Source organism: Somniosus microcephalus, chromosome 4, assembly GCF_052327205.1.
Source record: "Somniosus microcephalus isolate GS21.2 chromosome 4, FLI_Smic_1.0, whole genome shotgun sequence".
Classification (NCBI taxonomy): Eukaryota; Metazoa; Chordata; class Chondrichthyes; order Squaliformes; family Somniosidae; genus Somniosus; species Somniosus microcephalus.
Genome location: NC_140990.1, coordinates 46,038,218 through 46,181,416, shown reverse-complemented (window position 1 = coordinate 46,181,416; position 143,199 = coordinate 46,038,218). Strand labels below are relative to the sequence as shown.

At 51.3% G+C, this 143,199-nt stretch overlaps 1 protein-coding gene across 1 annotated transcript; it reads right to left on the bottom strand.

Moving 5' to 3' along the window:
- Nucleotides 1-73,052: 73,052 nt before the first annotated feature.
- On the bottom strand, nt 73,053-131,699 carry LOC147118802 (uncharacterized). Its single transcript, XM_085983971.1, has 4 exons — nt 131,632-131,699; nt 111,745-112,297; nt 76,425-77,122; nt 73,053-73,077 (listed from the first exon to the last, which is right to left on the bottom strand). Exons 1-4 carry the CDS (start codon nt 131,697-131,699, stop codon nt 73,053-73,055), a joined length of 1,344 nt encoding a protein of 447 aa, XP_085840097.1.
- Between the last annotated feature and the right edge of the window lie 11,500 nt (nt 131,700-143,199).

Below are 143,199 nucleotides of genomic sequence, written 5' to 3'. Positions count from 1 at the left end.
TGACTCTGGCTCGGTTCAGTTCTACACTCTCTGGTTCCCCTCCCTCTCCTCCCCTGAAGGTGCTGACTCTGGCTAGGTTCAGTTGTACACTCACTGGTTCTCCTCCCACTCCTCCCCTGAAGGTGCTGACTCTGGCTGGGTTCAGTTCAACACTCACTGGTTCCCCTCCCTCTCCTCCCCTGAACGTGCTGACTCTGGCTGGGTCCGGTTCTACACTCACTGGTTCCCCTCTCTCTCACGTCTGAAGGTGCTGACTCTGGCTGGGTTCAGTTCTACACTCACTGGTTCCCCAACCATTCCTCCCCTGAAGGTGCTGACTCTGGCTGGGTTCAGTTCTACAATCACTGGTTCCCCAACCATTCCTCCCCTGAAGGTGCTGACTCTAGCTGGGTTCAGTTCTACACTCACTGGTTCCCCTCCCTCTCCTACCCTGAAGGTGCTGACTCTGGCTGGGTTCAGTTCTACATTCACTGGTTCCACAACCATTCCTCCCCTGAAGGTGCTGACTCTGGCTGGGTTCAGTTCTACACTCACTGGTTCCCCTTCCTCTCCTACCCTGAAGGTGCTGACTCTGGCTGGGTTCAGTTCTACATTCACTGGTTCCGCTCCCTCTCCTCCCCTGAAGGTGCTGACTCTGGCTGGGTTCATTTCTACAGTCACTGGTTCCCCTCCCTCTCCTCCCCTGAAGGTGCTGAATCTGGCTGGGTTCAGTTCAACACTCACTGGTTCTCCTCCCTCTCCTCCCCTGAAGGTGCTGACTCTGGCTGGGTTCAGTTCTACCCTCACTGGTTCCCCTCCCTCTCCTACCCTGAAGGTGCTGACTCTGGCTGGATTCAGTTCGACACTCACTGGTTCCTCCCTCTCTCCTCCCCTGAAGGTGCTGACTCTGGCTGGGTTCATTTCTACACTCACTGGTTCCCCTCTCCTCCCCTGAAGGTGCTGACTCTGGCTGGGTTCAGTTCAACACTCACTGGTTCCCCTCTCTCTCCTCCGCTGAAGGTGCTGACTCTGGCTGGGTCCAGTTCTACACTCACTGGTTCCCCTGTCTCTCACGTCTGAAGGTGCTGACTCTGGCTGGGTTCAGTTCCACACTCACTGGTTCCCCAACCATTCCTCCCCTGAAGGTGCTGACTCTGGCTGGGTTCAGTTGTGCACTCACTGGTTCTCCTCCCTCTCCTCCCCAGAAGGTGCTGACTCTGGCTGGGTTCAGTTCAACACTCACTGGTTCCCCTCCCTCTCCTCCCCTGAAGGTGCTCACTCTGGCTGGGTTCAGTTCAACACTCACTGGTTCCCCTCTCTCTCCTCCCCTGAAGGTGCTGACACTGGCTGGGTTCAGTTCAACACGCACTGGTTCCCCTCCCTCTCCTCCCCTGAAGGTGCTGACTCTGGCTGGGTTCAGTTCTGCACTCACTGGTTCCCCTCCCTCTCCTACCCTGAAGGTGCTGACTCTGGCTGGGTTCAGTTCTACATTCACTGGTTCCCCTCCCTTTCCTCCCCTGAAGGTGCTGACTCTGGCTGGGTTCATTTCGACACTCACTGGTTCCACTCTCCTCCCCTGAAGGTGCTGACTCTGGCTGGGTTCAGTTCTACAGTCACTGGCTCCCCTCCCTCTCCTCCCCTGAAGGTGCTGACTCTGGCTGGGTTCAGATCTACACTCACTGGTTCCCCTCCCTCTCCTCCCCTGAAGGTGCTGACTCTGGCTGGGTTCAGTTCAACACTCACTGGTTCTCCTCCCTCTCCTCCCCTGAAGGTGCTGACTCTGGCTGGGTTCAGTTCTACTCTCACTGGTTCCCCTCCCTCTCCTACCCCGAAGGTGCTGACTCTGGCTGGGTTCAGTTCTACATTCACTGCTTCCCCTCCCTCTCCACCCCTGAAGGTGCTGACTCTGGCTGGGTTCAGTTCTACACTCACTGGTTCCCCTCCCTCTCCTACCCTGAAGGTGCTGACTCTGGCTGGGTTCAGTTCTACATTAACTGGTTCCCCTCCCTCTCCTCCCCTGAAGGTGCTGACTCTGGCTGGGTTCAGTTCTACACTCACTGGATCCCCTCTCTCTCATGTCTGAAGGTGCTGACTCTGGCTGGGTTCAGTTCAACACTCACTGGTTCCCCTCTCTCTCCTCCGCTGAAGGTGCTGACTCTGGCTGGGTTCAGTTCAACACTCACTGGTTCTCATCCCTCTCCTCCCCTGAAGGTGCTGACTCTGGCTGGGTTCAGTTCTACACTCACTGGTTCCCCAACCATTCCTCCCCTGAAGGTGCTGACTCTGGCTGGGTTCAGTTGTGCACTCACTGGTTCTCCTCCCTCTCCTCCCCTGAAGGTGCTGACTCTGGCTGGGTTCAGTTCAACACTCACTGGTTCCCCTCCCTCTCCTCCCCTGAAGGTGCTGACTCTGGCTGGGTTCAGTTCAACACTCACTGGTTCCCCTCTCTCTCCTCCCCTGAAGGTGCTGACTCTGGCTGGGTTCAGTTCTACACTCACTGGTTCCACAACCATTCCTCCCCTGAAGGTGCTGACTCTGGCTGGGTTAAGTTCTACACTCACTGGTTCCCCTCCCTCTCCTCCCCTGAAGGTGCTGACTCTGGCTGGGTTCAGTTCTGCACTCACTGGTTCCCCTCTCTCTCCTCCCCTGAAGATGATGACTCTGGCTCGGTTCAGTTCTACACTCTCTGGTTCCCCTCCCTCTCCTCCCCTGAAGGTGCTGACTCTGGCTAGGTTCAGTTGTGCACTCACTGGTTCTCCTCCCTCTCCTCCCCTGAAGGTGCTGACTCTGGCTGGGTTCAGTTCCACACTCACTGGATCCCCTCTCTCTCACGTCTGAAGGTGCTGACTCTGGCTGGGTTCAGTTCTGCAGTCACTGGTTCCCCTCCCTTTCCTCCCCTGATGGTGCTGACTCTGGATGGGTTCAGTTCTACACTCACTGGTTCCCCTCCCTCTCCTCCCCTGAAGGTGCTGACTCCGGCTGGGTTCAGTTCTGCACTCACTGGTTCCGCTCTCTCTCCCCTTAAGGTGCTGACTCTGGCTGGGTTCAGTTTTACACTCACTGGTTCGCCTCCCTCTGCTCGCCTGAAGGTGCTGACTCTGGCTGGGTTCAGTTCAACACTCACTGGTTCTCCTTCCTCTCCTCCCCTGAAGGTGCTGACTCTGGCTGGGTTCAGTTCTACATTCACTGGTTCCCCTCCCTCTCCTCCCCTGAAGGTGCTGACTCTGGCTGGTTTCATTTTGACAGTCACTGGTTCCCCTCCCTCTCCTCCCCGGAAGGTGCTGAATCTGGCTGGGTTCAGTTCAACACTCACTGGTTCTCCACCCTCTCCTCCCCTGAAGGTGCTGACTCTGGCTGGGTTCAGTTCTACACTCACTGGTTCCCCTCCCTCTCCTACCCTGAAGGTGCTGACTCTCGCTGGGTTCAGTTCTACATTAACTGGTTCCCCTCCCTCTCCTCCCCTGAAGGTGCTGACTCTGGCTGGGTTCAGTTCTACACTCACCGGATCCCCTCTCTCTCATGTCTGAAGGTGCTGACTCTGGCTGGGTTCAGTTCAACACTCACTGGTTCCCCTCTCTCTCCTCCGCTGAAGGTGCTGACTCTGGCTGGGTTCAGTTCAACACTCACTGGTTCTCCTCCCTCTCCTCCCCTGAAGGTGTTGACTCTGGCTGGGTTCAGTTCTACACTCACTGGTTCCCCAACCATTCCTCCCCTGAAGGTGCTGACTCTGGCTGGGTTCAGTTGTGCACTCACTGGTTCTCCTCCCTCTCCTCCCCTGAAGGTGCTGACTCTGGCTGGGTTCAGTTCAACACTCACTGGTTCCCCTCCCTCTCCTCCCCTGAACGTGCTGACTCTGGCTGGGTTCAGTTCAACACTCACTGGTTCCCCTCTCTCTCCTCCCCTGAAGGTGCTGACTCTGGCTGGGTTCAGTTCTACACTCACTGGTTCCACAACCATTCCTCCCCTGAAGGTGCTGACTCTGGCTGGGTTAAGTTCTACACTCACTGGTTCCCCTCCCTCTCCTCCCCTGAAGGTGCTGACTCTGGCTGGGTTCAGTTCTGCACTCACTGGTTCCCCTCTCTCTCCTCCCCTGAAGATGATGACTCTGGCTCGGTTCAGTTCTACACTCTCTGGTTCCCCTCCCTCTCCTCCCCTGAAGGTGCTGACTCTGGCTAGGTTCAGTTGTGCACTCACTGGTTCTCCTCCCTCTCCTCCCCTGAAGGTGCTGACTCTGGCTGGGTTCAGTTCAACACTCACTGGTTCCCCTCCCTCTCCTCCCCTGAACGTGCTGACTCTGGCTGGGTCCGGTTCTACACTCACTGGTTCCCCTCTCTCTCACGTCTGAAGGTGCTGACTCTGGCTGGGTTCAGTTCTACACTCACTGGTTCCCCAACCATTCCTCCCCTGAAGGTGCTGACTCTGGCTGGGTTCAGTTCTACAATCACTGGTTCCCCAACCATTCCTCCCCTGAAGGTGCTGACTCTAGCTGGGTTCAGTTCTACACTCACTGGTTCCCCTCCCTCTCCTACCCTGAAGGTGCTGACTCTGGCTGGGTTCAGTTCTACATTCACTGGTTCCACAACCATTCCTCCCCTGAAGGTGCTGACTCTGGCTGGGTTCAGTTCTACACTCACTGGTTCCCCTTCCTCTCCTACCCTGAAGGTGCTGACTCTGGCTGGGTTCAGTTCTACATTCACTGGTTCCGCTCCCTCTCCTCCCCTGAAGGTGCTGACTCTGGCTGGGTTCATTTCTACAGTCACTGGTTCCCCTCCCTCTCCTCCCCTGAAGGTGCTGAATCTGGCTGGGTTCAGTTCAACACTCACTGGTTCTCCTCCCTCTCCTCCCCTGAAGGTGCTGACTCTGGCTGGGTTCAGTTCTACCCTCACTGGTTCCCCTCCCTCTCCTACCCTGAAGGTGCTGACTCTGGCTGGATTCAGTTCGACACTCACTGGTTCCTCCCTCTCTCCTCCCCTGAAGGTGCTGACTCTGGCTGGGTTCATTTCTACACTCACTGGTTCCCCTCTCCTCCCCTGAAGGTGCTGACTCTGGCTGGGTTCAGTTCTACAGTCACTGGCTCCCCTCCCTCTCCTCCCCTGAAGGTGCTGACTCTGGCTGGGTTCAGATCTACACTCACTGGTTCCCCTCCCTCTCCTCCCCTGAAGGTGCTGACTCTGGCTGGGTTCAGTTCAACACTCACTGGTTCTCCTCCCTCTCCTCCCCTGAAGGTGCTGACTCTGGCTGGGTTCAGTTCTACTCTCACTGGTTCCCCTCCCTCTCCTACCCCGAAGGTGCTGACTCTGGCTGGGTTCAGTTCGACATTCACTGCTTCCCCTCCCTCTCCTCCCCTGAAGGTGCTCACTCTGGCTGGGTTCAGTTCTACACTCACTGGTTCCCCAACCATTCCTCCCCTGAAGGTGCTGACTCTAGCTGGGTTCAGTTCTACACTCACTGGTTCCCCTCCCTCTCCTACCCTGAAGGTGCTGACTCTGGCTGGGTTCAGTTCTACATTCACTGGTTCCACAACCATTCCTCCCCTGAAGGTGCTGACTCTGGCTGGGTTCAGTTCTACACTCACTGGTTCCCCTTCCTCTCCTACCCTGAAGGTGCTGACTCTGGCTGGGTTCAGTTCTACATTCACTGGTTCCGCTCCCTCTCCTCCCCTGAAGGTGCTGACTCTGGCTGGGTTCATTTCTACAGTCACTGGTTCCCCTCCCTCTCCTCCCCTGAAGGTGCTGAATCTGGCTGGGTTCAGTTCAACACTCACTGGTTCTCCTCCCTCTCCTCCCCTGAAGGTGCTGACTCTGGCTGGGTTCAGTTCTACCCTCACTGGTTCCCCTCCCTCTCCTACCCTGAAGGTGCTGACTCTGGCTGGATTCAGTTCGACACTCACTGGTTCCTCCCTCTCTCCTCCCCTGAAGGTGCTGACTCTGGCTGGGTTCATTTCTACACTCACTGGTTCCCCTCTCCTCCCCTGAAGGTGCTGACTCTGGCTGGGTTCAGTTCAACACTCACTGGTTCCCCTCTCTCTCCTCCGCTGAAGGTGCTGACTCTGGCTGGGTCCAGTTCTACACTCACTGGTTCCCCTGTCTCTCACGTCTGAAGGTGCTGACTCTGGCTGGGTTCAGTTCCACACTCACTGGTTCCCCAACCATTCCTCCCCTGAAGGTGCTGACTCTGGCTGGGTTCAGTTGTGCACTCACTGGTTCTCCTCCCTCTCCTCCCCAGAAGGTGCTGACTCTGGCTGGGTTCAGTTCAACACTCACTGGTTCCCCTCCCTCTCCTCCCCTGAAGGTGCTCACTCTGGCTGGGTTCAGTTCAACACTCACTGGTTCCCCTCTCTCTCCTCCCCTGAAGGTGCTGACACTGGCTGGGTTCAGTTCAACACGCACTGGTTCCCCTCCCTCTCCTCCCCTGAAGGTGCTGACTCTGGCTGGGTTCAGTTCTGCACTCACTGGTTCCCCTCCCTCTCCTACCCTGAAGGTGCTGACTCTGGCTGGGTTCAGTTCTACATTCACTGGTTCCCCTCCCTTTCCTCCCCTGAAGGTGCTGACTCTGGCTGGGTTCATTTCGACACTCACTGGTTCCACTCTCCTCCCCTGAAGGTGCTGACTCTGGCTGGGTTCAGTTCTACAGTCACTGGCTCCCCTCCCTCTCCTCCCCTGAAGGTGCTGACTCTGGCTGGGTTCAGATCTACACTCACTGGTTCCCCTCCCTCTCCTCCCCTGAAGGTGCTGACTCTGGCTGGGTTCAGTTCAACACTCACTGGTTCTCCTCCCTCTCCTCCCCTGAAGGTGCTGACTCTGGCTGGGTTCAGTTCTACTCTCACTGGTTCCCCTCCCTCTCCTACCCCGAAGGTGCTGACTCTGGCTGGGTTCAGTTCTACATTCACTGCTTCCCCTCCCTCTCCACCCCTGAAGGTGCTGACTCTGGCTGGGTTCAGTTCTACACTCACTGGTTCCCCTCCCTCTCCTCCCCTGAAGGTGCTGACTCTGGCTGGGTTCAGTTCTACACTCACTGGATCCCCTCTCTCTCATGTCTGAAGGTGCTGACTCTGGCTGGGTTCAGTTCAACACTCACTGGTTCCCCTCTCTCTCCTCCGCTGAAGGTGCTGACTCTGGCTGGGTTCAGTTCAACACTCACTGGTTCTCATCCCTCTCCTCCCCTGAAGGTGCTGACTCTGGCTGGGTTCAGTTCTACACTCACTGGTTCCCCAACCATTCCTCCCCTGAAGGTGCTGACTCTGGCTGGGTTCAGTTGTGCACTCACTGGTTCTCCTCCCTCTCCTCCCCTGAAGGTGCTGACTCTGGCTGGGTTCAGTTCAACACTCACTGGTTCCCCTCCCTCTCCTCCCCTGAAGGTGCTGACTCTGGCTGGGTTCAGTTCAACACTCACTGGTTCCCCTCTCTCTCCTCCCCTGAAGGTGCTGACTCTGGCTGGGTTCAGTTCTACACTCACTGGTTCCACAACCATTCCTCCCCTGAAGGTGCTGACTCTGGCTGGGTTAAGTTCTACACTCACTGGTTCCCCTCCCTCTCCTCCCCTGAAGGTGCTGACTCTGGCTGGGTTCAGTTCTGCACTCACTGGTTCCCCTCTCTCTCCTCCCCTGAAGATGATGACTCTGGCTAGGTTCAGTTGTGCACTCACTGGTTCTCCTCCCTCTCCTCCCCTGAAGGTGCTGACTCTGGCTGGGTTCAGTTCCACACTCACTGGATCCCCTCTCTCTCACGTCTGAAGGTGCTGACTCTGGCTGGGTTCAGTTCTGCAGTCACTGGTTCCCCTCCCTTTCCTCCCCTGATGGTGCTGACTCTGGATGGGTTCAGTTCTACACTCACTGGTTCCCCTCCCTCTCCTCCCCTGAAGGTGCTGACTCCGGCTGGGTTCAGTTCTGCACTCACTGGTTCCGCTCTCTCTCCCCTTAAGGTGCTGACTCTGGCTGGGTTCAGTTTTACACTCACTGGTTCGCCTCCCTCTGCTCGCCTGAAGGTGCTGACTCTGGCTGGGTTCAGTTCAACACTCACTGGTTCTCCTTCCTCTCCTCCCCTGAAGGTGCTGACTCTGGCTGGGTTCAGTTCTACATTCACTGGTTCCCCTCCCTCTCCTCCCCTGAAGGTGCTGACTCTGGCTGGTTTCATTTTGACAGTCACTGGTTCCCCTCCCTCTCCTCCCCGGAAGGTGCTGAATCTGGCTGGGTTCAGTTCAACACTCACTGGTTCTCCACCCTCTCCTCCCCTGAAGGTGCTGACTCTGGCTGGGTTCAGTTCTACACTCACTGGTTCCCCTCCCTCTCCTACCCTGAAGGTGCTGACTCTCGCTGGGTTCAGTTCTACATTAACTGGTTCCCCTCCCTCTCCTCCCCTGAAGGTGCTGACTCTGGCTGTGTTCAGTTCTACACTCACCGGATCCCCTCTCTCTCATGTCTGAAGGTGCTGACTCTGGCTGGGTTCAGTTCAACACTCACTGGTTCCCCAACCATTCCTCCCCTGAAGGTGCTGACTCTGGCTGGGTTCAGTTGTGCACTCACTGGTTCTCCTCCCTCTCCTCCCCTGAAGGTGCTGACTCTGGCTGGGTTCAGTTCAACACTCACTGGTTCCCCTCCCTCTCCTCCCCTGAAGGTGCTGACTCTGGCTGGGTTCAGTTCAACACTCACTGGTTCCCCTCTCTCTCCTCCCCTGAAGGTGCTGACTCTGGCTGGGTTCAGTTCTACACTCACTGGTTCCACAACCATTCCTCCCCTGAAGGTGCTGACTCTGGCTGGGTTAAGTTCTACACTCACTGGTTCCCCTCCCTCTCCTCCCCTGAAGGTGCTGACTCTGGCTGGGTTCAGTTCTGCACTCACTGGTTCCCCTCTCTCTCCTCCCCTGAAGATGATGACTCTGGCTCGGTTCAGTTCTACACTCTCTGGTTCCCCTCCCTCTCCTCCCCTGAAGGTGCTGACTCTGGCTAGGTTCAGTTGTGCACTCACTGGTTCTCCTCCCTCTCCTCCCCTGAAGGTGCTGACTCTGGCTGGGTTCAGTTCCACACTCACTGGATCCCCTCTCTCTCACGTCTGAAGGTGCTGACTCTGGCTGGGTTCAGTTCTGCAGTCACTGGTTCCCCTCCCTTTCCTCCCCTGATGGTGCTGACTCTGGATGGGTTCAGTTCTACACTCACTGGTTCCCCTCCCTCTCCTCCCCTGAAGGTGCTGACTCCGGCTGGGTTCAGTTCTGCACTCACTGGTTCCGCTCTCTCTCCCCTTAAGGTGCTGACTCTGGCTGGGTTCAGTTTTACACTCACTGGTTCGCCTCCCTCTGCTCGCCTGAAGGTGCTGACTCTGGCTGGGTTCAGTTCAACACTCACTGGTTCTCCTTCCTCTCCTCCCCTGAAGGTGCTGACTCTGGCTGGGTTCAGTTCTACATTCACTGGTTCCCCTCCCTCTCCTCCCCTGAAGGTGCTGACTCTGGCTGGTTTCATTTTGACAGTCACTGGTTCCCCTCCCTCTCCTCCCCGGAAGGTGCTGAATCTGGCTGGGTTCAGTTCAACACTCACTGGTTCTCCACCCTCTCCTCCCCTGAAGGTGCTGACTCTGGCTGGGTTCAGTTCTACACTCACTGGTTCCCCTCCCTCTCCTACCCTGAAGGTGCTGACTCTCGCTGGGTTCAGTTCTACATTAACTGGTTCCCCTCCCTCTCCTCCCCTGAAGGTGCTGACTCTGGCTGGGTTCAGTTCTACACTCACCGGATCCCCTCTCTCTCATGTCTGAAGGTGCTGACTCTGGCTGGGTTCAGTTCAACACTCACTGGTTCCCCTCTCTCTCCTCCGCTGAAGGTGCTGACTCTGGCTGGGTTCAGTTCAACACTCACTGGTTCTCCTCCCTCTCCTCCCCTGAAGGTGTTGACTCTGGCTGGGTTCAGTTCTACACTCACTGGTTCCCCAACCATTCCTCCCCTGAAGGTGCTGACTCTGGCTGGGTTCAGTTGTGCACTCACTGGTTCTCCTCCCTCTCCTCCCCTGAAGGTGCTGACTCTGGCTGGGTTCAGTTCAACACTCACTGGTTCCCCTCCCTCTCCTCCCCTGAACGTGCTGACTCTGGCTGGGTTCAGTTCAACACTCACTGGTTCCCCTCTCTCTCCTCCCCTGAAGGTGCTGACTCTGGCTGGGTTCAGTTCTACACTCACTGGTTCCACAACCATTCCTCCCCTGAAGGTGCTGACTCTGGCTGGGTTAAGTTCTACACTCACTGGTTCCCCTCCCTCTCCTCCCCTGAAGGTGCTGACTCTGGCTGGGTTCAGTTCTGCACTCACTGGTTCCCCTCTCTCTCCTCCCCTGAAGATGATGACTCTGGCTCGGTTCAGTTCTACACTCTCTGGTTCCCCTCCCTCTCCTCCCCTGAAGGTGCTGACTCTGGCTAGGTTCAGTTGTGCACTCACTGGTTCTCCTCCCTCTCCTCCCCTGAAGGTGCTGACTCTGGCTGGGTTCAGTTCAACACTCACTGGTTCCCCTCCCTCTCCTCCCCTGAACGTGCTGACTCTGGCTGGGTCCGGTTCTACACTCACTGGTTCCCCTCTCTCTCACGTCTGAAGGTGCTGACTCTGGCTGGGTTCAGTTCTACACTCACTGGTTCCCCAACCATTCCTCCCCTGAAGGTGCTGACTCTGGCTGGGTTCAGTTCTACAATCACTGGTTCCCCAACCATTCCTCCCCTGAAGGTGCTGACTCTAGCTGGGTTCAGTTCTACACTCACTGGTTCCCCTCCCTCTCCTACCCTGAAGGTGCTGACTCTGGCTGGGTTCAGTTCTACATTCACTGGTTCCACAACCATTCCTCCCCTGAAGGTGCTGACTCTGGCTGGGTTCAGTTCTACACTCACTGGTTCCCCTTCCTCTCCTACCCTGAAGGTGCTGACTCTGGCTGGGTTCAGTTCTACATTCACTGGTTCCGCTCCCTCTCCTCCCCTGAAGGTGCTGACTCTGGCTGGGTTCATTTCTACAGTCACTGGTTCCCCTCCCTCTCCTCCCCTGAAGGTGCTGAATCTGGCTGGGTTCAGTTCAACACTCACTGGTTCTCCTCCCTCTCCTCCCCTGAAGGTGCTGACTCTGGCTGGGTTCAGTTCTACCCTCACTGGTTCCCCTCCCTCTCCTACCCTGAAGGTGCTGACTCTGGCTGGATTCAGTTCGACACTCACTGGTTCCTCCCTCTCTCCTCCCCTGAAGGTGCTGACTCTGGCTGGGTTCATTTCTACACTCACTGGTTCCCCTCTCCTCCCCTGAAGGTGCTGACTCTGGCTGGGTTCAGTTCTACAGTCACTGGCTCCCCTCCCTCTCCTCCCCTGAAGGTGCTGACTCTGGCTGGGTTCAGATCTACACTCACTGGTTCCCCTCCCTCTCCTCCCCTGAAGGTGCTGACTCTGGCTGGGTTCAGTTCAACACTCACTGGTTCTCCTCCCTCTCCTCCCCTGAAGGTGCTGACTCTGGCTGGGTTCAGTTCTACTCTCACTGGTTCCCCTCCCTCTCCTACCCCGAAGGTGCTGACTCTGGCTGGGTTCAGTTCGACATTCACTGCTTCCCCTCCCTCTCCTCCCCTGAAGGTGCTCACTCTGGCTGGGTTCAGTTCTACACTCACTGGTTCCCCAACCATTCCTCCCCTGAAGGTGCTGACTCTAGCTGGGTTCAGTTCTACACTCACTGGTTCCCCTCCCTCTCCTACCCTGAAGGTGCTGACTCTGGCTGGGTTCAGTTCTACATTCACTGGTTCCACAACCATTCCTCCCCTGAAGGTGCTGACTCTGGCTGGGTTCAGTTCTACACTCACTGGTTCCCCTTCCTCTCCTACCCTGAAGGTGCTGACTCTGGCTGGGTTCAGTTCTACATTCACTGGTTCCGCTCCCTCTCCTCCCCTGAAGGTGCTGACTCTGGCTGGGTTCATTTCTACAGTCACTGGTTCCCCTCCCTCTCCTCCCCTGAAGGTGCTGAATCTGGCTGGGTTCAGTTCAACACTCACTGGTTCTCCTCCCTCTCCTCCCCTGAAGGTGCTGACTCTGGCTGGGTTCAGTTCTACCCTCACTGGTTCCCCTCCCTCTCCTACCCTGAAGGTGCTGACTCTGGCTGGATTCAGTTCGACACTCACTGGTTCCTCCCTCTCTCCTCCCCTGAAGGTGCTGACTCTGGCTGGGTTCATTTCTACACTCACTGGTTCCCCTCTCCTCCCCTGAAGGTGCTGACTCTGGCTGGGTTCAGTTCAACACTCACTGGTTCCCCTCTCTCTCCTCCGCTGAAGGTGCTGACTCTGGCTGGGTCCAGTTCTACACTCACTGGTTCCCCTGTCTCTCACGTCTGAAGGTGCTGACTCTGGCTGGGTTCAGTTCCACACTCACTGGTTCCCCAACCATTCCTCCCCTGAAGGTGCTGACTCTGGCTGGGTTCAGTTGTGCACTCACTGGTTCTCCTCCCTCTCCTCCCCAGAAGGTGCTGACTCTGGCTGGGTTCAGTTCAACACTCACTGGTTCCCCTCCCTCTCCTCCCCTGAAGGTGCTCACTCTGGCTGGGTTCAGTTCAACACTCACTGGTTCCCCTCTCTCTCCTCCCCTGAAGGTGCTGACACTGGCTGGGTTCAGTTCAACACGCACTGGTTCCCCTCCCTCTCCTCCCCTGAAGGTGCTGACTCTGGCTGGGTTCAGTTCTGCACTCACTGGTTCCCCTCCCTCTCCTACCCTGAAGGTGCTGACTCTGGCTGGGTTCAGTTCTACATTCACTGGTTCCCCTCCCTTTCCTCCCCTGAAGGTGCTGACTCTGGCTGGGTTCATTTCGACACTCACTGGTTCCACTCTCCTCCCCTGAAGGTGCTGACTCTGGCTGGGTTCAGTTCTACAGTCACTGGCTCCCCTCCCTCTCCTCCCCTGAAGGTGCTGACTCTGGCTGGGTTCAGATCTACACTCACTGGTTCCCCTCCCTCTCCTCCCCTGAAGGTGCTGACTCTGGCTGGGTTCAGTTCAACACTCACTGGTTCTCCTCCCTCTCCTCCCCTGAAGGTGCTGACTCTGGCTGGGTTCAGTTCTACTCTCACTGGTTCCCCTCCCTCTCCTACCCCGAAGGTGCTGACTCTGGCTGGGTTCAGTTCTACATTCACTGCTTCCCCTCCCTCTCCACCCCTGAAGGTGCTGACTCTGGCTGGGTTCAGTTCTACACTCACTGGTTCCCCTCCCTCTCCTCCCCTGAAGGTGCTGACTCTGGCTGGGTTCAGTTCTACACTCACTGGATCCCCTCTCTCTCATGTCTGAAGGTGCTGACTCTGGCTGGGTTCAGTTCAACACTCACTGGTTCCCCTCTCTCTCCTCCGCTGAAGGTGCTGACTCTGGCTGGGTTCAGTTCAACACTCACTGGTTCTCATCCCTCTCCTCCCCTGAAGGTGCTGACTCTGGCTGGGTTCAGTTCTACACTCACTGGTTCCCCAACCATTCCTCCCCTGAAGGTGCTGACTCTGGCTGGGTTCAGTTGTGCACTCACTGGTTCTCCTCCCTCTCCTCCCCTGAAGGTGCTGACTCTGGCTGGGTTCAGTTCAACACTCACTGGTTCCCCTCCCTCTCCTCCCCTGAAGGTGCTGACTCTGGCTGGGTTCAGTTCAACACTCACTGGTTCCCCTCTCTCTCCTCCCCTGAAGGTGCTGACTCTGGCTGGGTTCAGTTCTACACTCACTGGTTCCACAACCATTCCTCCCCTGAAGGTGCTGACTCTGGCTGGGTTAAGTTCTACACTCACTGGTTCCCCTCCCTCTCCTCCCCTGAAGGTGCTGACTCTGGCTGGGTTCAGTTCTGCACTCACTGGTTCCCCTCTCTCTCCTCCCCTGAAGATGATGACTCTGGCTCGGTTCAGTTCTACACTCTCTGGTTCCCCTCCCTCTCCTCCCCTGAAGGTGCTGACTCTGGCTAGGTTCAGTTGTGCACTCACTGGTTCTCCTCCCTCTCCTCCCCTGAAGGTGCTGACTCTGGCTGGGTTCAGTTCCACACTCACTGGATCCCCTCTCTCTCACGTCTGAAGGTGCTGACTCTGGCTGGGTTCAGTTCTGCAGTCACTGGTTCCCCTCCCTTTCCTCCCCTGATGGTGCTGACTCTGGATGGGTTCAGTTCTACACTCACTGGTTCCCCTCCCTCTCCTCCCCTGAAGGTGCTGACTCCGGCTGGGTTCAGTTCTGCACTCACTGGTTCCGCTCTCTCTCCCCTTAAGGTGCTGACTCTGGCTGGGTTCAGTTTTACACTCACTGGTTCGCCTCCCTCTGCTCGCCTGAAGGTGCTGACTCTGGCTGGGTTCAGTTCAACACTCACTGGTTCTCCTTCCTCTCCTCCCCTGAAGGTGCTGACTCTGGCTGGGTTCAGTTCTACATTCACTGGTTCCCCTCCCTCTCCTCCCCTGAAGGTGCTGACTCTGGCTGGTTTCATTTTGACAGTCACTGGTTCCCCTCCCTCTCCTCCCCGGAAGGTGCTGAATCTGGCTGGGTTCAGTTCAACACTCACTGGTTCTCCACCCTCTCCTCCCCTGAAGGTGCTGACTCTGGCTGGGTTCAGTTCTACACTCACTGGTTCCCCTCCCTCTCCTACCCTGAAGGTGCTGACTCTCGCTGGGTTCAGTTCTACATTAACTGGTTCCCCTCCCTCTCCTCCCCTGAAGGTGCTGACTCTGGCTGTGTTCAGTTCTACACTCACCGGATCCCCTCTCTCTCATGTCTGAAGGTGCTGACTCTGGCTGGGTTCAGTTCAACACTCACTGGTTCCCCTCTCTCTCCTCCGCTGAAGGTGCTGACTCTGGCTGGGTTCAGTTCAACACTCACTGGTTCTCCTCCCTCTCCTCCCCTGAAGGTGTTGACTCTGGCTGGGTTCAGTTCTACACTCACTGGTTCCCCAACCATTCCTCCCCTGAAGGTGCTGACTCTGGCTGGGTTCAGTTGTGCACTCACTGGTTCTCCTCCCTCTCCTCCCCTGAAGGTGCTGACTCTGGCTGGGTTCAGTTCAACACTCACTGGTTCCCCTCCCTCTCCTCCCCTGAACGTGCTGACTCTGGCTGGGTTCAGTTCAACACTCACTGGTTCCCCTCTCTCTCCTCCCCTGAAGGTGCTGACTCTGGCTGGGTTCAGTTCTACACTCACTGGTTCCACAACCATTCCTCCCCTGAAGGTGCTGACTCTGGCTGGGTTAAGTTCTACACTCACTGGTTCCCCTCCCTCTCCTCCCCTGAAGGTGCTGACTCTGGCTGGGTTCAGTTCTGCACTCACTGGTTCCCCTCTCTCTCCTCCCCTGAAGATGATGACTCTGGCTCGGTTCAGTTCTACACTCTCTGGTTCCCCTCCCTCTCCTCCCCTGAAGGTGCTGACTCTGGCTAGGTTCAGTTGTGCACTCACTGGTTCTCCTCCCTCTCCTCCCCTGAAGGTGCTGACTCTGGCTGGGTTCAGTTCAACACTCACTGGTTCCCCTCCCTCTCCTCCCCTGAACGTGCTGACTCTGGCTGGGTCCGGTTCTACACTCACTGGTTCCCCTCTCTCTCACGTCTGAAGGTGCTGACTCTGGCTGGGTTCAGTTCTACACTCACTGGTTCCCCAACCATTCCTCCCCTGAAGGTGCTGACTCTGGCTGGGTTCAGTTCTACAATCACTGGTTCCCCAACCATTCCTCCCCTGAAGGTGCTGACTCTAGCTGGGTTCAGTTCTACACTCACTGGTTCCCCTCCCTCTCCTACCCTGAAGGTGCTGACTCTGGCTGGGTTCAGTTCTACATTCACTGGTTCCACAACCATTCCTCCCCTGAAGGTGCTGACTCTGGCTGGGTTCAGTTCTACACTCACTGGTTCCCCTCCCTCTCCTCCCCTGAAGGTGCTGAATCTGGCTGGGTTCAGTTCAACACTCACTGGTTCTCCTCCCTCTCCTCCCCTGAAGGTGCTGACTCTGGCTGGGTTCAGTTCTACCCTCACTGGTTCCCCTCCCTCTCCTACCCTGAAGGTGCTGACTCTGGCTGGATTCAGTTCGACACTCACTGGTTCCTCCCTCTCTCCTCCCCTGAAGGTGCTGACTCTGGCTGGGTTCATTTCTACACTCACTGGTTCCCCTCTCCTCCCCTGAAGGTGCTGACTCTGGCTGGGTTCAGTTCTACAGTCACTGGCTCCCCTCCCTCTCCTCCCCTGAAGGTGCTGACTCTGGCTGGGTTCAGATCTACACTCACTGGTTCCCCTCCCTCTCCTCCCCTGAAGGTGCTGACTCTGGCTGGGTTCAGTTCAACACTCACTGGTTCTCCTCCCTCTCCTCCCCTGAAGGTGCTGACTCTGGCTGGGTTCAGTTCTACTCTCACTGGTTCCCCTCCCTCTCCTACCCCGAAGGTGCTGACTCTGGCTGGGTTCAGTTCGACATTCACTGCTTCCCCTCCCTCTCCTCCCCTGAAGGTGCTCACTCTGGCTGGGTTCAGTTCTACACTCACTGGTTCCCCAACCATTCCTCCCCTGAAGGTGCTGACTCTGGCTGGGTTCAGTTCTACACTCACTGGTTCCCCAACCATTCCTCCCCTGAAGGTGCTGACTCTGGCTGGGTTCAGTTCTACACTCACTGGTTCCCCTCCCTCTCCTACCCCGAAGGTGCTGACTCTGGCTGGGTTCAGTTCTACACTCACTGGTTCCTCTCTCTCTCCTCCCCTGAAGGTGCTGACTCTGGCTGGGTTCAGTTCGACACTCACTGGTACCCTCCCTCTCCTCCCCTGAAGGTGCTGACTCTGGCTGGGTTCAGTTTTACACTCACTGGTTCCCCTCCCTCTGCTCGCCTGAAGGTGCTGACTCTGGCTAGGTTCAGTTCTGCACTCACTGGTTCCCCTCTCTCTCCTCCCCTGAAGATGACGACTCTGGCTCGGTTCAGTTCTACACTCTCTGGTTCCCCTCCCTCTCCTCCGTTCAAGGTGCTGACTCTGGCTGGGTTCAGTTCTGCACTCACTGGTTCCCCTCCCTCTCCTCCCCTGGAGGTGCTGACTCTGGCTGGGTTCAGTTCAACACTCACTGGTTCCCCTCCCTCTCCTCCCCTGAAGGTGCTCGCTCTGGCTGGGTTCAGTTCAACACTCACTGGTTCCCCAACCATTCCTCCCCTGAAGGTGCTGACTCTGGCTGGGTTCAGTTCGACATTCACTGGTTCCCCTCCCTCTCCTCCCCTGAAGGTGCTGACTCTGGCTGGGTTCATTTCTACACTCACTGGTTCCCCTCTCCTCGCCTGAAGGTGCTGACTCTGGCTGGGTTCAGTTCTACACTCACTGGTTCCCCAACCATTCCTCCCCTGAAGGTGCTGACTCTGGCTGGGTTCAGTTCTACACTCACTGGTTCCCCTCCCTCTCCTCCCCTGAAGGTGCTGACTCTGGCTGGGTTCAGTTCAACATTCACTGGTTCCTCTCTCTCTCCTCCCCTGAAGGTGCTGACTCTGGCTGGGTTCAGTTCTGAAGTCACTGGTTCCCCTCCCTCTCCTCCCCTGAAGGTGCTGACTCTGGCTGGGTTCAGATCTACACTCACTGGTTCCCCTCCCTCTCCTCCCCTGAAGGTGCTGACTCTGGCTGGATTCAGTTCTACACTCACTGGTTCCCCTCTCTCTCCTCCCCTGAACATGACGATGATATACCTATCAATTCGTCCAATAAAAAGCGACGAGTTAGGAACGTAACTAAAGGTTTTTATTGACTAAATAACAGAGCCCACCCTCGTGGGTGATCGGGTCCAACAAGGAGGAATACCAGCCAGTCGACTACCTTTATACCTGGGCAGGTAGGTGGAGCCATGGGCGGAGTCGGAGGTGGTCAGCCCAGGTATAACAGCGCGACAAGAGGCGACCTCGTATCGTGATACAACAGTGATAACGGTGATAACAATACAACAGTGATAACTATAGTGTAACGATAAAAGTGGTTTACCACATTCACCCCTTGTTTAGATTTGAGTCCGGCGGGGTGAAGTGTACTACCAGTTCTGGTATGTCAGTCTGTCCGGAGGCCTCGTAAGCATCTCCGATCGTCGCAGCGGCGGTGCTGCATTATCCGGTGTTAGTGCTGGTGCCTGCGTGGTCGGCGAAGGCTCGTGGGGTTCCGGCATGCCGTCTACCTGGGCTGGAATTGGGGGGGTGTTGGGGGGGGGTAAAGGTGGTGTCTCCGGAGTGCCCGAGGGTGCGAGGTCTCGTAAGGAGACAGTGTCCTCCCGCCCGTCTGGGTAAGCCACGTAGGCGTACTGGGGGTTGGCGTGCAGGAGGTTCACCCTCTCGACCAGGGGGTCTGTTTTATGGGCCCTCACGTGCTTTCGCAGCAAGACGGGCCCCGGAGAGGTCAGCCAGGTTGGTAGAGTGGTTCCCGTAGTCGACTTCCTGGGGAAAACAAACATTCGTTCATGGGGGGTGGCGTTAACGGCAGTGCAAAGTAGTGACCGGATGGAGTGCAGCGCTGTCGGGAGGACTTCCTGCCAGCGGGAGGTTGGGAGGCCCTTAGACTTTAAGGCTAAGAGGACGGCCTTCCATACCGTCGCGTTCTCTCTTTCCACCTGGCCGTTCCCTCGGGGGTTGTAGCTGGTGGTCCTACTTGCTGCAATACCTCTCGCTAGTAGGAACTGACGGAGTTCCTCGCTCATGAAAGAGGAGCCCCGGTCACTATGTATATAGTTTGGGAACCCGAACAAGGCGAAGAGGTCGTTCAGGCATTTAATGACCGTGGTACTGGTCATGTCTGGGCAGGGGAAGGCAAAGGGGAAACGGGAGTACTCATCAACAATGTTGAGGAAGTACACATTACGGTCAGAGGACGGGAGGGGCCCCTTAAAGTCGATGCTCAGGCGCTCGAAGGGGCGGGTGGCCTTGATCAGGCTTGCTCTGTCCGGCCTAAAGAAGTGCGGTTTGCACTCGGCACAGGTCTGGCAGTTCCTGGTTATGGTCCTGACCTCCTCGATGGAGTAGGGCAGGTTGCGGGCCTTAATGAAGTGGTAAAGTCTGGTGACCCCGGGGTGGCAGAGGTCGTTGTGGAGGGTCTGAAGTCTATCACTTTGCGCGCTGGCGCATGTAATTCGTGACAGAGCATCGGGGGGTTCGTTCAGCTTACCTGGCCGGTACAAGATATCATAATCGTAGGTGGAGAGCTCGATTCTCCACCTCAATATCTTGTCATTCTTGATTTTGCCCCTCAGCTTGTTATTAAACATAAAAGCGACCGAACGTTGGTTGGTAAGGAGGGTAAATCGTTTGCCTGCCAGGTAGTGCCTCCAGCGTCGTACCGCCTCCACAATCGCCTGGGCCTCCTTCTCGACCGACGAGTGTCGGATCTCAGGGCCCTGTAGGGTCCTTGAGAAGAAGGCCACCGGTCTCCCCTCCTGGTTAAGGGTGGCGGCTAGGGCGAAGTCGGATGCATCGCTCTCGACTTGGAAGGGGATGGACTCATCCACTGCGTGCATAGTGGCCTTGGCAATGTCTCCCTTAATGAGGGAGAAGGCTGCGCACGCTTCCTCCGTAAGGGGGAAGGATGTGGACTTCATGAGGGGTCTGGCTTTGTCCGCATAATTGGGCACCCATTGGGCATAGTAGGCGAAGAGCCCCAGGGTTCTCTTAAGTGCCTTAGGGCAGTGGGGGAGGGGTAGCTCCATGAGGGGGCGCATTCTTTCGGGGTCGGGGCCGATGAGTCCGTTCTCTACTACACAGCCAAGGATGGAAAGGCGCGAGGTGTTAAACACACATTTCTCCTTATTGTAGGTGAGGTTCAGCCGTTGGGCTGTACGGAGGAATTTCTCCAGATTCACGTCGTGGTCCTGCCGGTCGCGGCCGCAGATGGTGACGTTATCTAGGTAGGGGAATGTGGCCTGCAGTCCGTTCTGGTCAACCATCCGGTCCATCTCCCTTTGGAAGACCGAGACCCCGTTGGTGACACCGAAGGGGACCCTAAGGAAGTGGTATAGGCGCCCATTTGCCTCGAAGGCGGTGTACTGGCGGTCCTCGGGGTGGATCGGGAGTTGGTGGTAGGCCGACTTAAGGTCGATGGTCGAGAATACGCGGTATTGTGCAATCTGATTGACCATGTCAGATATGCGGGGAAGGGGGTATGCGTCCAGCTGGGTGTATCTGTTTATGGTCTGGCTGTAGTCGATGACCAGGCGATTTTTATCGCCGGTCTTAACGACCACGACCTGGGCACGCCAGGGGCTGTTGCTCCCCTCGATGATGCCCTCCTTCAGGAGACGCTGCACCTCAGAGCTAATGAAAGCTCTGTCCCCAGCGCTGTACCGCCTGCTCTTGGTAGCGACGGGTTTGCAGTCGGGGGTGAGGTTAGTGAACAGGGAAGGTGGCGGCACCTTGAGGGTGGATAGGCTGCAGGTGTTACGCGGTGGGCGGTTTAACCTTCGCTGGTTGTCGACTGTGAGTGGGGGGAGGGGTCCACCGTATGCTAGGGTTACACTTTGGAGGTGGGATTGGAAGTCCAGCCCCAGTAGGACGGCAGCGCAGAGCTGGGGGAGGACGAGGAGTTTAAAGTTTTTATACTCTGTACCCTTAACCGACAAGGTCACAGCACAGTAGCCGCTAATGTCCGTGGCGTGGGACCTCGATGCCATCGAGATTCGGTTGCGCGTTGGCAGGACAGGGAGGGAGTAGTGGCTCACCGTGTCTGGGTGGATGAAGCTCTCCGTGCTTCCGCTGTCGAACAGGCAGGTCGTGGCGTGGCCGTTTACTTTGATGTCCATCATCGACTTGGACAGGTGGTGTGGGCGGGCTTGATCCAGAGTGACGGAGGCTAGCGTGTAGGTAAGCGAGTCGTTGTCGTCTGCGGGCGAGGCGGTCGTCGGGTCCGGGGGCCCGGTGGCAGTCGGGCGTGGTGGGTAAAATGGCGTCTCCCACGAGGTAGGACAAAATGGCGGAGAAGATGGCTGCCCCCATAACTCACATGAGGCACTATTGGGGTCGGTTGCCTTGATCAAAGATGGCCGCCCCCATGACTCACGTGTGGGGATACTGGCCTCAGTTGCCGTGAAAGAAGATGGCCGCCCCCACAGTTCGCATGAGGCACTGCTGGCCTCTGAAGATCCGCTCCTGCAGGCCTTAGAGAAGTGGCCTTTCTTCCTGCAGGTTGTGCAGGTAGAGTTCCTGGCTGGGCAGCGCGACCTCGGGTGCTTCTCCTGGCCGCAAAAGAAGCAGCCGGCGGCCCGATCGCGGGTGCCCGATGTCGGAGCCGGTACCGGGGGTGGCGGTCCCGGTCGGGTCCGGGACGCCGAGGTAGGTCCCGGGGGCGGCGCTGCGAAGGGTATTGCGGTAGGGGTCGGGCCCGAGTCCCAGGGTCGCGAGCAGTACCTGGAAAACGCCTCCTGGTCCTGATGGGCCACCTCCAGGGAGAGAGCGAGGGCTTCAGCTTTGTCCAGGTCGAGGTCTTTAGCTTCAAGCAGTCTTTGCCGTGAGTAGTCGGACCGTAGGCCTTTCACAAAGGCATCGCGGATATTATCTTCCGTATTTTCAACAGCCGTCACCGCTTTAAAGTCACAGTTCCTGCCGAGTGCTCTTAGCGCCCGTAAAAATTCAGCTACAGACTCTCCTGGCTGTTGCGGGCGGGATCTTAGGAGGTGCCTGGTGTACATGTAATTTACCGGGCTGCGGTACTGCTGTTTCAGTAGGTTGATAGCGGCCTCGTACGTAGTCGTGTCCTGGATGAGTGCGTATACTCTCGGGCTCGCTTGGGCGTTCAGAAGTCTTTGTTTGGATCTCTGCGGGGCGCCGGATTCTTCCAGGTAGGATTCGAAGCAGTCCAGCCAGTGTTTGAAGTTGAGGGCTGCGTTTGCTGCCTGTGGGTTTAGATCCAGGTACGGTGGTTTGAGGGCTTGCAGCCAAGCCGGCTGGTGTGGCTGTGCTTCTGGGAGGGCTTCTGGCTGGCCAGTAGTAGACATCTTTAAAATTTAGTCAATAAAATTGATATACCTATCAATTCGTCCAATAAAAAGCAACGAGTTAGGAACGTAACTAAAGGTTTTTATTGACTAAATAACAGAGCCCACCCTCGTGGGTGATCGGGTCCAACAAGGAGGAATATCAGCCAGTCGACTACCTTTATACCTGGGCAGGTAGGTGGAGCCATGGGCGGAGTCGGAGGTGGTCAGCCCAGGTATAACAGCGCGACAAGAGGCGACCTCGTATCGTGATACAACAGTGATAACGGTGATAACAATACAACAGTGATAACTATAGTGTAACGATAAAAGTGGTTTACCACAGACGACTCTGGCTGGGTTCAGTTCTACACTCACTGGTTCCCCTCCCTCTCCTCCCCTGAAGGTACTGACTCTGGCTGGGTTCAGTTCAACACTCACTGGTTCCCCTCCCTCTCCTCCCCTGAAGGTGCTGACTCTGGCTGGGTTCAGTTCAACACTCACTGGTTCCCCTCTCTCTCCTCCCCTGAAGGTGCTGACTCTGGCTGGGTTCAGTTCTACACTCACTAGTTTCCCAACCATTCCTCCCCTGAAGGTGCTGACTCTGGCTGGGTTCAGTTCTACACTCACTGGTTCCCCTCCCTCTCCTCCCCTGAAGGTGCTGACTCTGGCTGGGTTCATTTCTACACTCACTGGTTCCCCTCTCCTCCCCTGAAGGTGCTGACTCTGGCTGGGTTCAGTTCTACGCTCACTGGATCCTCTCTCTCTCCTCCGCTGAAGGTGCTGACTCTGGCTGGATCCAGTTCTACATTCACTGGTTCCCCTCCCTCTCCTTCCCTGAAGGTGCTGACTCTGGCTGGGTTCAGTTCAACACTCACTGGTTCCCCACTCTCTCCTACCCTGAAGGTGCTGACTCTGGCTGGGTTCAGTTCAAAACTCACTGGTTCTCCTCCCTCTCCTCCCCTGAAGGTGCTGACTCTGGCTGGGTTCAGTTCTAAACTCACTGGATCCTCTCTCTCTCCTCCGCTGAAGGTGCTGACTCTGGCTGGATCCAGTTCTACACTCACTGGTTCCCCTCCCTCTCCTCCCCTGAAGGTGCTGACTCTGGGTGGGTTCAGATCTACACTCACTGGTTCCCCTCTCTCTCACGTCTGAAGGTGCTGACTCTGGCTGGGTTCAGTTCAACACTCACTGGTTCCCCTCTCTCTCCTCCGCTGAAGGTGCTGACTCTGGCTGGGTCCAGTTCTACACTCACTGGTTCCCCTCTCTCTCACATCTGAAGGTGCTGACTCTGGCTGGGTTCAGTTCAACACTCACTGGTTCTCCTCCCTCTCCTCCCCTGAGGGTGCTGACTCTGGCTGGGTTCAGTTCTACGCTCACTGGTTCCCCAACCATTCCTCCCGTGAAGGTGCTGACTCTGGCTGGGTTCAGTTCTACACTCACTGGTTCCCCTCCCTCTCCTAACCCTGAAGGTGCTGACTCTGGCTGGGTTCAGTTCTACACTCACTGGTTCCTCTCTCTCTCCTCCCCTGAAGGTGCTGACTCTGGCTGGGTTCAGTTCAACACTCACTGGTTCCCCTCCCTCTCCTCCCCTGAAGGTGCGGACTCTGGCTGGGTTCATTTCTACACTCACTGGTTCCCCTCTCCTCCCCTGAAGGTGCTGACTCTGGCTGGGTTCAGTTTTACAGTCACTGGTTCCCCTCCCTCTTCTCCCCTGAAGGTGCTGACTCTGGCTGGGTTCAGTTCTACACTCACTGGTTCCCATCTCTCTCCTACCCTGAAGGTGCTGACTCTGGCTGGGTTCAGTTCAACATTCACTGGTTCCCCTCCCTCTCCTCCCCTGAAGGTGCTGACTCTGGCTGGGTTCAGTTCTACAGTCACTGGTTCCCCTCCCTCTCCTCCCCTGAAGGTGCTGAATCTGGCTGGGTTCAGTTCAACACTCACTGGTTCTCCTCCCTCTCCTCCCCTGAAGGTGCTGACTCTGGCTGGGTTCATTTCGACACTCACTGGTTCCCCTCCCTCTCCTCCCCTGAAGGTGCTGACTCTGGCTGGGTTCAGTTCTACAGTCACTGGTTCCCCTCCCTCTCCTCCCCTGAAGGTGCTGACTCTGGCTGGGTTCAGATCTACACTCACTGGTTCCCCTCCCTCTCCTCCCCTGAAGGTGCTGACTCTGGCTGGGTTCAGTTCTACACTCACTGGTTCCTCGCTCTCTCCTCCCCTGAAGGTGCTGACTCTGGCTGGGTTCAGTTCTGCACTCACTGGTTCCCCTCTCTCTCCTCCCCTGAAGGTGCTGACTCTGGCTGGGTTCAGTTCAACATTCACTGGTTCCCCTCCCTCTCCTCCCCTGAAGGTGCTGACTCTGGCTGGGTTCAGTTCTACACTCACTGGTTCCCCTCCCTCTCCTCCCCTGAAGGTGCTGACTCTGGCTGGGTTCAGTTGTGCACTCACTGGTTCTCCTCCCTCTCCTCCCCTGAAGGTGCTGACTCTGGCTGGGTTCAGTTCAACACTCACTGGTTCCCCTCCCTCTCCTCCCCTGAAGGTGCTGACTCTGGCTGGGTTCAGTTCAACACTCACTGGTTCCCCAACCATTCCTCCCCTGAAGGTGCTGACTCTGGCTGGGTTCAGTTGTGCACTCACTGGTTCTCCTCCCTCTCCTCCCCTGAAGGTGCTGACTCTGGCTGGGTTCAGTTCAACACTCACTGGTTCCCCTCCCTCTCCCCCCCCTGAAGGTGCTGACTCTGGCTGGGTTCAGTTCTACACTCACTGGTTCCCCTCCCTCTCCTCCCCTGAAGGTGCTGACTCTGGCTGGGTTCATTTCTACACTCACTGGTTCCCCTCTCTCTCCTCCCCTGAAGGTGCTGACTCTGGCTGGGTTCAGTTCAACACTCACTGGTTCCCCTCTCTCTCTCTCCTCCCCTGAAGGTGCTGACTCTAGCTGGGTTCAGTTCTACACTCACTGGATCCCCTCCCTCTCCTCCCCTGAAGGTGCTGACTCTGGCTGGGTTCAGTTGTGCACTCACTGGTTCTCCTCCCTCTCCTCCCCTGAAGGTGCTGACTCTGGCTGGGTTCAGTTCAACACTCACTGGTTCCCCTCTCTCTCCTCCCCTGAAGGTGCTGACTCTGGCTGGGTTCAGTTCTGCACTCACTGGTTCCACAACCATTCCTCCCCTGAAGGTGCTGACTCTGGCTGGGTTCAGTTCTACACTCACTGGTTCCCCTCTCTCTCCTCCGCTGAAGGTGCTGACTCTGGCTGGGTCCAGTTCTACACTCACTGGTTCCCCTCTCTCTCACATCTGAAGGTGCTGACTCTGGCTGGGTTCAGTTCAACACTCACTGGTTCTCCTCCCTCTCCTCCCCTGAGGGTGCTGACTCTGGCTGGGTTCAGTTCTACACTCACTGGTTCCCCTCCCTCTCCTAACCCTGAAGGTGCTGACTCTGGCTGGGTTCAGTTCAACACTCACTGGTTCTCCTCCCTCTCCTCCCCTGAAGGTGCTGACTCTGGCTGGGTTCAGTTCAACACTCACTGGTTCCCCTCCCTCTCCTCCCCTGAAGGTGCTGACTCTGGCTGGGTTCATTTCTACACTCACTGGTTCCCCTCTCCTCCCCTGAAGGTGCTGACTCTGGCTGGGTTCAGTTTTACAGTCACTGGTTCCCCTCCCTCTCCTCCCCTGAAGGTGCTGACTCTGGCTGGGTTCAGTTCAACACTCACTGGTTCCCCTCTCTCTCCTACCCTGAAGGTGCTGACTCTGGCTGGGTTCAGTTCAACATTCACTGGTTCCCCTCCCTCTCCTCCCCTGAAGGTGCTGACTCTGGCTGGGTTCAGTTCTACAGTCACTGGTTCCCCTCCCTCTCCTCCCCTGAAGCTGCTGAATCTGGCTGGGTTCAGTTCAAAACTCACTGGTTCTCCTCCCTCTCCTCACCTGAAGGTGCTGACTCTGGCTGGGTTCATTTCGACACTGACTGGTTCCCCTCTCCTCCCCTGAAGGTGCTGACTCTGGCTGGGTTCAGTTCTACACTCACTGGTTCCTCGCTCTCTCCTCCCCTGAAGGTGCTGACTCTGGCTGGGTTCAGTTCTACACTCACTGGTTCCCCTCCCTCTCCTCCCCTGAAGGTGCTGACTCTGGCTGGGTTCAGTACAACACTCACTGGTTCTCCTCCCCTGAAGGTGCTGACTCTGGCTGGGTTCAGTTCTACACTCACTGGTTCCCCAACCATTCCTCCCCTGAAGGTGCTGACTCTGGTTGGGTTCAGTTCTACACTCACTGGTTCCCCTCCCTCTCCTACCCTGAAGGTGCTGACTCTGGCTGGGTTCAGTTCTACATTCACTGGTTCCCCTCCCTCTCCTCCCCTGAAGGTGCTGACTCTCGCTGGGTTCAGTTCTACACTCACTGGTTCCCCTCTCTCTCCTCCCCTGAAGGTGCGGACTCTAGCTGGGTTCAGTTCTACACTCACTGGTTCCCATCTCTCTCCTACCCTGAAGGTGCTGACTCTGGCTGGGTTCAGTTCAACATTCACTGGTTCCCCTCCCTCTCCTCCCCTGAAGGTGCTGACTCTGGCTGGGTTCAGTTCTACAGTCACTGGTTCCCCTCCCTCTCCTCCCCTGAAGGTGCTGACTCTGGCTGGGTTCAGTTCAACACTCACTGGTTCTCCTCCCTCTCCTCCCCTGAAGGTGCTGACTCTGGCTGGGTTCATTTCGACACTCACTGGTTCCCCTCCCTCTCCTCCCCTGAAGGTGCTGACTCTGGCTGGGTTCAGTTCTACACTCACTGGTTCCTCGCTCTCTCCTCCCCTGAAGGTGCTGACTCTGGCTGGGTTCAGTTCTGCACTCACTGGTTCCCCTCTCTCTCCTCCCCTGAAGGTGCTGACTCTGGCTGGGTTCAGTTCAACATTCACTGGCTCCCCTCCCTCTCCTACCCCGAAGGTGCTGACTCTGGCTGGGTTCACTTCTGCACTCACTGGTTCCCCTCCCTCTCCTCCCCTGAAGGTGCTGACTCTGGCTGGGTTCAGTTGTGCACTCACTGGTTCTCCTCCCTCTCCTCCCCTGAAGGTGCTAACTCTGGCTGGGTTCAGTTCAACACTCACTGGTTCCCCTCCCTCTCCTCCCCTGAAGGTGCTGACTCTGGCTGGGTTCAGTTCAACACTCACTGGTTCCCTAACCATTCCTCCCCTGAAGGTGCTGACTCTGGCTGGGTTCAGTTGTGCACTCACTGGTTCTCCTCCCTCTCCTCCCCTGAAGGTGCTGACTCTGGCTGGGTTCAGTTCAACACTCACTGGTTCCCCTGCCTCTCCTCCCCTCCCCTGAAGGTGCTGACTCTGGCTGGGTTCAGTTCTACACTCACTGGTTCCCCTCCCTCTCCTCCCCTGAAGGTGCTGACTGTGGCTGGGTTCAGTACAACACTCACTGGTTCTCCTCCCCTGAAGGTGCTGACTCTGGCTGGGTTCAGATCTACACTCACTGGTTCCCCTCTCTCTCACGTCTGAAGGTGCTGACTCTGGCTGGGTTCAGTTCAACACTCACTGGTTCCCCTCTCTCTCCTCCGCTGAAGGTGCTGACTCTGGCTGGGTTCAGTTCAACACTCACTGGTTCCCCTCCCTCTCCTCCCCTGAAGGTGCTGACTCTGGCTGGGTTCAGTTCAACACTCACTGGTTCTCCACCCTCTCCTCCCCTGAAGGTGCTGACTCTGGCTGGGTTCAGTTCTACACTCACTGGTTCCCCTCCCTCTCCTACCCTGAAGGTGCTGACTCTCGCTGGGTTCAGTTCTACATTAACTGGTTCCCCTCCCTCTCCTCCCCTGAAGGTGCTGACTCTGGCTGTGTTCAGTTCTACACTCACCGGATCCCCTCTCTCTCATGTCTGAAGGTGCTGACTCTGGCTGGGTTCAGTTCAACACTCACTGGTTCCCCTCTCTCTCCTCCGCTGAAGGTGCTGACTCTGGCTGGGTTCAGTTCAACACTCACTGGTTCTCCTCCCTCTCCTCCCCTGAAGGTGTTGACTCTGGCTGGGTTCAGTTCTACACTCACTGGTTCCCCAACCATTCCTCCCCTGAAGGTGCTGACTCTGGCTGGGTTCAGTTGTGCACTCACTGGTTCTCCTCCCTCTCCTCCCCTGAAGGTGCTGACTCTGGCTGGGTTCAGTTCAACACTCACTGGTTCCCCTCCCTCTCCTCCCCTGAACGTGCTGACTCTGGCTGGGTTCAGTTCAACACTCACTGGTTCCCCTCTCTCTCCTCCCCTGAAGGTGCTGACTCTGGCTGGGTTCAGTTCTACACTCACTGGTTCCACAACCATTCCTCCCCTGAAGGTGCTGACTCTGGCTGGGTTAAGTTCTACACTCACTGGTTCCCCTCCCTCTCCTCCCCTGAAGGTGCTGACTCTGGCTGGGTTCAGTTCTGCACTCACTGGTTCCCCTCTCTCTCCTCCCCTGAAGATGATGACTCTGGCTCGGTTCAGTTCTACACTCTCTGGTTCCCCTCCCTCTCCTCCCCTGAAGGTGCTGACTCTGGCTAGGTTCAGTTGTGCACTCACTGGTTCTCCTCCCTCTCCTCCCCTGAAGGTGCTGACTCTGGCTGGGTTCAGTTCAACACTCACTGGTTCCCCTCCCTCTCCTCCCCTGAACGTGCTGACTCTGGCTGGGTCCGGTTCTACACTCACTGGTTCCCCTCTCTCTCACGTCTGAAGGTGCTGACTCTGGCTGGGTTCAGTTCTACACTCACTGGTTCCCCAACCATTCCTCCCCTGAAGGTGCTGACTCTGGCTGGGTTCAGTTCTACAATCACTGGTTCCCCAACCATTCCTCCCCTGAAGGTGCTGACTCTAGCTGGGTTCAGTTCTACACTCACTGGTTCCCCTCCCTCTCCTACCCTGAAGGTGCTGACTCTGGCTGGGTTCAGTTCTACATTCACTGGTTCCACAACCATTCCTCCCCTGAAGGTGCTGACTCTGGCTGGGTTCAGTTCTACACTCACTGGTTCCCCTCCCTCTCCTCCCCTGAAGGTGCTGAATCTGGCTGGGTTCAGTTCAACACTCACTGGTTCTCCTCCCTCTCCTCCCCTGAAGGTGCTGACTCTGGCTGGGTTCAGTTCTACCCTCACTGGTTCCCCTCCCTCTCCTACCCTGAAGGTGCTGACTCTGGCTGGATTCAGTTCGACACTCACTGGTTCCTCCCTCTCTCCTCCCCTGAAGGTGCTGACTCTGGCTGGGTTCATTTCTACACTCACTGGTTCCCCTCTCCTCCCCTGAAGGTGCTGACTCTGGCTGGGTTCAGTTCTACAGTCACTGGCTCCCCTCCCTCTCCTCCCCTGAAGGTGCTGACTCTGGCTGGGTTCAGATCTACACTCACTGGTTCCCCTCCCTCTCCTCCCCTGAAGGTGCTGACTCTGGCTGGGTTCAGTTCAACACTCACTGGTTCTCCTCCCTCTCCTCCCCTGAAGGTGCTGACTCTGGCTGGGTTCAGTTCTACTCTCACTGGTTCCCCTCCCTCTCCTACCCCGAAGGTGCTGACTCTGGCTGGGTTCAGTTCGACATTCACTGCTTCCCCTCCCTCTCCTCCCCTGAAGGTGCTCACTCTGGCTGGGTTCAGTTCTACACTCACTGGTTCCCCAACCATTCCTCCCCTGAAGGTGCTGACTCTGGCTGGGTTCAGTTCTACACTCACTGGTTCCCCAACCATTCCTCCCCTGAAGGTGCTGACTCTGGCTGGGTTCAGTTCTACACTCACTGGTTCCCCTCCCTCTCCTACCCCGAAGGTGCTGACTCTGGCTGGGTTCAGTTCTACACTCACTGGTTCCTCTCTCTCTCCTCCCCTGAAGGTGCTGACTCTGGCTGGGTTCAGTTCGACACTCACTGGTACCCTCCCTCTCCTCCCCTGAAGGTGCTGACTCTGGCTGGGTTCAGTTTTACACTCACTGGTTCCCCTCCCTCTGCTCGCCTGAAGGTGCTGACTCTGGCTAGGTTCAGTTCTGCACTCACTGGTTCCCCTCTCTCTCCTCCCCTGAAGATGACGACTCTGGCTCGGTTCAGTTCTACACTCTCTGGTTCCCCTCCCTCTCCTCCGTTCAAGGTGCTGACTCTGGCTGGGTTCAGTTCTGCACTCACTGGTTCCCCTCCCTCTCCTCCCCTGGAGGTGCTGACTCTGGCTGGGTTCAGTTCAACACTCACTGGTTCCCCTCCCTCTCCTCCCCTGAAGGTGCTCGCTCTGGCTGGGTTCAGTTCAACACTCACTGGTTCCCCAACCATTCCTCCCCTGAAGGTGCTGACTCTGGCTGGGTTCAGTTCGACATTCACTGGTTCCCCTCCCTCTCCTCCCCTGAAGGTGCTGACTCTGGCTGGGTTCATTTCTACACTCACTGGTTCCCCTCTCCTCGCCTGAAGGTGCTGACTCTGGCTGGGTTCAGTTCTACACTCACTGGTTCCCCAACCATTCCTCCCCTGAAGGTGCTGACTCTGGCTGGGTTCAGTTCTACACTCACTGGTTCCCCTCCCTCTCCTCCCCTGAAGGTGCTGACTCTGGCTGGGTTCAGTTCAACATTCACTGGTTCCTCTCTCTCTCCTCCCCTGAAGGTGCTGACTCTGGCTGGGTTCAGTTCTGAAGTCACTGGTTCCCCTCCCTCTCCTCCCCTGAAGGTGCTGACTCTGGCTGGGTTCAGATCTACACTCACTGGTTCCCCTCCCTCTCCTCCCCTGAAGGTGCTGACTCTGGCTGGATTCAGTTCTACACTCACTGGTTCCCCTCTCTCTCCTCCCCTGAACATGACGATGATATACCTATCAATTCGTCCAATAAAAAGCGACGAGTTAGGAACGTAACTAAAGGTTTTTATTGACTAAATAACAGAGCCCACCCTCGTGGGTGATCGGGTCCAACAAGGAGGAATACCAGCCAGTCGACTACCTTTATACCTGGGCAGGTAGGTGGAGCCATGGGCGGAGTCGGAGGTGGTCAGCCCAGGTATAACAGCGCGACAAGAGGCGACCTCGTATCGTGATACAACAGTGATAACGGTGATAACAATACAACAGTGATAACTATAGTGTAACGATAAAAGTGGTTTACCACATTCACCCCTTGTTTAGATTTGAGTCCGGCGGGGTGAAGTGTACTACCAGTTCTGGTATGTCAGTCTGTCCGGAGGCCTCGTAAGCATCTCCGATCGTCGCAGCGGCGGTGCTGCATTATCCGGTGTTAGTGCTGGTGCCTGCGTGGTCGGCGAAGGCTCGTGGGGTTCCGGCATGCCGTCTACCTGGGCTGGAATTGGGGGGGTGTTGGGGGGGGGTAAAGGTGGTGTCTCCGGAGTGCCCGAGGGTGCGAGGTCTCGTAAGGAGACAGTGTCCTCCCGCCCGTCTGGGTAAGCCACGTAGGCGTACTGGGGGTTGGCGTGCAGGAGGTTCACCCTCTCGACCAGGGGGTCTGTTTTATGGGCCCTCACGTGCTTTCGCAGCAAGACGGGCCCCGGAGAGGTCAGCCAGGTTGGTAGAGTGGTTCCCGTAGTCGACTTCCTGGGGAAAACAAACATTCGTTCATGGGGGGTGGCGTTAACGGCAGTGCAAAGTAGTGACCGGATGGAGTGCAGCGCTGTCGGGAGGACTTCCTGCCAGCGGGAGGTTGGGAGGCCCTTAGACTTTAAGGCTAAGAGGACGGCCTTCCATACCGTCGCGTTCTCTCTTTCCACCTGGCCGTTCCCTCGGGGGTTGTAGCTGGTGGTCCTACTTGCTGCAATACCTCTCGCTAGTAGGAACTGACGGAGTTCCTCGCTCATGAAAGAGGAGCCCCGGTCACTATGTATATAGTTTGGGAACCCGAACAAGGCGAAGAGGTCGTTCAGGCATTTAATGACCGTGGTACTGGTCATGTCTGGGCAGGGGAAGGCAAAGGGGAAACGGGAGTACTCATCAACAATGTTGAGGAAGTACACATTACGGTCAGAGGACGGGAGGGGCCCCTTAAAGTCGATGCTCAGGCGCTCGAAGGGGCGGGTGGCCTTGATCAGGCTTGCTCTGTCCGGCCTAAAGAAGTGCGGTTTGCACTCGGCACAGGTCTGGCAGTTCCTGGTTATGGTCCTGACCTCCTCGATGGAGTAGGGCAGGTTGCGGGCCTTAATGAAGTGGTAAAGTCTGGTGACCCCGGGGTGGCAGAGGTCGTTGTGGAGGGTCTGAAGTCTATCACTTTGCGCGCTGGCGCATGTAATTCGTGACAGAGCATCGGGGGGTTCGTTCAGCTTACCTGGCCGGTACAAGATATCATAATCGTAGGTGGAGAGCTCGATTCTCCACCTCAATATCTTGTCATTCTTGATTTTGCCCCTCAGCTTGTTATTAAACATAAAAGCGACCGAACGTTGGTTGGTAAGGAGGGTAAATCGTTTGCCTGCCAGGTAGTGCCTCCAGCGTCGTACCGCCTCCACAATCGCCTGGGCCTCCTTCTCGACCGACGAGTGTCGGATCTCAGGGCCCTGTAGGGTCCTTGAGAAGAAGGCCACCGGTCTCCCCTCCTGGTTAAGGGTGGCGGCTAGGGCGAAGTCGGATGCATCGCTCTCGACTTGGAAGGGGATGGACTCATCCACTGCGTGCATAGTGGCCTTGGCAATGTCTCCCTTAATGAGGGAGAAGGCTGCGCACGCTTCCTCCGTAAGGGGGAAGGATGTGGACTTCATGAGGGGTCTGGCTTTGTCCGCATAATTGGGCACCCATTGGGCATAGTAGGCGAAGAGCCCCAGGGTTCTCTTAAGTGCCTTAGGGCAGTGGGGGAGGGGTAGCTCCATGAGGGGGCGCATTCTTTCGGGGTCGGGGCCGATGAGTCCGTTCTCTACTACACAGCCAAGGATGGAAAGGCGCGAGGTGTTAAACACACATTTCTCCTTATTGTAGGTGAGGTTCAGCCGTTGGGCTGTACGGAGGAATTTCTCCAGATTCACGTCGTGGTCCTGCCGGTCGCGGCCGCAGATGGTGACGTTATCTAGGTAGGGGAATGTGGCCTGCAGTCCGTTCTGGTCAACCATCCGGTCCATCTCCCTTTGGAAGACCGAGACCCCGTTGGTGACACCGAAGGGGACCCTAAGGAAGTGGTATAGGCGCCCATTTGCCTCGAAGGCGGTGTACTGGCGGTCCTCGGGGTGGATCGGGAGTTGGTGGTAGGCCGACTTAAGGTCGATGGTCGAGAATACGCGGTATTGTGCAATCTGATTGACCATGTCAGATATGCGGGGAAGGGGGTATGCGTCCAGCTGGGTGTATCTGTTTATGGTCTGGCTGTAGTCGATGACCAGGCGATTTTTATCGCCGGTCTTAACGACCACGACCTGGGCACGCCAGGGGCTGTTGCTCCCCTCGATGATGCCCTCCTTCAGGAGACGCTGCACCTCAGAGCTAATGAAAGCTCTGTCCCCAGCGCTGTACCGCCTGCTCTTGGTAGCGACGGGTTTGCAGTCGGGGGTGAGGTTAGTGAACAGGGAAGGTGGCGGCACCTTGAGGGTGGATAGGCTGCAGGTGTTACGCGGTGGGCGGTTTAACCTTCGCTGGTTGTCGACTGTGAGTGGGGGGAGGGGTCCACCGTATGCTAGGGTTACACTTTGGAGGTGGGATTGGAAGTCCAGCCCCAGTAGGACGGCAGCGCAGAGCTGGGGGAGGACGAGGAGTTTAAAGTTTTTATACTCTGTACCCTTAACCGACAAGGTCACAGCACAGTAGCCGCTAATGTCCGTGGCGTGGGACCTCGATGCCATCGAGATTCGGTTGCGCGTTGGCAGGACAGGGAGGGAGTAGTGGCTCACCGTGTCTGGGTGGATGAAGCTCTCCGTGCTTCCGCTGTCGAACAGGCAGGTCGTGGCGTGGCCGTTTACTTTGATGTCCATCATCGACTTGGACAGGTGGTGTGGGCGGGCTTGATCCAGAGTGACGGAGGCTAGCGTGTAGGTAAGCGAGTCGTTGTCGTCTGCGGGCGAGGCGGTCGTCGGGTCCGGGGGCCCGGTGGCAGTCGGGCGTGGTGGGTAAAATGGCGTCTCCCACGAGGTAGGACAAAATGGCGGAGAAGATGGCTGCCCCCATAACTCACATGAGGCACTATTGGGGTCGGTTGCCTTGATCAAAGATGGCCGCCCCCATGACTCACGTGTGGGGATACTGGCCTCAGTTGCCGTGAAAGAAGATGGCCGCCCCCACAGTTCGCATGAGGCACTGCTGGCCTCTGAAGATCCGCTCCTGCAGGCCTTAGAGAAGTGGCCTTTCTTCCTGCAGGTTGTGCAGGTAGAGTTCCTGGCTGGGCAGCGCGACCTCGGGTGCTTCTCCTGGCCGCAAAAGAAGCAGCCGGCGGCCCGATCGCGGGTGCCCGATGTCGGAGCCGGTACCGGGGGTGGCGGTCCCGGTCGGGTCCGGGACGCCGAGGTAGGTCCCGGGGGCGGCGCTGCGAAGGGTATTGCGGTAGGGGTCGGGCCCGAGTCCCAGGGTCGCGAGCAGTACCTGGAAAACGCCTCCTGGTCCTGATGGGCCACCTCCAGGGAGAGAGCGAGGGCTTCAGCTTTGTCCAGGTCGAGGTCTTTAGCTTCAAGCAGTCTTTGCCGTGAGTAGTCGGACCGTAGGCCTTTCACAAAGGCATCGCGGATATTATCTTCCGTATTTTCAACAGCCGTCACCGCTTTAAAGTCACAGTTCCTGCCGAGTGCTCTTAGCGCCCGTAAAAATTCAGCTACAGACTCTCCTGGCTGTTGCGGGCGGGATCTTAGGAGGTGCCTGGTGTACATGTAATTTACCGGGCTGCGGTACTGCTGTTTCAGTAGGTTGATAGCGGCCTCGTACGTAGTCGTGTCCTGGATGAGTGCGTATACTCTCGGGCTCGCTTGGGCGTTCAGAAGTCTTTGTTTGGATCTCTGCGGGGCGCCGGATTCTTCCAGGTAGGATTCGAAGCAGTCCAGCCAGTGTTTGAAGTTGAGGGCTGCGTTTGCTGCCTGTGGGTTTAGATCCAGGTACGGTGGTTTGAGGGCTTGCAGCCAAGCCGGCTGGTGTGGCTGTGCTTCTGGGAGGGCTTCTGGCTGGCCAGTAGTAGACATCTTTAAAATTTAGTCAATAAAATTGATATACCTATCAATTCGTCCAATAAAAAGCAACGAGTTAGGAACGTAACTAAAGGTTTTTATTGACTAAATAACAGAGCCCACCCTCGTGGGTGATCGGGTCCAACAAGGAGGAATATCAGCCAGTCGACTACCTTTATACCTGGGCAGGTAGGTGGAGCCATGGGCGGAGTCGGAGGTGGTCAGCCCAGGTATAACAGCGCGACAAGAGGCGACCTCGTATCGTGATACAACAGTGATAACGGTGATAACAATACAACAGTGATAACTATAGTGTAACGATAAAAGTGGTTTACCACAGACGACTCTGGCTGGGTTCAGTTCTACACTCACTGGTTCCCCTCCCTCTCCTCCCCTGAAGGTACTGACTCTGGCTGGGTTCAGTTCAACACTCACTGGTTCCCCTCCCTCTCCTCCCCTGAAGGTGCTGACTCTGGCTGGGTTCAGTTCAACACTCACTGGTTCCCCTCTCTCTCCTCCCCTGAAGGTGCTGACTCTGGCTGGGTTCAGTTCTACACTCACTAGTTTCCCAACCATTCCTCCCCTGAAGGTGCTGACTCTGGCTGGGTTCAGTTCTACACTCACTGGTTCCCCTCCCTCTCCTCCCCTGAAGGTGCTGACTCTGGCTGGGTTCATTTCTACACTCACTGGTTCCCCTCTCCTCCCCTGAAGGTGCTGACTCTGGCTGGGTTCAGTTCTACGCTCACTGGATCCTCTCTCTCTCCTCCGCTGAAGGTGCTGACTCTGGCTGGATCCAGTTCTACATTCACTGGTTCCCCTCCCTCTCCTTCCCTGAAGGTGCTGACTCTGGCTGGGTTCAGTTCAACACTCACTGGTTCCCCACTCTCTCCTACCCTGAAGGTGCTGACTCTGGCTGGGTTCAGTTCAAAACTCACTGGTTCTCCTCCCTCTCCTCCCCTGAAGGTGCTGACTCTGGCTGGGTTCAGTTCTAAACTCACTGGATCCTCTCTCTCTCCTCCGCTGAAGGTGCTGACTCTGGCTGGATCCAGTTCTACACTCACTGGTTCCCCTCCCTCTCCTCCCCTGAAGGTGCTGACTCTGGGTGGGTTCAGATCTACACTCACTGGTTCCCCTCTCTCTCACGTCTGAAGGTGCTGACTCTGGCTGGGTTCAGTTCAACACTCACTGGTTCCCCTCTCTCTCCTCCGCTGAAGGTGCTGACTCTGGCTGGGTCCAGTTCTACACTCACTGGTTCCCCTCTCTCTCACATCTGAAGGTGCTGACTCTGGCTGGGTTCAGTTCAACACTCACTGGTTCTCCTCCCTCTCCTCCCCTGAGGGTGCTGACTCTGGCTGGGTTCAGTTCTACGCTCACTGGTTCCCCAACCATTCCTCCCGTGAAGGTGCTGACTCTGGCTGGGTTCAGTTCTACACTCACTGGTTCCCCTCCCTCTCCTAACCCTGAAGGTGCTGACTCTGGCTGGGTTCAGTTCTACACTCACTGGTTCCTCTCTCTCTCCTCCCCTGAAGGTGCTGACTCTGGCTGGGTTCAGTTCAACACTCACTGGTTCCCCTCCCTCTCCTCCCCTGAAGGTGCGGACTCTGGCTGGGTTCATTTCTACACTCACTGGTTCCCCTCTCCTCCCCTGAAGGTGCTGACTCTGGCTGGGTTCAGTTTTACAGTCACTGGTTCCCCTCCCTCTTCTCCCCTGAAGGTGCTGACTCTGGCTGGGTTCAGTTCTACACTCACTGGTTCCCATCTCTCTCCTACCCTGAAGGTGCTGACTCTGGCTGGGTTCAGTTCAACATTCACTGGTTCCCCTCCCTCTCCTCCCCTGAAGGTGCTGACTCTGGCTGGGTTCAGTTCTACAGTCACTGGTTCCCCTCCCTCTCCTCCCCTGAAGGTGCTGAATCTGGCTGGGTTCAGTTCAACACTCACTGGTTCTCCTCCCTCTCCTCCCCTGAAGGTGCTGACTCTGGCTGGGTTCATTTCGACACTCACTGGTTCCCCTCCCTCTCCTCCCCTGAAGGTGCTGACTCTGGCTGGGTTCAGTTCTACAGTCACTGGTTCCCCTCCCTCTCCTCCCCTGAAGGTGCTGACTCTGGCTGGGTTCAGATCTACACTCACTGGTTCCCCTCCCTCTCCTCCCCTGAAGGTGCTGACTCTGGCTGGGTTCAGTTCTACACTCACTGGTTCCTCGCTCTCTCCTCCCCTGAAGGTGCTGACTCTGGCTGGGTTCAGTTCTGCACTCACTGGTTCCCCTCTCTCTCCTCCCCTGAAGGTGCTGACTCTGGCTGGGTTCAGTTCAACATTCACTGGTTCCCCTCCCTCTCCTCCCCTGAAGGTGCTGACTCTGGCTGGGTTCAGTTCTACACTCACTGGTTCCCCTCCCTCTCCTCCCCTGAAGGTGCTGACTCTGGCTGGGTTCAGTTGTGCACTCACTGGTTCTCCTCCCTCTCCTCCCCTGAAGGTGCTGACTCTGGCTGGGTTCAGTTCAACACTCACTGGTTCCCCTCCCTCTCCTCCCCTGAAGGTGCTGACTCTGGCTGGGTTCAGTTCAACACTCACTGGTTCCCCAACCATTCCTCCCCTGAAGGTGCTGACTCTGGCTGGGTTCAGTTGTGCACTCACTGGTTCTCCTCCCTCTCCTCCCCTGAAGGTGCTGACTCTGGCTGGGTTCAGTTCAACACTCACTGGTTCCCCTCCCTCTCCCCCCCCTGAAGGTGCTGACTCTGGCTGGGTTCAGTTCTACACTCACTGGTTCCCCTCCCTCTCCTCCCCTGAAGGTGCTGACTCTGGCTGGGTTCATTTCTACACTCACTGGTTCCCCTCTCTCTCCTCCCCTGAAGGTGCTGACTCTGGCTGGGTTCAGTTCAACACTCACTGGTTCCCCTCTCTCTCTCTCCTCCCCTGAAGGTGCTGACTCTAGCTGGGTTCAGTTCTACACTCACTGGATCCCCTCCCTCTCCTCCCCTGAAGGTGCTGACTCTGGCTGGGTTCAGTTGTGCACTCACTGGTTCTCCTCCCTCTCCTCCCCTGAAGGTGCTGACTCTGGCTGGGTTCAGTTCAACACTCACTGGTTCCCCTCTCTCTCCTCCCCTGAAGGTGCTGACTCTGGCTGGGTTCAGTTCTGCACTCACTGGTTCCACAACCATTCCTCCCCTGAAGGTGCTGACTCTGGCTGGGTTCAGTTCTACACTCACTGGTTCCCCTCTCTCTCCTCCGCTGAAGGTGCTGACTCTGGCTGGGTCCAGTTCTACACTCACTGGTTCCCCTCTCTCTCACATCTGAAGGTGCTGACTCTGGCTGGGTTCAGTTCAACACTCACTGGTTCTCCTCCCTCTCCTCCCCTGAGGGTGCTGACTCTGGCTGGGTTCAGTTCTACACTCACTGGTTCCCCTCCCTCTCCTAACCCTGAAGGTGCTGACTCTGGCTGGGTTCAGTTCAACACTCACTGGTTCTCCTCCCTCTCCTCCCCTGAAGGTGCTGACTCTGGCTGGGTTCAGTTCAACACTCACTGGTTCCCCTCCCTCTCCTCCCCTGAAGGTGCTGACTCTGGCTGGGTTCATTTCTACACTCACTGGTTCCCCTCTCCTCCCCTGAAGGTGCTGACTCTGGCTGGGTTCAGTTTTACAGTCACTGGTTCCCCTCCCTCTCCTCCCCTGAAGGTGCTGACTCTGGCTGGGTTCAGTTCAACACTCACTGGTTCCCCTCTCTCTCCTACCCTGAAGGTGCTGACTCTGGCTGGGTTCAGTTCAACATTCACTGGTTCCCCTCCCTCTCCTCCCCTGAAGGTGCTGACTCTGGCTGGGTTCAGTTCTACAGTCACTGGTTCCCCTCCCTCTCCTCCCCTGAAGCTGCTGAATCTGGCTGGGTTCAGTTCAAAACTCACTGGTTCTCCTCCCTCTCCTCACCTGAAGGTGCTGACTCTGGCTGGGTTCATTTCGACACTGACTGGTTCCCCTCTCCTCCCCTGAAGGTGCTGACTCTGGCTGGGTTCAGTTCTACACTCACTGGTTCCTCGCTCTCTCCTCCCCTGAAGGTGCTGACTCTGGCTGGGTTCAGTTCTACACTCACTGGTTCCCCTCCCTCTCCTCCCCTGAAGGTGCTGACTCTGGCTGGGTTCAGTACAACACTCACTGGTTCTCCTCCCCTGAAGGTGCTGACTCTGGCTGGGTTCAGTTCTACACTCACTGGTTCCCCAACCATTCCTCCCCTGAAGGTGCTGACTCTGGTTGGGTTCAGTTCTACACTCACTGGTTCCCCTCCCTCTCCTACCCTGAAGGTGCTGACTCTGGCTGGGTTCAGTTCTACATTCACTGGTTCCCCTCCCTCTCCTCCCCTGAAGGTGCTGACTCTCGCTGGGTTCAGTTCTACACTCACTGGTTCCCCTCTCTCTCCTCCCCTGAAGGTGCGGACTCTAGCTGGGTTCAGTTCTACACTCACTGGTTCCCATCTCTCTCCTACCCTGAAGGTGCTGACTCTGGCTGGGTTCAGTTCAACATTCACTGGTTCCCCTCCCTCTCCTCCCCTGAAGGTGCTGACTCTGGCTGGGTTCAGTTCTACAGTCACTGGTTCCCCTCCCTCTCCTCCCCTGAAGGTGCTGACTCTGGCTGGGTTCAGTTCAACACTCACTGGTTCTCCTCCCTCTCCTCCCCTGAAGGTGCTGACTCTGGCTGGGTTCATTTCGACACTCACTGGTTCCCCTCCCTCTCCTCCCCTGAAGGTGCTGACTCTGGCTGGGTTCAGTTCTACACTCACTGGTTCCTCGCTCTCTCCTCCCCTGAAGGTGCTGACTCTGGCTGGGTTCAGTTCTGCACTCACTGGTTCCCCTCTCTCTCCTCCCCTGAAGGTGCTGACTCTGGCTGGGTTCAGTTCAACATTCACTGGCTCCCCTCCCTCTCCTACCCCGAAGGTGCTGACTCTGGCTGGGTTCACTTCTGCACTCACTGGTTCCCCTCCCTCTCCTCCCCTGAAGGTGCTGACTCTGGCTGGGTTCAGTTGTGCACTCACTGGTTCTCCTCCCTCTCCTCCCCTGAAGGTGCTAACTCTGGCTGGGTTCAGTTCAACACTCACTGGTTCCCCTCCCTCTCCTCCCCTGAAGGTGCTGACTCTGGCTGGGTTCAGTTCAACACTCACTGGTTCCCTAACCATTCCTCCCCTGAAGGTGCTGACTCTGGCTGGGTTCAGTTGTGCACTCACTGGTTCTCCTCCCTCTCCTCCCCTGAAGGTGCTGACTCTGGCTGGGTTCAGTTCAACACTCACTGGTTCCCCTGCCTCTCCTCCCCTCCCCTGAAGGTGCTGACTCTGGCTGGGTTCAGTTCTACACTCACTGGTTCCCCTCCCTCTCCTCCCCTGAAGGTGCTGACTGTGGCTGGGTTCAGTACAACACTCACTGGTTCTCCTCCCCTGAAGGTGCTGACTCTGGCTGGGTTCAGATCTACACTCACTGGTTCCCCTCTCTCTCACGTCTGAAGGTGCTGACTCTGGCTGGGTTCAGTTCAACACTCACTGGTTCCCCTCTCTCTCCTCCGCTGAAGGTGCTGACTCTGGCTGGGTTCAGATCTACACTCACTGGTTCCCCTCTCTCTCACGTCTGAAGGTGCTGACTCTGGCTGGGTCCAGTTCTACACTCACTGGTTCCCCTCTCTCTCACATCTGAAGGTGCTGACTCTGGCTGGGTTCAGTTCAACACTCACTGGTTCTCCTCCCTCTCCTCCCCTGAGGGTGCTGACTCTGGCTGGGTTCAGTTCTACGCTCACTGGTTCCCCAACCATTCCTCCCGTGAAGGTGCTGACTCTGGCTGGGTTCAGTTCTACACTCACTGGTTCCCCTCCCTCTCCTAACCCTGAAGGTGCTGACTCTGGCTGGGTTCAGTTCTACACTCACTGGTTCCTCTCTCTCTCCTCCCCTGAAGGTGCTGACTCTGGCTGGGTTCAGTTCAACACTCACTGGTTCCCCTCCCTCTCCTCCCCTGAAGGTGCGGACTCTGGCTGGGTTCATTTCTACACTCACTGGTTCCCCTCTCCTCCCCTGAAGGTGCTGACTCTGGCTGGGTTCAGTTTTACAGTCACTGGTTCCCCTCCCTCTTCTCCCCTGAAGGTGCTGACTCTGGCTGGGTTCAGTTCTACACTCACTGGTTCCCATCTCTCTCCTACCCTGAAGGTGCTGACTCTGGCTGGGTTCAGTTCAACATTCACTGGTTCCCCTCCCTCTCCTCCCCTGAAGGTGCTGACTCTGGCTGGGTTCAGTTCTACAGTCACTGGTTCCCCTCCCTCTCCTCCCCTGAAGGTGCTGAATCTGGCTGGGTTCAGTTCAACACTCACTGGTTCTCCTCCCTCTCCTCCCCTGAAGGTGCTGACTCTGGCTGGGTTCATTTCGACACTCACTGGTTCCCCTCCCTCTCCTCCCCTGAAGGTGCTGACTCTGGCTGGGTTCAGTTCTACAGTCACTGGTTCCCCTCCCTCTCCTCCCCTGAAGGTGCTGACTCTGGCTGGGTTCAGATCTACACTCACTGGTTCCCCTCCCTCTCCTCCCCTGAAGGTGCTGACTCTGGCTGGGTTCAGTTCTACACTCACTGGTTCCTCGCTCTCTCCTCCCCTGAAGGTGCTGACTCTGGCTGGGTTCAGTTCAACATTCACTGGTTCCCCTCCCTCTCCTCCCCTGAAGGTGCTGACTCTGGCTGGGTTCAGTTCTACACTCACTGGTTCCCCTCCCTCTCCTCCCCTGAAGGTGCTGACTCTGGCTGGGTTCAGTTGTGCACTCACTGGTTCTCCTCCCTCTCCTCCCCTGAAGGTGCTGACTCTGGCTGGGTTCAGTTCAACACTCACTGGTTCCCCTCCCTCTCCTCCCCTGAAGGTGCTGACTCTGGCTGGGTTCAGTTCAACACTCACTGGTTCCCCAACCATTCCTCCCCTGAAGGTGCTGACTCTGGCTGGGTTCAGTTGTGCACTCACTGGTTCTCCTCCCTCTCCTCCCCTGAAGGTGCTGACTCTGGCTGGGTTCAGTTCAACACTCACTGGTTCCCCTCTCTCTCCTCCCCTGAAGGTGCTGACTCTGGCTGGGTTCAGTTCTGCACTCACTGGTTCCACAACCATTCCTCCCCTGAAGGTGCTGACTCTGGCTGGGTTCAGTTCTACACTCACTGGTTCCCCTCTCTCTCCTCCGCTGAAGGTGCTGACTCTGGCTGGGTCCAGTTCTACACTCACTGGTTCCCCTCTCTCTCACATCTGAAGGTGCTGACTCTGGCTGGGTTCAGTTCTACGCTCACTGGTTCCCCTCCCTCTCCTCCCCTGAGGGTGCTGACTCTGGCTGGGTTCAGTTCTACACTCACTGGTTCCCCTCCCTCTCCTAACCCTGAAGGTGCTGACTCTGGCTGGGTTCAGTTCTACACTCACTGGTTCCTCTCTCTCTCCTCCCCTGAAGGTGCTGACTCTGGCTGGGTTCAGTTCAACACTCACTGGTTCCCCTCCCTCTCCTCCCCTGAAGGTGCTGACTCTGGCTGGGTTCATTTCTACACTCACTGGTTCCCCTCTCCTCCCCTGAAGGTGCTGACTCTGGCTGGGTTCAGTTTTACAGTCACTGGTTCCCCTCCCTCTCCTCCCCTGAAGGTGCTGACTCTGGCTGGGTTCAGTTCAACACTCACTGGTTCCCCTCTCTCTCCTACCCTGAAGGTGCTGACTCTGGCTGGGTTCAGTTCAACATTCACTGGTTCCCCTCCCTCTCCTCCCCTGAAGGTGCTGACTCTGGCTGGGTTCAGTTCTACAGTCACTGGTTCCCCTCCCTCTCCTCCCCTGAAGCTGCTGAATCTGGCTGGGTTCAGTTCAAAACTCACTGGTTCTCCTCCCTCTCCTCACCTGAAGGTGCTGACTCTGGCTGGGTTCATTTCGACACTGACTGGTTCCCCTCTCCTCCCCTGAAGGTGCTGACTCTGGCTGGGTTCAGTTCTACACTCACTGGTTCCTCGCTCTCTCCTCCCCTGAAGGTGCTGACTCTGGCTGGGTTCAGTTGTGCACTCACTGGTTCTCCTCCCTCTCCTCCCCTGAAGGTGCTGACTCTGGCTGGGTTCAGTTCAACACTCACTGGTTCCCCTCCCTCTCCTCCCCTGAAGGTGCTGACTCTGGCTGGGTTCAGTTCAACACTCACTGGTTCCCCAACCATTCCTCCCCTGAAGGTGCTGACTCTGGCTGGGTTCAGTTCTACACTCACTGGTTCCCCTCCCTCTCCTCCCCTGAAGGTGCTGACTCTGGCTGGGTTCAGTTGTGCACTCACTGGTTCTCCTCCCTCTCCTCCCCTGAAGGTGCTGACTCTGGCTGGGTTCAGTTCAACACTCACTGGTTCCCCTCCCTCTCCTCCCCTGAAGGTGCTGACTCTGGCTGGGTTCAGTTCAACACTCACTGGTTCCCCAACCATTCCTCCCCTGAAGGTGCTGACTCTGGCTGGGTTCAGTTGTGCACTCACTGGTTCTCCTCCCTCTCCTCCCCTGAAGGTGCTGACTCTGGCTGGGTTCAGTTCAACACTCACTGGTTCCCCTCTCTCTCCTCCCCTGAAGGTGCTGACTCTGGCTGGGTTCAGTTCTGCACTCACTGGTTCCACAACCATTCCTCCCCTGAAGGTGCTGACTCTGGCTGGGTTCAGTTCTACACTCACTGGTTCCCCTCTCTCTCCTCCGCTGAAGGTGCTGACTCTGGCTGGGTCCAGTTCTACACTCACTGGTTCCCCTCTCTCTCACATCTGAAGGTGCTGACTCTGGCTGGGTTCAGTTCTACGCTCACTGGTTCCCCTCCCTCTCCTCCCCTGAGGGTGCTGACTCTGGCTGGGTTCAGTTCTACACTCACTGGTTCCCCTCCCTCTCCTAACCCTGAAGGTGCTGACTCTGGCTGGGTTCAGTTCTACACTCACTGGTTCCTCTCTCTCTCCTCCCCTGAAGGTGCTGACTCTGGCTGGGTTCAGTTCAACACTCACTGGTTCCCCTCCCTCTCCTCCCCTGAAGGTGCTGACTCTGGCTGGGTTCATTTCTACACTCACTGGTTCCCCTCTCCTCCCCTGAAGGTGCTGACTCTGGCTGGGTTCAGTTTTACAGTCACTGGTTCCCCTCCCTCTCCTCCCCTGAAGGTGCTGACTCTGGCTGGGTTCAGTTCAACACTCACTGGTTCCCCTCTCTCTCCTACCCTGAAGGTGCTGACTCTGGCTGGGTTCAGTTCAACATTCACTGGTTCCCCTCCCTCTCCTCCCCTGAAGGTGCTGACTCTGGCTGGGTTCAGTTCTACAGTCACTGGTTCCCCTCCCTCTCCTCCCCTGAAGCTGCTGAATCTGGCTGGGTTCAGTTCAAAACTCACTGGTTCTCCTCCCTCTCCTCACCTGAAGGTGCTGACTCTGGCTGGGTTCATTTCGACACTGACTGGTTCCCCTCTCCTCCCCTGAAGGTGCTGACTCTGGCTGGGTTCAGTTCTACACTCACTGGTTCCTCGCTCTCTCCTCCCCTGAAGGTGCTGACTCTGGCTGGGTTCAGTTCTACACTCACTGGTTCCCCTCCCTCTCCTCCCCTGAAGGTGCTGACTCTGGCTGGGTTCAGTACAACACTCACTGGTTCTCCTCCCCTGAAGGTGCTGACTCTGGCTGGGTTCAGTTCTACACTCACTGGTTCCCCAACCATTCCTCCCCTGAAGGTGCTGACTCTGGTTGGGTTCAGTTCTACACTCACTGGTTCCCCTCCCTCTCCTACCCTGAAGGTGCTGACTCTGGCTGGGTTCAGTTCTACATTCACTGGTTCCCCTCCCTCTCCTCCCCTGAAGGTGCTGACTCTCGCTGGGTTCAGTTCTACACTCACTGGTTCCCCTCTCTCTCCTCCCCTGAAGGTGCTGACTCTAGCTGGGTTCAGTTCTACACTCACTGGTTCCCATCTCTCTCCTACCCTGAAGGTGCTGACTCTGGCTGGGTTCAGTTCAACATTCACTGGTTCCCCTCCCTCTCCTCCCCTGAAGGTGCTGACTCTGGCTGGGTTCAGTTCTACAGTCACTGGTTCCCCTCCCTCTCCTCCCCTGAAGGTGCTGACTCTGGCTGGGTTCAGTTCAACACTCACTGGTTCTCCTCCCTCTCCTCCCCTGAAGGTGCTGACTCTGGCTGGGTTCATTTCGACACTCACTGGTTCCCCTCCCTCTCCTCCCCTGAAGGTGCTGACTCTGGCTGGGTTCAGTTCTACAGTCACTGGTTCCCCTCCCTCTCCTCCCCTGAAGGTGCTGACTCTGGCTGGGTTCAGATCTACACTCACTGGTTCCCCTCCCTCTCCTCCCCTGAAGGTGCTGACTCTGGCTGGGTTCAGTTCTACACTCACTGGTTCCTCGCTCTCTCCTCCCCTGAAGGTGCTGACTCTGGCTGGGTTCAGTTCTGCACTCACTGGTTCCCCTCTCTCTCCTCCCCTGAAGGTGCTGACTCTGGCTGGGTTCAGTTCAACATTCACTGGTTCCCCTCCCTCTCCTCCCCTGAAGGTGCTGACTCTGGCTGGGTTCAGTTCTACACTCACTGGCTCCCCTCCCCCTCCTACCCCGAAGGTGCTGACTCTGGCTGGGTTCACTTCTGCACTCACTGGTTCCCCTCCCTCTCCTCCCCTGAAGGTGCTGACTCTGGCTGGGTTCAGTTGTGCACTCACTGGTTCTCCTCCCTCTCCTCCCCTGAAGGTGCTGACTCTGGCTGGGTTCAGTTCTACACTCACTGGTTCCCCTCCCTCTCCTCCCCTGAAGGTGCTGACTCTGGCTGGGTTCAGTTCAACACTCACTGGTTCCCCTCCCTCTCCTCCCCTGAAGGTGCTGACTCTGGCTGGGTTCAGTTCAACACTCACTGGTTCCCCTCCCTCTCCTCCCCTGAAGGTGCTGACTCTGGCTGGGTTCAGTTCAACACTCACTGGTTCCCCTCCCTCTCCTCCCCTGAAGGTGCTGACTCTGGCTGGGTTCAGTTCAACACTCACTGGTTCCCCTCCCTCTCCTCCCCTGAAGGTGCTGACTCTGGCTGGGTTCAGTTCAACACTCACTGGTTCCCCAACCATTCCTCCCCTGAAGGTGCTGACTCTGGCTGGGTTCAGTTGTGCACTCACTGGTTCTCCTCCCTCTCCTCCCCTGACGGTGCTCACTCTGGCTGCGTTCAGTTCAACACTCACTGGTTCCCCTCCCTCTCCTCCCCTGAAGGTGCTGACTCTGGCTGGGTTCAGTTCTACACTCACTGGTTCCCCTCCCTCTCCTCCCCTGAAGGTGCTGACTCTGGCTGGGTTCAGTACAACACTCACTGGTTCTCCTCCCCTGAAGGTGCTGACTCTGGCTGGGTTGAGTTCTACACTCACTGGTTCCCCTCCCTCTCCTACCCTGAAGGTGCTGACTCTGGCTGGGTTCAGTTCTACATTCACTGGTTCCCCTCGCTCTCCTCCCCTGAAGGTGCTGACTCTGGCTGGGTTCATTTCTGCACTCACTGGTTCCCCTCTCTCTCCTCCCCTGAAGGTGCTGACTCTGGCTGGGTTCAGTTCAACACTCACTGGTTCCCCTCTCTCTCTCTCCTCCCCTGAAGGTGCTGACTCTAGCTGGGTTCAGTTCTACACTCACTGGTTCCCTTCTCTCTCCTCCCCTGAAGGTGCTGACTCTAGCTGGGTTCAGTTCTACACTCACTGGTTCCCCTCCCTCTCCTCCCCTGAAGGTGCTGACTCTGGCTGGGTTCAGTTGTGCACTCACTGGTTCTCCTCCCTCTCCTCCCCTGAAGGTGCTGACTCTGGCTGGGTTCAGTTCAACACTCACTGGTTCCCCTCTCTCTCCTCCCCTGAAGGTGCTGACTCTGGCTGGGTTCAGTTCTACACTCACTGGTTCCACAACCATTCCTCCCCTGAAGGTGCTGACTCTGGCTGGGTTCAGTTCTACACTCACTGGTTCCCCTCTCTCTCCTCCGCTGAAGGTGCTGACTCTGGCTGGGTCCAGTTCTACACTCACTGGTTCCCCTCTCTCTCACATCTGAAGGTGCTGACTCTGGCTGGGTTCAGTTCAACACTCACTGGTTCTCCTCCCTCTCCTCCCCTGAGGGTGCTGACTCTGGCTGGGTTCAGTTCTACGCTCAGTGGTTCCCCAACCATTCCTCCCGTGAAGGTGCTGACTCTGGCTGGGTTCAGTTCTACACTCACTGGTTCCCCTCCCTCTCCTAACCCTGAAGGTGCTGACTCTGGCTGGGTTCAGTTCTACACTCACTGGTTCCTCTCTCTCTCCTCCCCTGAAGGTGCTGACTCTGGCTGGGTTCAGTTCAACACTCACTGGTTCCCCTCCCTCTCCTCCCCTGAAGGTGCTGACTCTGGCTGGGTTCAGTTTTACAGTCACTGGTTCCCCACCCTCTCCTCCCCTGAAGGTGCTGACTCTGGCTGGGTTCAGTTCAACACTCACTGGTTCCCCTCTCTCTCCTACCCTGAAGGTGCTGACTCTGGCTGGGTTCAGTTCAACATTCACTGGTTCCCCTCCCTCTCCTCCCCTGAAGGTGCTGACTCTGGCTGGGTTCAGTTCTACAGTCACTGGTTCCCCTCCCTCTCCTCCCCTGAAGGTGCTGAATCTGGCTGGGTTCAGTTCAACACTCACTGGTTCCTCGCTCTCTCCTTCCCTGAAGGTGCTGACTCTGGCTGGGTTCAGTTCTACACTCACTGGTTCCCCTCCCTCTCCTCCCCTGAAGGTGCTGACTCTGGCTGGGTTCAGTACAACACTCACTGGTTCTCCTCCCCTGAAGGTGCTGACTCTGGCTGGGTTCAGTTCTACACTCACTGGTTCCCCAACCATTCCTCCCCTGAAGGTGCTGACTCTGGTTGGGTTCAGTTCTACACTCACTGGTTCCCCTCCCTCTCCTACCCTGAAGGTGCTGACTCTGGCTGGGTTCAGTTCCACATTCACTGGTTCCCCTCCCTCTCCTCCCCTGAAGGTGCTGACTCTGGCTGGGTTCATTTCTACACTCACTGGTTCCCCTCTCTCTCCTCCCCTGAAGGTGCTGACTCTGGCTGGGTTCAGTTCAACACTCACTGGTTCCCCTCTCTCTCTCTCCTCCCCTGAAGGTGCTGACTCTAGCTGGGTTCAGTTCTACACTCACTGGTTCCCCTCTCTCTCCTCCCCTGAAGGTGCTGACTCTAGCTGGGTTCAGTTCTACACTCACTGGTTCCCCTCCCTCTCCTCCCCTGAAGGTGCTGACTCTGGCTGGGTTCAGTTCTACACTCACTGTTTCTCCTCCCTCGAAGATGCTGATTTTGGCTGGGTTCAGTTCTACACTCACTGGTTCCCCTCTCTCTCCTCCCCTCAAGGTGCTGACTCTGGCTGGGTTCAGTTCTACACTCACTGGTTCCCCTCTCTCTCCTCCCCTGAAGGTGCTGACTCTGGCTGGGTTCAGTTCTACACTTGTACAAAAGTAAAATACTGCTGCTGGTGGAAATCTGAAATAAAACAGATAATACTGGAAATACTCAGGGCATCTGTGGGGAAGAGAGATACAGAGTTAACATTTCAAGCCAATGACGTTTCATCAGAAGTGTAAAATTTTAGCAATGTAACAGGTTTTAAGATGGACCTCGTGTAGACGATGGAAGGATGTAAATTGGAAGTAAAGTTGATGAAGTTTTCCAGTTCGGAGCGAGAGCAGGAACCGACAGCAATACAGTTATCAATGTACCGGAAAAAGAGGTGAGGGAGGGGACCTGAGTAGGACTGGAACAAAGAATGTTCCACATATCGCATGAAAAGGCAGGCATAGCTAGGACCCATGTGGGTTCCCATAGCAACGCCTTTATTTGGAGGAAGTGAGAGGAGTCAAAGGAGAAGTTGTTCAATGTGAGAACAAGTTCAGCCAGGCGGAGGAGGGTGGTGGTGGATGGGGACTGGTTGGGCCTCTGTTCAAGGGAGAAGCGGAGGGCCCTCAGGCCATCCTGGTGGGGGATGGAGGTGTAGAGGGATTGGACATCCATGGTGAAAAGAAGGAGTGAAAAGGGCCAGGAAACTGGTAAATGTTGAAGTGGCGGAGGGCGCTTACACCCTGGTCCACTCTTCAATCATCTCCAACACAGGAGCTCCTCAGGGCAGTGTCCTATTCCCAGCCATCTTCAGCTGCTTTATCAATGGCCTTCCCTCCATTATAGGGTCAGAAGTGGGGATGTTCGCTGATGACTGCACACTGTTCAGTTCCATTTGCAACTCCTCAGATAATGAAGCAGTTTGATGCCCGCATGCAGCAAGACCGGGACGACATTCAGGCTTGGGCTGATAAGGGGCAAGAAACATTCGCGCTACACAAGTGCCAGGCAATGACTATCTCCAACAAGCGAGAATCTAACCACCACCCCTTGACATTCAACGGCATTACCTTCGCCGAATCCCCCACCATCAACATCCTGGGGGTCACCATTGACCAGAAACTTAACTGGACCAGCCACATAAATACTGTGGCAACAAGAGCAGGTCAGAGGCTGGGTATTCTGCGGCTAGTGTCTCACCTCCTGACTCCCCAAAGCCTTCCCAAGGCACAAGTCAGGAGTGTGATGGAATACTCTCCACTTGCCTGGATGAGTGCAGCTCCAACAACACTCAAGACACTCGACACAATCCAGGACAAAGCAGCCCGCTTGATTGGCACCCCATCCACCACCTTAAACATTCACTCCCTCCACCACCGGCGTGCCGTGGCTGCAGTGTGTACCATCTACAAGATGCACTGCAGCAACTCACCAAGGCTTCTTCAGCAGCACCTCCCAAACCCGCGACTTCTACCACCTAGAAGGACAATCCTAAACTAGGGTCCTAAATCTAAACAAAGGAAACTACAAAGGTATGAGGAGTGAGTTGGCTATGATAGATTGGGGAGCTTCATTAAAAGGCATGACGGTGGATAGGCAATGGCTAACATTTAAGAAACGAATGCTTGAATTGCAACAGTTATACATTCCTTTCTGGCGCAAAAACACAAAAGGAAAACGGCCCAACCATAGCTAAATACAGAAATTAAGGACAGTATTAGATACAAAGAGGAGTCATAGAAAGTTACCAGAAAAAGTAGCAAGCCTGAGGATTGGGAGCAGTTTAGAGTTCAGCAAAAAAGGACCAAGATTTTGATTAAGAGGGGAAAAATAGAGTATGAGAGTAAACTTGCAAGGAACATAAAAGCGGACTGTAAAAGCTTCACAGAATCACAGAAACCCCACAGTGCAGATAGAGGCCATTTCGGCCCATCGAGCCTGCACCGACACATATCCCACCCTTCTACAAGTATGTAAAAAGGAAAGGATTAGTGAAGACAAATGTAGGTCCCTTACAGTCAGAAATGGGAGAATTTATAATGGGCAACAAGGAAATGGCAGAGCAATTAAACAAATACTTTGGTTCTGGCTTCACGGAAGAGGACACAAATAACTTCCCAGAAATGCTCAGAAACCAAGGGTCTAGTGAGCAGGAGGAATTAAAGGAAATTAGTATTAGTAAAAAAGTAGTGCAGGAGAAATTAGTGGGACTGAAAGCCGATAAATCCATAGGGCCTGATGATCTGCATCCCAGAGTACTAAAAGAGGCAGCCATGGAAATAGTGGATGCAGGCTCGAAGGGCCGAATGGGCTACTCTTGCTCCTAGTTTTCTATGTTTCTAAAGGCAGCAGGCACAGGGGAACACCACCAGCTGCAAGTTCCCCTCCAAAGTCACACACCATCCTGTCTTGGAAATGTAACGCCATTCCTTCATAGTTGCTGGGTCAAAATCCTAGGGATGGGCAATAAACGCTGGCCTTGCTAGCGACAAGAACGAATAATAAAAAAACAACAGCCCCTGCCTATGCAAGCACAGCAGATCCGACACATTGGCTGTAAAGCATTTTGGCATCTCTGGTGCTCTTGAAAGGCGCCATATAAATGCAAATCTTTCTTCTTTTCTCTCTCCATAGACGCTGCCTGACCTGCTGAGTATTTCCAGCATTTTCTGTTTTTATTTCAGATTTCCAGCATCCGCTGTATTTTGCTTTTGTGTTGAGATGGGTAGAAACCCTCTGCCTGCAGAGCGAGAATAAAATAAATGAGTCAATAATTTTCTCCCCCGTCCACACAGTTCCTTTACAAAGATGGCCGCGCAGACGCTCCATCAATCAAAATGGCGACGCAGCGAAACTTCCAGCTTTCCTTTACAAATATGGCGACGTTAACCGGGGCCTGTTACCGGGAAAAAGCCCCGGATCTGCAAACGCGGAACCTACATGACCTTATTCGGGGCTTGCGGCCTACACCAGGTGCTTATGAAGCCCACCCCCCCGAATCCATTACTCCCCTGCGACCACCACCTCTCACCTGCTGCGAAACTGTGTCTCCGGCCTGTGTCCGCTTCCAGCTCTCGCCCAACGCTGATCGAAGTCATACTGCGCATGCTCCAAACACTGTCCCGCACTGCGCCTGCGCTCTGGTCTCCTGTAGTGTGAATAGGGCACATTCTGCCCCGCGGGGAATGTTGGGTAACAGACCTGCCATTGAAAGCCCCAAACAGTGACTGGAGAATAATTTTCTGTGAACCGATTGAGATAAAATTAATAAATACTTCATACAGAAACCCAAGTTCACGGACCCTCTGCCATCGTTCAGTCTTGCAGAATCCAAGCTCAAGTCACATGTGAACTCACTGGTGTCTCAGCATGCTGGGTAAATTTCTTCCCACACAAAATATTGAAACTGCCTCTCTCCAGTATGAATGCGCTGATCGTGCATCAGTTGCTTTCAACTTTGAAAGCTTTACTCACAGTAGGAGTATTTAAAGTAACAGTTCTCAATGTGGACACTCTGGAGTATCAACAGTTGAGATAATGGAATGAATCCCTGCCCACATGTGAAATTTCTAAACGGTCTCTCTTTGGTGTGTCTGTGTTGGTGTGTCAGTAAATGGGATGATCGGTTGAATCCCTTTCCACATACAGAGCAGTGAATGTATTCACCACATTACAAACATGTGAGTGTGGTAGTAGGTGAGATGAGCGAGTGAATCTCTTTCCACGCTCAGCTGGATAACGGCCTCTCCCCGGTGTGACTATCCATGATTTCCCACCTCAGACGGGCAACTGAATGCATTCCCACAGTCCCCACATTTACACTGTTGATTCAGGTGGGCGCACAAGTCTCACAGGCTGGACGATTGGTTGAAGGTGCGATCACACACAGAACATGTGTCCTGTTTCTCCCCACTGTGATTGGTGTTGTTTTCCTTCTATATCCAATTCCTGATGATATTCTGGTCCTGATGAATCTGGTGAATCTGTCAGATCTTGACGCAATGTTCGGTTTGAGTTTCCCATCTGCAGATCCTGTCCTGCAAATGGTGTTTACAATTGGATTGAAATTCAGAACAGACAAATCTAGTTTCTACGGAACATTGTGACTCCTCCTGTCCCTCCTAAGCTGTAAATTCCCCATTCTACACATTCTCTCTCCATCCTCACTGTCTGAAAACAATGTTCATAACACCGTCTGGGACTTTGTTTTTCCCCTTCTCTCCAGAAGTTGCTGAATCTGGCTGGGTGCAAGTCCACAGACATTAGTTAACCTCTGGTGCCTCACCATCAGCCGGCACAGTGAGTGTCAGCAGGATTTCCACTGTGGTCGGCATCACAGCCAAGTCCAATCCTGCCCTCAATTGACATCCATACACTTCCCAGCTGAGGTCACTGGATCAGCATCAAGAGCAGGGGCACTGGCTCAGTTTTACTTTTATTTAGATTAGTGGCCCTGAACTGCTGCCTTGGCTGAGATCAACTAACAGCACAGATCAAGGATTGAACTTGGGACCTTCCCAGTCAGTAGTGCAGAGTGTTTTAAAGTGGGGAGGGGGGTTGGAACAGAATATTTTGAAACAAATGTCACTGCACCTTTAAACAAAACCTTCGTCAAACTGCAAAATTCTAAAGTCTTTCAAAATTACACAAGCAAGTCAAATGGATCTTCAAAAATAGTGAGATATTTTAGAAAGGCTCAAGTCATTAAAATAGACAGATTTACAATCACTGCACGAGTGCAGAAGGGAGTGACTCTTAACAGGAGCTCTGTCAGTGAAGTCCGCCAATACTCCAAGATAAACGAGACTGTCCCTTTAACTATAAATATGCAAAGAAAAGGGGTCACTGTCCATTTAAATATCTGCCCCATTCCCCCAGGCAGTGGGAGGAGGAACAGTGTGTGGTCTCTTTATAACCTGACCCAGCAGGCCTCTCGCAGGAACCCACTCTATGTGGGGCGGGGCCTCGGGAACCAGCTCTCTGTGGTGATCACTTACACTGAGCCACCAAATCCAGGGACCACTTACACTAAGACACCAAATCCAGGGACCACTTACATTGAGACACCAAATCCAGGGACCACTTACACTGAGACATCAAATCCAGGGACCACTTACACTGAGACACCAAATCCAGGGACCACTTACACTGAGACACCAAATCCAGGGACCACTTACACTGAGACACCAAATCCAGGGACCACTTACACTGAGACATCAAATCCAGGGACCACTTACACTGAGCCACCAAATCCAGGGACCACTTACATTGAGACACCAAATCCAGGGACCACTTACACTGAGACACCAACTACAGGGACCACTTACACTGAGACACCAAATACAGGGACCACTTACATTGAGACACCAAATCCAGGGACCACTTACACTGAGCCACCAAATCCAAGGACCACTTACATTGAGACACCAAATCCAGGGACCACTTACAGTGTGACACCAAATGAAGAAGGACGTGTCCAGTGACACTGGCATCGTCAATAGTTGTTTCTATAACTAACCCTCTAATCTTAACCCGTTAACATAACCACGAACCTCTAATCCTAACTACTATCCCCTAGTCCTAACCACAACTACTCACCCGTAACCATAACCACAAACCCCGAAGTGTAACACCTGCCCTGAACCCCAAGACCCCAACCACGTACCCTAATTCATTCAGCATCAATAGCCATTGTGATGTCAGCGATGATGCAGGTCGGCCGTGTTGTCAATAGTCATTGTGATGTCACCAGTGATGCAGGTCGGTCGTGTTGTCAATAGTCATTGTGATATCAGTGATGATGCAGGTCGGCCGTGTTGTCAATCGTCATTGTGATGTCACCGGTGATGCAGGTCGGTCGTGTTGTCAATAGTCATTGTGATATCAGTGATGATGCAGGTCGGTCGTGTTGTCAATAGTCATTGTGATGTCAGCGATGATGCAGGTCGGTCGTGTTGTCAATAGTCATTGTGATATCAGTGATGATGCCGGTCGGCCGTGTTGTCAATATTCCGAACTGCGGGAAAAGGTCACCAAAGAAACCTTGAAAAGAGCCGCAGGGAGTGACTTTATTTGAAGAGTAAAGGTTACAGAGTAAAGCACGCAGATTGCCATGGGAAGGAAGGGCTCCTCTTTTCCCCTCTTCTTGCAGTTTACCTCCTCACTGTGGAGGCCCAGAGATAATGTTTACAAGGTGTGTGCAGCAGAGAGTGTTGTGTGCTTGTGGTTTATCTAATCATCACTGAGGCAGCCAGTTGTGGTTGTAAACAGATCAGGACTACAGGAGGTCCAACAAGCCAGGTGCGTTCCTGACCAGAATGGTAAGTGGCTCAGTCTCAGGCCCAGTCTGACTTTGTGTCCTTTCTGTTCGGACTCGTCCTTCTCATGTTCAGCACATATTCCAGGGCGATATGATAGAAATGTTTAAAATGATGAAAGGTGGGATGGGGTCGATAGAAGCAGGCTGCTTCCAGTGATTGAGAGATCAAGACAAGGGGCCAGAGATACAAGATTAAATGTAGGAGATTTGGAACAGTGATCGAGAGAACCTTCTTCACAGAGAGTTGTGAGGCTGTGGAATTCACTTCCAGGGTCAGTGGTTGGGTAACAAGGTTCTGTGGTGACAAGTGGTCCTCGTGTTTTTATCCAGGACAGGCCTCAGCCCAGTCACTTGCTCCAAATGTTGATGCAATGGTTCAAGCTGAGAGGTGCCAGGGATCGGGAGCAGCAGCAGCTGTAAATAAAATCTAACTGTAAATAATCACTGATATAGTTTATCTTCATTTATTCCTATTTTAATAACTTTTGCTGAATGTGGCCCACAACAAGTGCCAGGATATCGGATCAGACACACCATAGAAAATGAGTTTGACACCCCTGAGGTCGACAATGTCAACCGGATTCCCCTCATCCACCAACTTAGCAACTTCTTCACAAAACTCCAGCTAGTTTGTAGACGTGACCTTGTTTTCCGGAAGCCATGTTGAATCTCTCTAACGGTCCCTTCCCTTTCCCCAGTGATCATAAACAGCATCTCTCAGGATCCCTTCAAGCATTTTCCCTGTGATTGAGGTCGCACTGATGGGCCTGTAGTTCCCCGGCTCTGATCTCTCCCCGATTTGGAAAATGGGAGCGAGGTGAGCTACCTTCCAATCTCAGGGAACAATCCCTGACTCTATGGAGCTGTTGATGATACAGGCAAGGGGCTCACAGAGCACCGTCCCATCTCTTTAAACACCCTTCAGAAGGGTCAGTGGTGGAGTTCCGAAGTTGGAGTGATCCCAGAGTAACTGTCGGGATCGCACCCCCGTGGATGTTCCAGGTCGTGTATTTTTAGTTATCCTGGTGTCTAACACACACATCAATAAAACCGGGAATTCCTGGAAACACGCTGCAGGTTTATCTGGAGTTCAAATGTCTGTTGTATGATTGTACCAGCAGTTAACAGGCTCCTGTGAACTCCTCCCTCTGCTATTTCAATACAGACTTTAACCAACTTATTTTATTCGAGTTGATGCCTGCCTTAAAATGGTAGAATCAGGACTGTCAGATAAACACTTTAAACCTTCACAGAATAATTCCATATTTAGACTGGAAACTTAAACCTGCTGTTTGTCTTTCAGTCAGGAGCAGATCGCAGTTTTACACCAATCTCTGATTTGACAGCACGTTTCCAGCATTCACCGTTGTTCTTCCTGACTCTAAACATAGTTGTAAAGGAGCCTTCTGTTCCATGCCTAGGAGCTCTGAACCATGGGAGAGAGCGGCTGGGACACATTTCTTACATACCCCAAGATTAACCCGCATGGAGACTTTGCTGTCAGTGAAGAGAGACGAGAAAGACCAAAGTGCCGTTTGCCCCTCTCAGTGTGGCCCTGAAGGACTGTGTCCAGTGTTTGGTTCACTGCCACTTCTCTTCCAGGAATGCCCACCTTGAAGAAGTTCTGCTCTTCTCTTCGACGGGATTTCCGTTTGTCTCTTCAACCTTGTTCATCTTCATTGCTTTCAGTTTCCCTTCTCTTGTTTGATCAGGTACCTGCCAAGACTCGGTTTCACAGCCACATCTCTTTCCTCAGCAACTGTCTCCGGTTCCGACTTATTCCACGTGGATTCCAACTAAACTTCCACCCTTCGTGTTTCGGATCCACCCAGGATTACAAATACCTCCAAGATATTCATCGTTCCTCGAACTACTGCTCTCGCCGCATCTTGAGATCCACCCTCAACGCCATGCGGTGCCACATGAACACTCTCGACCTCTCTCTTCAGCAGCACCCTCACACTCTATCTCAAAGCTGTCCGGGTCCACAGTTCCATTTCATCCTTCGACTCATCTGACGCTTCAACAAAAAAATTGTTTCCTCCTTTCTGATGTCAAGGATCGCAAGCTTCATCAACTCTTGAACACCAACGCCCCTCCGGAACCTTCTTCCCCTTCACGTTCCTCTGAACCCCCCTTCTCCAAATCTCACCCCCTGCTGTGTTTTCACTATCCCCTCTGACCTTCCCCTTTCTGACCCGGAACGATCAGTCCTCAGCAAAGGCCTGAATTTCATCCCCTTATGCCCCCACCTTAAAGAATTTTGAGCTCGGCATGATGCTGAACTCTTTTTCCGCTGCCTTCGCCTCCATGCCCACTTCTTTGGCCAGGCGTCTTCCCCCCACACGGCTGACCCTTTCTCCTGTTTTCAGAATTCCCGTTCTACCTGGACCCCTCCCCCTGGCCTCTTACCCTCTCTAGATCTTTTCATCGCTAACTGCCGCCGCGACATCGGCCGTCTCCATTTCTCTGCTCCCCTCACTCACTGCAACCTACCTCCCTCTGAACTTGCAGCACTCCATTCTCTTAGATCCAACCCGACATTGTCATTAAACCCGCTGACAAGGGTGGTGCTGTTGTTGTTTGGCGAAATGACCTCTACCTAGCGGAAGCTGAACGCCAACTCTCCGACACCTCCTCCTACCTTCACCTGGACCATGACCCCACTACCGAACATCAAGCCACAGTTTCCAAGACTGTCACTGACCTCATCTCCTCTGGAGATCTTCCCCCCACGGCCACCAACCTCATAGTTCCGCACAGCCCGCTTCTACCTCCTTCCTGTAGTGTATGTGCCTTTAAGAGCCCCCTGTGTACTGTAATGTCGGTAATGGCCACTCAGGCTATATAAGCCTGTATATTGTGTTGTATCAATTAGTTCCCCTCCAGACTTTGTTCAGTAAACACCTGTGAAACCAATTCCTGTCTTCAGTGTCTCTATTAACACACGGACACAACAGTGGCGACGAATTGGAAACGGACTTACCTGCAACTCGGCAGCACCTCAAGGACATCGATTCCTCTGGCGTCCAAAGTCAAAGAAAAGCAAGAAAAAGAAAAAGCTGTGGTTTCACCAGCTAGCCGAGCTGGTGGCAGGTACTGCATTAATCCTTCCTGGGCGTCGGGCTGGGGCTCCAGCGGCTGGCTCTGCAGTGAGGCCAAGCAGCGAAGGTGGAAGCAAGCAGTAACAGATGGGGAGGGAGCACTCGGGAGACGGCCGGCGCTGCAAGCAGGTCGGCGTTCAGACCTAGCAGATAGAGTCCGGCGGGAACGAGTCTCCACCTGTAAATAAATAAATAAAAAGAAGGGAAACCCGCGGAAAACAGCGTTGTCATCGGCAGCAGCGGCGGGGAAGCACGGGAAGTGCCATATCTTTTCTGCAGAAAAGAAAAAAAAGCGCGGGAAGCGCCATTTTTTTTTCCAGGATGCCTAAAGCTGGCAATATTGATGCTTTTGATAATGATATAGAGGATTGGACCACATACGTGGAAAGAGTGGAGGTATATTGCACCACAAATGCAATAGAAAATGAAAAAAAAGCGTCAGGACTTCTAAATCTAATGGGCGCAAAGACATACGGGCTGTTACGAAACTTAATCACTTCAGCCAAACCAATGGACAAGAATTTTAAAGGAATTGTTGATACCCTACAGGAGCACTTAAACCCAACACCACTGCTGATAGCGGAACGATTCAAACTCTTCAAGAGGAATCAACACAAGAATGAAAGTAATGCTGATTACCTCAATGAATTAAGAAAGCTATCAAAGCACTGCCAATTTGGGGCAGGACTAGCAGATTATCTTCGAGACAAATTCGTCTGCGGTCTCCTAAGTGAAGGAACACAGAAAAGGCTGCTTTCTGAGAAAGATTTAACACTGGACAAGGCTTTCAGTATGGCTGTATCATACGAAGCAGCCACAAGAGGAGCTGCAGAGATACAACAAAAGACACAGAACTTCGGCACCCATGAAATGACACAGGGTTTCGAGAGATGTTGTCGCTGCGGCAGATCCACCCATGACCAGAGGGACTGCTGGTTCAAGGACAAAGCATGCAGGCAATGCAGAAAGATTGGACACATTGCACGGGTATGCCGATCTGGACAAAAAAATCCACGGACAGGAAAAAAAAATCAATAAAGAAAAGTACAGAAAGGTACAAATGATGACGGACAGTAGCTCCGAAGACCAGAAGAGTGATAGCGACTCCAAAAACAAGAGACTAAGCTGTCTCAAATTACATAATGTAATTGCCAAAGAAGATTACCAGACCATTTGGGTTACCCTCATGATAGCAGGGTCCCCAGTTAAAATGGAGCTAGATACAGGATCAGCTCTGACCGTCATAAATCGACAGGATTGCGAGCAGCTATTTCCGCATATACCTTTAAAAGACACATCCATTATCTTGAAAACATATACGGGGCAGAAAGTATACCCTGGAGGAAAAATAAGGGTGCCTGTTGTATACAATGGCAAGGAAATACAAAAGTTGAATTTATACGTTCTACAAGATGGTGGTCCACCGCTGTTGGGACGTGAATGGATCAGGAAAATGCGTTTAGACTGGCACTCCATTCAGGCACTGACGGTGACCAGTAAGGAAAAAAATGATGATGACGTCATACCTGAACGATTAAAAGACATCTTGGCCAACGCCAAAGAAGTGTTTCAAGAGAAACTAGGAACCTTGAAAGGCATCACCGCCTCAATAAAAGTGGAAGATGCGGCAATTCCCAAGTTTTTTAAGGCAAGACCGGTGCCATACGCAATTCGTCCAGCAGTCGAGGCAGAGCTGGAGAATTTGGAAAAAGCAAGCGTATTATCCAAAATAGATTGGAGCGAATGGGCAACACCCATCGTCCCAGTCATAAAGAAAACGTTGAATAATGATAAATCTGAAGAACAGAGAAAAATTCGCATCTGTGGAGACTTCAAGGTGACTGTAAACCCGGTCCTTCACACGGTACAGTATCCTCTTCCGAGGATAGAAGATATTTTCGCCTCACTATCCGGAGGGAAACATTTCACCAAAATTGATTTGGCACAGGCATATCTACAGATGGAGGTTGATGAGGCCTCTAAAAAGTATCTCACGATAAATACACACAAAGGCCTGTACCAGTACAATCGACTGGTTTTCGGAGTGGCATCCGCTCCAGCTATATGGCAAAGAGCTATGGAGCAAGTCCTGCAAGGGATTCCGGGGACTCAATGCTACCTAGACGACATCCTTGTAACAGGAGAAAACGACAACGAGCACCTTGCCAATTTGGAGCAGGTGCTCACTAGGTTGAGAGAACGGGGCCTACGAGCAAATCGCCCCAAGTGCGAATTTTTCCAGAATCAAATATCATATTGTGGCCACATAATTAATAAGGAAGGGTTGCATAAGCCACCTGAAAAAATTGAAGCGGTCATAAAAGCCCCAGCACCTGAAAATGTTTCACAATTAAGGTCGTTCCTGGGATTAATAAATTACTATCATAAATTTTTACCGAACTTATCAACTCTTCTGCACCCTCTTAATGAACTGCTACAAACAGGAGTAATTTGGAAATGGAGCGAAGACTGTAAACGTGCCTTCCATAAATGCAAAGACTTAATCACGTCCAAAGAAGTTTTGGCTCATTACAACCCATCACTGCCAATCAGACTGGCGTGCGATGCATCCCCTTACGGCGTAGGAGCGGTATTATCGCATAAATTCCCTGATGGCTTGGAACGGCCGATAGCTTTTGCGTCACGCTCATTGAACTCAGCTGAGCGTAACTATGCCCAAATCGACAGGGAAGCACTCAGCCTGGTATGGGGAGTGAAGAAATTCAACCATTACCTACACGGACAAAAATTTACCTTGTTGACTGACCATCAACCCCTCATCTCCATATTCAACCCTAAAAAGGGTGTTCCCATTATGACAGCGCAAAGGCTACAGAGGTGGTCCCTTTTTCTAGGGGCACACCAATATAACATAGAATACAAAGGATCAAAACAGCATGGGAATGCTGATGATTTATCGCGCCGACCGTTGCCAACGGTAGAAGAGGCACCTACCGTAGACCCAATGGAGATTTTCCACTCTACCATAGTCGAATGTCTACCAGTAACAAATTCTGCCATTGAAAGGGAAAGTAGAATTGACCCGACTCCCTCACGAGTCTACGATTTAACAGTGAAGGGATGGCCAGCACATGGCGAACCACTGTTGCCAGCATTCTCGCAAAGAAGAGAACAGCTGTCAGTGTGCTGAGGAACCTTGATGTGTGGATCCAGAGTGGTGATTCCACCCAAACTCCAGGATAAAGTTCTAAAGGAGCTTCACGAGGGGCATCTGGGTGGAGTGAAAATGAAGAACCTAGCCAGGGCGTTTGTATGGTGGCCAGGTATCGATGGAGACATCGAAGAAATGACCAAGAGCTGCCTAGGATGCCAGAAGGTCCAAAACGCTCCACCACAAGCCCCTCTACATCCATGGGAGTGGCCCTCATCTCCCTGGCAAAGGGTACACATCGACTTTGCTGGTCCATTTATGGACTCAATGTTCTTAATCGCGGTTGATGCACACTCCAAGTGGCCGGAGGTAATAAAGATGTCCTCCACCACCACGGAAAAAACCATCACAGTATTAAGGACCATATTTGCCAGGAATGGGCTGCCTGAACAGATCTGTTCTGATAATGGACCGCAATTTGTGTCCGAAGAATTCAGGAAGTTCTTAAAAAGCAATGGGGTTAAGCACTACACGTCTGCCCCATACCATCCCGCCACCAATGGATTGGCTGAAAGGTTTGTCCAGACCTTCAAGAAGGCCATAAATGCCTTGGGTAATGGAGACATAAAACTTCAGCATGAGGTGGATAACTTCTTGTTTGCATACAGGAATGCAACACATATGGTTACAAACCAAACTCCCACCATGATGTTCTTCAATAGAAGTCTAAGATGCCGGCTGGATTTGATCAAGCCAAACATCAGAAGGGACGTGGAGAACCGGCAATTTCAAGGCATGAATGAAAGGCCAACTAGAACCTTCCAGATAGGTCAACAAGTTTTGGCCCGGGACTACCGTACCGAGAAATGGCAGCCTGGAACTATCTGCACACGACTAGGACCGCTGATGTATACCGTGGACATTGGAGAAAGCATAATAAGGCGCCATGCTGACCAAATCATAGAGTCATCCGAAAAGGGACAACCTACACCACAACTCTATACGCCTAATGATGAAGTAGAGATACCCATAGTATCTACCTCCGATCCGGTGATACTGGAACCCGATGAACCCGACACTGGCATTCAAGCCGAATCAGCCTTGCCAAAAGAACCTACTACACCACCAGAAACTACTACACCACCAAGGCGTTATCCAGACCGAGTCAGGAAGCCTCCAGAGAGACTGACTTATAATTGATTAACTGCAGCAATGTGTAGATTATTTTTCTTGTAACATGTAATTAATGATTACTTAAAATATTATGTACTGGTTGGTTAAAAGGGGAGGAATTGTAGTGTATGTGCCTTTAAGAGCCCCCTGTGTACTGTAATGCCGGTAATGGCCACTCGGGCTATATAAGCCTGTATATTGTGTTGTATCAGTTAGTTCCCCTCCAGACTTTGTTCAGTAAACACCTGTGAAACCAACTCCTGTCTTCAGTGTCTCTATTAACACACGGACACAACAGTTCCCAAGGTCCACAAACAGGACTGCCCTGGTAGACCCATCGTTTCAGCCTGTTCTTGCCCCACGGAACTTATCTCTTCCCATCTCGACTCTATTTTTTCCTCCCCTTGTCCACTCCCTTCCCAACTACATCCGCGACTCTTCTGACGCCCTCCATCACTTTAACAATTTCCAGTTTCCTGGCCCCAACCGCTTCCTTTTCACCATGGACGTACAATCCCTCTATACCTCCATCCCCCACCAGGATGGCCTGAGGGCGCTCCGCTTCTTCCTTGAACAGAGGCCCGACCAGTCCCCATCCACCACCACCCTCCTCCGCCTGGCTGAACTTGTTCTCACATTGAATAACGTCTCCTTTGACTCCACTTATTTCCTCCAAATCAAAGGTGTTGCTATGGGTACTCTCATGGGTCCTAGCTATGCCTGCCTTTTCGTGGGATATGTGGAACAATCTTTGTTCCAGTCCTACTCGGGTCCCCTCCCTCACCTCTTTTTCCGGTACATTGATGACTGTATCGGTGTCGGTTCCTGCTCTCGCCCTGAACTAGGCAATTTCATTTAATTTGTCTCCAATTTCCACCCTTCCCTCACCTTCACATGGTCCATCTCCGATTCTTCCCTTCCCTTCCTCGACTTCTCCGTCTCCATCTCTGGGAATAGGTTATTGACCCACATTCACTACAAGCCCACTGACTCCCACAGCTACCTGGAGGACTACATTTCCTCCCACCCCGCCTCCTGTAAGGACTCTATTCCATTCTCCCAGTTTCTCCCTCTCCGCCGCATCTGCTCCGACGATGCCACCTTCCACGCCAGTGCTTCCGACATGTCTTCCTTTTTCCTCAACCGTGGATTCCCCTCTACCGCAGTTGACACGGCCCTCGACCATGTCCGTTCTATCTCCCACACTTCTGCCCTCACCCCTGCCCCTCCCTCCCGGAACCACGATAAAATTCCCCTTGTCCTCACCTTTCACCCCACCAGCCTCCACATTCAACGGATCATCCTCCGCCATTTCCACCACCTCCAACGTGATCCCACCACCAAACGCATCCTCCCCTCTCCTTTCAGCATTCCGTAGGGACCGCTCCCTCCAAGACACCCTAGTCCACTCCTCTATCACCCCCAGCACCCCTTCCCTTTGCCTGGCACCTTCCCGTGCAAGCGCAGGAGATGCAACACCTGCCCTTATACCTCCCCCCCTTCCCACTGTCCAAGGCCCCAAACACCCCTTCCAGGTGAAACAGTGATTTATTGTACTTCTTGCAATCTAGTATCCTGTATTCGCTGCTCACGATGTGGTCTCCTCTACATTGGGGAGACCAAACGTAGATTGAGTGACCGTTTTGCGGAACACCTCTGTTCAGTCCGTAAGGGTGACCCCGAGCTTCCGGTCGCCTGTCATTTTAATTCACCGCCCCATTCCCCCTCAGACCTCACCGCACTCGGGCTGTTGCATTGTTCCATGGAAACCCAGTGTAAGCTCGAGGAACAGCACCTCATCTTCCGATTAGGCACTTTACAGCCTTCCGGACTCAATATCGAGTTCAACAATTTCAGATCATAACCTCGGCCCCTATTACATTTTTATATATATTTTTTATCCACACCTTTGTTTTGTGCCCTTCCCCCCACCCCTTTTTCTCTCCCACATGGCAGCTGTCTCCCATTCTGCCAGCACATCTCACACCTAATCTAGAGCCGTCTTTTGTCTCCACTAGTCCTATCACCATCTCGTCTCGGTTTGAATACCTCTTAATGTCTCTTCACTTGTCTTTTGTTCTTTCATCCCCATTTCCCAGCCCCCAAACTGGCCTTTTAATCGGTTTCATTTCCTGTGTTTTTTCAGTCCTGACGAAGGGTTTCGACCTGAAATGTTGACTCTATTTCTCTCTCCACGGATGTTGCCTGGCCTGCTGAGTTTTTCCAGCATTTTCTGTTGTTTCTCCAGCCCCTTGTTCAGGGCCCGGGGCCAGGGGAGGCTGTGGGCCTTTATTCCCCTTATTGGACACAAGGCTCTTTGTCTCACAACACACTGGCTCAGGTTTTACTATAGGCTTTTAAAATTCATAAATAAAAGCAGATAAACCTGGATGCTTCTGTAGAACAAACTTTTTAATATTTGGGAGTAAAAGTACAAGTTTTTTTCCCTCTGGGGAATTTATTTTTAGTTTCAGGAAACAACAACAACCACTTGCATTTATAAAGTGCCTTTAATGTAGTAAAACATCCCAAGGCTGTTCACAGGATCGTTATAAAACAAAATTTGACACCGAGCCACATAAGGAGATATTCGGGCAGATGACCAAAAGCTTGGTCAAAGAGGTCGGTTTTAAGGAGCATCTTAAAGAAGGAGAGAGAGGTAGAGAGATGGAGAGGTTTAGGGAAGGAATTCCAGAGCTCAGGGCCCAGGCAACTGAAGGCACGGCCGTCAGTGGTGGAGCGATTAAAATCGGGGATGCTCAAGAGGCCGGAATTAGAGGGGCGCAGGGTCCTCGGGGTGTTGTGGGGCTGGAAGAGATTAGAGAGATAGGGAGGGGCGAGGCCACGGAGGGATTTGAAAACAAGGATGAGAATTTTAAGGATGCGACACTTGAGGAAAAGCAGGGAGAGGGGGAGGGTCAAGATCTTATGGGACAGGGTCGTTAATTCTGTTCTGCGACAGTTACTGGGACAGACTGTATCTCCCCTTCTCCTCCACACAGGGATTTGTGGTAGTTAAAGGTGTGGTGTATGTGCCTTTAAGAGCCCCTGTTTACTGTAATGCCGGTAATGGCCACTCGGGCTATATAAGCCTGTATATTGTGTTGTATCAGTTAGTTCACCTCCAGACTTTGTTCAGTAAACACCTGTGAAACCAACTCCTGCATTCCGTGTCTCCATTAACACACGGATACAACAGTGGCGACGAATTGGAAACGGACTTACCTGCAATTCGGCAGCACCTCAAGGAGATCGATTCCTCAGACGAAAGTCGAAGAAAAACAATAAATAATTTTTTTTTTTTAAACTGTGGTTTCACCAGCTAGCCAAGCTGGTGGCAGGTACTGCAATAATCCTTCCTGGGCAGCGGGCTGGGGCTCCATCGGCTGGCTCTGCAGCGGGCCGAGCAGCGAAGGCGGAGGCAAACGGAGACAGAGGGTGGAGCACTCGGGAGACGGCCGGCACTGCAAAGCAGGTCGGCGTTCGGACCAAGCAGAGGGAGGGAAAAGTCCCAGAGAGTCCGGCAGGAATGAGTCTCCACCTATTAAAATACCTATGTAAATAAAAACCGCGGAGAACAGCGTTGTCAGAAGCGGCAGCGGCAGGAAAGCGCGGGAGGTGCCTTTTTTTTCTGCGGGGAAGAAAGGAAAGCGTGGGAGGAGCCATTTTTTTCAGGATGCCTAAGACTGGCAATATTTCTGATTTCGATAGCGATATAGAGAATTGGACCACATATGTGGAAAGAGTGGAGGTATATTGCACAGCAAATGAAATAGAGGATGATAAAAAGGCATCAGTACTTCTAAATCTAATGGGCGCAAGGACATACGGGCTGTTACGAAACTTAATCACTCCAGCCAAACCGAAGGACAAGAATTTTAAGGAGATTGTTGATACCCTACAGGAGCACTTAAACCCAACACCGCTGCTGATAGCGGAACGATTCAAATTCTTCAGGAGGAATCAACACAAGAATGAAAGTAACGCTGATTACCTCACCGAATTAAGGAAGCTGTCAAAGCACTGCCAATTCGGGGCAGGACTGGCATATTCTCTTCGAGACAAATTCATCTGCGGTCTCCTAAGTGAAGGAACACAGAAAAGGCTACTTTCTGAGAAAGATTTGACACTGGACAAGGCTTTCAGTGTGGCTGTATCATACGAAGCAGCCACAAGAGGAGCTGCAGAGATACAGCAAAAGCCACAGGACTTCGGCACCCATGAAATGACACAGGGTTTCGAGAGATGTTATTGCTGCGGCAGATCCACCCATGACCAGAGGGACTGCTGGTTCAAGGACAAAGCATGCAGGCAATGCAGAAAGATTGGACACATTGCACGTGTATGCCGATCTGGAAAAAAAAAATCCACGGACAGGAAAAAAATCAATAAGGAAAAGTACAGAAAGGTACAAATGATGATGGACAGTAGCTCTGAAGACCAGAAGAGCGATAGCGACTCCGGAAACAAGAGACTAAGCTGTCTCAAATTACATAATGTAATTGCCAAAGAAGATTACCAGGCCATTTGGGTTACCCTCACGATAGCGGGGTCCCCAGTTAAAATACCTCCCCCCCTTCCCACTGTCCAAGGCCCCAAACACCCCTTCCAGGTGAAACAGTGATTTATTGTACTTCTTGCAATCTAGTATCCTGTATTCGCTGCTCACGATGTGGTCTCCTCTACATTGGGGAGACCAAACGTAGATTGAGTGACCGTTTTGCGGAACACCTCTGTTCAGTCCGTAAGGGTGACCCCGAGCTTCCGGTCGCCTGTCATTTTAATTCACCGCCCCATTCCCCCTCAGACCTCACCGCACTCGGGCTGTTGCATTGTTCCATGGAAACCCAGTGTAAGCTCGAGGAACAGCACCTCATCTTCCGATTAGGCACTTTACAGCCTTCCGGACTCAATATCGAGTTCAACAATTTCAGATCATAACCTCGGCCCCTATTACATTTTTATATATATTTTTTATCCACACCTTTGTTTTGTGCCCTTCCCCCCACCCCTTTTTCTCTCCCACATGGCAGCTGTCTCCCATTCTGCCAGCACATCTCACACCTAATCTAGAGCCGTCTTTTGTCTCCACTAGTCCTATCACCATCTCGTCTCGGTTTGAATACCTCTTAATGTCTCTTCACTTGTCTTTTGTTCTTTCATCCCCATTTCCCAGCCCCCAAACTGGCCTTTTAATCGGTTTCATTTCCTGTGTTTTTTCAGTCCTGATGAAGGGTTTCGACCTGAAATGTTGACTCTATTTCTCTCTCCACGGATGTTGCCTGGCCTGCTGAGTTTTTCCAGCATTTTCTGTTGTTTCTCCAGCCCCTTGTTCAGGGCCCGGGGCCAGGGGAGGCTGTGGGCCTTTATTCCCCTTATTGGACACAAGGCTCTTTGTCTCACAACACACTGGCTCAGGTTTTACTATAGGCTTTTAAAATTCATAAATAAAAGCAGATAAACCTGGATGCTTCTGTAGAACAAACTTTTTAATATTTGGGAGTAAAAGTACAAGTTTTTTTCCCTCTGGGGAATTTATTTTTAGTTTCAGGAAACAACAACAACCACTTGCATTTATAAAGTGCCTTTAATGTAGTAAAACATCCCAAGGCTGTTCACAGGATCGTTATAAAACAAAATTTGACACCGAGCCACATAAGGAGATATTCGGGCAGATGACCAAAAGCTTGGTCAAAGAGGTCGGTTTTAAGGAGCATCTTAAAGAAGGAGAGAGAGGTAGAGAGATGGAGAGGTTTAGGGAAGGAATTCCAGAGCTCAGGGCCCAGGCAACTGAAGGCACGGCCGTCAGTGGTGGAGCGATTAAAATCGGGGATGCTCAAGAGGCCGGAATTAGAGGGGCGCAGGGTCCTCGGGGTGTTGTGGGGCTGGAAGAGATTAGAGAGATAGGGAGGGGCGAGGCCACGGAGGGATTTGAAAACAAGGATGAGAATTTTAAGGATGCGACACTTGAGGAAAAGCAGGGAGAGGGGGAGGGTCAAGATCTTATGGGACAGGGTCGTTAATTCTGTTCTGCGACAGTTACTGGGACAGACTGTATCTCCCCTTCTCCTCCACACAGGGATTTGTGGTAGTTAAAGGTGTGGTGTATGTGCCTTTAAGAGCCCCTGTTTACTGTAATGCCGGTAATGGCCACTCGGGCTATATAAGCCTGTATATTGTGTTGTATCAGTTAGTTCACCTCCAGACTTTGTTCAGTAAACACCTGTGAAACCAACTCCTGCATTCCGTGTCTCCATTAACACACGGATACAACAGTGGCGACGAATTGGAAACGGACTTACCTGCAATTCGGCAGCACCTCAAGGAGATCGATTCCTCAGACGAAAGTCGAAGAAAAACAATAAATAATTTTTTTTTTTTAAACTGTGGTTTCACCAGCTAGCCAAGCTGGTGGCAGGTACTGCAATAATCCTTCCTGGGCAGCGGGCTGGGGCTCCATCGGCTGGCTCTGCAGCGGGCCGAGCAGCGAAGGCGGAGGCAAACGGAGACAGAGGGTGGAGCACTCGGGAGACGGCCGGCACTGCAAAGCAGGTCGGCGTTCGGACCAAGCAGAGGGAGGGAAAAGTCCCAGAGAGTCCGGCAGGAATGAGTCTCCACCTATTAAAATACCTATGTAAATAAAAACCGCGGAGAACAGCGTTGTCAGAAGCGGCAGCGGCAGGAAAGCGCGGGAGGTGCCTTTTTTTTCTGCGGGGAAGAAAGGAAAGCGTGGGAGGAGCCATTTTTTTCAGGATGCCTAAGACTGGCAATATTTCTGATTTCGATAGCGATATAGAGAATTGGACCACATATGTGGAAAGAGTGGAGGTATATTGCACAGCAAATGAAATAGAGGATGATAAAAAGGCATCAGTACTTCTAAATCTAATGGGCGCAAGGACATACGGGCTGTTACGAAACTTAATCACTCCAGCCAAACCGAAGGACAAGAATTTTAAGGAGATTGTTGATACCCTACAGGAGCACTTAAACCCAACACCGCTGCTGATAGCGGAACGATTCAAATTCTTCAGGAGGAATCAACACAAGAATGAAAGTAACGCTGATTACCTCACCGAATTAAGGAAGCTGTCAAAGCACTGCCAATTCGGGGCAGGACTGGCATATTCTCTTCGAGACAAATTCATCTGCGGTCTCCTAAGTGAAGGAACACAGAAAAGGCTACTTTCTGAGAAAGATTTGACACTGGACAAGGCTTTCAGTGTGGCTGTATCATACGAAGCAGCCACAAGAGGAGCTGCAGAGATACAGCAAAAGCCACAGGACTTCGGCACCCATGAAATGACACAGGGTTTCGAGAGATGTTATTGCTGCGGCAGATCCACCCATGACCAGAGGGACTGCTGGTTCAAGGACAAAGCATGCAGGCAATGCAGAAAGATTGGACACATTGCACGTGTATGCCGATCTGGAAAAAAAAAATCCACGGACAGGAAAAAAATCAATAAGGAAAAGTACAGAAAGGTACAAATGATGATGGACAGTAGCTCTGAAGACCAGAAGAGCGATAGCGACTCCGGAAACAAGAGACTAAGCTGTCTCAAATTACATAATGTAATTGCCAAAGAAGATTACCAGGCCATTTGGGTTACCCTCACGATAGCGGGGTCCCCAGTTAAAATGGAGCTAGATACAGGATCGGCTCTGACCGTCATAAGTCGACGGGATTACGAGCGGCTATTTCCGCATATACCTTTGAAAGACACACCCATTATCTTGAAAACATATACGGGGCAGAAAGTATACCCCAAAGGGAAAATAAGGGTGCCTGTTGTATACAACAGCAAGGAAATACAGAAGTTGTATTTATACGTTCTGCAAGATGGTGGTCCACCGCTGTTGGGACGTGAATGGATCAGGAAGATACGTTTAGACTGGCACTCCTTTCAGGCACTGACGGTGACCAGTAAGAAAAAAAATGATGATGGCGTCATACCTGAACGATTAAAAGACATCTTGGCCAATGCCAAGGAAGTGTTTCAACAGGAACTAGGAACCTTGAAAGGCGTCACTGCCTCAATAAAAGTGGAAGATGCGGCAATTCCCAAGTTTTTTAAGGCAAGGCCGGTGCCATACGCAATTCGTTCAGTAGTCGAGGCAGAGCTGGAGAATTTGGAAAAGGCAGGCGTGTTATCCAAGATAGATTGGAGCGAGTGGGCAACACCCATCATCCCGGTCATGAAGAAAACGTTGAATAATGATAAATCTGAAGAACAGAGAAAAATTCGCATCTGTGGGGACTTCAAGGTGACTGTAAACCCGGTCCTTCACACGGTACAGTATTCTCTTCCGAGGATAGAAGATATTTTCGCCTCACTATCCGGAGGGAAACGTTTCACCAAAATTGACTTGGCACAAGCATATCTACAGATGGAGGTTGAAGAGGCCTCTAAAAAGTATCTCATGATAAATACACACAAAGGCCTGTACCAGTACAATCGACTGGTTTTCGGAGTAGCATCAGCTCCAGCTATCTGGCAAAGAGCTATGGAGCAAGTCCTCCAAAGGATTCCGGGGACTCAATGCTACCTAGACGACATCCTTGTAACAGGAGAAAACGACAACGAGCACCTTGCCAATTTGGAGCAGGTGCTCACTAGGCTGAAAGAACGGGGCCTACGAGCAAATCGCCACAAGTGCGAATTTTTCCAGAAAAAAATATCATATTGTGGCCACATAATTAACGAGGAAGGGTTGCATAAGTCACCTGAAAAAATTGAAGCGGTCATAAAAGCCCCAGCACCTGAAAATGTCTCACAATTAAGGTCGTTCCTGGGATTGATAAATTACTATCATAAATTTTTACCGAACTTGTCAACTCTGCTGCACCCTCTTAATGAACTGCTACAAACGGGAGTAATTTGGAAATGGAGCGAAGACTGTAAACGTGCCTTCCATAAATGCAAAGGCTTGATCACGTCCAAGGAAGCTTTGGCTCATTACAACCCATCACTGCCAATCAGACTGGTGTGCGATGCATCCCCTTACGGCGTAGCAGCGGTATTATCGCATAGATTCCCTGATGGCTCGGAGCGGCTGATAGCTTTTGCGTCACGCTCATTGAACTCAGCTGAGCGTAACTATGCCCAGATCGACAGGGAAGCACTCAGCCTGGTATGGGGAGTGAAGAAATTCAACCATTACCTACACGGACAAAAATTTACCTTGTTGACTGACCATCAACCCCTCGTCTCCATATTCAACCCTAAAAAGGGTGTTCCCATTATGACAGCACAAAGGCTACAGAGGTGGTCCCTTTTCCTAGGGGCACACCAATATGACATACAATACAAAGGATCAAAACAGCATGGGAATGCTGACGGTTTATCGCGCCTACCATTGCCAACGGTAGAAGAGGCACCTACAGTGGACCCAGTGGAGATGTTCCACTCAACCATAGTGGAATGTCTACCAGTAACAAATTCTGCCATTGAAAAGGAAACGAGAAATGACCCGACTCTCTCACGAGTCTACGATTTAACGGTGAAGGGATGGCCAGCACATGGCGAACCACTGTTGCCAGCATTCTCGCAAAGAAGAGAACAGCTGTCAGTGTGCCGAGGAACCTTGATGTGTGGATCCAGAGTGGTGATTCCACCCAAACTCCAGGATAAAGTGCTAAAGGAGCTTCACGAGGGGCATCTGGGTGGAGTGAAAATGAAGAACCTAGCCAGAGCGTTTGTGTGGTGGCCAGGTATCGATGGAGACATCGAAGAAATGACCAAGAGCTGCCTAGGATGCCAGAAGGTCCAAAACGCCCCACCACAAGCCCCTCTACATCCATGGGAGTGGCCCTCATCTCCATGGCAAAGGGTACACGTTGACTTTTCTGGTCCATTTATGGGCTCAATGTTCTTAATCGCGGTTGATGCACACTCCAAGTGGCCGGAGGTAATAAAGATGTCCTCCACCACCACGGAAAAAACCATCACAGTATTAAGGACCATATTTGCCAGGAATGGGCTGCCTGAACAGATCTGTTCTGATAATGGACTGCAATTTGTGTCCGAAGAATTCAGGAAGTTCTTAAAAATCAATGGGGTTAAGCACTACACGTCCGCCCCATACCATCCCGCCACCAATGGATTGGCTGAAAGGTTTGTCCAGACCTTCAAGAAGGCCATAAAGGCCATGGGTAATGAAGACATAAATCTACAGCATAAGGTAGATAACTTCTTGTTTGCCTACAGGAATGCAACACATGTGGTTACAAACCAAACTCCCGCCATGATGTTCTTCAATAGAAGCCTAAGATGCCGGCTGGATTTGATCAAGCCAAACATCAGAAGGGACGTGGAGAACCGGCAATTTCAAGGCATGAATGAAAGGCCAACTAGAACCTTCCAGATAGGTCAACAAGTTTTGGCCCGGGACTACCGTACCGAGAAATGGCAGCCTGGAACTATTTGCACACGACTAGGACCGCTGATGTATACCGTGGACATTGGAGAAAGCATAATAAGGCGCCATGCTGACCAGATCATAGAGTCATCCGAAAAGGGACAACCTACACCACAACTCTATACGCCTAATGATGAAGCAGAGATACCCATAGTATCTACCTCCGATCCGGTGATACTGGAACCAGATGAACCCGACTCTGGCATTCAAGCCGAATCGACCTTGCCAAAAGAACCTACCACACCACCAAAAACTACTACACCACTGAGGCGTTATCCGGACCGAGTCAGGAAGCCTCCAGAGAGACTGACTTATAATTGATTAACTGCAGCAAATGTGTAGATTATTGTTCTTGTAACATGTTAATTAATGATTACTTAAAATGTTATGTACTGGTTGTCTAAAAGGGGAGGAATTGTAGTGTATGTGCCTTTAAGAGCCCCTGTGTACTGTAATGCCGGTAATGGCCACTCGGGCTATATAAGCCTGTATAGTGTCTTGTATCTGTTAGTTCACCTCCAGACTTTGTTCAGTAAACACCTGTGAAACCAACTCCTGCATTCCGTGTCTCCATTAACACAACAAAAGGGACAGTGATTCTCCTTGTTCTGTGAGATTGTAATTAAAGGGTCACTACTCTGAGATGGCTGCGAACTTTTAGTGTCGCCAGCCTTTCTAAAACATCTTCCTTTCTTTGAGGATCTGTGTGAACTCGCTGGTGACTCAGCAGGTTGGATGAACTCTGAAACCTCTTTACACAGTCAGAACATTTAAAGGGTCTCTCATCGGTTCAGGGGCAGGAGGTATCTGGTTAACAGTGATCACAATATCATTAGGTTTAAAGTAGTTATGGAAAGGGACAGAGAAAAATCAACGGTGATAATATCCAGCTGGAAGAGAGCCAGTTTCAGTGATTTGAGAAGGGATCAAGCACAGGTGGACTGGAAACAAAGATTGTCCAGGAAAACAGTGAATGACTAATGGCAGGCCTTCAAGGCTGAGATAGTTTGGGTAAATATAGAAACACAGAAGATAGGAGCAGGAGTAGGCCATTCAGCCCCTCGAGCCTGCTCCGCCATTAAATGAGATCATGGCTGATCATCCAAATTCAGTACCCTGTCCCTGCTTTCTCCCCATATCCCTTGATCCCTTTAGCCTTAAGAAATATATCCAACTCCTTCTTGAATATATTTAACAAATTGGCCTCAACTGCCTTCTGTGGTAAAGAATTCCACAGGTTCACCACTCTCTGGGTGAAGAAATTCCTCCTCATCTCTGTCCTAAATGGCTTACCCCTTATCCTTAGACTGTGACCCCTGGTTCTAGACTCCCCGACCATCGGGAACATCCGATGGTGTTCAATCCAAGCATAAGGAGGAAAGATGGGGCATCCAAAGCTAGAGCTCCCAATGACAAAGGATATGGAGGTTAGAATAAAACAAATGTCAGGTACAGAATACAGTCAAAAACCAGGCAGAATACAGAGAGTGTGGGGGAAATTGAAACAGGATATAAGAAGGGCAAAGAGACAATATGAGAAAAGATTAGCGGGTAACATAAAAGAGAACCCAAAAATCTTCTATAAACATATGAAAAGTAAAAGGATAGTTAAAGGAATGGTGGGGCCGATTAGGGACCAAATAGGAGCTCATCATACGGAGGCAGAGGGTGTGGCTGAGGTACTGAATGAGTACTTAGCATCTCTCTTCACAAAAGAGAAGAGGATGAAGTTAATGTCGCAGTAGAGGAGGGGGGAGTAGAGAAATTGGATAAAAATAGATAGAAAGGAGGTGTTAAATAGGTTGTCATCACTCAAAGTTAACAAGTCACCCGGTCCAGATGTGATGCATCCTAGATTGCTGAGGGAAGCTAGGGTGGAGATAGCAGAAGCTCCGACCACAATCTTTCAATCTCCCTCAGATATATGGGAGTGGTGCCAGAGGACTGGAGGATTACAAATGTTACACCCTGTTTAAAAAAGGGGAGAGGGATAAACCTGGTAACTACAGGCCAATCAGTCTAATGTCAGTGATGGGTGAACGACTAGAGACCATTGTCAAGGACAAAATTAATTCTCACTTGGAGAAGCATGGGTTAATAAGGGGCAGCCAGTGTGGATTTGTTAAAGGTAAATCGTGTCTGACTAACCTGATTGATTTCTTTGATGAAGTAACAGAGGGTTGATGAAGGTAGTGCAGTAGATGTTGTATATATGGACTTTCAAAAGGCATTTGATAAAGTACTACACAAGAGACTTACTCGGAAAATAGAAGCACAGGGAATTAAAGGGCTGATGGTAATTTGGGTATATAATTGGCTAAGGGAGAGGAGGCAGTGAGCAGTGCTGAGGGATATTTTTCTGACTGGAGGGAAGTATGCAGTGGGTTTCCCCAGGGGCCGGGATTAGGACCATTGCTTTTCTTGTTATATATAAGTGACCTGGACTTGGGTATAGGTGTACAAGTTTGAAGTTTACGGATGATACAAAACTTGGCAACGTAGTAACTAGTGAGCATAGTAGTAGCAGACTTCAGGAGGACAGAGACAGACTGTGAAATGAGCAGACACAAGGCAGATGAAATTAAATGAGGATAAGTGTGAAGTGATGCACTTTGGGAGAAACAACAGGGAGAGGCCGTATAATCTAAATGGGACTATTTTGAGGGGGTGCAAGAGCAGAGGGACCTGGGGGTCCATATTCACAAATCTTTGAAAGTGCCACGGCAAGTTGGTGAGGCGGTTCAGAAAGTGTATGGGATACTTGGCTTTGTAAATAGGGCCATTGAATACAAAAACAAGGAAGTTACACTAAACCTTCACAAATCACTAGTTAGGAACATAGGACAGGAGGAGGCCATTCAGCCCCTCGAGCCTGTTCCGCCATTCAATGAGATCATGGCTGATCTGTGACCTAACTCCATACACCCGCCTTTGGCCCATATCCCTTAATACCTTTGGGTAACAAAAACCTATCAATCTCAGATTTAAAATTAACAATTGATCTCGCATCAATTGCCATTTGCGGAAGAGAGTTCCAAACTTCTACCACTCTTTGTGTGTAGAAGTGTTTCCTAATTTCACTCCTGAAAGGTCTGGCTCTAATTTTTAGACTATGCCCCCAGTCCTAGAATCCCCAACCAGCGGAAATAGTTTCTCTCTATCTACCCTATCTGTTCCCCTTAATATCCTGAAAACTTCGATCAGATCACACCTTAACCTTCTAAATTCCAGGGAATACAACCTTAATTTGTGTAATCTCTCCTCGTAACTTCATCATTGAAGTCTGGGTATCATTCTGGTAAACCTACGCTGCACTCCCTCCAAGGCCAATATATCCTTCCTAAGGTGTGGTGCCCAGAACTGCTCACAGTACTCCAGGTGTGGTCTAACCAGGGTTTTGTACAGCTGCAGGGTTTTGGCCTCAGCTGGAGTCTTGTGTACAGTTCTGGGCACCATACTTTAGGAAGGATGTCAAGGCCTTGGAGAGGATACAGAGGAGGTTGACCAGGATGGTACCAGGGATGAGGGATTTCAGTTATGTGGAGAGATTGGAGAAGCTGGGATTGTTCCCCTTAGAGCAGAGAAGGTTAAGAGGAGACCTAATAGAGCTGTTCAAAATGATGAGGGGTTTTGATCGAGCAAGTAGGGAAAAATGTTCACTCTGGCAAGTGGGTCGGTAACCAAAGGACACAGATTTAAAATAGTTGCTAAAAGAACTAGAGGGGAATGAGGAGAATTGTTTTCACACAGAGGGTTGTTCAGATCTGGAACGCACCATCTGAAAAGATTCTGGAATCAGGTTCCACAGGAACTTTCAAATGGTAATTGGACGTGTACTTGAAGAGGACTAGTTTGCAGAGTTCTGGGGATAAAGCTGGGGTTTGGGACTAAATTGGACAGCTCTTTCAAAGAGCCGGCACAGACACAATGGGCCGAATCACCCCCTTCTGTGCTGTTAGATTCGATGATCAGTGTGAACACGCTGGTGACTCTTAAGGTTCTTAGAGCTTTTAAATCTCTTCCCACAGTCAAAACATTTAAAGGGTCTCTCGTCAGTGTGAACTCGCTGGTGTACCAGCAGGGTGGATGACTGAGTGAATCCCTTCTCACACACGGAGCAGGTGAACGGCCTCTCCCCAGTGTGTAGGTGTCGCTTCAGCTCCCCGGAGCTTTTAAAGCTCTTCCCACAGTCAGAACATGTAAAGGGTCTCTCGTCAGTGTGAACAAGCTGGTGTGACAGCAGGTGGGATGACTCAGTGAATCCCTTCCCACATTCGGAGCAGGTGAACGGCCTCTCCCCAGTGTGAACTCGCTGATGTACCAGCAGGTGGGATGACTGAGTGAATCCCTTCCCACATTCGGAGCAGGTGAACGGCCTCTCCCCAGTGTGAACTCGCTGGTGTTGCGTGAGCATCTGGCGGCTTTTAAAACTCTTCCCACACTCAGAACATTTAAAGGGTCTCTCGTCAGTGTGAACAAGCTGGTGTGTCTGCAGGGTGGATGATTTAGTGAATCCCTTCCCACATTCGGAGCAGGTGAATGGTCTCTCCCCAGTGTGTAGGTGCTGGTGTGTCTTCAGCACCCCGGAGCTTTTAAAGCTCTTCCCACAGTCAGAACATTTAAAGGGTCTCTCGTCAGTGTGAACTCGCTGGTGTATCAGCAGGTGGGATGACAGAGTGAATCCCTTCCCACACACGGAGCAGGTGAATGGTCTCTCTCCAGTGTGAACTCGATGGTGTCCCTTCAGATCCCCGGACCTTTTAAAGCTCTTCCCACAGTCAGAACATTTAAATGGCCTCTCATCAGTGTGAACAAGCTGGTGTTGCTTCAGCTCCGCAGGGCTTCTAAAGCTCTTCCCACAGTCAGGACATTGAAATGGTCTCTCATCAGTGTGAACAAGCTGGTGTTGCACCAGAGCCCCAGGGCTTTTAAAATTCTTCCCACAGTCAGGACAGTTAAATCGTCTCTCCCCAGTGTGAATTCGCTGGTGTGTTTGCAGGTGGGATGAACAAACAAATCCCTTTCCACACACGGAGCAGGTGAACGGACTGTCCCTGGTGTGACAGCGCCGTTGAACTTCCAATGCAGACGGGGAACTGAATCCCTTCCCGCCGTCCCCACCTTTACCCGGTTTCTCCCTGGTGTGATGGTGCATGTGTCTCGTCAGGTCAGGCGATCGGCTGAATCTGCGTCCACACACCGAACACGTGTGCGGTTTGTCATCGCTGCGATCGCTGCTTTCTCCTTCCATGTGCAAAGGCCGATGATGTTCAGGTCCGGATGAATCGAGCGACTCTGTCAGATCTTGACGTGATGTTTGGTCTGAGCTTCCCGCCTGTAACTGCTCCACTTCTATAACCCTGTAAATTGAGATCAGAAAAGGATCACAGGCAAACTGTTGTTTAATTTTCCTCTTTCCGAACCCAGGGGCAGTGAAGCTGATTTTCAGGCTCCAGCTGCTGCACAGGTTGGTTGAAAGGATCAGCAGTAATGGCGGCTGTAATACCCACAAGCCCCCGCGCTCCAGAAAGCGCTCTGTTGACTCTGAGTCCCGCGCATGTGCTCATGGGCCCCGTACTCTCCCTCCTGCTCCACAATCGCCCGTCCCGATCGGTCCACAACGTGCATGCTCAGCGCATAAAACCCCGCGTTTGGAACATCGGGTGCGCATGCGGAACTGCAACATCTGGTACATGTGCGCGGCTCAGGTGGGGGCGAGTCGGTGTTTCACCTCAGCCGCCAGGGAGGTGCGCATGCGCAGGACGACCCAACATTCTTCCTCTCAGCAATCACTCCCTCGTTTCTTTAATAAAAACAGAAAATGCTGGAAATACTCAGCAGGTCAGGAGGCATCTGTGGAGACAGAAACAGAGTTAACGTTTCAGGTCGATAACCCTTCGTCAGAACAGCTTGTTCTTTAGTGTCAGCCTGGGCTCAGTTGGTAGCACTCTCGCCTCTGAGTCAGAAAGTTGTGGATTCAAGTCCCACTCCAGAGACTTGAGCACCAAAATCTAGGCCGACAGTCCAGTGCACTGCTGAGGGAGTGCGGCACTGTCGGAGGTGCCATCTTTTGGATGAGACGTTAAACTAAGGCCCCGTCTGCTCTCTCAGGTGGATGTAAAAGATCCCATGGCAGTATTTCGAGAAAGAAAGACTTGCATTTATATAGTGCCTTTCGTGACCACCAGATGTCTTGAAGTGCTTTACAGCCAATGAAGTACTACAATGAAGTAGTCACTGTTGTAATGTGGGAAAGAGCAGGGCAGTTATCCCCAGTCTCCGAGCCAATGTTTATCTCTCAATCAACATAAAAAGATAGATTATCTGGTCATTATCGCATTGCTGTTTGTGGGAGCTTGCTGTGCGCTAATTGACAGCTGCGTTTCCTACATTACAACAGTGACTACACTTCAAAAGTACTTCATTGGCTGTAAAACACTTTGGGATGTCCGGTAGTGGTGAAAGGCGCTATAGAAATGCAAGTCTTTCTTACTTCAGTGGTCTTACCAGCGACCTCTTCTAGCTAATGGTTGATTGACATTACAAGAGGATTTGAGTACAGGAGTAAAGAAGTCTTACTCCAATTATACAGGGCCTTGGTGAGACCACACCTGGAGTACTGTGTACAATTTTGGTCCCCTTACCTAAGGAAGGATGTACTTGCCATAGAGGGAGTGCAACAAAGGTTCAACGAGATCGATTCCTGGGATGGCGGGACTGTCAAGTGGTAGAGAGAAAACGAGGAATTATAAGCCTGACATCGGTTGTGGGGAAAATGCTAGAGTCCATTATAAAAGATGTAATAGCAGAACACTTGGAAAACAGTGACAGGATCGGACAAAGTCAATATGGATTTACAAAAGGTAAATCGTGCTTGACTAATCTACTGGAATTTTTTGAGGATGTAACTGGTAGAATAGATAAGGGAGAACCAGTGGATGTGGTGTATTTGCACTTTCAGAAGGCTTTCGATAAGGTCCCGCATAAGAGATTAGCGTGTAAAGTTAAGGCACATGGGATTGGGGGCAAGGTACTGACTTGGATAGAGAACTGGTTGGCAGGCAGGAAGCAAAGAGTTGGAATAAACGGGTCATTTTCCAAGTGGCAGGCAGTGACTAGTGGGATCGGTCCTAGGACCCCAGCTATTCACAATATATATAAATGATCTAGACGAGGGAACTAGATGTAATATCTCCAAGTTTGCAGACGACACAAAGCTGGGTGGGCATGTGTGCTGTGAGGAGGATGCCGAGAAACTCCAGTATGATTTGGACAGGTTGGGTGATTGGGCAGATGCATGGCAATGTGGATAAATGCGAGGTTATCCACTTTGGCGGCAAAAACAGGAAGGCAGATTATTATCTGAACGGCAATAGATTGGGAGAAGGGGAAGTGCAGCGAGACCTGGGTGTCCTTGTGCACCAGTTGCTGAAGGTAAGCATGCAGGTGCAGCAGGCGGTTAAGAAGGCAAATGGTATGTTGGCCTTCATAGCGAGAGGGTTCGAGTACAGGAGCAAGGACGTCTTGCTGCAGTTGTACAGGGCCTTGGTGAGTTCACACCTTGCGTATTGTGTGCAGTTTTGGTCACCTTATCTGAGGAAGGATGTTCTTGCCATGGAGGGAGTGCAGTGAAGATTCACCAGACTGGTACCTGGGATGGCAGGAATGATGTATGAGGAGAGATTGGGTCAACTGGGCTTATTCTCGCTGGAGTTTAAAAGAATGAGAGGGGATCTCATTGAAACTTATAAAATTCTAACAGGACTAGACAGACTAGATGCAGGAAGGATGTTCCCGATGCTCGGGGAGTCCAGATCCAGGGGTCACAGTCTAAGGATAAGGGGTAAGCCATTTAGGACAGCGATGTGGAGGACTTTCTTCACCCAGAGAGTCATAGAGTCATAGAGTTTTACAGCACAGAAAGAGGCCCTTCGGCCCATCGTGTCTGCGCCGCCCATCCATCCCTGTCCAGTCTAATCCCATTTTCCAGCATTTGGTCCATAGCCTTGTATGCAATGGCATTTCAAGTGCTCATCCAAATGCTTCTTGAATGTTGTGAGGGTTCCTGCCTCTACCACCCTTTTAGGCATTGAGTTCCACATTCCAACCACCCTCTGGGTGAAAAAGTTCCTCCTCAAATCCCCTCTAAATCTCCTGCCCCTTACCCTGAATCTATGCCCCCTTGTTATTGACCCCCCTACTAAGGGGAAAAGTTCCTCTTTGTCTACCCTATCTATGCCCCTCATCATTTTGTACACCTCAATCAGGTCCCCCCTCAGCCTTCTTTGCTCCAAGGAAAACAACCCCAGCCTGTTTAGTCTTTCTTCATAGCTGAGGCGCTCCATCCCAGGTAACATCCTGGTGAATCTTCTCTGCACCCTCTCCAGAGCAATCACATCCTTCCTATAGTGAGGCGACCAGAACTGCACACAATACTCCAGCTGTGGCCTCACCAGCATTTTGTACAGCTCCATCATAACCTCCCTGCTCTTATATTCTATGCCACGGCTAATGAAGGCAAGTATCCCATATGCCTTTTTAACCACCTTATCTACCTGTTCCGCTGCCTTCAGGGATCTATGTACATGTACACCAAGGTCCCTCTGACCCTCTGTACTTCCTAGGGTCCTACCACTCATTGTGTATTCCCTTGCCTTATTTGTCCGTCCAAAATGCATCACCTCGCACTTTTCAGGGTTAAATTCCATTTGCCACTTTTCCGCCCATCTGACCAACCCGTTTATATCGTCCTGTAGCCTGAGGCTTTCCTCCTCGCAATTTACCACCCCACCAATTTTCGTGTCATCTGCGAACTTACTGATCATACCTTTTACATTCTCATCCAAATCATTTATGTAGATCACAAACAACAAGGGACCCAGCACCGATCCCTGAGGTACCCCACTGGACACAGGCTTCCAGTCACAAAAGCAACCTTCGACCATCACCCTCTGCCTCCTGCCACTCAGCCAGTTTAGGATCCAACGCGCCAAGGCACTCTGGATCCCATGGGCTCTTACCTTCTTGACCAGTCTCCTATGCGGGACTTTGTCAAAAGCTTTACTGAAGTCCATGTAAGCCACATCCACAGCATTTCCCTCATCCACCCCCCTAGTCACCCCCTCGAAAAATTCAATCAGATTTGTCAGACATGATTTACCCTTGACAAAGCCATGCTGACTATCCCCGATGAATCCTTGCCTCTCCAAGTGGAGACTAATTTTGTCCCTCAGAATTTTTTCCAATGATTTCCCCACCACAGATGTTAGGCTCACTGGCCTGTAATTCCCTGGTTTATCCCTGCTACCCTTCTTGTATAATGGTACTACATTAGCTGTTCTCCAGTCCTCTGGTACATCCCCTGTGGCCAGAGAGGTTCTGAAAATTTGTGTCAGAGCCCCTGCAATCTCCTCCTTTGCCTCCCACAGCAGCCTGGGATACATCTCGTCCGGGCCTGGGGATTTATCCACTTTTTGGCCTGCTAAAACCGCTAGCACCTCCTCCCTCTCGATACTAATATGTTCAAGTATGTCACAGTCCCCTTGCCCGATTTCTATGTCTGCATCGTCTTTCTCCATAGTGAACACAGATGCAAAAAATTCATTTAAAACCCCGCCTACATCCTCTGGCTCTACACACAGATTGCCACTTTGGTCCCTAATGGGCCCTACCCTTTCCCTGGTTATCCTCTTGCCCTTAATATACTTATAAAACATCTTAGGATTTTCCTTTATTTTGCTCGCCAGTGTTATTTCATGGCCCCTCCTCGCCCTCCTAATTTCTTTTTTAAGTATGCCCCTGCACTTTTTATACTCCTCTAGGGCTTCTTCCGTCTTTAGTCTTTTGTAACTGCCAAAAGCCCCCCTTTTATTTCTAATGCATTTTTGTATATCCCTTGTCATCCAAGGTTCCCTTTGCTTGTTGGTCCCACCCTTGACCTTTACAGGAACATATTGGCGTTGTACTCTCTCTATTTCCCTTCTGAAAGTCTCCCACTGTTTTGATGTGGATTTTCCTATAAGTAGCTGCTCCCAGTCCACTTTGGCCAGATCCTGCCTTATCATATCAAAATCGGCCTTCCCCCAATTTAGAACCCTTATTTCCGGGCCGTCTTTGTCTTTTTCCATGACCACCTTAAATCTCACCGAATTATGGTCACTGTCGCCAAAATGCTCTCCTACTGATACTTCCACCACCTGCCCGGCTACATTCCCCAGAATTAGGTCCAGTACCACCCCCTCTCTTGTAGGCTCAAAAAGCTCTCCTGGATGCACTTTAAGAATTCTGCACCCTCTAAGCCTTTCACACTCTGACTATCCCAATTTATATTGGGGAAGTTGAAATCGCCCACTATTATTACCCTATTATTTTCGCACTTCTCTGAGATTTGCCTACATATCTGTTCCTCTATCTCCCCCTGACTGTTTGGGGGCCTATAGTACACTCCCAACAAAGTGCTTGCCCCCTTTTTATTTTTAAGTTCTACCCATATGGCCTCATTAGAGGAACCCGCTAATATATCATCCCTCCTTACAGCAGTAATTGTCTCCTTAGTTAATATTGCAACACCCCCTCCCCTTTTACACCCCCCTCTGTCTCTCCTGAAGATTCTATACCCCGGAATATTGAGCTGCCAGTCCTGACCCTCCCTCAACCATGTCTCCGTGATAGCAACAATATCGTACTCCCATGTGTTCAACAACAACTTCAGTTCATCCACCTTATTTGCAAGACTCCTTGCATTAAAATAAATGCCTTCCAGCCCTGCCATATTCCCTTTTGCCTTCACATATTTGCTCTGCCTTCCCAGCTGACTTGTTTTTTCCTCTGTATTTGGCTGTAAATCACCCCCTACTATAGCTCCACTCTGTACCCCATCCCCCTGCCAAGTTAGTTTAAACCCCCCCAGCAGTGCTAGCAAACCTCCCCGCAAGGATATTGGTTCCCCTCTGGTTCAGGTGTAAACCGTCCGACTTGTACAAGTCCCACCTTTCCCAGAAGCAGACCCAGTGATCCAGGAAACTAAAGCCCTCCCCCCTGCACCATCCCTTTAGCCACGCATTCATCTGTTCTATCTTCCTATTCCTATACCTACTAGCACGTGGCACCGGGAGTAATCCAGAGATTACAACCTTTGAGGTCCTGCTCTTTAATCCTTCACCTAGCTCCCTAAATTCTTGCTGCAGGACCTCATCCCTCTTTTTACCTATGTCGTTGGTACCAATGTGGACCACGACCTCTGGCTGTTCACCCTCCCCCTCCAGAATGCCCTGCAGCCGCTCAGTGATATCCTTGACCCTGGCACCAGGGAGGCAACAAACCATCCTGGATTCACGTCTACGGCCACAGAAACGCCTATCTGTTCCCCTTACTATAGAATCCCCTACCACTATTGCTCTCCCACTCTTTTTCCCACCTTCCTGGGCAGCAGGAGCACCCCCAGTGCCAGGAAGTTGGCTGCTGCTGCCTTCCCCTGGTGAGTCATCCCCCTCAACAGTATCCAAAGCGGTATACTTGTTTGAGAGGGGAATGGTCACAGGGGTCTCCTGCACTACCTGCCTGCTTCTATTGCTCCGCCTGGTGGTCACCCATTTCCTGTCTTCCTGTGCAGCCCTTCCCTGCGGTGTGACCAACTCACTAAACGTGCTATCCACGACCCTCTCAGCATCGTGAATGCTCAACAACCCATCCACCCGCAGCTCCAGCGCCTCAATGCGTTCTGCTAGTAGCTGCAGATGGATGCATCTCTGGCACACGTGGTCAAACAGGGACACCGGGGTCCCTGAATTCCCACATAGAGCAAGAGGAGCATATCACGGGGCTGGGCTTACCTGGCATGACCTTCCCTTTACTTAATTTAAATTAATTTACTACCACCAATTAAAAATATCTCTAAGGCGCTTGTATAGTCTACCAACAGTCCCTGCTACACTAGAAAAGACCCTAGTAACTATAAACTACAGAGTTAAAGTTTAAAAAAGAGAAATACTCACCATCCAATCACTTACCTGCTCCCTGGTGACGTCACACTCTGATTACTTTTTACCTCTCTCCTCTGCTGTTGATTTGGTAAGCCTCGCAACTGCCGCCGGTTTTTAAGCCGGGCTCCTCCTCGCTGCTCCCCGCTGCTCCAAGTGGTCGGGCCTCGCAACTGCCGCCGGTTTTTAAGCCGGGCTCCTCCTCGCTGCTCCCCGCTGCTCCAAGTGGTCGGGCCTCGCAACTGCCGCCGGTTTTTAAGCCGGGCTCCTCCTCGCTGCTCCCCGCTGCTCCAAGTGGTCGGGCCTCGCAACTGCCGCCGGTTTTTAAGCCGGGCTCCTCCTCGCTGCTCCCCGCTGCTCCAAGTGGTCGGGCCTCGCAACTGCCGCCGGTTTTTAAGCCGGGCTCCTCCTCGCTGCTCCCCGCTGCTCCAAGTGGTCGGGCCTCGCAACTGCCGCCGGTTTTTAAGCCGGGCTCCTCCTCGCTGCTCCCCGCTGCTCCAAGTGGTCGGGCCTCGCAACTGCCGCCGGTTTTTAAGCCGGGCTCCTCCTCGCTGCTCCCCGCTGCTCCAAGTGGTCGGGCCTCGCAACTGCCGCCGGTTTTTAAGCCGGGCTCCTCCTCGCTGCTCCCCGCTGCTCCAAGTGGTCGGGCCTCGCAACTGCCGCCGGTTTTTAAGCCGGGCTCCTCCTCGCTGCTCCCCGCTGCTCCAAGTGGTCGGGCCTCGCAACTGCCGCCGGTTTTTAAGCCGGGCTCCTCCTCGCTGCTCCCCGCTGCTCCAGTGGTGGTGAACCTGTGGAATTCTCTACCACAGAAGGCGGTGGAGGCCAAATCATCATTAAATATATTCAAGAAGGAGTTAGATATATTTCTTAAGGCTAAAGGGATCAAGGGATATGGGGAGAAGGCAGGGACAGGGTACTGAGATTGGATGATCAGCCATGATCTCATTGAATGGCGGAGCAGGCTTGAGGGGCTGAATGGCCTACTCCTGCTCCTATCTTCTATGTTTCTATGGTTATCCCTCAATTAACATAACAAAATGATAGATGATCAGACTTCTGTTTGTGGGAGCTTGCTGTGTGCTAATTGGCTGCTGCGTTTCCTACATTACAACAGTGACGACACTTCAAACAGTACTTCATTGGCTGTAAAGTGCTTTGGGACGTTCAGTGGTGGTGAAAGGCGCTATATAAATGCAAGTCTTTCTTTCTTCACTGGTCTCACCAGCGACCTCTGCTGGCTGACGGTTGATTGACAGCCGAGAGTCCGCGCATGCGCAGGCGGGTTGGCAGTTTGGGCTGAGTCCGGCACAGCGACCCCTCCCGGTCGCCAAGTGTAATAACTGCGCATGCCCAGAGGACACCAAACCCCTCCCCCACTCGGAGCTGCGCCTGCGCACTCAGATCCTGTCGGATGGAGTCGTCGTCGTACGTGTCTTCATACTGTTCCCTTTGGGGAACTGTATGAAGTGGTAGAAGGATTTCTGGCTGCGATTAACGCTCCTTCTGTGATCGTAACCATCTTCTTCGGTGCGGGGCATTCCGGGGAAAGGCCTTGGTGTCGGTTCCAGAGTCGCGATCGGTGACGCAAAGTGAGTTTTCTCCGCTCCGATTGGGTGGAGAATCGCGCGGGGTGGGGGGGGGTGGGGAGGGGTGGATCGGGAGAGAATAAAGAGAAATAGAAAAACCTGAGAGTCCGCGAGGCCCCGGACCGAGCGGCGTCAGTTGGACGATGCACGTGATCTCCTCGGGGACACGTGACCCAGGCCCACTGCCTGATTGACGGGAGCTTCCGACCAATAGGGAGCAAGCGGGGCGGGGCTGGAGGAGCGAGCCGGCAGCGGGTCCTCCAACCAATCGGGGAGCCCGAGGGGCGGGACTAGCGCCGGCTGATTGTCTGATCCGCAGGGCAGCGAGTTTCTCCAGTCCCTTGTTCAGGGCCCGGGGCCAGGGGAGGCTGTGGGCCTTTATTCCCCTTATTGGACACAAGGCTCTTTGTCTCACAACACACTGGCTCAGGTTTTAATAGAGTCTTTTTAAATTCATTAATAAAAGCAGATAAACCCCGTGCTTCTGTGGAACAAACTTTTTAATATTTTATAGAATCATGGAATGGTTACAGCACAGAAGGAGGCCATTCGGCCCGTCGAGCCCATGCCGGCTCTCTGCAAGACCACTTCAGCGAGTCCCACTCCCCGCCCTTTCCCCGTAACCCTGCAAATTTCTTTACTTCAGGTACTTATCCAATTCCCTTTTGAAAGCTGTGATTGAATCTGCCTCCACCACCCTTTCAGGCAGTGCATTCCAGATCCTAACCACTCGCTGCGTAAAAAAGTTTTTCCTCATGTCGCCTTTGGTTCTTCTGCCAATCACCTTAAATCTGTGTCTTATGGTTCTCGACCCTTCTGCCAATAGGAACAGTTTCCTTCTATCTACTCTGTCCAGAACCCTCATGATTTTGAACATCTCTATCAAATCTCATCTCAACCTTCTCTGCTCTAAGGTTTCTCCAGTCTATCCACATAACTGAAGTCCCTCATCCCTGGAACCATTTCTGCACCCTCTCTAAGGCCTTCACATCCTTCATAAAGTGCAATGCCCAGAATTGGGCACAATACTCCAGTTGAGGCCGAATCAGGTAGTGCAGGGGTCGCCTGTGACCATCCCCCTCTCAAACAGATATACCAATTTGGATATTGTTGAGGGAGATGGCTTATCGGGGGAAGGCAGCAACAGCCAACTTCCTGGCACCGTGGGTGGTTCTGCTGCACAGGACGGGAGGAAAAAGAGCGGGAGAGCTATAGTGATAGGGGATTCTATTGTAAGGGGAATAGATAGGCATTTCTGCGGCTGCAAACGACACTCCAGGATGGTATGTTGCCTCCCTGGTGCAAGGGTCAAGGATGTCTCGGAGCGGCTGCAGAGCATTCTGGAGGGGGAAGGTGAACAGACAGTTGTCGTGGTGCATATAGGTACCAACGATATAGGTAAAAACCGGGATAAGATCCTAAAAGCTGAATATAGGAAGTTAGGAGGTAAATTAAAAAATAGGACCTCAAAGGTAGTACTCTCAGGATTGCTACCAATGCCACGTGCTAGTCAGAGTAGAAATAGAAGGATATTTCAGATGAATACGTGGCTAGAGGAATGGTGCAAGGGGGAGGGATTCAAATTCCTGGGACATTGGAACTGGTTCTGGGGGAGGTGGGACCAGTAAAAACTGGACGGTTTGCACCTGGGCAGGACCGGGGCTGATGTCCTAGGGGGAGTGTTTGCTATTGCTGTTGGGGAGGGTTTAAACTAAAATGGCAGGGGGTTGGGAACCTGTGCAGTGAGACAGCAGAAAGGGAAACAAGAATAGAAGCAAAAGACAGGAAGGAGAAAAGCAAAAGTGGCACTCAGAGAAATCAAGGGTTTAAATCAAATATGGCCACAGTAAATAATAATTCTAAAAGGTCTGAGTGTTAAAAAAAACAATCCTGAAGGCTTTGTGTTTTAATGCGAGGAGCATTCATAATAAAGGTGGATGTATTAGCTGTGCAAATAGAGGTAAACAGATATGATATGATTGGGATTACGGAAACATGGCTCCAGGGTGACCAAGGCTGGGAACTCAACATCCAGGGGTATTCAATATTCAGAAAAGACAGGCAAAAAGGAAAGGGAGGTGGGGTAGCATTTCTGGTTAAAGAGGAGATTAACACAATAGTAAGGAAGGATATTAGCTCTGGTGATGTGGAATCTGTATGGGTAGAGCTGAGAAATACCAAGGGACAGAAAACGTTAGTGGGAGTTGTATACAGACCCCCAAACAGTAATGCCGAGGTTGGGGACGGCAATAAACGGGAAATTAGAGACACGTGCAATAAGGGCACAGCAGTTACCATGGGTGACTTTAATCTACATATAGATTGGGCTAACCAAATTAGTAACAATACTGTGGAGGAGGAATTCCTGGAGTGTATACGGGATGGTTTCCTGGACCAATATGTCGAGGAACGAACTAGAGATCAGGCTATCTTGACTAGGTATTATGTAATTAGAAAGGATTAATTAGCAATCTTGTTGTGCGAGGCCCCTTGGGGCGGAGCAATCATAACATGATAGAATTCTTCATTAAGATGGAGAGTGAAGTATTTGACTCAGAGACTAGGGTCCTGAATTTAAATAAAGGAAACTATGATGGTATGAGGCGCGAGTTGGGTAGGATGGATTGGGGAATGTTACTTAAAGGGTTGACGGTGGATAAGCAATGGCAAACATTTAAAGATCGCATGGATGAACTACAGAATTTGTTCATCCCTGTTTGGCATAAAAATAAAACAAAAAAGGTGACTCAACCGTGGATAACAAGGGAAATTAGGGATAGCCTAACATCCAAGGAGAGGACATATAAATTGGCCAGAAAATGCAGCAAACCTGAGGATTGGGAGCAGTTTAGGATTCAGGACAAAGGGATTAATTAAGAGTGGGGAAATAGAGTATGAGAGTAAGCTTGCAGGGAACATAAAAACTGACTGTAAAAGCTTCTATAGATATGTGAAGAGAAAAAGATTGGTGAAGTCAAGCATAGGTCCCTTGCAGTCAGAATCAGGGGAATTAATAATGGGGAACAAAGAAATGGCAGACCAATTAAATTCATACTTTGGTTCTGTCTTCACAAAGGAGGACACAAATAACCACCCAGAGATGTCGGGGAACATAGGGTCTAATGAGAGGGAGGAACTGAATGAAATCAGTATTTTTAAGGAAATGGTGTTAGGGAAATTGACGGGATTGAAGGCCGATAAATCCCCAGGGCCTGATAATCTACATCCTAGGGTACTTAAGGAAGTGGCCCTAGAAATAGTAGATGCATTGCTGGTCATCTTCCAAAATTCGATAGTCTCTGGAACAGTTCCCATGGATTGGAGGGTAGCTAATGTTACCCCACTATTCAAAAAAGGTGGTAGAGAGAAAACAGGGAATTACAGACCGGTAAGCCTGACATCGGTAGTGGGGAAAATGCTAGAGTCCATTATAAAAGATGTAATAGCAGAACACTTGGAAAGCAGTGACAGGATCGGACAAAGTCAACATGGATTTACAAAAGGTAAATCGTGCTTGACTAATCTACTGGAATTTTTTGAGGCTGTAACTGGTAGAATAGATAAGGGAGGACCAGTGGATGTGGTGTATTTGGACTTTGAGAAAGCTTTCGATAAGGTCCCGCATAAGAGATTAGCGTGTAAAGTTAAAGCACATGGGATTGGGGACAAGGTATTGACTTTGATAGAGAACTGGTTGGCAGACAGGAAGCAAAGAGTTGGAATAAACGGCTCTTTTTCCGAGTGGCAGGCAGTGACTAGTGTGGTACCGCAGGGATCAGTGCTAGGACCCCAGCTATTCACAATATATATTACTGATCTAGACAAGGGAACTAGATGTAATATCTCCAAGTTTGCAGACGACACAAAGCTGGGTGGGCATGTGTGCTGTGAGGAGGATGCTGAGAAACACCAGTATGATTTGGACAGGTTGGGTGATTGGGCAGATATTTGGCAGATGCAGTATAATGTGGATAAATGTGAGGTTATCCACTTTGGTGGCAAAAACAGGAAGGCAGATTATTATCTGAATGGCAATAGATTGGGAGAAGGGGAAGTGCAACGAGACCTGGGTGTCCTTGTGCACCAGTCGCTGAAGGTAAGCATGCAGGTGCAGCCGGCGGTTAAGAAGGCAAATGGTATGTTGGTCTTCATAGCGAGAGGTTTCGAGTACAGGAGCAAGGATGTCTTGCTGCAGTTGTACAGGGCCTTGGTGAGTCCACACCTTGAGTATTGTGTGCAGTTTTGGTCACCTGATCTGAGGAAGGATGTTCTTGCCATGGAGGGAGTGCAGCGAAGATTCACCAGGCTGATTCCTGGGATGGCAGGAATTACATATGAGGAGAGATTGGGTCGATTAGGCTTATATTCACTAGAGTTTAGAAGAATGAGAGGGAATCTCATTGAAACTGATAAAATTCTAACAGAACTAGACAGACTAGATGCAGAAAGGATGTTGCCGATGGCCGGGGAGTCCAGAACCAGTGGTCACAGTCTAAGGATAAGGGGTAAGCCATTTAGGACTGAGATGTGGAGGAATTTCTTCACCCAGAGAGTGGTGAACCTGTGGAATTCTCTACCACAGAGGGCAGTTGAGGCCAATTCATTAAATATATTCAAGAAGGAGTTAGATATATTTCTTGAGGCTAAAGGGATCAAGGGATATTGGGAGAAAGCAGGGACAGGGTACTGAATTTGGATGATCAGCCATGATCTCATTGAATGGGGAGCGGGATCGAGGGGCCGAATGGCCGACTCCTGCTCCTATCTTCGATTTTTCTAAGCAGGAGTCGGCCATTTGGCCGTTCGAGCCTGCTCCGCCATTCACTAAGATCCTGGCTGATCTTCTACCTCATCTCCACTGTCCTGAACTATCCCCACATCCCTTGATTCCCTTAATATTCAAAAATCTATCGATCTCTGTCTTGAATATACTCCACGACTGAGCCTCCACAGCCCTCTGGGGTGGAGAATTCCAGAGATTCACCGCCCTCGGAGTCAAGAAGTTTCTTCTCATCTCAGTCAGCTGTGGCTCAGTTGGCAGCTTGTCTCTGGGTCAAAGGTTGTGGGTTCACCTCCCACTCCAGTGACTTGAGCACATCAACCTAGGCTGACCCTCCAGTGCAGTGCTGAGAGAGTGCGGCACTGTCAGAGGGGCCGTCTTTCAGATGAGATGTTAAATCGAGGCCCCGTCTGCTCTCTCAGGTGGACGTAAAAGATCCCATGGCGCTATTTGAAAGACGAGCAGGGGAGTTATCCCCGGTGTCCTGGCCAATATTTATCCCTCAATCAACATAACACAAAAAACAGATTATCTGGTTACGATCACATTGCTGTTTGTGGGAGCTTGCTGTGCGCAAATTGTCTGCCACATTGCCTACATTACAACAGTGCCTACACTCCAAAAGTACTTCATTGGCTGTAAAGCGCTTTGAGACGTCTGGTGGTCATGAAAGTCGCTATATAAATGCAAGTCTTTCTTTTTCTTTCTAAATGGCCAACCCCTTATTCTGAGACGGTGACCCCTGGTTCTAGACTCCCCAGACAGAGGAAACATCCTCCCTGCATCTACTCTGTCAAGCCCTGTAAGAACTTTGTATGTTTCAATGAAATCACCTCTCATTCTTCTAAACTCTAGAGAATATAGGCCTAGTCTACTCAATCTCTCCTCATAGGACAACCCTCTCATCCCAGGAACCAGTCTGGTGAACCTTTGCTGCACTCCCTCTATGGCAAGTATATCCTTCCTTAGGTAAGGAGACCAAAACTGTGCACAATACTCCAGGTGTGGTCTCACCAGGGCCCTATATAATTGCAGTAAGACGTCTTTACTCTTATACTCAAATTCTCTTGTAATAAAGGCCAACATACCATTTGCTTTCCTAATTGCTTGCTGTACCTGCATGTTAACTTTCAGTGATTCGTGTACAAGGACACCAAGGTCCCTCTGAACACCAACATTTCCCAATCTCTTACCATTTAAAAAATACTCTGTTTTTCTATTTTTCCTAACAAAGTGGATAACTTCACATTTCTCCGTGTTATATTCCATTTGCCATATTTTTGCTACTCACTTAGCCTGTCTATATCCCCTTGAAGCCTCCTTGCATCCTATGTAGTATACAGCAACACACATAAAGGCGATGGAAAGATGGCTCCCAACTTCCCTTAACTCCAACCCTCTGATTTCTGTTCTGTAGCCATCTTTCCATCCATTCTGCTGCCTGGCCCTTCACTCCACACGGCCTGACCTTGGTCATCTTCTAGATCTTACAAACTGTTATGGATAGCAAGCTGGTTACAAAACAGAAAACAGAGAGTAGGGGTTAGGAGTAGCTACTCAGACTGGCAAAATGTGGAAAGTGGTGTTTCACAGGCTGGGATCACTGTTTACATAAACGATTTGTACTCAGGAATCAGAAGAACAATTTCAAAATTTGTTGTTGGCACCAAGTTGGAGGATAAAGTTAATACTGAGGAACACTGTGACAAAATACAAGAATATATTAATACCTTTGCAGAATGGGCGTGTAATTGACAAATGAATATCAATATAGATAAGTGTGAGGTGGTGTATTTTGGTAGGAAGAATGAGGAGGCCACATACTACTTGGAAATTAAGGCCTAGAAATTCAGTCGCGTTTGCGCCCACTTATTGGCTAAAGAGTGGTTTACGCCGGAAGTTTTTTAGTGCCCGAAATTCAGTTGGTCCATAAAATCGGCGTTAGCCGTTAGCGCTGTGCCGGCACCGATGACGTCATCGGTGTGCGCAGCGCCTCGGTTACAACGCGATTCCGTGCCGACAGCCAAATTCAGTTGCGGCCGCCTCGCCCGTAGCGGCCGCAAACAGCGTTTGAAAAACGGGGCCTTGCAGCTCCGAGAGGCCGGCGCATAAAGGTGGAGGGGCGGCCGGCCGCTTTCCCGGCGGCCGATTGGCCGCTCCTTCCTCCCCGGACTCCCACACCACCCCCCCGCGGCATTGGTGTCTGACCCCCGCGAGCCCGGCACTTCTCCGTGGTGCCGGGCTCATTTGCCGGGGGAATCCAGCGGCGATCTCACGGCTGCAGGCAGCTCCTCCTTAAGAGAAGGAGGAGGCCTGCAGTACCCCAGCCTGCCGCACCGCATCGGGTGGCGCAGCGGCAGCTGGACGCTTGAAACTGACTTTCAGCGCCCCAAGCGAGGCGGCCAAACCCTGCAATAGCGCCCGCCTCCGTCTTGGGGCCCTGCAACTGAATTTCAGGCGGGCGCTACGGGAATCCGGGCGAGCGCTAAGATTCGGGCGCTAAAGACCTGGCGCGGCGATAGCGAATTTCTAGGCCTAAGAGTCTAAATAGGGTAGAGGAGCAAAGTGATCTCAGGGTCCAGATACACAAGTCACTAATAGTCACAATGCAGGTTAATAAGGCCATAAAATAAGCAAACAATGCACTGGGGTTCATTTCTAAAGGGATAGAAATTAACAGCAGAGAAGTTATGTTAAACTTGCATTGAAACTTAGTTAGACCACACTTGGAATAGTGTGAACAGTTTTGGTCTCCATATTATAAAAAGTAGAGACACTGGAGAAGGTGCAAAAAAGACTTAGCCTGTCTATATCCCCTTGAAGCCTCCCTCTGTACCCAGGTCCCTCTGTACATCAACATTTCCCAATCTATCACACTCTGCCTTTCTGTTTTTCCTACCGAAGTGGATAACTTCACATTTATCCATATCATACTGTATCTGCCATGTATTTGCCCACTCTCTCAACTTGTCTAAATCGCCTTGAAGCCTCTTTGCATCCTCCTCACAACTCACAATCCCAACTAATTGAGTCGTCAGCAAACTTGGAAATATTACATTTGGTCCCATCATCCAAATCATTGATGTAGATTTTTTTTTTTATTCATTGATGGGATGTGGGTATCACTGGCTGGCTACGCCTGCATTTAGTGCCCATCCCTAATTGCCCTTGAGAAGATAGTGGTGAGCCGCCTTCTTGAACCGCTGCAGTCCATATGGTGTAGGTACACCCACAATGCTGTTAGGAAGGGAGTTCCAGGATTTTGGCCCAGCGACAGTGAAGGAACGGCGATACAGGTCCAAGTCAGGATGGTGTGTGGCTTGGAGGGGAACTTGTAGGTGGTGATGTTCCCATGCGTCTGCTGCCCTTGTCCTTCCAAGTGGTAGAGGTCGCGGGTTTGGAAGGTGCTGTTGAAGGAGCTTTGGCGAGTTGCTGCAGTGCATCTTGTAGATGGTACACACTGCAGCCACAGTGCGCCGGTGGTGGAGGGAGTGAATGTTGAAGGTGGTGGATGGAGTGCCAATCAAGCGGGCTGCTTTATCCTGAATGTTGTCGAGCTTCTTGAGTGTTGTTGGAGCTGCACTCATCCAGGCAAGTGGAGAGTATTCCATCACACTCCTGACTTGTGCCTTGTAGATGGTGGAAAGGCTTTGGGGATTCAGGAGGTGAGACACTCGCCGCAGAATTCCCAGCCTCTGGCCTGCTTGTGTAGCCACAGTATTTATATGGCTGGTCCAGTTCAGTTTCTGATCAATGGTAACCCCCAGGATGTTGATAGTGGGGGATTCAGCGATGGTAATGCTATTGAATGTCAAGGGGAGATGGTTAGAGTCTCGCTTGTTGGAGATGGTCATTGCCTGGCACTTGTGTGGTGCGAATCTTACTTGCCACTTGTCAGCCCAAGTCTGAATGTTGTCCAAGTCTTGCTGCATATGGACACGGACTGCGTCAGTATCTGACGAGTCTCGAATGGTGCTGAACAGTGTGCAGTCATCAGCGAACATCCCCACTTCTGACCTTATGATGTAGATTGTGAATAGTTGGGGCCCAACCACTGATCCTTGTGATATCCCACTAGTTACAGCCTGCCAACCTGAAAATGACCCATTTATTCCTACTCTCTGTTTTCTGTCCGTTAACCAATCCTCAATCCATGCTAGTATATTACCCCCAATCCCATGAGCCCTAATTTTGTTTCTTAGACAGTCCCTCGGAACCGAGGATGACTTGCTTCCACAGTAAAAATGAGTTCTCAGGTGACTGATGAGTCCAATGCGGGACCTACAGCCTCTGTCACAGGTGGGGCAGACGGTGGTTGAAGGGGCGGGTGGGTGGGGAGCTTGGGTTGACGTGCGCTCCTTGCGCTGCCTGCGCTTGGCTTCTGCTTGCTCCCGGCAAAGAGACTCGAGGTGTTCGGCGCCTTCCCGGATGCTTCTCTTCCACTTTGTGCGGTCTTGGGCCAGGGATTCCCAGGTGTTGGTGGGGATGTTTCACTTTTTCAAGGAGGCTTTGAGGGTGTCCTTGAAGCGTTTCCTCTGCCCACCTGGGGCTCTCTTGCCGTGCCGGAGCTCGGAGTAGAGCGCTTGTTTTGGGAATCTCGTATCGGGCATGTGGACGATGTGACCCGTCCATTGGAGCTGATTGAGCGTGGTCAAAGCTTCGACGCTGGGGATGTTGGCCTGAGCAAGAACACTGACGTTGCTGTGCCTATCCTGCCAATGGATTTGCAGGATCCTGCGGAGGCGGTGTTGGTGGTACCTCTCCAGTGCTTGGAGGTGCCTGCTGTATATGGTCCATGTCTCTGAGGCATACAGCTTGGCGGGTATCACTGCTGCTCTGTAGGCCATGAGCTTAGTGCCAGGTTTGAGGTCCTGGTCTTCAAACACTCTCTTCCTCAGGCGACCGAAGGCTGCACTGGCACACTGAAGGTGGGGTTGGACTTCGTCGTCGATGTCTGCCCTTGTTGACAGTAGGCTCCCGAGGTATGGAAAGTGGTCCACGTTGTCCAAGGCCTTGTCGTGGATTTTGATAATCGGGGAGCAGTACTGTGTGGCGGGGGCAGGTTGGTAGAGGACCTTTGTCTTACGGATGTTTAGTGTAAGGCCTATGCTCTCGTATGTTCCAGTGAAGGTGTTGACGATGGTTTGGAGTTCGACCTCCGAGTGAGCGCAGACGCAAGCATCGTCTGCATACTGTAATTCGATGACAGAGGATGGGACGACCTTGGATCTGGACTGGAGGTGACTGAGGTTGAACAGTTTCCCGTTTGTTCTGTAAATTAGCTGCACTCCAGCGGGGAGATTACGGAGGGTGAGATGAAGCATTGCAGCAAGGAAGATCGAGAAGAGCGTTGGTGCGATGACACAGCCTTGCTTGACTCCGGTCCGTACATAAATTGGGTCTGTGGTGGAACCATTGGTCAGGATCACGGCTTGCATGTCGTCGTGATGCAGGCGGAGGATGGGGACAAACTTGAGGGCAGCCGAATTTGAGGAGGACACTCCATAATCCCTCACGGTTGACAGTGTCGAAGGCCTTTGTGAGATCAAAGAAGGCCATGTAGAGCGGTTGGTGCTGTTCCCTGCATTTCTCTTATAGTTGATGTGCGGTGAAGATCATGTCCATTGTGCCCCTTAGTGAGCGGAATCCACATTGCAACTCTGGGAGGAGCTCTTTGGCCACTGGGAGAAGACGATTGAGGAGGACTCTTGCGATGACTTTCCCTGTGGCAGACAGCAGGGAAACTCCTCTGTAATTACCGCAATTGGACTTGTCACCTTTCTTGAAGATGGTCACAATTACGGCATCTCTGAGATCACCTGGCATGCTCTCCTCCTTCCAGATAAGAGAAATGAGTTCATGAATTCACGCCAGTAGTGCTTTTATTTAATAACCTCGTGCAACACCTTATCGAATGCTGTGACGGGGTGGGAGCCACGGGGCCGTGTAGACACGGGGCCGTGCTGCCCGGGCGAGGTAGGTTCTGGACCCAAATGCAGAAATGAGGCGAGAAGCAAATATACAGTACTTTGTTTGAACTTTACTTGATTCACACATAACTAGATTCACACAAGGAACACAGCAACAAACATAAGAACTTAAGACAAGCTACCAAACGGCTAGTCAAGATAGGAACTCAGGACAGCTTCCATGAGGCAACCCACTTGTCCAGACGGAGCTCGAGATAAGCCACCACAAGGGCAACCGGCTTGCCGAGACGGGACTCGAGACAAGCTACCACAGGGGTAATCGGCTTATCAATACCGAGCTCAAGACAAGCTTCCACATAGCAACACGCTAGTCCAAACAGCACCTTATCAAGACTAAGCAAATTGTCAGCACCTAGTCAAGACCGAGAACAAAAGACAGAACAACAAGAAAGAACACAGACTTAAATACATCTTAAATACAACCATGGCTAGATACAAACAACAACCATGGCAACCAGCTTGTCAAGGCAAGCTGCCACAGGGCAAAGGCTAGTCAACACAGAGCACCTAGTCAAGACAGAGAACATTGTCAAGACTAACTCCCTTGTTAGGACTGAGCACAGAGGGAACAAACCACAGAACTTATATACCAACAAAACCAGGTGAAACCCATGAACAGATAACGGGCAGTTAGCTAATAGACCCAGAAGACTAGAAACAATTAACCAAGGGAAGCAAACAAGTCTAGGTGCCATCTAGAGGCTACAGAAGGAACTGACTGGCACCCTCACAGGACCCCCTTCCCCTAGGAACGGCTCCTGACGTTCCCTCTGGACAATCAGGATGGCGACAGCGAAAATCCCTGAGGAGTTCAGGGGTGCTAATACACAGGGTGCTAATACACAGGGCGCTAATACACAGGGCGCTAATACACAGGGCGCTAATACACAGGGCGCTAATACACCGGGCGCTAATACACCGGGCGAATCTTCTTAGCTTCTCAAGCAATGATATTTCCCATTCCAACTGTTCACAAACTGCAGATGTTCAGAAATCTCAAGACAGAATCATCCTCCTCATCCACTAGCGGCAGGAACATGTCATGGCGATCATATGACCAAAATCTTTGTAAGCAACGGAGCCATCGTTCTCCAGAGTTAGCACGCTCAATGGATTATATTTGTCCAGGAGAACTCAAAAGTATCTTATCCAGGAGAGCTCGAAAGTTATCTTGTCCAGGAGAACTCGAGAGTTTATACGATCCAGAAGAACTCGAGAGTTTAACTTGTCCAGGAGAGCTTGAGAGTTTAATTTGTCCAGCAGAACCTGAAAACTTAATTTGCCCAGAAGAACTTGAAAGTATCTAACTTTTCTAGAAGAACTTGAAAGCTCAACACGATAAAGGTCCAGTAGACTTGAAAGTTCACTTGAATTTAACATAGGAGACCTGAAAGTTCCCTCGAAAATTTAACACAGTAGAAGCCCAGGAAACTTGAAAATTAACTAGAAAGTTAGCACAATGAAAGTCCAGGAAATTTGAAAATTCAATCAAAATTCTAACACTATGAAGGCCAAACAGGAGGCTCTATGATTTTTCCAGCCAAAGTGCATAACCTCACACTTTCCAGTATTGTATTCCATCTGCCAAATCTCTGCCCACTTACTTAGCCTGTCTATGTCACTTTGCAGGTTTTTTATGTCCTCCTCACTCACTACTTTCCCTCCCATCTTTGTATCATCTGCAAACTTTGATATGTTACACTCGGTCCCCTCCTCCAAATCGTTAATATAGATTGTAAAGAGTTGGGGACCCAGCACTGACCCCTGTGGAACACCACTAGTTACTGATTGCCAGTCTGAGAACGAACCATTTATCCCAACTCTCTGCCTTCTGTTAGATAGCCAATCCTCTATCCATGCCAGAATATTACCCCCAATCCCGTGATTTTTTATCTTGAGCAATAATCTTTTGTGTGGCACCCTGTCAAATGCCTTTTGGAAGTCTAAATACACTACGTCCACTGGTTCACCTTTATCCACCCTATATGTTACTTCCTCAAAGAACTCAAGCAAATTTGTCAAACATGACTTCCCCTTCATGAAACCATGCTGAGTTTGTCCTATTAAATTATGTCCCGTTACTGTCTCCTTAATAATGGACTCTAACATTTTACCTACCACTGATGTTAGGCTAACTGGTCTATAGTTTCCAGCCTTCTGCCTACTACCCTTTTTAAATAAGGGTGTTACATTAGCAGTTTTCCAATCTGCCGGGACCTTTGCTGAGTCCAGGGAGTTTGGGAAAATTATTACCAATGCATCCACAATCCCTACCGTCACTTCCCTCAAGACCCTAGGATGTAAGCCATCAGGTCCAGGGGATTTATCCGGCTTAAGTCCCATTATTTTACCAAGTACCACTTCCTTAGTGATTTTAATCATATTTAGCTCCTCTCCCCCTAGAGCCCCCTGTTTGTCCAGTGTTGGGATATTCTTAGTGTCTTCTACTGTAAAGACTGATACAAAATATTTGTTCAGCGTTTTTTCCATCTCCATGTTTCCCACCATTAATTTCCCGGTCTCATCCTCTAAGGGACCAACATTTACTTTAGCCACCCTTTTTCTTTTTATATAACTATAGAAACTTTTGCTATCTGTTTTTATATTTTTTGCTAATTTACTTTCATAATCTATCTTCCCTTTCTTAATCAATCTTTTAGTTATTTTTTGCTGTCTTTTAAAGACTTCCCAATCTTTTATCCTCCCACTAGATTTGGCTACCTTATATGCCCTTGTTTTTAGTCCGATACTATCCTTAATCACTTTACTTAGCCACGGATGGCTATTTTTCTTTTACACCCTTTTTTCCTCAGTGGAATATATCTTTTTTGGAAGTTGTAAAATAACTCCTTAAATGTACACCACTGATCATGTACCGTCTTACCCTTTAATCTATTTTCCCAGTCCACGCTAATCAATTCCGCTCTCATACCTTCATAGTCTCCTTTATTCAAGCTCAGCACGCTTGTTTGAGATCCAACCTTCTCACCCTCTACTTGAATATGGAATTCAACCATGTTATGGTCACTCATTCCAAGGGGATCCTTTACTAGGACATTTTTAATTAATCCTGTCTCATTACACAGGACCAAAATCTAAGGTTGCTTGCCCCCTGGTCGGTTCAATTACATACTGCTCAAGAAACCCATCCCTAATACACTCAATGAACTCATCCTCAAGGCTGCTCTGCCCAATTTGATTTGTCCAGTTAATATGATAGTTAAAATCCCCCATAATTATAGCTGTTCCCTTATTACAAGCCTCAACTATTTCCTGATTAATACTCCGTCCAACAGAGTTGCAACTGTTCGGAGGCCTATAGACTACACCCACTAGTGTTTTTTCCCCTTATTATTTCTTATCTCTACCCAAACTGTTTCACTATCCTGCTCCTTTGACCCAATATCATTTCTCTGTATTATAGTGATTCCTTCCATTATTAACATAGCAACCCCACCTCCCCTCCCTCCCTGCCTGTCCTTCCTGATTGTTAAATAACCTGGTATGTTTAATTCCCAGTCACGGTCACCCTGCAGCCATGTTTCTGTAATGGCCACAAGATCATACCCATATGTAGTTATTTGTGCCATTAACTCATTCATTTTGTTACGAATGCTACGTGCATTCAGATAAAGAACTTTCAAATATGTTTTGTGATACTTAGTTCCTGTTTTTTCCCCTTTTACTACTTTACCTTTTACTCCATACCTTCTGTCCCTTCCTGACACGTTCTGTTTTTTAATTTCCCCACTGCTACCTAAGCCTATGACCTTCTCCGTTGTCATTTCTGTTATTTGCTCTCTAGAAACCTCCGCCCAACTAATTAGTTTAAAGCCCTCTCTACTAAAGGACTAAAGACAGAGGAAGCCCTAGAGGAGTATAAAAAGTGCAGGGGGATACTTAAGAAAGAAATTAGGAGAGCGAGGAGGGGCCATGAAATAACACTGGCAAGCAAAATAAAGGAAAATCCTAAGGTGTTTTATAAGTCTATTAAGGGCAAGAGGATAACTAGGGAAAGAGTAGGGCCCACTAGGGACCAAAGTGGCAATCTGTGTGTGGAGCCAGAAGATGTAGGTGGGGTTTTAAATGAATTTTTTGCATCTGTGTTCACTATGGAGATGGACGATGTAGACATAGAAATCGGTCAGGGGGACTGTGATATACTTGAACATATTAGCATCGAGAGGGAGGAGGTACTGGCGGTTTTAGCAGGCTTAAAAGTGGATAAATCCCTAGGCCCGGACGAGATGTATCCCAGGCTGCTGTGTGAGGCAAAGGAGGAGATTGCAGGGGCTCTGACACAAATTTTCAGAAGCTCTCTGGCCAAAGGGGATGTGCCAGAGGACTGGAGAACAGCTAACGTAGTGCCATTATTCAAGAAGGGTAGTAGGGATAAACCAGGGAATTACAGGCCAGTGTGCCTAACATCAGTGGTAGGGAAATTATTGGAAAAAATTCTGAGGGACAGAATTAGTCTCCACTTGGAGAGGCAAGGATTAATCAGGGATAGTCAGCATGGCTTTGTCAAGGGAAGATCATGTCTGACTAATTTGATTGAATTTTTCGACGGGGTGACTAGGTGTTTGGATGAAGGTATACATGGATTTCAGTAAGGCTTTCGATAAAGTCCCGCATAGGAGACTGGTCAAGAAGGTAAGAGCCCATGGGATCCAGGGTGCCTTGGCACATTGGATCCAAAACTGGCTTAGTGGCAGAAGGCAGAGGGTGATGGTCGAAGGTTGTTTTTGTGACTGGAAGCCTGTGTCCAGTGGGGTACCGCAGGGATCAGTGCTGGGTCCCTTGCTGTTTGTGGTCTACATTAATGATTTGGATGTGAATGTAAAAGGTATGATCAGTAAGTTCGCAGATGACACGAAAATTGGTGGGATGGTAAATAGCGAGGAGGGTAGCCTCAGTCTGCAGGACGATATAGATGGGTTGGTCAGATGGGCGGAACAGTGGCAAATGGAATTTAACCCTGAAAAGTGTGATGTGATGCATTTTGGAGGGACTAACAAGGCAAGAGAATACACAATGAATGGTAAGACCCTAGGAAAGACAAAGGATCAGAGGGACCTTGGTGTGCATGTACATAGATCCCTGAAGGCAGCAGAACAGGTGGATAAGGTGGTTAAAAAGGCATATGGGATACTTGCCTTCATTAGCCAAGGCATAGAATATAAGAGTAGGGACGTTATGATGGAGCTGTACAAAACGCTGGTTAGGCCACAGCTGGAATACTGTGTGCAGTTCTGGTCGCCACACTATAGGAAGGATGTGATTGCTTTGGAGAGGGTGCAGAGGAGATTCATCAGGATGTTACCTGGGCTGGAGCACTTCAGCTATGAAGAAAGACTGGACAGGCTGGGGTTGTTTTCCTTGGAGCAGAGAAGGCTGAGGGGGGACCTGATTGAGGTGTACAAAATTTTGAGGGGCATAGATAGGGTAGATAGAAAGGAACTTTTTCCCTTGGTAGAGGGGTCAATAACAAGGGGGCATAGATTCAAGGTAAGGGGCAGGAGGTTTAGAGGGGATTTGAGGAAGAACTTTTTCACCCAGAGGGTGGTTGGAATCTGGAACTCACTGCCTGAAAGGGTGGTAGAGGCAGGAACCCTCACAACATTCAAGAAGCATTTGGATGAGCACTTGAAACGCCATAGCATACAAGGCTACGGACCAAGTGCTGGAAAATGGGATTAGATTAGACAGGGCTTGATGGCCGGCACGGACGCTATTACGTCCCTGAATGATTGAGACACGGACAGCAGGAGTTGAACAAAACACGTCTTTACTGATGGAAGTCAATAGTGAAACTGAAAACAACAGAGGCTCACTAGCGCCTTTTATGCAGGGGTGGTCACTGCCGGTACTGCAGTCTGAGACCAGTTATTCTCTTAAAGGTACATACACAACAATTCCTCCCCTTTTAGATGAACAGTACATAACATTCATTTAACAACTAAATGATAACTAATTACAATCACAATTACGGTTGCTAGATACATTGGTTAAGTTTAAGCAATTATAAGTTCAGTCTTTGAGGAGGCTTCCTGATTCTGTCTGGATAACGCCTCTTTGGGGTATCAGGTTCTTCTGGCAATGTTGAGTCGGGATCAATGTCATTGTTTGGTTCATCTGCTTCCAATATTACCGGTTCTGCGGTAGCTGCAATTGGAACGTCGATTTCATTACCAGGTGTATCAGATCATGGTGTGGAGTTGACGTTTTCCAGTGACTCTAGAATCTGGTCAGCATGGCGTCTTACAATGCTCTCCCCAACGTCCATGGTATACATGAGAGGTCCTTGTCGTGTACAAATCGTTCCTGGCTGCCATTTCTCAGTGCGGTAGTCCCGGGCCAAAACTGGTTGACCTATCTTAAAACTCCTGGTCGGCCTTTCATTCATATTCTGAAACTGTCTGTTCTCCACATCTCTTCAGACGTTTGGCTTAACCAAATCCAAGCGGCATCGTAGTCTTCGATTGAAGAACATCATGGCTGGAGTTTGGTTGGTAACCGCATGTGTCGCATTCCGGTAGGCAAACAAGAAGTTGTCCACCTTGTGTTGTAGGGGTATATCTTCATTACACATTGCCTTGATAGCTTTCTTGAATGTTTGGACAAACCTCTCGGCCAATCCATTAGTGGCTGGATGATATGGGGCGGATGTGTAATGCTTAACGCCATTGTTCTTTAAGAACCTCCGGAACTCTTCAGACACAAACTGTGGTCCATTGTCAGAGCAAATCTGTTCAGGCACCCCATTCCTGGCGAATATGGTTCGTAAAACTGTGATAGTTTTTTCCGTGGTGGTTGAGGACATTTTTATTACCTCTGGCCACTTTGAATGTGCATCCACCACAATTAAAAACATCGAGTCCATGAAGGGACCAGCAAAATCAATGTGCACCCTTTGCCATGGAGATGAGGGTCACTCCCATGGATGCAGAGGAGCTTGTGGTGGGGCGTTTTGGACCTTCTGGCATCCTGCACAGCTCTTGGTCATCTCTTCGATTTCTCTATCGATTCCCAGCCACCACACAAACGCTCTGGCTAAATTCTTCATTTTTACCCCACCCAGATGACCCTCATGAAGCTCATTAAGCACTCTATCCGTCAACTTAGGTGGAATTACTACTCTGGATCCACACATCAAGGTTCCTCTGCACACTGACAGCTGTTCTCTTCTTGGCGAGAATGCGGGCAGCAGTGGTTCGCCATGTGTTGGCCATCCCTTCACCGTTAAATCATAGACCCGTGAAAGTGTCGGGTCATTCCGTGTTTCCTTTTCTATGTTTGCATTCGTCACAGGGAGACATTCGACTATGGTCGAGTGGAATAACTCCATTGGATCCACTGCAAGGTCTTCTTCTTCCACCGTCGGCAACGGTAGGCATGACAATCCATCAGCATTTCCATGCTGTTTAGTTCCTTTGTACTCGATATCATATTGGTGTGCCCCTAGGAAAAGGGACCACCTCTGCAGCCTTTGTGCTGTCATTATTGGTACGCCCTTCTGAGGGTTGAAAATGGAGACAAGAGGTTGATGATCGATTAGTAGAGTAAATTTTTGACCGTGCAGGTAGTGATTGAACTTCTTCACCCCCCACACTAGGCTGAGGGCCTCTCTGTCAATCTGGGCGTAGTTACGCTCGGCAGAAGTTAACGAGCGTGACGCAAAAGCTATCGGCCTCTCTAAACCATCAAGGAATTTAAGTGACAGTACCGCCCCAATGCCGTAGGGAGACGCATCACACACCAGTCTGATCGGCAGTGCTGGGTTGTAGTGAGCCAATACTTCCCTTGACGTGATTAAGTCCTTACTCTTCTGAAAGGCCCGCTTACAATCATCGCTCCATTTCCATGCTACCCCCCTTCGTAGCAGGACGTTCAGTGGGTGCAGAATTGTCGACAAATTCGGCAAAAACTTGTGGTAGTAATTCACCAATCCGAGGAATGACCTCAGTTGCGACACATTTTCAGGCGGTGGGGCCTTAACAACCACTTCAATTTTGTCAGGGGACCTATGTAACCCCTCTTCATCAATCACGTGGCCACAATACGATATCTGTTTCTTAAAAAATTCGCACTTGGGGCGGTTGGCTCGCAGCCCATGTTCCCGTAGTCTAGTGAGCACCTGTTCTAGGTTGTTAAGGTGTTCACTGTCATCTTCACCTTTCACAAGGATGTCGTCCAAGTAACACTGAGTCCCCGGAATCCCTTGCAGGACTTGTTCCATCGCTCTTTGCCATATTGCCGGAGCCGATGCTACTCCGAATACCAATCGATGATACTGGTAAAGACCTTTGTGAGTGTTTATCGTGAGATGCTTCCTAGAGGACTCTTCAACCTCCATCTGCAAATATGCTTGTGCTAGGTCAATTTTTGTAAAACGCTTCCCTCCAGACAGTGAGGCGAAGATGTCTTCTATCCTTGGAAGAGGATACTGTACTGTGTGAAGGACTGGGTTCACCGTCTCCTTGAAATCCCCACAGATGCGAATCTTCCTTGGCTCCCCGGACTTATTGCTTAACGTTTTCTTCATGACAGGAACGATGGGTGTCGCCCACTCGCTCCAGTCGACCTTAGACAACACGCCTGCCTTCTCCAGATTCTCCAGCTCTGCCTCGACGGCTGGGCGAATTGCATATGGTACTGGTCTTGCTTTGAAAAACTTGGGAACTGCATTCTCTTCAATTTTTATCAAGGTGGTTACGCCTTTAAGCGTGCTCAGTTCTTGTTGAAATACCTCCTTGGCGTTAGCTAAGATTGTTGACAATCGTCCAGGAGTGACGTCTTCATCTTTTTTACCATCCACCGTCATTGCATGAATGGAGTGCCAATCTAAGTTTATCTTCCTGATCCATTCCCGTCCCAATAACGGTGGTCCACCATTTGGCAGTATGTGGAGATACAATTTCTGTATTTTCTTGCCGTTGTATTCGACAGGCACCCTTATTTTTCCTCTGGGGTATACTTTTTGCCCCGTATACATCATCAAGACGATGGATGTCTCTCTCAAGGGTATGTGTGAAAATAGCCGCTCGTAGTCTCGTCGATTCATGACGGTTAGCGCTGATCCTGTATCCAATTCCATTTTAACTTGGGACCCTGCTATCGTGAGGGTGACCCAAATGGTTCGGTGATCCTCTTTTGTGATTACATTGTGAAGTTTGAGACAGCTTAGTCTCCTGTTCCCGGATTCACTATCGCTCATCTGGTCTTCGGAACTACTGCCCGTCATCTTTTGTACTTTCTTGTACGGTTCCTTAGTAGCCTTTTTGTTGTCGCTGGTCTTCTTCCCAGACCTGCAAACTCATGCAATGTGTCCCATCTTCCCGCATTGCCTGCATATTTTGTCTTTGGACCAGCAGTCCTTCTGGTCATGGTTAGTTCTGCCGCAGCGATAACATTTTGCAAATCCCCGTGTCATTTCATGGGTGCCGTATTCCTGTGGTTTTTGTTGAATTTCTGCAGCTCCCCTGGCTGCTGCTTCATATGATACTGCCACGCTGAAAGCCTTATCTAGCGTCAGCTCTTTCTCTGAGAGTAACTTCTTCTGTGTTCCTTCACTCAGGAGTCCACAGACAAATTTGTCCCGTAGGGTATCTGCCAGTCCTGCTCTGAACTGGCAGTGCTTTGATAGCTTGCGTAGTTCCGTAAGGTACTCAGCATTGCTCTCATCTTTATGCTGCGTTCTCCTGTGGAATTTAAATCTTTCTGCTATCAACAGCGGTGCAGGGTTTAGGTGTTCCTGTAGGACAGCAACAATTTCGTTAAAACTCTTCGCCTTCGGTTTGGCTGGAGTAATCAGGTCCTGCAATAGGCCGTACGTTCTAGCGCCCATTAAGTTTAGCAATATCGATGCCTTTTTCTCCTCCGCTATTTCGTTTGCCTCGAAATATACCTCGACTCTTTCCACATACGTGGTCCAGTCCTCTATTTCATTATCAAAAGCAGTGATACAGCCAGTCTTCGGCATCTTGCAAATCTAAAATGTCGCCTCCCGCGCTTTGCCTTCTTCCCCGATTTAACAAAATGGCGCCTCCCATGCTTTGCCTTCTTCCCCGCTGATTAAGATGGCGCCTCCCGCGCTTTGCCTTCTTCCCCGCTGTTGCTAGCGCTGCTTTCCGCAGTTCCCGTTGCAACCTGCAGCTCCTCGTGGTTTCTTGCGCGTTTAATATTTCTTTTTTTATTATTTTCCCGTCGTGGAACAACCCTGTGGGACTCTTGCCTCCCTCTTCGCGGGTCTATACGCAGCCCGGCTTCGTAGCACCGGCCGCGCCCTGTGTGCGCCACCCTCTCTCTCTCTTCTTCCCGACAACGCTGCTCGGCCCCGTTGCAGACCACCCGCTCGAGTTCGCGACCGCCGCAGCCCAGGAAGGATCAGTGCACTACCTGCCACCAGCCCGATTAGCTGAAGCACCATCGACAGGAACCAGGCCCTGCTTCCGACAGCTTCTCCAGCAATCTTCAACTCCGCAACACAGGGCGGATGCCCACGGTTGACGCCCGTTTCTACTGCCTCTTGCTTTATTTTCTTTCTGGCCTCGACCTCTGCTCACTTCGCTGTAGGAATGGATCCCAGGAGTTGGTGCAGACTGTAGGTAGGTTCATATCTGCTCGTCGCCAGTATTACGTCCGTGAATGATTGAGACATGGACAGCAGGAGTTGAACAAAACACGTCTTTACTGATGGAAGTCAGTAGTGAAACTGAAAACAACAGAGGCTCACTAGCGCCTTTTATACAGGGGTGGTCACTGCCGGTACTGCAGTCTGAGACCAGTTATTCTCTTAAAGGTACATACACAACAGGCGCGATGGACTGAAGGGCCTCTTTCTGTGCTGTATAACTCTATGACCCTATGGCTGATCATCCAAATTCAGTACCCTGTCCCTACTTTCTCCCCATATCCCTTGATCCCTTTAGCCTTAAGAAATATATCCAACTCTTTCCTGAATATATTTAATGAATTGGCCTCAACTGCCTTCTTTGGTCGAGAATTCCACAGGTTCACCACTCTCTGGGTGAAGAAATTCCTCCTCATTTCTGTCCTAAATGGCTTACCCCTTATCCTTAGACTGTGACCCCTGGTTCTGGACTCCCCGACCATCGGGAACATCCTTCCTGCATCTAGTCTGTCCAGTCCTGTTAGAATTTTATAACTTTCAATGAGATCCCCTCTCATTCTTCTAAACTCCAGCGAGTATAAGCCCAATCGACCCAATCGAAGTGTGTGGTGATGCATTTTGGCAGAAGGAACAGGGAGAGGCAAAATTCACTTAATGGCACAGTTTTAAACAGTGTGCAGGGACAGAGGGATCTGGGAGTTAATGTGCACAGGTCACATACGAATTAGCAGCAGCAGTCGGCCACTCGGCCCCTCGAGCCTGCTCCGCCATTCAATAAGATCATGGCTGATCTGATTACTCCACATTCCCACCTACCCCCGATAACTTTTCACCCCCTTGCTTACCAAGAATCTATCTACCTCTGCCTTAAAAATATTCAAAAACTCTGCTTCCACCGCCCTCTGAGGAAGAGAGTTCCAAAGACTCACGACCCTCTGTGAGAAAAAATTTCTCCTCATCTCTGTCTTAAACGGGCGACCCCTTATTTTTAAACAGTGACCCCTAGTTCTAGATTCTCCCACAAGAGGAAACATCCTCTCCACATCCACCCTGTCCAGACCCCTCAGGATCTTATATGTTTCAATCAAGTCACCTCTTACTCTTCTAAACTCCAGTGGATACAAGCCTAGCCTGTCCAACCTTCCCTCATAAGACAACCCACCCATTTCAGGTATTAGTCTAGTAAACCTTCTCTGAACTGCCTCCAATGCATTTACATCCTTCCTGAAATAAGGAGACCAATACTGTACACAGTACTCCAGATGTGGTCTCACCAATGCCCTGTACAACTGAAGCATAACCTCCCTACTTTTGTAATCAATTCCCCTCGCAATAAACAATAACATTCTATTAGCTTATATTAGATTAAATGTTGCCTGAGTGTTTCCATCATTTTCTGTTGTTACAAGTTTATCATTGCCTCTTTGCTCTGTGCAATATGCCCTATTTATAAATCCAAGCTTTACAATACAAGCTTCTTTGAAATGCAAAATTGTTTCCTACAGACAGCCTTGGTCACTCTGCAAAAAAACTGTTTAACAATTCATCATAACTCCCCTGCTTTTGGAGATGCGTAGAGTGCAAAAGCAAGGAAGCTATGATGAAACTGTGTAAAAGACTGGAGTCAGCTGTGGCTCAGTGGATAGCAGAGTCAGAAGGTTTTGGGTTCATAGTCCCCTCCAGGGACGTGGGTTCAAATCCCGCTCCAGGGACTTGAGCACATAAAGCGAGGCTGACACTCCAGTGCGGTGCTGAGGGAGCGCCGCACTGTCAGAGGGGCAGTACAGAGGGAGCGTCGCACCGTCGGAGGGGCAGTGCTGAGGGAGCGCCGCACTGTCAGAGGGTCAATACTGAGGGAGCGCCGCACTGTCGGAGGGGCAGTACTGAGGGAGTGCCGCACTGTCGGAGGGGCAGTACTGAGGGAGTGCCGCACTGTCACAGGGTCAGTACTGCGGGAGCGCCGCACTGTCGGAGGGGCAATACTGAGGGAGCGCCGCACTGTCAGAGGGGCAGTACTGAGGGAGTGCCACATTGTCAGAGGGTCAGTACTGAGGGAGCGCCGCACTGTCGGAGGGGTAGTACTGAGGGAGCGTCGCACTGTCGGGGGGGGGGCATTACTGAGGGAGCACCGCACTGTCGGAGGGGCAGTGCTGAGGGAGCTGTACTGTTGGAGGGGCATTACTGAGGGAGTGCTGCACTGTCGGAGGGGCAGTACTGAGGGAGCGCCGCACTGTCGGTGGGGCAGTACTGAGGGAGCTGCACTGTCGGAGGTACAGTACAGAGGGAGCGCCGCACTGTCAGAGGGGCAGTAGTGAGGGAGCGCCGCACTGTCGGCGGGGCAGGACTGAGGGAGCGCCGAACTGTCGGAGAGGCAGTACTGAGGGAGCGCCACACTGTCAGAGGGGCAGTACTGAGGGAGCGCCGCACTGTCGGAGGGGCAGTACTGAGGGAGCACCGCACTGTCGGAGGGGCAGTACTGAGGGAGCACCGCACTGTCGGAGGGGCAGTACTGAGGGAGCACCGCACTGTCAGAGGGGCAGTACTGAGGTAGTAGTGCACTGTCGGAGGGGCAGTACTGAGGGAGCGCCGCACTGTCGGCGTGGCAGTACTGAGGGAGCGCCGCACTGTCGGAGGGGCAGTACTGAGGGAGCGCCGCACTGTCGGAGGGGCAGGGCTGAGGGAGCACCGCACTGTTGGAGGGGCAGTACTGAGGGAGCGCCGCACTGTCGGAGGGGCAGTACTGAGGGAGCGCTGCACTGCCGGAGGAGCAGTGCTCAGGGAGCGCTGCTTCGTCGGGAGGGCAGTACTGCGGGAGCTCCGCACTGTCGGGCAAAGCAATGCTGTGGGAGTGCCGCATTGTCAGAGGGGCAGTAATGAAGGAGCGCTGCAGTGTCGGAGGTGCGGTCTTACGGATGAGACGTTAAACCGAGGCCCCCGTCTGCCCCCTCAGGTGGACGTAAAAGATCCCGTGGTGCTATTTCGAAGAAGTTATCCCCGGTGTTTTGAGCCCAATATTTATCCCTCAATCGTCACCATAAACTTAGCACAACATCCCATTACTTCAGTAATTTTAAACAGAGGTTTTTAGTCAGGTTGGCATAATCCCATCCTGCTTTGCTCTCAGCCATTCTCCAGCTTATACAGGCTTTTAGGATCTTAACATACAATTTCACATATTATAGTTATATTAGAATGGTTATCGAATCTTAATAATGTTTACTAAATCCTACAGGTACACCCTATCCTACATATCCCTACCTTGAGGGCGAGGCATTTGCCGACCCCTCAAAACTAAAATCTTACATATGGATTATTTTTCTTCTGTTTATGTAACTCAAACATGTTCTGGGCTGTGATCATATTTAAATGTGATTGGGCATTGGACTTTAGGTGTTTCAGGTAGCAGGTGTAGAATAGTAGGCACATCATTACTACAAGTTGGGATATGACCAGTACATGGGAAATTATCCTAATCCAATGAGGAATTCCCATGTTTGTCCCTATCGTCCTAACAATTTTTGACTCCTTACCTTGTGACATTTGTGTTTAACTGGGTAGATCTTAAACAAACTTCTGATCTTACATAGTTCAAAGTTTTACTACATGGGTTACATATCTCAAATACAATATCATTACAAGCTGGAGAACAACCAGAGTGTGTGAAGTAATACGAGCCTAAGGGCATGCTGATGTATTAAGCCCAATATCCCACCAGTGTGTGTTGTCCCTTCTGCTTTCAATTTCAATATCTATTCTCCAGTTGTCTTGCTCCAAAACATAAAAAATACTTTAGGGAGGAGTTCAGTCGTATCATGAGCTCACTGAAACCCTCAAACAATAGGGGACTGTCGGGTCTGAATTGTGCCACATAATTGTGCAGCTCGTACTTAAAAACGTGTTGGTTGATGGGACAGGTCCTGTTAGACCCGTAAAGCATGGTAGTTGTGGTGGTAGTGACACAGGAGGCACCACCAAAATCACCTCATACTGGATTCGACTGGTTTTTCCCACGCTCTGTTACCTACAAAACACAATTATTACAGTCACAGTTAAATTCAGTCTTCCAATCATTTCAAGCAACATTACAGTTTCACATCTGCTTCCTGATCTTCCAAGTCGAGATCCTTTCTCCCTTCCATTTTTCAAAATAGCGGCCATGGGATCTTTTACACCCACCTGAGAGGGCAGACGGGGCAGCGGTTTAACGTCGCATCCGAAAGATGGCACCTCTGACAGAGCAGCTCACCCTCAGTACTGCCCTGGAGTGTCAGCCTAGATTACGTGCTCAAGTCTCCAGAGTGGGACTCAAACCCACGACCTTCTGACTCTAGAGGTGAGAGTGTCGCCCACTGAGCCAAGGCTGACCCCTCTTAAACTCCAGCCTAGTTACTGGGATTATTATCAGCATCTTCAAACTGCCCCCCAACCCCGTAATTGCCATTATTAACACAGAACAATCCTTCATGTGATTAACAGCAGAATGGGACCAGTGCGCTCATGTGTGAACTCGCTGGTGTCTCAGCAGGTGAGTTGAACTGGTGAATCCCTTTTCACACACTGAGCAGGGGAATGGCATCTTCCCAGTGTGAGTGCGCTGGTGTTTCAGAAGATCGGATGAGCACGTAAACCTCTTCCCGCAGTGGGAGCAGCTGAACGGCCTCTCCCCGGTGTGGATGCGTAGATGCATCTCCAGGCCCCTGGAGCATTTGAAACTCTTGTCACAGTCGGAACATTTAAACGGCCTCTTGTCAGTGTGAACCAGCTGGTGTTCCCGCAGAGAGTTGGAACATGTGAATCCTTTCCCGCACTCGGAGCAGGAGAACGGCCTCTCGTTAGTGTGAACCCGCTGGTGCAGCCGCAGAGAGGTGAGATGAGTGAATCCTTTCCCGCACTCGGAGCAGGTGAACGGCCTCTCGTCAGTGTGAACCAGCTGGTGTATCAGCAGAGCGGAGGGACGAGTGAAACCTTTCCCGCACTCGGAGCAGGAGAACGGCCACTCGTCAGTGTGAACTCGCTGGTGTTCCTGCTGTTGTAGGAAAAATGATTCCTCGGAAACTAGACTTTGAGTAAGAGAGACAACTTTATTAAATGACAGAGCTCTGGGAGAAGAGTCTGCAACCACGTGGTCTGCGAGAGCACCTTCTCCACGATTGTAGTACGTGCCGAGCTTATATACAATTCCAAGAAGTTGGTTTTAGATCATTTACATTCATCCAATCAATTCGTTTATTAGCGCATATCGTTATTTTCCTCCAGTCAGGAGTTTACACACTTGTGTTGCCAATTCTGCCTCTTCAGGTCTTCGTTCCGTCTTGTTCCCCGGCGGAATGTGATTAGTTCGATGATAGGATACCAGTGAACCTTGTTAGTCCTCAGTGATCCAATTAGTCCCAGTCAGGACACGAGATGAACTTTGTTCCAGCCATGCGTAAGCGTAGCATGTCTCACTGTGCAGTGATTCAATTAGTCCCAGTCAGCGAATTTGTAGTTTGTGTCTTTTCCAGCAAAATCTTGTCCAGCAAAATTTTATTCTAACACTGCAGAGAGGAGGGGCGAGTAAATCTAGAAACATAGAAGATAGGAGCAGGAGTGGGCCATTTGGGCCTCGAGCCTGCTCCCCATTCAATGGGATCAGGGCTGATCATCCTCATCTCCACTTTCCTGCACTGTCCCCATATGGAAACATAGAAGATAGGAGCAGGAGTGGGCCATTCGGGCCCTGGAGCCTGCTCCACATTCAATGAGATCAGGGTTGATCATCCTCATCTCCACTTTCCTGCACTGTCCCCATATCCCTTGGTTCCCTTAATATCCAAAAATCTATCGATCTCTGTTGTGACTATACCCAATGACTGAGCCTCCACAGCCCTCTGCGGTAGAGAATTCCCAAGATTCACCACCCTCTGTGTGAAGAAATTTCTCCTCATCTCAGCCCTGAATGGCCGACCCTTTATTCTGAGACTGTGACCCCTGGCTCTGGACTCTCCAGCCAGGGGAAACATCCTCCCTGCAGCTACCCTGTCAAGCCCTGTAATAATTTTGTATGTTTCACTGAGATCACCGCTCATTCTTCTAAACTCTAGTGAATATAGGCCTAGTCTACTCAATCTCTCCTCATAGGACAATCCCCCCAACCCAGGAACCAGTCTGGTGAACCTTCGTTGCACTCCCTCTATGGCAAGTATATCCTTCCTTAGGTAAGGAGACTTAAACTGTGCACAATACTCCAGGTGTGGTCTCACCAGGACCCTATATAATTGCAGTAAGGTGTCTTTATTCTTATACTCAAATTCTCTTGTAATAAAGGCCAACATACCATTTGCTTTCCTAATTGCTTGCTGTACCTGCATGTTAACTTTCAGTGATTCATGTACAAGGACACCCAGGTCCCTCTGAACACCAACATTTCCCAATCTCTTACCATTTAAAAAATACTCTGCTTTTCTATTTTTCCGACCAAGGTGGATAACTTCACATTTCTCCACATTATACTCCATTTGCCTTGTTCTTGCCCCACTCACTTAGCCTGTCTATATCCCCTTGAAGCCTCTTTGCATCCTCCTCACAACTTACAGTCCCACCCAGCTTTATAACATCAGTAAACTTGGATATATTGGGCCGTATTTTGCGACCCCCCCCCCCATGGGTGCGTACGAGGTGCGCACGTACCCACAGGGGCCGCACAAGTGCCGGGTTTAGGCATGTGTGGCGCACACACTAAAACCCGGCACTTGCGATCTGTCTAGAATTCTCTTGACAAATCCTCCACATCCCCAGGAGAGGGCGCTATAGGCCCAGCCTCCGCCCACTGTAAGGCCCTGGAATTCTAACGCCTGGTTTACCAGCATCAGAGTTAATAAATAGAAAAATAACATTTTATCACTCATTTATACATTAAAACCCTGTCCAATAAGGTCAGTTTATTTTCAGCCCCGTTAAAACATATACATTTTTTCCCCAAAAATTAAATTTTTGTTTAAAATATTTAATTAAATGCTATTTTAATTAATTTTATATATGTAATGTTTATTTGAAATTTATTTCATGTGTTCGTGTATTTTTTTAGTCATTCCCATTCATACTTATGGCAGTTCCGTACAAATCATTGATGTAGATGTGAATAGCTGAGGCCCAAGCACTGACCCTTGTGGTACCCCACTAGTTACAGCCTGCCAACCCAAAAATGATCCGTTTATTCCTACTCTCTGTTTTCTGTCCGTTAACCAATCCTCAATCCATGCTAGTGTATTACCCCCAATCCCACGAGCCCTAATTTTGTTTAATAACCTCTTCTCAGAATCTCAGAAATCTCAGAAACCACACAGTGCAGATAGAGGCCATTTCGGCCCATCGAGCCTGCACCGACACATATCCCACCCGATCCCCGTAACCCCTATACCAACACATATCCCACTCTATCCCTGTAACCCCACGTATTTAATCCCCCTAACACTAAGGGTCAATTTATCATAGCCAATCAACCTAACCCGCACATCTTTGGACTGTGGGAGGAAACCGGAGCACCCGGAGTAAACCCACGCAAACACGGGGAGAATGTGCAAACTCCACACAGACAGTCGCCCGAGGCCGGATTCGAACCCGGGTCCCTGGCGCTGTGAGGCAACAGTGCTAACCACTATGCCACCGTGCTGTCTTGTGTGGGACTTTATCAAAGGCCTTCTGAAAATCCAAATATACCACATCCACTGGTTCCCCCTTATCTATTCTACTAGTTAGAACCTCAAAAAACTCCAACAGATTTGTCAAACACGATTTCCCTTTCATAAATCCGTGTTGACTCTGCCCAATCCTATTATTATTTTCTAAGTGCCCTGTTACCGGGTCCTTAATAATAGATTCTAGCATTTTCCCTACTACTGATGTCAGGCTAACTGGTCTGTAGTTCACCGGTTTCTCTCTCCCTCCTTTCTTAAATAGTGGGGTTACATTTGCTACCTTCCAATCCGTGGGAACCATTCTAGAATCTATGGAATTTTGGAAAATGGCAACCAATGCATCCACTATCTCTTTGGCCACCTCTTTCAAAACCCTAGGATGTAGGCCATCAGGTCCAGGGGATTTATCAGCTTTCAGTCCCATTAATTTCTCCAGTACTATTTTTTTACTAATACTAATTTCTTCCAGTTCCTCATTCTCACCAGACCTGTGGTTCTCCAGTATTTCCGGGAGGTTTTTTGCATCTTCTTCCGTGAAGACATCGGCAGCGGGTGGAGGCGGAGCTGAGCGGCAGAGCGACTACAAGAGGCCCCAGAGGCTCAGGTAGGCCCCAGTGCGGCATCGGCAGCGGGTGGAGGTGGAGCTGAGCGGCAGAGCGACTACAAGAGGCCCCAGAGGCTGAGGTAGGCCCCAGTGCGGCATTGGCAGCGGGTGGAGGTGGAGCTGAGCGGCAGAGCGACTACAAGAAGCCCCAGAGGCTCAGGTAGGCCCCAGTGCGGCATCGGCAGCGGGTGGAGGCGGAGCTGAGCGGCAGAGTGACTACAAGAAGCCCCAGAGGCTCAGGTAGGCCTCACCAATCTCCAATCTCAGGGAAGGAGAGAGGTAAAAAGTATTCAAGGTGTGACGTCACCACAAAGCGGGTAAGTGATTGGTTGGTAAGTATTTCTCCCTTTTTAAGCTTAAATCTCCTTGGCTTTTTGGCCTAGAAATTCAGTGGTGTTAGCGCCCACTTAGCGCCTAAAGAGGCCTTTAGCGCCGGCGCTATTGGTAGCCTGGAATTCAGTGTAGCGCAAATGGTGGCGTTAGCCGTTAGTGCTGCGCCGGCACCGATGACGTCATCGGTGTGCACAGCGCCCCGGTTCCAATGCGATTCCGGCCCAACGCCCAAATTCACTTGCCGCCGTCTCACCCGTAGCGGGCGCAAGGAGCGTTTGTAAAACGGGGCCTTGCAGCTCCGAGAGGCCGGGGCGTTAAGGTGGAGGTGCGGCCGTCCGCTTTCCCGTCGGCCGATTGGCCTCTCCTTCCTCCCCGGACTCCCACACTGTAGTGTATGTAACCGTCTACCTTTAAGAGAAACATAGAAACATAGAAACATAGAGATAGGAACAGGAGTAGGCCATTCGGCCCTTCGAGCCTGCTCCGCCATTCAATGAGATCATGGCTGATCTTCCTCTGAGATCTTAGCTGATCTTACCAGTTCAGTACCCCGTCCCCGCCTTTTCTCCGTAACCCTTAATCCCCTTAGCCTTCAGAAATATATCCAATTCTCTCTTGAAAATATTTATTGAATTAGCCTTCACAGCCCTCTGTGGCAGGGAATTCCACAGGCTCACCACTCTTTGAGTGAAGAAATTCTTCCTCATCTCTGTGGCCCCTGGTTCTGTGCTCCCCTGCCATTGGAAACATTCTCTCTGAATTCAGCCTGTCCAGGCCTGCCATAATTTTATATGTTTCGATGAGATCCCCTCTCAATCTTCTAAACTCCAGTGAGTACAAGCCCAAACTATTCAATCTCTCCTCGTAGGTCATTCCCGCCATTCCAGGTATCAGCCTGGTGAATCGCCGCTGCACTCTTTCCATGGCAAGAACATCCTTCCGCAGATGGGGCGACCAAAACTGTACACAATACTCCAGATGCGGTCTCACCAGCACCTTGTACAGCTGTAGTAAGGTATCCCTATTCCTATACTCGAACCCCCTTGATATGAAGGCCAACATACCATTTGCCTTCTTAATCGCCTGTTGCACCTGCATGCTCTCCTTCAGTGACTGGTGCACAAGAACACCCAGGTCCCTCTGCACTTCCCCATCTCCCAATCTATTGCCATTTAGATAATAATCTACCCTCCTGTTTTTACCCCCAAAGTGGATAACCTCGCATTTATCCACATTATAGTGCATCTGCCACGTATCCGCCCATTCTCCCAACCTGTCCAAATCGCACTGTAGCCTCCTGACATCCTCATCAGAGCCCACCCCTCCTCCTAGTTTAGTGTCGTCAGCGAATTTGGAAATATTGCATCCAATTCCCTGATCCAGATCATTTATATATATTGTGAACAGCTGGGGTCCCAGGACAGATCCTTGCGGCACCCCGCTGGTCACTGCCTGCCACTCCGAAAACGAGCCGTTTATTCCAACTCTCTGTTTTCTATCCGCCAGCCAGTTCTCTATCCACGTTAATACTTTGCCCCCAATCCCATGAGCCTTAATTTTGCATGATAATCTTTTGTGTGGAACCTTATCGAAGGCTTTCTGGAAGTCAAGGTACACCACATCCACTGGCTCTCCCCCATCTATTTTACCAGTTACTTCCTCAAAAAATTCCAGCAGATTAGTCAAACACGATTTACCCTTTGTAAATCCATGTTGACTCTGTCCGATCCTTTCCCCATTTGTCAAGTGCTCCGCTATTTTATCCTTAATAATGGACTCTAGCATTTTGCCCACAACCGATGTAAGGCTTACTGGTCTATAATTCCCTGCTTTCTCTCTACCCCCCTTTTTAAATATTGGGGTAACATTAGCTACCCTCCAATCCACGGGTACTGTTCCCGAGTCAATGGAGTTCCGGAAGATGATCCTTAGAGCATCTGCTATCTCCAGGGCCACCTCCTTAAGTACCCTAGGATGTAGTTTATCAGGCCCCGGGGATTTGTCGGCCTTCAGTCCCCTCAACTTACCCAACACCATATCCCTAGAGATACTAATTTCTGTCAGCTCCTCCCTCTCATTAGTCCCTATGTTTGCCGATATTCCTGGGAGGTTATTTGTGTCCTCCTTTGTGAATACAGAACCAAAGTATGAGTTTAATTGGTCTGCCATTTCCTTATTCTCCATTATATATTCTCCCGAATCGGACTGCAAGGGACCGACTTGGGATTTTACCAGTCTTTTCCTCCTGATATACCGATAAAAGCTTTTGCAGTCTGTCTTTATGTTTGTTGCAAGTTTACTTTCGTATTCTATTTTCCCCTTCCTGATTAATCCCTTTGTCCTCTTTTGCTGTATCCTGTACTGCCCCCAATCTTCCGGTCTGGTGCTTTTTTTTGCCAGTTGATATGCCCTTTTTTTTGATTTTATGCTGTCCCTAATTTCCCTCGTTATCCACGGTTGAGCCACCTTTTTAGGTTTATTTTTATGCCAAACCGGTATAAACATGTTCTGGAATTCTTCCATTCTATCTTTGAATGCTTGCCATTGTCTATCTACTGTCAATCCCCCCAGAAACACCACCCAATCAATCTTACCCAATTGTATGTAACCGTCCACCTTTAAGAGAACTATTTTAGGGGTTGCACTACTTTATTTTGGCTTCTGTATACTGTAATACCGGTAGTGACCACACTGGTATATAAGTGCTGGGTAAGGATTTATTGGGCAGATTCGTCCTGACCTTCGAATAGTAAAGTCCTGTTTAAAGTTACTTTTGTAGTCTGTGTATTCATTCACTATACAACCCACAGACTTTACAGTGGCGACGAGTTCAATCGTACCCTGCGGCAACAATACTTCTGAAACAGTTAACGAGCGTCGAGAAGAGGCAACCGCCCTCGTCGTTTTGCTGAGAGAAAACTCGAGCCAGCAGAGTAAGAAGGAAGGAAGACTTCAAACACGAAGCCTTCCATCAGCAACAGGCACTGATTGTCCCTTCTGCCACGGTGGGGAGTGAGCCGATCAGCACGAGAAGCAAGTCAGCCACGGTGACTGTGAGTAAAGGGAAAATAAAAAAATAAATAAACGGAGGATAAGGGCGGTGAACTCGACCACGGTCGAGGGGGAAAGGAGCCGGACAGAAGTTGGGCCCAGAGGCGCTGAGACGGGGCAGCGTGGAGCATGGAAGCCACGGTACAAGCGGGCTGGGGAGCATTGTAAGACGGCTAGACCGCGACGGCGAAAAAGGCCGGACAACTACCGCGACCACGAGGCGCTGCGACCGGGATCGTAAGGCGTGGGAAGATATAAAAATAAATAAGCCACGGAGAACTCAGCCGCAGCCGGGGAGGAAAGCACCGGACTGCGAGAAGCTGGGAGGCGAGATTGGGGTGAAAAAGGCCGGACAGTGATCGAGGCCACGAGGCGCTGCGACCGGGATCGTAAGGCGCGGGAAGATAAAAATAAATAAATCGCGGAGAACTCAGCCGCAGCCGGGGAGGGAAACACGGACTGTGAGAGGGCTGGGAGACGCGATTGGGAGCCCGAGAGAGAACGAGCGAGAGCCGCGCAAGCGGGAGAGACAGAGCCCGAGAGAGAGCGAGCGAGAGCCGCGCAAGCGGGAGAGACAGAGCCCGAGAAAGAACGAGCGAGAGCCGCGCGAGCGGGAGAGACAGAGCCCGAGAGAGAGACCGAGCGAGGTTCCGGCCAGCGGCTTACAGCAGCTGCCGTGAAGGACCAGGAGCTGGATCTGTCCGACGCCAACTGGTTGTCCCCAGCGCCGGTTGCCCCTGCCGAAAAGAAGAAGAGGGGGGGAACAAGGAACGCGATCGGCTTTTCTAGCGCGCGCTTCAGAATAAACTGAAGCTGGCGCACAGACCGCAAACCCCGTAAACCAGCGGTCGGCGCCCGAGGGCAAAGCTTACCCTCCCACCAGAAGAAGACAAGCGCGGGAAACCGCCATTTTCGGAGGCGGGGAAGAAGACAAGTGCGGGAAGCCGCCATTTTGCCAGTAGGCGGGGAAGAAGACAAGCGCGGGAAACCGCCATTTTTGAAAAAAAAAGAGAAAAAGTTAAAAAGTTAAAGAGAAATTCTGTTGTTCGCAGAAAGATAGTGAGAGATAGTGAAGATGCCTAAGCATGGTAACATCAACAACTTCGATGCCGAGGTGGAAGATTGGGCCACGTACGTAGAACGTATCGAGATATATTGTGAGGCCAATAAAATAGAAGATGATGATAAAGCTATAACCTTGCTAAACGCGATGGGGGCGAAGACATACGGCCTATTGAAGCATCTTCTATCACCAGCTAAACCGGCGGATCAGACTTTCGCTAATATTGTTGCTGTCCTGAAGGATCATTTGAACCCCACACCGTTGATGTTGGCGGAACGATTCAAATTTTATGCGAGAACGCAACGGAAAGAGGAAAGCAACGCGGAATACTTGGTCGAACTGCGTAGATTAGCGAAATACTGCCAGTTTGGAGGAAATCTGACCGAGGCATTGCGAGACAAGTTCGTGTGCGGGACGGAACGCAAAAGCGACTGCTCGAAGAGAACGACCTTACACTTGATAGGGCTGTCCTTATTGCAGCATCACACGAAGCCGCAGCGAAAGGAACTGCGGAAATGCAGCTAAAGGCAGCGGTACTCAGTGTGGATCAAATTACTTCGGGCACAACGAAATGTTATTGCTGTGGGAAGACAACACATGACCAGAACCAATGCTGGTTTAAAAACCAGGAATGTCAAAAATGTGGCAAACTGGGTCACATCGCTAAAGTATGCCGGTCAGGGAAGAAGACCAACAACCAAAAAAAAAAGCCATCACAGGAAAAGTACAACAAAGTACACAAGGTGGTTGAGAAGAGTTCAGACGAACAGAATTCGGATTCAGACCCAAACGGCCAGGAACTGGGTAGTCTGAGAATTCACAATGTGAGTAAGGAAGCTGACCTACAAACTATCTGGGTCATGCTAAAAATAGCCGGAGTCCAAGTGAAAATGGAATTGGACACTGGATCAGCCCTATCAGTCATAAATCGAAGGGATTACAACCGGCTATTCTCACATATACCCTTGAGAGATACCAAGTTCGTATTGCAAACATACACGGGGCATAAAGTATACCCCATGGGAAAGATAAGAGTCAAGGTGAGAGACAGGGGCGAAGAACACCCAGGAATGGACTTATATGTACTACCTGAGGGAGGACCACCACTTCTAGGACGGGAGTGGATCAAGAAAATAGATATGGAATGGCACTACCTAAAAGCAATAACGAGTGAGGACTCGGGGCAGACAATCAGCTCAGACTCTGAAACGGATGACGATAAGACCAGCCCAAGTATGAAAGACAAGTCTAAAATGAACTTGCTGACTAAGGTTGGTAGAACGAATGCGTACATAAAGGCTTATGCTCCAGAGGAGAACAAAGTTTCAGAACAGAATTCCTCTGAACAACAACAACATAGTTGGACAGAGAATTCTGAGTCTGTTCAAGTTACAGACATATATATTACTGAGGAACACCGAGCTCGAACGCAAACTTATTTCAGATTACGACAGCAATTAGAACAATTGAGTTGCCGTCTCGAGCAAGAGATGAAAGCAATGAAAAAGTTCTATGATACCGAATGGGAGAATCTGGGAAGACAACAGAAGCAGCTGAGGGAGAAAAGGGAGCAGGAGCACACAAACCATCTGCACGAGGAGGCCAAACGAATCAAAGCTGATTCGGCTGCTGAAGGTGCGTGCTCTAATCTGGTGGAACAAGATGTGCCGCAACTGAAGGCGCTTGTTAGCAGGTTGAAGACAGAAAAGGCGGAATTGGTCGACATGACTTCCGAGCTCCTGCTGAAGTCGGGTGCAGCATCACCGGATGATTCAATTGTGGAAATTCGAATGGTGGGGGCTGCGGATGATGGCGAAGTAGAAGCAGCAAAGGAGCCCCAGGGCAAGGTTATAAACAGCCCTGCAGCTAATGGGAAATGGAGGATGGCAGAAGAGTTAACAGTCAGCCAACTCCTCCAGGGCAAGGTTATAAACAGCCCTGTAGTTAAAGGGAAAGGGATGATGGCAGAAGAGTCAACAGTCAGCCAACTCCTTCATATGCTGAGGGATAAGACTCTACAATGGAAAAAACATAAACACGAGCCTCAATCGTCAAAGGGAAGGGGTTCGGAGCTCTCAAAAGTTATTGGAAGAGCTGAGGTGGCAACACAGACTGAGAAGACTGCAGCAGAACAGCCTTTGGATGCCGAAAGTACGCTGACGCACGTCAAGGTAGAACAACAGAATGCTGAAACAGCTACTTCAGTAGAGGGATTGAATAGGCCGATCAATTAATCTCTGAATGAAGTTGAAGTATTGAAATCACAAATGAGGTCATTAGTAAAAGACTTGCAGGAAGCCCAGAAAAAGCGGGATGAATCTGAACGCATGATGAAGTCTCTTCAGGACAGATGTCGGGATGTGGAACAAAAGCCGGCTAACGTCCAGCTGGGTAAGGAGGAAATAGAAGACCCTCTCACTGGCCTACCTCAGGACGACACCGAATATTACCAGGACCTGTTGAGTGACACTGAATATTACGAGGACCTGGTCTGCCCAGCTTGTGCTGAAAACTCCCAAAGTGCAGAAATCAGGATGAATCACTTAAAGTCTAAGGAACATAGGGAGATGGTGGCGTTACAGCTGGCAGCTGACAAGGGAGCCCAGAGAGTCTCCAAGAAGCAGAAAAGTAAAAGACGAAACAGAAGATGATAACCATCTGAACCATTATCACCTCTACCAGATCACACATGTGGTCCCTCAGAATGGAGCCAAATCAGTTGGGAAGTAGGGGAACTTCCCAAGGCAATCCAATAGTTTTTTTTTTTAAAGTCAGCAATGCTGGTTCAGAAGTTACAGAGTTCAAGCTGTTAAGTTAGGGAAGGACTATTGGACGAGTCACTTCCGCAACGTGAACCAACTACACCACCGGGAACTGCTACACCACGGAGGCATTGTCCGGACTGAGTCAAGAAGCGCAGGAGACGCCTCCACCGAGACTGAATCTGTGAACTGTTTTCCGCAGAGACTGAATCTGTGAACTGTTTTCCGCAGAGACTGGGGCCTAGAAATTGAGTTTTGGCGCAGCCAGGGCTTTAGCACCGGAAGTTAGTGCCGGCACTAAGTCCCCCTGCGCGCGCCAAAAATTCAGTAGCGCCGCGCCCAAACGGCTGCCGGCGCTACTGGAGGGTTTCAGCGCCTCCCAATGGGCGCTAACTGCCCCATTGTGGCGCTGTTCCGGCGCTGCGGCACCCGATGCGGTGCGGCAGGCTGGGGACGTGCAGGCCTCCTCCTCCCGTTAAGGAGGAGCTGCCTGCACCCGGCCGCGGCCCGCGCAAATCAGCTTAAAAATGAGCCCGGCACCTCGGACAAGTGCCGGGCTTGCATCTGTTCCGGGGGGCGGGGGGGGAGAAGTCCGGGGAGGGAGCTGCGGGCAGGCGGCCGGCGGGAAAGTGGCCGGCCGCCGCGGGGCCTTTAATGCGCCGGCGCAAACTGGAGTAAGGCACCTCTGACAGAACGTTGCTTGCGGCTGCCACGGGCGAGGCGGCCGCAACTCAATTCCGGAGTTTGGGCGGGTTACCACGGCAACCGGGACGCTGCGCACACCGATGACGTCATCGGTGCCGGCGCAGCGCTACCGGTGCAACGCCGATTTAGGGCCCCAGGGAATTTTTAAACTGGCCATAACTCTGGCGCTAGTCCCTCTAGCGCCTCAAAAGCGGCGCTAAGGCAACTGAATTTCTAGGCCTATATCTGTAAACTGTTTTACATGAAGTTGAATACATGTATGTTTAATGGGGAATAAGTATGTTGTAAGCTAAAAAGGGAGGATTGTAGCGTATGTAACCGTCTACCTTTAAGAGAACTATTGTATGTAACCGTCCACCTTTAAGAGAACTATTTTAGGGGTTGCACTACTTTATTTTGGCTTCTGTATACTGTAATACCGGTAGTGACCACACCGGTATATAAGTGCTGGGTAAGGATTTATTGGGCAGATTCGCCCTGACCTTCGAATAGTAAAGTCCTGTTTAAAGTTACTTTTGTAGTCTGTGTATTAATTCACTATACAACCCACAGACTTTACATACACCGCCCCCCCGCGGCATTGGTGTCTGACCCCCACGAGCCCGGCACTTCTCCGTGGTGCCGGGCTCATTTGCCGGGGGAATCCAGCGGCGATCTCACGGCTGCAGGCAGCTCCTCCTTAAGAGAAGGAGGAGGCCTGCAGTACCCCAGCCTGCCGCACCGCATCGGGTGGCGCAGCGGCAGCTGGACGCCTGAAACTGACTTTCAGCGCCCCAAGCGAGGCGGCCAAACCCTGCAATAGCGCCCGCCTCCCTCTTGGGGTGCTGCAACTGAATTTCAGGCGGGCGCTACAGGAATCCGGGCGAGCGCTAAATTTCGGGCGCTAAATACCTGGCGTGGCGATAGCGAAATTCTAGGCCATAGTTTCTATGGTGTGATATTCACCATCTAGAATCGAGGCAGAAGGTATTTAAGAATAATATTAATAAATTTAATTAATTACATAGAATGGGAGATCAGGCGATGTGTTGCTGCTGCAATATGTGGGAGCTGGTGGACACCATTGATGCTCACGGTGATCACATTTGTAGTAAGTGTTGGCTGCTCGAGGAATTCCGGCTCCGTGTTGAAGAGCTGGAGTCCGAGCTTCAAACACTGAGACACATCAGGGAGGGGGCGAGTTACCTGGACTCTGTGTATCAGGAGGTATTCACACCAATTAGGTTAATTAATTCAGATGTAGTCCGTGGCCAGGGTCAGGATGGTGTGACTAGAAGTGAGGCAGGTACGGGGATCCAGGAGGTAGTGTTGGAGGAGCCGCAGCCCTTGCACTTGTCCAACAGGTTCGAGGCTCTTACTCCCTGTGAGGGTGGAAACAGGGACTGCGGGGAGGATGAGCAACCTGGCCACAGCACCGTGGAGCGGGGGGCCATTCAAGTGGGGGGAGTTAAAGGAAATGTTGTAGTGGTAGGGGATAGTATCATTAGGGGGATAGATAGAGTTCTCTGCAGCCGAGAGCGAGAGTCCCGAAGGCTGTGTTGCCTGCCCGGTGCCAGGGTCAAGGACATCTCCTCTGTACTGGAGAGAAATTGGAGTGGGAGGGGGAGAATCCAGTTGTCGTGGTCCATGTTGGTACCAACGACATAGATAGGACAAGGAAGGAGGTTCTGCTGAGGGAGTTTGAGCAGCTAGGGGCCAAATTAAAAAGCAGAACCACAAGGGTAATAATCTCTGGATTATTACCTGAGCCACGAGCGAATTTGGCTAGGACAAATAAAATTAGAGAGTTAAATGCGTGGCTCAAAGACTGGTGTGGGAGAAATGGGTTTTGCTTCCTGGGACACTGGCACCAGTACTGGGGCAGGAGGGAGCTGTTCCGTTGGGATGGGCTTCACTTGGCCAGTGCTGGGACTAGAGTCCTGGCGGATCATATAACTAGGGCTGTAGAGAGGGCTTTAAACTAACTAGTGGTGGGGAGGTTCCTAGAGAGCAAATAATACAAATGACAACAGAGAAGGTCATAGACTTAGGTAGCAGTGGGGAAATTAAAAACCAGAGCATATCAGGAAGGGGCAGAAGGTATGGAGTAAAAGGTAAAGTAATAAAAAGGGCAAAAGCAGGAACTAAGTGTCACAAAACATCTTTGAAAGTTCTCTATCTGAATGCACGTAGCATTCGTAACAAAATAGATGAGTTAATGGCACAAATAACTACATATGGGTATGATCTTGTGGCCATTACAGAAACATGGCTGCAGGGTGACAATGCCTGGGAATTAAACATACCAGGTTATTTAACGATCAGGAAGGACAGGCAGGAAGGAAGGGGAGGTGGGGTGGCTATGTTAATAAAGGAAGGAATCACTGTAATACAGAGAAATGATATTGGGACAAAAGATCAGGACAATGAAACAGTTTGGGTGGAGGTAAGGAATAATAAGGGGAAAAAAACACTAGTGGGCGTAGTCTATAGGCCTCCGAACTGTGGCAACTCTGTTGGACGGAGTATCAATCAGGAAATAGTTGAGGCTTGTAATAAGGGAACATCTATAATTATGGGGGATTTTAACTATCATATTAATTGGACAAATCAAATTGGGCAGGGCTGCCTTGAGGATGAGTTCATTGAGTGTATTAGGGATGGGTTTCTTGAGCAGTATGTAACTGAACTGACCAGGGGGCAGGCAACCTTAGATCTGGTCCTGTGTAACGAGACAGGATTAATTAAAAATGTCCTAGTAAAGGATCCCCTTGGAATGAGTGACCATAACATGGTTGAATTCCATATTCAATTAGAGGGTGAGAAGGTTGGATCTCAAACAAGTGTGCTAAGCTTGAATAAAGGAGACTATGAAGGTATGAGAGCGGAATTGAGTAGAGTGGATTGGGAAAATAGATTAAAGGGTAAGACGATACATGATCAGTGGTGTACATTTAAGGAGTTATTTTAGAACTTCCAAAAAATATATATTCCACTGAGAAGAAAAGGGTGTAAAAGAAAAGACAGCCATCCGTGGCTAAGTAAAGAAATTAAGGATAGGATTCGACTAAAAACAAGGGCATATAAGGTAGCCAAATCTAGTGGGAGGATAGAGGATTGGGAAAACTTTAAAAGACAGCAAAAAATAACAAAAAGATTGATGAAGAAAGGGAAGATAGATTATGAAAGTAAATTAGCAAAAAATATAAAAACAGATAGTAAGAGTTTTTATAGTTATATAAAAAGAAAAAGGGTGGCCAAAGTAAATGTTGGTCCCTTAGAGGATGAGACCGGGAAATTAATGGTGGGAAATATGGAGATGGCAAAAACACTGAATGAATATTTTGTATCAGTCTTTACAGTAGAAGACACTAAGAATATCCCAACACTGGACAAACAGGGGGCTAAAGAGGGGGAGGAGCTAAACACGATCAAAATCACTAAGGAAGTGGTACTCGGTAAAATAATGGGACTCAAGGCGGATAAATCACCTGGACCTGATGGCTTACATCCTAGGGTCTTGAGGGAAGTGGCGGTAGGGATTGTGGATGCATTGGTAATAATTTTCCAAAACTCCCTGGACTCGGCAATGGTCCCGTCAGACTGGAAAACTGCTAATGTAACACCCTTATTTAAAAAGGGCAGTAGACAGAAGGCTGGAAACTATAGACCGGTTAGCCTAACATCTGTGGTAGGTAAAATTTTGGAGTCCATTATTAAGGAGACAGTAACAGGACATTTGGATAATCATAATTTAATAGGACAAAGTCAGCATGGTTTTATGAAGGGGAAGTCATGTTTGACAAATTTGCTGGAGTTCATTGAGGAAGTAACATATAGGGTGGATAAAGGGGAACTAGTGGACGTACTGTATTTAGACTTCCAAAAGGCATTTGACAAGGTGCCACACAAAAGATTATTGCTTAAGATAAAAAATCACGGGATTGGGGTAATATTCTGGCATGGATAGAGGATTGGCTATCTAACAGAAGGCAGAGAGTTGGGATAAATAGTTCATTCTCAGACTGGCAATCAGTAACTAGTGGTGTTCCGCAGGGGTCAGTGCTGGGTCCCCAACTCTTTACAATCTATATTAATGATTTGGAGGAAGGGACCGAGTGTAACATATCAAAGTTTGCAGATGATACTAAGATGGGGGGGAAAGTAGTGAGTGAGGAGGACATAAAAAACCTTCAAGGGGACATAGACAGGCTAAGTAAGTGGGCAGAGATTTGGCAGATGTAATACAATACTGGAAAGTGTGAGGTTATGCACTTTGGCAGGAAAAATCGTAGAGCAAGTTATTATCTTAATGGCAAGAAACTGGAAAGTACTGAAGTACAAAGGGATCTGGGGGTCCTGGTGCACGAAACTCAAAAGGTTAGTATGCAGGTGCAGCAAGTGATTAAGAAGGCCAATGGAATGTTGGCTTTCATTGCTAGGGGGATGGAATATAAAAATAGGGAGGTATTGCTTCAGTTGTACAAGGTATTGGCGAGACAGCACCTGGAATACTGCGTACAGTTTTGGTGTCCATACTTAAGAAAGGACATACTTGCTCTCGAGTCAGTACAAAGAAGGTTCACTCGGTTAATCCCGGGGATGAGGGGATGGACATATGAGGAGAGGTTGAATTGATTGGGACTCTACTCATTGGAGTTCAGAAGAATGAGAGGCGATCTTATTGAAACATATAAGATTGTGAAGGGGTTGGATCGGGTGGATGCAGGGAAGATGTTCCCGATGATGGGTGAAACTAGAACTAGGGGGGATAGTCTTAGAATAAGGGGCTGCTCTTTCAAAACTGAGATGAGGAGGAACTACTTCACTCAGAGGGTGGTAGGTCCATGGAATATGCTGCCCCAAAAAACTGTAGAAGCTGCATCATTACATAAATTTAAAACAGAAATAGACAGTTTCCTAGAAGTAAAGGGAATTAAGGGTTACGGGGAGCGGGCAGGAATTTGGACATGAGTCTAGGTTCTGATCGGTCATGGCCCTGTGGGTAGCGGAGCGGGCCCAGGGGCCGTGTAGCCTGATCCTGCTCCTATTTCGTGTGTCTAATTCTGTTAGATTCAGGAGATGGTTCTGTGATAGTGGATTGGCAGTTAGGATCAGATCAGCCAGGATCTTATTGAATGGCGGAGCAGGCTCGAGGGGCTGATTGGCCTACTCCTGCTCCTATTTCTTATGTTCTTATGTTCTTATGTTAAGACAGACACAAGGTATTTGTTTAATTTCTCAGCCATTTCCTTATTCCCCATTATAATTTCTCCTGTCTCAGCCTGTAAGGGACCCACATATACTTTCGCTAATCTTTTCCTTTTTACATACCTGGAGAAGCTTTTACAGTCTGTTTTTATGTCTCTCACTAGTTTACTCTCATTCTACTTATCCTTTCTTTATTAATTTCTTGATCCTCCTTTACTTGATACAGGTAGACTATCCTTTATCCGAACTTCCGAAAACCTCTAAGAACCGAAAGTTTTTTCGTTCAGCGTAAGTCGTGCGCACGACATGACCAGAGTGGCGCACGACTTACGCTGAGCAGGGCAGAGGGTCACAGAGTTCCCTCCTGGGTAGGAGATTGCAGGCCGAGCCGGGCAGTGTGAAGGAGGTACCGGGAGAGTGAACCCAACAATACAGCGGCTGGTCCGATAGCTGCAGCAGCCCGTCCGATATTCTTTTCTCCCCCCCCCCCACCGACCCGACCCGACCCGACCTGACCTGACCCCCGACCCGTCCGATATTCTTTTCTCCCGACCCGACCTGAACCACGGCCCGTCCGATATTCTTTTCTCCCCCCTGACCCCCCCCGGACCCCCCCCGACCCCGACCCCCCCTCCCGGACCCCCCTCGACCCCCTCCCCGGACCCCCCCCGACCTCGACCCCCCCGACCTCGACCCCCCCCACGGACCCCCCCGACCTCGACCCCCCCCCAGAACCCCCCCGACCTCGACCCCCCCCCCGGACCTCCCCCGACCCTGGACCCCCACCGACCCTGGACCCCCACCAGACCCCCCCCGACCCCGACCCCCGACCCCCCCAACCCCGACCCCGACCCCAACCCCGACCCCGACCCCGACCCCCCCCGACCCCGACCCCCCCCAACCCCGACCCGACCCCCCCGACCCGACCCCCCCGACCCCGACCCGACTCCCCCCCCGACCCCGACCTGATCCCCCCCGGCCCGACCCCCCCGACCCCGACCCGACCCCCCCGACCCCGACCCGACCCCCCCCGACCCCGACCCCGACCCCCCCGACCTGAACCGCGGCCCGTCCGATACTCTTTTCTCCCCCCCCACCCGACCTGATTTGTGGGCCAGCTTAGTAGGAGTCAGCCGATATCCGGCTTTCCAGAGAAGCAGGAAGGGGAATGAGACACGGAACAGTCGCAAGAGGTAGCCTGAACTTTTAAAATTTATATTAAATACAAATTTCCCAGTCTTATAATAATACCTTCTGAAATCCGAAAAATTCCGAAAACCGAAACTCAGCTGGTCCCAAGGCTTTCGGATAAGGGATAGTGTACCTGTATGAAAATTGGTGGAGTGGTAAATAGCGAGGAGGGAAGCCTCAGGCTGCAGGACGATATAGACGGGTTGGTTAGATGGGCAGAACAGTGGCAAATGGAATTTAACCCTGAAGAGTGTGAGGTGATGCATTTTGGGAGGACTAACAAGTCAAGGGAATACACAATGAATGGTCGGACCCTAGGAAGGACAGAGGATCCTTGGTGTGCATGTACATAGATCCCTGAAGGCAGCAGGACAGGTAGATAAGGTGGTTAAAAAGGCATATGGGATACTTGCTTTCATTAGCCGAGGCATAGATTATAAGAGCAGGGAGGTTATGATGGAGCTGTACAAAACGCTGTTTAGGCCACAGCTGGAGTACTGTGTGCAGTTCTGGTCGCCACACTATGGGAAGGATGTGATTGCATTGGAGAGGGTGCAGAGGAGATTCACCAGGATGTTACCTGGGCTGCAGCGCTTCAGCTATGAAGAGAGACTGGACAGGCTGGGGTTGTTTTCCTTGGAGCAGAGAAGGCTGAGGGGGGACCTGATTGAGGTGTACAAATTTATGAGGGGCATAGATAGGGTAGACAGAAAGGAACTTTTCCCCTTAGTAGAGGGGCCCATAACCAGTGGGCATAGATTCAAGGTAAGGGGCAGGAGGTTTAGAGGGGATTTGAGGAAAAATGTTTTCACCCAGAGGGTGGTTGGAATCTGGAACTCACTGCCTGAAAGGGTGGTAGAGGCAGGAACCCTCACAACATTCAAGAAGCATTTAGATGAGCACTTGAAACGCCATAGCATACAAGGCTACGGACCAAATGCTGGAAAATGGGATTAGAATAGACAGGGCTTGATGGCCGGCGCGGACACGATGGGCCTCTTTCTGTGCTGTATAACTCTATGACTCAGCTGAATTCTGAAATCCTCCCAATCCTCAGGCTTACTGCTCTTTTTGGCAATATTATAAGCCACTTTCTTTGATCTAATACTATCTTGAACTTCTCTTGTTAGCCACGATTGGACCACTTTTCCTGTGGGGTTTTTGTGCCTTAAAGGAATGTCTATTTATTGTAAATTATATATTACTTCTTTAAATGCTAGCCATTGCTTTTTTTTATTTGTTCATGGGACGTGGGCATTGCTGGCAAGGCCAGCATTTATTACCCATCCCTAGTTGCCCTTGAGAAGGTGGTGGTGAGCCACCTTCTTGAACTGCTGGAGTCTGTGTGGTGAAGGAACTCCCACAGTGCTGTTAGGGAGGGAGTTCCAGGAGTTTGACCCAGCGACGATGAAGGAACGGCGATATATGTCCAAATCATGATGGTGTGTGACTTGGAGGGGAACTTAGTCACTGATGCTGTATTACCTTTGTTACTCACTCTGTCCCTTCCTGACCCACTCTGTTTATTTTTACCCTAAACTCTACTCTGTGCCAGAGCCTTGTCATTTCTCTCGCTGCTTTTAAATTGACTCTTTCCTGAATCTCCCCCCTCCCCCCCCCTTGCGCCCCCCGACCTGTTCTTGTTGCAACAGTATTTATATGGCGTGTCTAGTTAAGTTTCTGGTCAATGGTGATGCCCCGGATGTTTACGGCGAGGGATTCGGCGATGGTAATGCCGTTTAATAGTAAGGGGTGGTGGTTAGACTCTCGCTTCTTGGCGTTAGTCATTGCCTGGCACTTGTTGTGGTGCGAATTTTACCGGCCACTGATCAGCCTGAGATTGAATGTCATCCTGGTCGAGCTGCACACGGGCATGGACTGCTTCATTATCTGAGGAGTTGTGAATGGCACCGAACACTGTGCAGTCATCAGCGAACATCCCCTCTTCTGACCTTATGTTGGAGGGACGGTCACTGATGAAGCAGCTGAAGATGGTTGGGCCTCGGACACTGCCCTGAGGAACTCCTGCAGTGATGTCCTGGGGCTGAGATGATTGACTTCCAAGAACCACAACCATCTTCCTTTGTGCTCAGTATGACTCCAGCCAGTGGAGTGTTTTCCCCCTGATTCCCATTGACTTCAGTTTTACTCGGGCTCCTTGATGCCACACTCGGTCAAATGCTGCCTTGATGTCAAGGGCAGTCACTCTCACCTCACCTCTGGAATTCAGCCCCTTTGTCCATGTTTGGACCAAGGCTGTAATGAGGTCTGGAGCAGAGTGGCCCTGGCGGAACCCAAACTGGGCATCAGTTAGCAGGTTATTGCTGAGTAAGTGCCGCTTGCTAGCACTGTCAACGACACCTTCCATCACTTTGTTAATGATTGAGAGTAGACTGATGGGGCAGTAATTGGCTGGATTGGATTTGCCCTGCTTTTTGTGGACAGGACATACCTGGGCAGTTTTCCACATTGTCGGTTAGATGCCAGTGTTGTAGCTGTACTGGAACAGCTTGGCTAGAGGCAAAGCTAGTTCTGGAGCACAAGTCTTCAGCATGATAGCCGGGATGTTGTCAGGGCCCATAGCCTTTGCTGTATCCAGTGAGCGCAGCCGTTTCTTGATATCACGTGGAGTGAATCGAATTCGCTGAAGACTGGCTTCTGTGATGGTGGGGACCTCAGGAGGAGGCTGATGGGGATCATCCACTCGGCACTTCTGGCTGAAGTTTTTTGCAAACGCTTCAGCCTTGTCTTTTGCACTCGTGTGCTGGGCTTTGCCATCATTGAGGATGGGGATAATCACAGAGCCTCCCCCTCCCGTTAGTTGTTTAATGGTCCACCACCATTCACGACTGGATGTGGCAAGACTGAAGAGCATTGATTGTGGGATCGCTTAGCCCTGTCTATAACATGCTGCTTCCGCTGTTTACCATGCATGTAGTCCTGTGTTGCAGCTTCCCCAGGTTGGCACCTCATTTGTAGGTACACCTGGTGCTGCTCCTGGCATGCTCTTCTACACTCCTTATTGAACCAGGGTTGGTCCCCTGGCTTGATGGTAATGGTAGAGTGAGGGATATGCCGGGCCATGTGGTTACAGATTGTGGTGGAATACAATTCTGCTGCTGCTGATGGCCCACAGTGCCTCATGGATGCCCAGTTTTGAGCTGTTTGATCTGTTTTGAATCTATCCCATTTAGCACGGTGGTAGTGCCACACAACACGATGGAGGGTATCCTCAGTGTGAAGATGGGACTTCGTCTCCACAATGACTGTGCGGTGGTCACTGCTACCAATACTGTCATGGACAGATGCATCTGCGACAGGTAGATTGGTGAGGACGAGGTCAAGTAGGCTTTTCCCTCGTGTTGGTTCTCTCACCACCTGTCGCAGGCCCAGACTGGCAGCTATGTCCTTCAGGACTCGGCCAGCTCGGTCAGTAGTGGTGCTACCGAGCCACTCTTGGTGATGGACATTGAAGTCCCCCATTCTGTGCCCTTGCTACTCGCGGTGCTTCTTCCAAGTGGTGTTCAACATGGAGGAGCACTGATTCATCAGCTGAGGGAGGGCGGTAGGTGGTAATCAGCAGGAGGTTTCCTTGCCCATGCTTGACCTGAAGCCATGAGACTCCCTGGGGTCCGGAGTCAATGTTGAGGACTCCCAGGGCCAATCCTTCCCGACTGTATACCACTGTGCCACCACTCCTGGTGGGTCTGTCCTGCTGGTGGGACAGGACATACCCAAGGTATGATTCTGTGAGTATGACAGTGTCAGACTCTCCCAATTGTGGTACAAGTCCCCAGGTGTTGGCGAGGAGGACTTTGCTGGGTCGAATGGGCTGGGTGTGCTGAAACCGGTGCATAGGTCGATGCCGGGTGGGCCGTCCGGTTTTATTATTCTTATTGCTTTTTGTTGCGGTTTGTTACAACTGAGTGTCTTGCTGGGCCATTTCAGAGATTTACTTAATTAACTTAATTTAAATTCCCCAGCTGCCGTGGTGGGATTTGAACTGGTGTCTCTGGATCATTAGTGCAGGTCCCTGGATTACTGGCCCAGTGACAGAGCCACGATGTCACCGCTCCAGATTCAGCTGTTCCTCCTCCACCACCATTCCAGGTGGTTTGTGGGTTTTACCTTTACCACCTTCATTGCCGCTTTCTTCCAAAATAACTTCCCACCTTCCCATGAAAAGCTCCTCCGAATTGAAACCAGTAATTCTGGTCCTTCCTCCCTTCATTCACCTTGGCCCTCTTGTGGTTTGATCTGAGAAACTCCTCTGGGTGACCGTCACTGGGTCAGTGCAAGTTGTTGTCTGTGGAATTCTGAATCTGGTTTAAAAGGAAACTCTGGCGCTGCAGTAGCTGTTTATCCTCAGCAGGTGGCGACAGTGATCTTATTGAACGGTGAGTCTGGCAGAGGCCGATGGTGCTGAGCACAGACTGCACTGTCAGAACAAGTCAAATCATCGTCATCAACTAATCATAATACTCCGATTACTGCTCAGAGACCGATGGTGCTGAGCACAGACTGCACTGTCAGAACACGTCAAATCATCGTCATCAACTAATAGAGTCATAGGCCTAGAAATTCAGTTGGGCGCGGCAGCCGTTAGCGCCTTAGGAGGAGTAGATTTCGAGCGCTAGGCGCTTAGCGGCTGGGCGCAGCGCGATCTGCGCCTCGCCCCAACTTCAGTACACATTTAGCGCCGGCGCAAAGTCTTAGTGCGCGCCCTGCTGCGCGCGCACATCATGACGTCATTTGCTAGTGCAACGCCTTTTGTGCGCCCCGAACTGGAACTTCACTCGCGCCAGCCCATTGTGCGCCGGGCGGCCCGAGCGACTGTGAAGTGGAACGGTACACAGCCCAGCCGGGCCGCGGGGAGCGCAAATTAAAGGGCACTTACCCAGCAGTATAAAGGCCAGCCATTTTGCAGCATTCACTCTTGTGCAACGGTTTTTTGGACAGAGACCAAGGAGGAGAGTTTACTGGTTTGGACCAACACTTGGACAGGTATTTTTGGCTCAGGCCAGAGCTTACCAATTATCTTAATTCATTCAGAGCTCAGTGTTTGCCAGCATATAATGGGGGCTGCATTGGGTGGCAACTTTGAATTTCAGCCTTATGCCAGAAGGGCTTACAGATGCCGTGAGAGAGTGGCAGCCCTGGCTAGACGCAGAGGGGGCAACAGGCGTCGCCAACTGAGGCCTTACCCACGCAGGGTATACCGCCAGCAGACCTCCTATCTGACCATGTCTGCCGCGATGTGTGTTAGGAGGCTGCGATTCCGAAGGGAGGTGGTTGCAGACATCTGCTGGCTGCTTCAGAGAGATCTGCAGCCACAGCTGATGCGCAGGACGTCTCTGTCGGTGGCAGTGAAGGTGACGGTGGCTCTCAACTTCTATGCCTCCGGCTCCTTCCAATCCGCTACTGGGGACATCGCTAACATCTCCCAGTTCGCCGTGCATTGCTGCATCCGCCAGGTGACCGAAGCCCTTTTCAGAAGGAGACATCAATTCATCTCCTTCCCCATGACCCTGGACAAGCAGCAGCAGCGTGCAGTGGGGTTTGCAAGAATAGCGGGCTTCCCCATGGTGCAGGGCGCCATTGACTGCATGCATGTGGCTTTGCGGGCACCTCTTGAGCATGCCGAGGATTACCGCAACCGGAAGGGCTACCATTCCCTCAATGTACAGCTGGTGTGTGACCACAGGCAGCGCATCCTAGCTGTCAATGCCCGCTTTCCAGGCAGCAGCCACGATGCCTTTATCCTGCGACAGACAACTGTGGCTGACATGTTCCAGGCACAGCCTCCCCCAAGAGGATGGCTTATCGGGGACAAAGGCTATCCTTTGTGTACCTGGCTCATGACCCCGCTCCGCGCGCCCACGACCCCTGCTGAAGAGGCATACAGCGAGAGCCATCAAGCGACAAGGAACCTCATAGAACAAACAATCGGCGTGCTCAAGCAACGGTTCCGCTGTCTCGATCGCTCCGGGGGAGCCCTCCAGTATTCGCAGGATCGAGTCTCCCAATTCGTCGTCGTTTGCTGCATGCTGCACAACCTGGCTATCTGCAGGACTCAGGCATTGCCACCTCACGTTGGACCACCACCTCAGGAGGAGGAGCAGGAGGAGCATGAGGACGACGAGGACGAGGAGTACCAGCCCAGGAGGGACGCACAAGGTCCAAGGGCCGCCCGTCGGCGGCTTATTGAACGTCACTTCTAGGCCCCCTGTCAGGGAATGGCTTGTGCCAATGATAGAACATGATTGCAGCCGCTCCGCAAGCCCTCAGCCGGTTAAGGCAACAAACACTTCAAAGATCAAACATGGACAATGTGAATAAATAAAATGGTTTATTGTACAAACTCTGGGCCCTTCCCACATGAAAACCAAAAACAGACGAAACCCCCAAAATACACTCAAACACATTACTCGCTCCCACAACCTGGAGAGGATTAACAAAATAGGGCAACTAAAATGGCCGTCATTCTCGGCCTTCGTCAAAAACAAACATCACATCATCGGCCTTCAAAAAACAAACATCCAATTCTCGGCCTCAAGAAACAAACACAAATGGCCACACATTCGACTATTTGGCCCGCTAGGGCGATGCCTTGGGCATCTTTGGGTGGCCCCTGCCCGCCCTGCTGCTCCGCCTCAAGGTAAGGCCATTGGCTGCTGCAAGGCTGGGGGCAGGCTCCTGAGGGGCACATGTCGTGACGGCAGATGCCCTTGGGGGTCGGCCTAGTCGAGGTCTGGCCGTCGAGCAGGCGGCTGTTGATTGCTGCAGCTGTGGCTGGCCAGCATCAGTCGCTGCAGCAGCTCCTGGCAGCTCCACTGGGGGACTGGCAGTGGCGGCTGGAGGAATGGCGGCAAGCTGGCAGATGGCAGGCGCTCGCTGGTCGCCTGAGACACTGGCACTTGCCTGGGCCAGCACTGCAGCATGCACACCAATCTGCCGAGGGACAGACCGCTGTGCTGCTGCAGCGCGCCGGGTGCCCTGGCGATGCCTGGCTGACACAGCGAGTGTGGCAGCAGTGAGTGCCCGTGTTGACCTGTTCAGTGACCGCATCAGAGCAGCCAGTGACTGGACAGCACCACTGATCACCTGGCCAGTTGCTGACAGAGCTGCCCCGAATTCCGCCCGACTCGCTGCCTGATCTGCCCGGTATTCCGCCCGACTGGTGGCCTCTGAGGGCCCGAACTCGGCCACACTCCGAGAGAGGGAATCAATGGACTCAGGCAACCGTGCCACTGCCGCCATGAGCTCCGTGTGCCGGCGCTCCGAGTCCGCGGACAAGTCTTCGAGGCGTTCCATCTCCTCGGCGAAGAGCATCTCCTGACTGGAGGCCGGACTCTCCCTCTGGGGAGAAGGCCGCCGAGCTGTCCGACCCTTCCTGCGTTGCTGGAGGCCACTGGGCCCAGCAATTGGACTCCCCTCCGACGCTTCCCCCCTCTGGGGAGAAGGCCGCCGAGCTTCCACCCCCCTCCCGCCTTTCTGCAGCACGCAGGTCCCAGGAGCTCCCCTCCCCTTCGACACTTCCGCCACGCTGCCCTCCAGGGAAGACGTGTCCCCTACATTGGCCTGGGTGGCCGCGGCTGAGGGTTCCCCTGATGGGCCGCCTTCCTCTTGCTCCTCCTCCTGCTCCTCTTCGGAGGGTCTGTCACTGGCAAGTTCAGGGACCTCCTTTTCACCATCTGAAAGCAGGAAGGCACAAGAGTAGCTTTAGAGTGAGGAGAGGGCATCAGTGCGGGATGCATGAGTGGTGGCATTCAGCGCATTGGTCGGACAGTGGCAAAGGATGTAGATCTGATGCGCAAGTGGGACGAGAGAGGTGCAAAAGGTGATGTCCTTACCATTGCTGCCCAGAACAGGGTCGGCATCTCCACATGCAACGGGCCCAATCACCCGGCCACCCAAGAGGCGCTCCACGTGATGTTGCAGGTCGGTGAGTGGCTGGATATGGGGTCGGCCTCCCCCGGTCGCAGTCCGGCTCTTGCGATTATTCGCCAGCTTGGCCTGCAAGAGAAAGGACGGCCTCTAAGTACAGTGTGTCGCCCTGATCTTGTGTGCACTGCCTCCCATGGTGGAATAGCTTGGCCAGTGTGTCGCCATGATCTGGTGTGCACTGCCTCCCATGGTGGAATAGCCTGGCCAGTGTGTCGCCATGATCTGGTGTGCACTGCCTCCCATGGTGGAATAGCCTGGCCAGTGTGTCGCCATGATCTGGTGTGCACTGCCTCCCATGGTGGAATAGCTTGGCCAGTGTGTTCAGTGCAGAATGTGCAATTGATGCTCATGCCTGTCCCATAGCTGCTGGATGAAGGCTGGCCATTAGAGCTTTCAGGTCCCTTTGCCCATAATGTGAGGTGCACATGCAAGGATGAGGAGGTCACTGGAAAGGGTACTCACCCTGACAATGCGTGTGAGGTCATTTAACTTTTTGCGGCATTGGGCACCGGTCCTGGGGACGTCGCTGTTGGCTGACAGCTTGCTGGCGACATGCCTCCAGGCTCTCCTGTAGACACGGACCGTCGCCTTCTTGCCATTGTCCGGGTACAAAACATGGCGCCTCTTCTCCACAGCAGCAAGCAGCACACTCAGATCACGCTCTGAGAAGCGCTGCGCACGTTCACGGGCCTTCTCCATGTCTTCAGGCGCTATTTGGGTCCAGCAGCAGTGTTCAGGCCTAGCTGGAGGGCTCCACTATCCAGGGCGTGGCAGCAGACACAGTCGACCCTTCCCCCTTAAGAGCTGGCCTCGGCGCTATCGATCACCACCTCCGGCTTAGCGCTCAAAGAGAGGCGTCCAGCAGCAGTTTTAGCGCTCGCCCGAACTCCTAGGGCGAAGCTAATGAATATCGGAGAAGTGGCATCGATTTGGCGGCGGCCGCAAACTTTAGCGGACGCCCCACTTTAGCGCCCCAAAAGTGGCGTCAATGAATTTCTAGGCCATAGAGTCATAGAGTTTTACAGCACAGAAAGAGGCCCTTCGGCCCATCGTGTCTGCGCTGTCCATCAATCCCTGTCCAGTCTAATCCCATTTTCCAGCATTTGGTCCATAGCCTTGTATGCAATGGCATTTCAAGTGCTCATCCAAATGTTTTTTGAATGCTGTGAGGGTTCCTGCCCCAACACCCTTTCAGGCAGAGAGTTCCAGATTCCAACCACCCTCTGGGTGAAAAAGTTCCTCCTCAAATCCCCTCTAAATCTCCTGCCCCTTACCTTGAATCTATGCCCCCTTGTTATTGACCCCCCTACTAAGGGGGAAAGTTCCTCTTTATCTACCCTATCTATGCCCCTCATCATTTTGTACACCTCAATCAGGTCCCCCCTCAGCCTTCTTTGCTCCAATGAAAACAACCCCAGCCTGTTTAGTCTTTCTTCATAGCTGAGGCGCTCCATCCCAGGTAACATCCTGCTGAATCTTCTCTGCACCCTCTCTAAAGCAATCACACCCTTCCTATAGTGAGGCGACCAGAACTGCACACAGTACTCCAGCTGTGGCCTCACCAGCGTTTTGTACAGCTCCATCATAACCTCCCTGCTCTTATATTCTATGCCTCGGCTAATGAAGGCAAGTATCCCATATGCCTTTTTAACCACCTCATCTACCTGTTCCGCTGCCTTCAGGGATCTATGTACATGTACACCAAGGTCCCTCTGACCCTCTGTACTCCCTAGGGTCCTACCACTCATTGTGTACTCCCTTGCCTTATTTGTCCATCCAAAATGCATCACCTCGCACTTTTCAGGGTTAAATTCCATTTGCCACTTTTCCGCCCATCTGACCAACCCATTTATATCGTCCTGTAGCCTGAGGCTTTCCTCCTCACAATGTACCACCCCACCAATTTTCGTGTCATCTGCGAACTTACTGATCATACCTTTTACATTCTCATCCAAATCATTTATGTAGATCACAAACAGCAAGGGACCCAGCACCGATCCCTGAGGTACCCCACTGGACACAGGCTTCCAGTCACAAAAGCACCCTTCGACCATCACCCTCTGCCTTCTGCCACTCAGCCAGTTTAGGATCCAACGCGCCAAGGCACCCTGGATCCCATGGGCTCTTACCTTCTTGACCAGTCTCCTATGCGGGACTTTGTCAAAAGCTTTACTGAAGTCCATGTAAACCACATCCACAGCATTTCCCTCATCCACACACCTAGTCACCCCCTCGAAAAATTCAATCAGATTTGTCAGACATGATTTACCCATGACAAAGCCATGCTGACTATCCCCGATTAATCCTTGCCTCTCCAAGTGGAGACTAATTTTGTCCCTCAGAATTTTTTCCAATAATTTCCCTACCACAGATGTTAGGCTCACTGGCCTGTAATTCCCTGGTTTATCCCTGCTACCCTTCTTGAATAATGGTACTACGTTAGCTGTTCTCCAGTCCTCTGGTACATCCCCTGTGGCCAGAGAGGTTCTGAAAATGTGTGTCAGAGCCCCTGCAATCTCCTCCCTTGCCTCACACAACAGCCTGGGATACATCTCGTCCGGGCCTGGGGATTTATCCACTTTTTGGCCTGCTAAAACCGCTAGTACCTCCTCCCTCTCGATGCTAATATGTTCAAGTATGTCACAGTCCCCTTGCCCGATTTCTATGTCTACATCATCTTTCTCCATAGTGAACACAGATGCAAAAAATTCATTTAAAACCCCGCCTACATCATCTGGCTCTACACACAGATTGCCACTTTGGTCCCTAATGGGCCCTACCCTTTCCCTGGTTATCCTCTTGCCCTTAATATACTTATAAAACATCTTAGGATTTTCCTTTATTTTGCTCGCCAGTGTTATTTCATGGCCCCTCCTCGCCCTCCTAATTTCTTTTTTAAGTATGCCCCTGCACTTTTTATACTCCTCTAGGGCTTCCTCCGTCTTTAGTCTTTTGTAACTGCCAAAAGCCCCCCTTTTTTTCCTAATGCATTTTTGTATATCCCTTGTCATCCAAGGTTCCCTTTGCTTGTTGGTCCCACCCTTGACCTTTACAGGAACATGTTGGCGTTGTACTCTTTCTATTTCCCTTCTGAAAGCCTCCCACTGCTTTGATGTGGATTTTCCTATAAGTAGCTGCTCCCAGTCCACTTTGGCCAGATCCTGCCTTATCATATTAAAATCGGCCATCCCCCAATTTAGAACCCTTATTTCCGGGCCGTCATTGTCTTTTTCCATGACCACCTTAAATCTCACCGAATTATGGTCACTGTCGCCAAAATGCTTTCCTACTGACACTTCCACCACTTGCCCGGCTACATTCCCTAGAATTAGGTCCAGTACCGCCCCCTCTCTTGTAGGACTTTCTACATGTTGGCTCAAAAAGCTCTCCTGGATGCACTTTAAGAATTCTGCACCCTCTAAGCCTTTCACACTCTGACTATCCCAATTAATATTGGGGAAGTTGAAATCCCCCACTATTATTACCCTATTATTTTCGCACTTCTCTGAGATTTGCCTACATATCTGTTCCTCTATCTCCCCCGGACTGTTTGGGGGCCTATAGTACACTCCCAGCAAGGTGCTTGCCTCCTTTTTGTTTTTAATTTCTACCCATATGGCCTCATTAGAGGAACCCGCTAATATATCATCCCTCCTTACAGCAGTAATCGACTCCTTAATTAATATTGCAACACCCCCTCCCCTTTTACACCCCCCTCTGTCTCTCCTGAAGATTCTATACCCCGGAATATTGAGCTGCCAGTCCTGACCCTCCCTCAACCATGTCTCCGTGATAGCAACAATATCGTACTCCCATGTGTTCAACAACAACTTCAGTTCATCCACCTTATTTGCAAGACTCCTTGCATTAAAGTAAATGCCTTCCAGCCCTGCCATATTCCCTTTTGCCCTCACATATTTTCTCTGCCTTCCCAGCTGACTTGTTTTTCCCTCTGTATTTGGCTGTAAATCACCCCCTACTATAGCTCCACTCTGTACCCCATCCCCCTGCCAAGTTAGTTTAAACCCCCCCCAGCAGTGCTAGCAAACCTCCCCGCAAGGATATTGGTTCCCCCCTGGTTCAGGTGTAAACCGTCCGACTTGTACAAGTCCCACCTTCCCCAGAAGCAGGCCCAGTGATCCAGGAAACTAAAGCCCTCCCCCCTGCACCATCCCTTTAGCCACGCATTCATCTGTTCTATCTTCCTATTCCTATACTCACTAGCACGTGGCACCGGGAGTAATCCAGAGATTACAACCTTTGAGGTCCTGCTCTTTAATCTTCCACCTAGCTCCCTAAATTCTTGCTGCAGGACCTCATCCCTCTTTTTACCTATGTCGTTGGTACCAATGTGGACCACGACCTCTGCCTGTTTCACCCTCCCCCTCCAGAATGCCCTGCAGCCACTCAGTGACATCCTTGACCCTGGCACCAGGGAGGCAACAAACCATCCTGGATTCACGTCTACGGCCACAGAAACGCCTATCTGTTCCCCTTACTATAGAATCCCCTACCACTATTGCTCTCCCACTCTTTTTCCTCCCTTCCTGGGCAGCAGGAGCACCCCCAGTGCCAGGAAGTTGGCTGCTGCTGCCTTCCCCCTCAACAGTATCCAAATCGGTATACCTGTTTGAGAGGGGAATGGTCACAGGGGTCTCCTGCACTACCTGCCTGCTTCTATTGCTCCGCCTGGTGGTCACCCATTTCCTTTCTTCCTGTGCAACTCTTCCTTGCGGTGTGACCAACTCACTAAATATGCTATCCACGACCCTCTCAGCATCCTGAATGCTCAACAAGCCATCCACCCGCAGCTCCAGCGCCTCAATGCGGTCTGCTAGTAGCTGCAGATGGATGCATTTCCGGCACACGTGGTCATCAGGGGCAGTGTCCCTGAATTCCCACATAGAGCAAGAGGAGCACATCACGGGGCTGGGCTCTCCTGGCATGACTTACCCTTTAATTAATTTAAATTAAATTCACTATCACCAATTAAAGATACCTCTAAGGCGCTTGTATAGTCTACCTACAGTCCCTGCTACACCAGAAAAGACCCTAGTAACTCTAAACTACAGAGTTAAAGTTTAAAAAAGAGAAATACTCACCAACCAATCACTTACCTGCTCCCTGGTGACGTCACACACTGATTACTTTTTACTTTTACTCATAATACTCCGATTACTGCTCAGAGGCCGATGGTGCTGAGCACAGACTGCACTGACAGAACAAGTCAAATCATCGTCATCAACTAATCATAATACTCCGATTACTGCTCAGTCCAATTTCAAGAGACCAAATGTGTTGTATGAACAATGTTGTATGAACGCATTCAAGCATAGAACCAGGCAGCCAGGCTCCAAACTACGATGTTCGCTTTATTGGTAAAATGGCTGACTGCAGCTTTCCCGGGTAATTCCCATAATGCAATGCACATTACATTACC

Bases quoted from the DNA above. Each gene is read 5' to 3' on its own strand.
- LOC147118802 (XM_085983971.1), bottom strand. From the start codon at position 131,699: ATGAAGCAGTCCATGCCCGTGTGCAGCTCGACCAGGATGACATTCAAT. The intron at 77,123-111,744 runs GTTCACACATGA...GACTGTGGGAAG, and splicing joins ACCTGCTGAGACACCAGCGA to AGCTTTAGAAGCCCTGCGGA. The intron at 73,078-76,424 runs GCGACACCTACA...ACTGTTAACCAG, and splicing joins AAAAGCTCCGGGGAGCTGAA to ATACCTCCTGCCCCTGAACC.